We start from the raw sequence: 140361 nt of genomic DNA on the forward strand, positions 1-140361 counted from the left end.
GTTTAGAATGAGTTAGCATCAGCTGGAGGTGCCTGGTCAGTAGTTGGGAACATGTCTGGATTGGGAGAGAGTGATGATAGCTGGAGATAAAAATTTGAGAATCATCAGATTTTTGTTTGTTTGGTAACTATCAAAATTGTATGCAATCTTTTGGCTAAAGAGACCCTCTTCTTTTGGTGTGAATTACATCTGATCTACAATATATGTTCGAGACATTTTTACTATTTTCATAGTTTTAATGATAACATTTGGACCACCGTTTCTCCAGGGAGCAAATGAGCACATGAAGCAGAGAGGAAAGTCCAAGAAAAGACTTCATCCCTTGGTGAACTCAGAGGGCTATCCGAGTGTGCTCTGGGGATAAAAGATGTTGATGGCCTTCCTATGGGAATTTAGAGATCCCATATTCATGATACTTTCTAGCAGTGAAACTCCAGAGTGTATTCTTGTGGTTTGTTGTTTTTAAATCACCATTTGGGCCCTAATGCAAAAATAACCCAAGAGTCCTGCAGAGTCCTGGCTCTTAAAAGACCACATCTGTGTGTGGCCACACCTACCTAGGAATTCTTAAAAGAAAATCAGTTCCACTTCATGCTGCCATTTCAACGGACCAGTGTTCTGATGACATTTATATGTAGCGAGGATCACCCTCCCTACAATGGATCATACATATTCCTTTCCCTTGACTGGGCAGATGTGCCTCTGGAGGGTCCTGAAAGCCCTTGGGTGGAGAATGACCGAATACTAGCTCCTGCAGGGGCACCTTGGGAGCGCAGTAGGTTAAGCAGCTGACCCTTGTTTTCGGCTCAGGTCATGATCTCAGGATTCTGCAACTGAGCTCCATGTCGGGCTCTGCACTCTGCTTGGAGTCTGCTTAACACTCTCTTTCCCTTTGCCCCTCCCCTCCATGCTCTCTCTCTCTTTCTCAAAACAAAACAAGTAAATCTTAACAAGAAATATTAGCTCCTGAGCTTTGGGTGATCCCCTTTTTAACAAGGCCATTTCCTTAATTGGGGGCTCCCATAGCATTAGAGTTATCTACTGCTCTGTTGAGGAGGAGGGTCACTTTGCACTGTCATGGCCTTGGGTATCGACTCTCAACTTGAACGCTTGGCCCTGCTGGGTCTAGGGCAGCTACGCCCTGCCTAAGCGGGCCACTCTTATAAGGGTGCAGAGGCTCGCTGTGCTCCTTCAAATCTGCTTGGAAGGTTTCTCCCCAAATAAGCCCTCCCCTCTTTTATGTTTACATTAAGTAGCACTAGGGGTAAGTGTATTTGTGTCCCTTTTGCAGGATTTTGGCTAGCACGCAGCCCTTTTCCATCTTCAAGGACTGCAAAAAGGATTTTAGTGAAAAGGGAAGAAAAAGGGAAAAGGCTATTTTCTGTCCCGAGAGCCCCAGGACAGAAGAGATGGTGATCTCCCTCTAGCCCCCAGACGGCTTAGTACTCAGCAATTTAGTTTAGTGTCATGCAGCCAAACTGCCCCTATCACTCAGTTCTCCTCCTTTGAAGACTGGACCCACACTGGTTTTATTTTTCATCTTTTCATGCTCTACGGTCTTTTGTAACATTTAAAACAGTAACCTATGGTTTTGGGGAGGCCATTAGCCAATTCAGTTCCCTTAGCTGCATCCCCCTGCTGAGCCATTGTGCTCTAGCCTTCAAGTATCCTCTGACCTGGTTGGAATCAGTAGCTCTTTGGACAAGGCCTTCTGTTGTTCCCCAGCTGCTCAAGCATTAGACATCTATTCTTGGTCAGAAAGCTCTTCACATGTTTCCTGTTATAGTTGCATCGATGTTTATGTGCCTTGCACAACACATGGACTTACGGATAGCTCGTTTTTATGAGTTCTTTCATACATGCCAGTGTCACTGTGTGAATTTATCCCCCCAAATTCACATATTGCAGTCCAAACCCCCAGTATTCCTTGGAATGTGACTCGTCAGAGATAGGGCCTTTGAAGTGGTAATTAAGGTTAAGTGAAGTCATATGAATAGGCCCTAACCCAATATGACTGGTCCTTATAAGAAGAGGGAGAGACACCGGGGATGCACATGTACTGAGAAAAGGCTTGTAAGGACGCAGCGAGAAGGTGCCATCTGCAAGCGAAGAAGACAAACCTTGGGAGAAATGAAACCTGCTGATGCTTTGATCTGGGATTGCCAGCCCTCAGAACTGTGAGGAAACTAATATCTGTTGTTTAAGCACCCCCAGTCTATAGTATTTTGTTATGGCAGCAGAGTCATACAGCCAGGCAATGTAGTAACTGCTTTTCATGAATTATCTCTTTAATAGTTGCACTTACCAAATGGAGTAGGTCCTATTGAGACAGGGACTCCCAATATAATTTTTGCCCACAGCAGGATTTCTGTTCACAGCAGGCTTGGCCCTGACCCTGAAGGTAGCTAAGTAAGTAGAATACTTTGGCTCATAAATGGGTGAGGTGGGGAGAGCAATTAAATGGAGCCAAGCTTTTTTCTGACAGGTATATCTCTACCCTGAGTTTGTTTCCTCCTTGCTCGCTCCATTAAGGGAGAGGGGCAACACCTTCCTTTACACCTGGGCAGATTCTTACAAGGGTTTAGTTACCGAACTGATAAGTCCCTTCTGATCATTCACTATTCATTTCTAATTTTCCCCTCTGTTTTGGTCTCTTTCTTACCCCTCTCCAGCTGGGAAGACTGTATTTGCATATAACTATCTGTTCGTTCTCCTTTCCTGTATAGACTTATTAAAATGGTAGGTCTCAAAGGTTTTTAAAAGTTCAAGAACAAGGGCACCTGGGTGGCTCAGTCGTTAAGCATCTGCCTTTGGCTCAGTTCATGATGCCAGGGTCTTGGGATCGGCCCTGCATTGGACTCTCTGCTTGGCGAGGAGCCTGCTTCTCCCTCCCCAACTCCCCCTGCCTTGTTCCCTCTCTCGCTGTCTCTCTCTCTCTGTCAAATAAATAAAATATTTTTAAAAAAAGAAAGAAATTTTAAAAAAGTTCAAGAACAAACACAAATACGTATAGGAATGTAATATTTTAAAAACTTGGAGGTAAGGATTAATTCATAAATAGTATTGGAGAATTTGAAAAAACAGTGGTTAATTCCCTTACCTCACAGATTATACCAAAAATTAAGTTAAGATGGAGTAAAGTTTTTATTTTTTAAAGATTTTATTTATTTATTTATTTGACAGGCAGAGATCACAAGGAGGCAGAGAGGCAGGCAGAGAGAGAGAGGGAAGCAGGCTCTCTGCTGAGCAGAGAACCTGATGCGGGACTCGATCCCAGGACCCCGAGATCATGACCTGAGCCGAAGGCAGCGGCTTAACCCACTCAGCCACCCAGGAGCCCAAGATGGAGTAAAGTTTTAAATGTTAAAAAAAAAAAAAACATGGAAGTATTATAAAGATGAATACTTTGACATAATCCAGAGTTGCAGAAGGTTATATTTAAAATACAGAAATAGAAGTGCTAAAAGAAGAAACAGAAGTGGGGGTGCCTGGGTGGCTCAGTGGGTTAAAGCCTCTTCTTTTGGCTCAGGTCATGATCCCAGTGTTCTGGGATCGAGCCTCCAATCGGGCTCTCTGCTCAGCAGGGAGCCTGCTTTCCTTCCTCTCTGCCTACTTGTGATCTCTGTCTGTCAAATAAATTTAAAATAAATAAATAAATAAATAAATAAATAAATAACAACAAAAAAGAAGAAACAGAAGTGGAAAAACTGATAGATTTGATTATGTAAAAGCAGAGGAGAAGGGATCATGCGTGATCCAGTGCTCAACATTAGAGGATTTAAGGGAGAATTTACAGTAATTAAATGTGTTCTTTCCAGGTGTACTTGAGGCTGGACAAGAATGAGCATATAAACTGGTCTCAGAAGACATTTTGGATCAACTGTAAAAGACTTCACCTCAGCAGATTACAGTCCTCTTCTGAAGTCTCAGACGTAGTCCCGGAAGGACTGTTGAGAACACACAAGATGGTGTCGCCAGAACCGGTTAGGAGAGGCTTGAGATTCCACTGCTAGACCCTCCATGACCCAGGGAGGGGCTGCGGTGGAAAATGGCCCCAAGTGTAACTGAGGCAACATCCCAGTCTCCCTCAGGCAGAAGAGCCGTCGTCACACGTAGCAGCGAATCCGCAGGAGCAAAGAAGCTGAAAGCTTCCAATGCCTCCTCATATTTTAATACATATAATTACATGGTGGCCAATATTTATATAATATTTTAAGCCTCTGATAGCACTTTTACACATGACCAGACTCTTTGAGAAGTAGTATGGGTTGTGATGACAGATTTGAGCTTAAATTCTGGTTCCACTTGCTGGTTGTGTGATCTTAAGTACGTTACTTAACCTCTCAGGGCCCGTTTTCTCCTCTGTAAAATGGTGATGGTGATGGGGCAAGGTGATACCCGCCACATAGGATAAGGCTTGAATGAGAAAAATATCTAGTATGATGTCTGACACATAGGAGGCACTCAATTTCCTTTCCTTCTCTAAAGGTAGCTATTTGCATCAGTTGACCTCAAACTTCCAGAGTAGTCAAATGTGTAGAAAGGTAACATAGTCTCTTCAGATCTGTCTCATGTCACACAGTGATTCTTCACTGCAGTGATGGGGGTGGGGGGAGTGATGTCTTGTCTTGTTAAAAAGCCCCTGCATCCCCTGCTCCCAGACTTCCCTGCTGAGAATCACTGGGCTACACTTTGATATCCCAAGTATCTCTCAGTAATTTAATATTGTTGTTTGATATTTTCACTCATGGCTTTATTTCAATAAAGACTTGCCTTCATGGGAGGGTAAGACATGAAGCTAATGAAAAAGGTGGTCCATTATTTTTTTTTAATTTTTAATTTTTTTAAAAGATTTATTTATTTGACAGACAGAAATCACAAGTAGGCCCAGAGGCAGGCACAGAGAGAGGGGAGGCAGGCTCCCTGCCGAGCAGAGAACCCGATTCAGGGCTCGATCCCAGGACCCCGGGATCATGACCTAAGCCGAAAGCAGAGGCTTTAACCCACTGAGCCACCCAGGCGCCCCAAGGTTGTCCATTATTACCTTCTCATGTGTAGCTAGAGGCTGGGAAGCACTTTTTTTTTCCTCCTTGAGCAGTGGAGGTGAGGCAGTTAATGGAAAGAATGGTGGAAACACAAAGAGTTGATTGGGCCATGTGGGGAAAATGGATAAAAGGGGAGGGAGAGGAAACTGAAGACAATTATTATTTTTCTCCTAGATCCTCATTTAGCAGGCTGTGACTTGGCTCCTTCTGGGGCACTACTCCCTCTCAGTAGAAACTCTTACCTGTATGTGATAACACTATCATACTTCTAGTCTCACCTACCCTGGGTATGAGGCCTGGATCCATCACTGGGGTCCTATATGGCTAACCTAAACCAATTAATTGAAGTCCTATTAAGTACCATAAAGTCCTGGAATTGTATCCGTCAGAACCTAGATTGTTCTCGCTAGAATGACACATGAGTAGTATAGTGTTTGGTAACTGCAAATATAGAGGGCAAAGAGAAGGGAAATGGCCTCCGTCTGCTATGAAACTGCTCACAGACCATATTAACGGAGCATCACTTTTGGCTTGTTATGAAGAAGGGATATAGGACCAAGGTATTCATAAATTTCTTATTTGAAATGTTGTTTAGAGTTTGGGGTAAGGGACCTTCTAACTGAACCTGCTAAGGATACTCTTTAGGCCAGAAGGTTAGATTTGAACCGAAGCGGTAAGATAACACTGAAGGTCAAGTTATGACTTTTAGAAGACGCAGACATATAATTTTCTGGGGGAGCCAAATCTTTCAGTACACATAGGGGCTCCTGTAGCGATAAGTGCAGGCCCCCTTCCAAGCTGCGATCTAACTGCTTTGTCTCAGGAAACAAGGCTTCCTGCGTGTATCTGTTTGACCTTCTTCTAAGAGCAGACTTCCAAGGGCTGCCTGCCTGGACCCCCGTCCTTATTTTGTCATCATCTTCAAGGGAGTCCAAGTACACAGCAGTGAAAACCAATAGACAAAAAAGTGTGCGATTTTGTGCTAAATTGCGTGAATAGACCAAAAAACAAGAGTAAAATCATGTTGTATAAAACTGGTCAGAAACAGCTTCACAGGGAAAGAATTTTTGCTGGAGGGGAGGTAGAATGCAAAAAAAAAGACAGTAGAGAGCATTGCTAAGGCTCTGTTTCTGTGACAGGTAATTCTCACTCATGGCTTTCATACTGAAACTCCTGGAGTTGACTGATGTGAAAGAGGAAACAAGACAAAGTCAGAAGAAGCAGGAGCTCAGGCACATTGTAAGACAGTCTGAATTAGAGCAGCCGGTGGGATGTGTGGAGACTTCCCCAGCTGGAGGGAGATTGGGAATTCCGTTTCATCAATAGAACCGAAGCCTACCATGTATGCTGTGAAGCAGAAGCTTTATTATGCAGTATTGAACTGTGCACACCCTTTCCCTCTATTAATAGTGCACAGATTGAGGTCACTGTGCACTTAAATCTTCAAACAACTTGGGGATAGCTGGGAGCTGACACTTCACCTCGAAGTTTGACTTGTTTGGTCAAATGTGCCTCTGGCATCAGATTTGAGCTTCTCCAGATGTTTGTGGTGTGTCATGTTCTGGTTCTTGCACTTTAGCTGATACAATAGGGTTGTCTAATGCATCTGCCATGTGCTCATGGACAAGGCCAAAGAATGAACCTGGGTTGGGAATGTTTATTCTCTCACAGTTTGCTTTTTCAGTTTGGTTCAGCACTGGTCCCTTCTTGCAAAAGGCTGATTGGGACCAAGCTGGAAATACAGCAGGGAAGAGTTGTTCTGAAAGTCCCCTGAGAATTGGCCCTTTGCCAATTAAATTTTCTATAGATTTTATCCCTCTGCCAACTGTCAGTGCAATTTTTGGCAAGTCACGTCATCTGAGGACTGCAAGTTACACACACTTCACCCTGGGCCTCTGGATCTTCATCGGAAAAGTGAAAGGACTAGGAAAGATGATTTTGAGGTCCTTCGCCTCTAAGATTTGAGAATTTCTTAATTCCTGAATAGCAAACATCAGGCTTTTTGACAGCAGAGCAATGGGTTTGTTTACCTGTATGTGTTCTCCCAAATGTTACCTGCCTCAAGCCACTGAGATCTTTCCCAGATGGACACACCGCAGGCTGGCAAAGCCTGTGGAGTTTCCTTAAGAAAGTAGGCCCAGCCACTCCTATTTATTATCTTTTCATTCAACAAACACTTATTGAAGGTCTGTTACATGCTAGTTGCTAATCTTTAGAACTTGACCCATGGCTTTTTATCCATCTTATGCTTGCTTTCTTTGACAAACCAGGCAGACAACAGTATAGGAAATATGCATTTAATCATTCTCTTGAATGGTCAGAACTCAAAAATCTTAAGTTTTCTATAACAAAATGTAATACAGTCTTGGTGGGTCCAAAGTGCCAGGAAGGCAGACCTCAACATGTGAAAAGTATGGAAAGGGAGAGGGGTGTGAACAATACATTCTTTTTGATCAAAGCTTTATTCCCCGGTCCCATTTCAAAAGTCTCCACTGCCCCTGCTTTCAGAAGTCTCTGTGTGTTTCAAGGAGGGGACATGTTTTTGTTTCCTTCATTGGAATTGTGACTAAGAGGGTCCTGAGATCAGAATTCGGAGCGAGAGACATTGAGATAGAACTCAGGCAGCTCTCACAGAAACTAATTTGCACCTTAGAATGAAGGGAAAGGAACCTGCTAGAGATGACTCCATCAGGAATTCCTGGCTGCCTGAGCTCTGGCTCTCTGTGCTGAGACAATAGCCAAAGAGGCAGAGGATAGTGCCTATCTGTAGGAAGCAAACCGGTTTTGTTAGTTCCCTCTTCTCTAGATCCTTTTGGAGGACTGACATTTGGGGCTGGGTAATTCTTTGTTGTGGGTGGATAATGCTGTACATTGTAGGATTTTGAGCAGCATCTCTGGGTTCTATCCATAACAGTAGCACCCTCCCTTCTCCCCTGAGTTGTGCCAACTAAAATTGTCTCCAAACATTTTCAGAGGTCCGCTGTGTGTGGGGAGGAGTGTGAAAAATCACACTGGGTGAGTCCCACCGCTCTAGATGTTGTTGAAAGCTGAGGTTATCGCTGTCCGTGCAAGATAGAAAGTCGGAGCCTGACACTTCGTGTTGACATAATGCCGTATACAGCGATGACGAGAGGTCCTTTCCCGGACCATTCAAGGATGCACGTCATCTGAGAAATCAAATGGCATTGGTTTGTTTAAAAAAGAAGATACTTGGATAATTTGGAAACCAGGGTGTCCCAACTACATGTTTTAAGTTACAATTATGACCGTGCCCACATTTCTTTAGTATTTGTCAAGTGGGAGGAGATTCCAAGGCACTTTTGGCAGCATCCTAAGGAAAGGTGAGTTATTTGACCCATCACTACCTCTGAATTGTGACGTGGCAACTAATTAGCAGCTTCTTACTATATCTACTGAGGTTTAATTTATGGATTATAAAATGTGGAAGTATTGCAAGTCAAAACTTTCTGGGAGCTTAGAGCAATATTAGAGCAATATAAAGATGCAGAGACAAGTCAGAGGCAATATCCCATCCTCTCACTCCCTGGATGTTTCTGACGGGGGTTGCTGGTTAGTAAAGGGAGGTCCCTGAGGTACAGAGATCCACTTGTCTCCACTTGCAATGGACTTAGTCCTAACACATATCCAGTTCAGATGAGTTATGTTCCCAGCTTTTAATATATGTCTTTGAAGAGAGATTTATCTGGTTCATATTGGAGTCTTCTGTGGGTTGCTTTTGACTTTTTTTTTTGCTTCTTGATCTTATTTGTTCATTCCAAACCTCTAGACATGAATTCATTTCCCCCCAGAAATACAAAACTAGGTCAGATCTTGCTGTGAAATAGTTCTGCAGATTCCTGGGATTCTGAAAATAACACAAATAGGATGTCCTTACAACCATTCAGTAAACATTTATGGAGAACCAGTTGTCTCTGTGCCTGTGCCTGTATGAGGGTATCTCTTGTTCAGAGATGGGCTCTCATTTTTCTGTTACTTTGATGATGTTCTATCAAGACCACTTGCTACCATGGGTTGCTGGGGGAAGAGATGGCTTGAGTCTCTTCTTCAGGAAGGGGATCATGCTTAGAGCAAACAGGAACAGAGAGATGAGCCAGGAGCAGTCTCCTGGGTAGAAGTAGAAAGATGACTTCTGCTTGAGTGTCCAACCAAAGAATGTATGTGACCTAAAATGTTGTGCTCAGCATCGGTTTGATTTGCAACCCTCCCAGGAGCTCCCTGGGAGTAGTCTGAAACCACACCCCCTTACTTGTAGGGCAGGGAGAGATAGAAGAAAGAGGCAGGCCACTCCAGGCCACTCCAGGTTGGTGGGTGGCAGTTTCAGTAAGCAAAGGTCATTTATACACGAGGCTTGTCCTGGGTACCAAGAAGACGAGTAGATCCTTACAAGTCATAAAAGTTAATATAGAGGCCATTACTAGGTTTGGTACATATACTGTGCAAGGTGTTCTCAATGCCACAATATTATCTCAAGGCTGTGTCCTTGGAGCAGCCTCTGGGAGCGAGACAGACAAGTGGGATCCTTGTCCCAAGGACAGGGGTGGAGGTGAAGAGCCCCTGATCACCTGGGTCTAGCTCATGAGTCAACTGACAGTCACATCTTTTCAATGACCTTCCCCCACAGTTCCTTATGGTTTTACAAGTAATGATAATGATCTACTTATTTTTTTTTTTAAAAATTGATTTAAGGTTATGCCTCTGTAGTTGTATGGAGAAAGAGTTGGGGTTGTAGCTAATCTGATAATCGTATATAACCTATGTATACTGTGAGTGAACATTCTTTACATGCATGTCATGGCTTTTAAAAAAGGCTGCCAATTACTGCTTGAAGGGAATACAAGATAGAGATGAATAAACTGTACTTTGTAGGTCAGATTATCTAGTTGCAGAATGTTAAAAATTCATTTATAGTGTCGTGGGGAATCAAGGAAAGAAGAAAGTGTTCCTTTTCTGCTAGTGAGATCCTCAAGGGAGCATTTCCTCAGGGAAATCTCCCTCCGCTGAAAACTGTGGAGGTGGGAACCGGTGGGTTTCCTTATAAAGAATCCATTTTCTGTGCTGCACTGTTGTGTTTGGAGAAGAGAAAGAAGGAAAAGCGGTCAACAGATCTTTGCCTGCCCTACTTAACAATCTGGGCAAGGATTATACGTGCCTTCGAGAGTGTAAGATATCATGAATTATTCATGCATGCCAAGGGGATGTGGAAGAAACAGACCACTGGGAAAGTGGGCTATAAGCTGGGAAGCACTTAATTGAAATGGGTGAAGGAAGTGTGGCTTTGAACTGCCAGCGAGTCTAGGAGACTTCCAGGAAGGGCAGTGAGAGAGGGAGCAAGGCCAGAGAGCGGAGCAGGCAGCTGAGAGAAGCAGGAAGCGCAAGGAAAGAAACTCAAAGAGAGCTGTGACCACATGGCTGAGGACTTTGACACAAGAGGGCCCAGAGAGTCACCTTAGGTTCCAGAGCAAAGGAATGCTGTGATGAAAATAGCATTGGTATATATATATATATATATATATATATATATATATATATATATATTTTTTTTTTTTTTTTTTTTTTTTTTTTTTTTTTTGGGCATCTTATTTCCTATCAGTGGACGCAGGGAGAGGAAGAAGCAAGTATAGGGTTTTAGAACTAGGCTGGTGTATGAAATAATGGAGGCTGGAATAGGGTCGGTCTGAGGGAACAACCCAGGAAAATGTCATGGGGCCTTGAATGTCAAGGATAGAGGGGAATGGAAATAGCTCTAAGGTTGCGAGCCCGGATGCACTGTGGTATGCCCCTGAGTCATGGGGCAGTGCTGGCTGGAGCTTCATGAACTCAGCCACACAGACTCCATACAAGACTATTCGGGGAGCAATATCCTACCAATAATTGGAGCCAGAGGACTGAAGTGACAGGCAGAAGTCTCAACACGGGGAGCCAGCTGGGGAGTCATTTGTCAAACTTCTGGTCAGTAGGAGCTTTGTTGAGGGGCTAGGAGGAAGTCACTTGTGTGAGTGAGTATATGCGTGTCCTGAGGCTTTAGAAGATAACCGTGAAATCCAGAGGAATTCTCAGGGCTAAACATTTCTTTCTCTTTCTCTTTTTGCCTTGTGGCTAGATAACTTGGTAAAAGAAAAGATGTTTGAATTTGCACAAATATTTGACTTGCAGAGTTGTTTTTGCTGTAAGTGTATCGATGAGATCTACACTCTTTGTTCACATATATTTACCTTTCACAAGACCAGTAGGAACAGTGCCCACTGCCCTGGCATTATCAAATGTTTCTTTCTGAGGCTGTTGCTGGAGGTTGCTTGACTCTTGTTAGGAACACAGCACACACAGATCCAATTCCCACACCATTCGTGATTCGTCTCACCTGTCATACCAGTGACTTTGCATGTTTCTGTGCGGCCAGAGGACATTATTTTAGCATCAGGTAAGGGGAGAGAGGCAGGAGTACCCAGCTGATGGCAAAGAAAGAAGAGTCACCCAGGGACGCCTTTGAGTTCAGCAGCTGTAGGTGACTCCGCCTTTTAATCTCAGAGTCTGCAAAGGGAGAGAAAAAAGTTTAGGGTCACCGAGGAAAACGGGGTGTCTTCTTCACGTGGCTGCTTGGCAAAGAAAAGTACCTGAAGAACAGAGTAAGTTGTTTCTAATACAACTTTTTACCCCCATTTGGGGGCAATTTTGCACCCTATTCTCTACCTTTCTGTAACTGGCTTAAAATCAGAGCTTTCTCTTTCTTCAAAAGAAGTTCCATTCTGTTAGCCCCTCCCATGAACACTCAGCCAAATGAGAAACTAGACCAATAAAGAGATTGTTACTGCTTACTAAAAAAAGAATAGGATAAGGGGTCATGGCCAGTCCTTGGTTTCAGACACATTTTTTTTCCTGTAGGCAGTGACCTTTACATTTGTTTCACACTACTACAAGGCGATGTGAAAGTATTGTTCCCATTTTGAAGCCAAGAAAGGGAGAAGTGAAGGAATGAGACTACTCTTCTTTTACTGTATTTGCTTCTTAGACAATCCAATCTCATTTAATTCATTTCAGCTTTGACTTTTATTAGGCAGGTTATTCAACTTAAACATGCCTCATTCTCTTTACCTAGAAAATAAGGCTAAGATGATAATGGGCTTCACAGAGTTGTTTTGAGGGTGTAAAGCCCTGAGATACAACAGGAACTCGCATGTAATAAGCACCCAACGGGTATCACCTGTAACACTTAGAGGGACCCCACTCGAGCCCAATAAGCATGACTTCCATTAAGCTGGCTATCTCCAAACCCACCTTCTTAGTCTGAGCTCTGTCCTGAGTTCCACATCTAGATTTATGGTTGCCACTGTATATGTCCATTAAAAATTTAATTATTCAGTAAATATTTGGGGGGCAACTGCTGTTGGGGTTCAAAAGAGTCCAGTAAGTAATACCCTTTTCCCCACCTGAGTTCTAAACCAATTAAAGGGTAAGACAAAAAGAATGAGGCGATTGGAAGGCCAAAATATCACCTTTATCACTGGTTAAGTGTGATAATAAAAGATGAAGCTTTATCTGCAGGTAGATGGGCTGCAGCCCAGACCTTCCCAGTGATGGGCAGCACCTGACTGGGGCAGGCTTCCTGCTGCAAGGACAGATTCTGCTTCTAGGAACTCATGGCTTGGGGGAGCAGACTTTCTGACGGTTAGCTGGAGAGAAAAGGTAAAAGAAAGAGCCAAACTCTTTGTGTCCAACTTTTACTAAGGTCACTAATCAGATAACTCCTCCCGCTCTGGGGAGGAGGGGAAGAAGGGAGACGAGAGAGCCTAGGAGGGTTACATGGATGAGAATCCTTTCTCATGGAGGGAAATATGTAGAGGAGGGTTGAAGTTTATGCTGTCAAATGCTGGGTAATGTCTCGTAAGCGTTGGACATCTCTGCCTACGTGCACGATGGACGCCTCCAACTCCTCGCCAAATCCTCAACTTCATGTTGCTTCTCCTATTTTAATTTGGTTTGCTAGCATCACTAACCTCCTAAGCACCCGGGGTAGAAACATCAGACCCATTTTGACTTCCTCTTTCTCTTGTCCTTCATGTTTGTGTCACAAAGATGATTTTTTTCATTAGCTTTTGATTCTTCCTCTTTCTTTTCTATTGCCGTTCAGTTAAAGCCCTCATAATTTCTCCCCTGGACCACTCACATAGGCTCCTGACTTCATACCTTCCTATTCTAACAAAACCATTCTCTTCTCCAAAGCCCAGCTTGAACTCTGCCTCCTCTACTCAGCCAGTCAATAATTAACTATTCTTTCCCCTAGACACCACATCTACACTGGAATTCGTTCCTCTTAGGACATTTATGCAATTGTGCTAGTCACCTCCATATCATTGGACTTAAAAATTGCATTGCATGTATTTGGCACACAATAGATACTTGCTGAATGAATGACCTAAATTAGAAGTAGAGTCCAAGAACATAGGATGTAAACTCTGCCATCTTATCCAATTGTTTAAAAAATACACTTACTTTGTATGTGGCAAAGCTAAATAAGTCGGAGTTGGACCCTAAGACTTTCAGTCTTTGGATCGAAAAGTCTTCTCAAAGCCAGGCTGGAACCAAATATTTTCTGAAATTTGAGCTATGTCTTGCTACCATATTGTATTTAGTCCTAGCACTGATACATGGGACACTTGTCCTGAGGTATTGAATAAGCATGTATGGAAAAAGAATCTGCTCACTGAATCAAAGGTGTGCTCAATTTCTGTGGTTTGTTCAGTTATTGTCCTTTCCATTGGAAGGCATTAGTTATATAGTTTGGGGATACTTATTGAGATCTGAACTGAGACACTGCTGTTAACACCTATCCTTCTAAATGCCCAATGCTTCATTTCCCCCTTTTCTTCAGGGAAGGCCTTCCATCAGGTACTGCCTCATTGATCTATGTGTGGGCAACTGACCCAAGTGGAGCCTTTCTGAGAATGTGGAATAGGACTGTGGGATTAAGGCTCACTCTGGTTACTCTATTTGAGTGAGAGAGACTTTTAAAACTAGGAACTCTTCTGAATCACATTCTGCCCTATAGACTAAAACAGAAGAAATTAAATTAGTACCAAGAGAATAAAGTAGAGGGTTGAAAAGCCCAGTGGAATTTAAATTCTTTGTTCCAGCAGTTCCTGAAACCAAATTGTGCTTCCTGTTCTTAGTTTCATGAAATGTACTAATTTTCTTTTATTGAATTCTCCATTTAGCTTAGGGATATTTGAGTTGGTTTTTTGTTACAGTCAACTAAAAGCATTCTATTCACTAGTCAACAATTTGTTCCTTAGGATAGTGGATGGAAGAGCTCTCTTTTTCTCATATGTATGATTTTTTTATTAGATACTTTTTTATTGTGATAAAAACATAAAATTTACCATATTTACCATTTTAAGTGTACAGTTTAATAGTTTTAACAATATTCACATTATTATGAAACATTTTCAAAATTTTTCATTTTAATCTGAAACTCTATACCCATTAAACAACTCCCTTTGCTTTTCCCTCCCCAACAAGCTGCTGGTAACCACCATTCTACTTTCTGTTCCTATGAATTTGACGACTACTTTAGAGATCTCATGTAAGTAGAATCATACAGTATTTGTCTACCACTGGCTTATTTCACTTAGCATGATACCCTGAAAATTTATTCATGTTGTAGCATGTGAAAGAATTTCCTTCCTTTTTAAGGGTGAATAATATTCCATTGTATGTATATACCACTTTTTTTTTTTTTTTAAGAGAGAGTGTGTGTCTGAGTTGGGGTGGGGTTGGGGAGGGAAAGAGGGGAGGGCACAGAGAGAATCTCAAGCAGGCTCCCCACCCAACGTGGAGCTTGACCTGGGGCTCTATCTCACAACCCTGAGACCATGACCTGAGCCGAAATGGAGCCACCAACTGAGCCACCCAGATGCCCCAATATATCACTTTTAGTTTATTCATTCATCTGCTACAGACATTTTGGGTTGGTTCCATCTCTTGGCTATTGTGACTCATGCTGCTATGAACATGGGTGTACGATTATCTCTTTGAGAATGTGCTTTCAATTCTTTGGGATATATACACAGATATGGTACTGTTAGATCATATGGTAGTTCTATTTTTAATTTTTTGAGAAATTTCCATACTATTTTCCATAGCAGTTGCAACATTTTACAGTCTCATCAACACATGCGAAATGTTCCAATTTCTTCATATCCTCACCAATACTTGTTATTTTCTGTTTTTTTTTGTTTGTTTGTTTTTAAAGATTTTATTTATTTATTTGACAGAGAGAGATTACATGTAGGCAGAGAGGCAGGCAGAGAGAGAGAGGAGGAAGCAGGTACCCTGCTGAGCAGAGAGCCCGATGTGGGACTCGATCCCAGGACTCTGGGATCATGACCTGTTGTTGTTGTTTTTTAATAGTAGCTATCCTAACGCTTGTGAGGTGATACTGTGATTTGGATTTGCATTTCTCTGATGATTAGTGATATCAAACATCTTTTCATATGTTTGTTGGCCATTTGTTTATCATCTTGGAGAAATGTCTATTCAAGGCCTTTGTGCATTTTTTAATTGGGTTATTTGATTTTTTGTAGTTAAGTTGTAAGAATTTTTCATGTATTCTGGATATCAGATATATGATTTGCAAATACTTTCTCCCATTCGTCCTGTCTTGGAGGAGAAGACTGGGGGTAATATGGGTGTGTGCCTGTTCATGCTAGGCACAGAGCCTCTGTGGCACAGTATTAGAGGGTATGGCTGGGGAATACCCTGAAGGGGGTTCTTAACAATGGAAGCAGGCAGAGCCTGGTGGGTGATTCTGTCAACAGAAAATTGCAATCATGCAGGGGCTGGGAGGGTTAAGATGAATTGGGGCCATTGGAGACCAGGGGCAGGTTTAGACATATCCCTGGTCTGGGGGTGGGAGGGAGCTGATTTGGGGGTGGGGGTGGGAATGGAGGGCAACACTGAAGGGGTTAAACAGGTTTTTGCTCCTCATGAATTTGTTTGCCTGGGCCCAGGATTGGAGGGCTTCACACCTATACCCTGTGTATACAAGAATCAGATTTATAATACTTCCCTGTTTTTTGTTATGTTTGAACGCTATAAACCAAATTATTTTGAAAAAAAAAAAAAGGTTGCCTTTTCATATACATACTTTTAAATTAAAAAGTAAGCTGACAAAAATATAATTTATTCAGTTAAATTCAGCAAATATTTATAGGGCACTTAAATGTTCAAGGTATTCCACCTGGTTCTGGGCTTGATATAAAACAGCAGTTCTCCTGACATACTCCCTCCACTATAGACTGAATTTAATTCAGCTGCAGTAGGGATGGTCTTAAAAGTCATAATCCCATCTGTACATTTTCTTGACACTAGCTCAACCCTAGCTTTTTTATACACTGAAGCAGAGAAACTAGGGTGCTGGGCCTCTTGGAGCCCTACTCTTTTAGTCTGGGAGGCCAGTTCAATCTGGAGCTTTCTGATTAATGCTGGGCCAGTATTAATGGGATCGTGAGCCAGTCCTAGATGGGCTGAATAAGTTGGAGTTGGATCCTAAGATTTTTAGTCTTCAGATCGAAAGTCTTCTCAAAGGCAGGCTAGAACCAAATCAGTTTTGGGTGGGGGACTTGGGACATAGATCACCAACTGAATATATGAAAGATGTCAAATGATTGTCATTTCCCCCATTGCTTCACCAAAGCAGTCCTTTTGAGTTAGACAGGGCCACAGAATCCTAAGCACTGGTCTCTAGGCATCTATCCCCACCCAGTCAATGAGAGGGCTTATAAGATGAAACCTCACTGTGATTTTTGACCTGTATTCCATAAATATTGTTTCGTGTTAGTCTTATGTAATTCGTCCCAACTGCAATTGTGATCAAGTTCTCCATGAAGAGGACTCTCAAGCTTTCTATGCCCCAATACATAATATATCTGTTAAACCAATTAGATTTTAATTTGTATTTGATTTTAGCCCAATAAACCATGCAAAAAGTGTGGAGAAACCCACCTGTCACTTTGATATCACCTGTGGCTTTGGCAATGTTGTTCTCAATCATACAGGAGTATGTGTTGTTGATTGTGACATTGTAGAGTACAGACACAACCTTCATGGTCACATTCTCAGGGTTCAGCTCAAAGCTGGTATTGGAGACCTCTGAGAAGTTGGCTCCCTGGTCAACTTGGGATGCCCAGACCACTGTAGGCTGGGGGAACCATCGGGGAGCCTCACACCGTAAGCTCTCTGAGCTGGCATTATAGTCCACATTCACCTCTGGGATGCTGAAGGCTGCAGGGATGAAAGTCAAAAGGGACAGATGTCAAGTTCATACAGATAAAATAATATAGCCTTTGAAGAGCTAGGTCTTAAAAACATAGTCATTTCCACCACTGAAGTGACTCAGTACTTCCCAAATGGGCTGCCTGTGTATGGCCCATTGTATTATAGATGCAAATAATGACTTATACAATCCTTTGACAAAAATCACAAACTCCAAGGACCTAAGTTATAGGTATAATTGTTATAACAAATTTCTCCAACTAAGAGGAGTTCCAATTCATCCCTTAAAGATAAGGGATAAAGTTGATCACAAAATGTTTATTCCTTAAGGATTTGGGGCATTTTCTCAGGCACCTGTGAAGCTTCTTGGATGTTATGTATTTCTCTGCCTGGAGGATAAAGTTAGGGTGGGGAGGCAGAGGGAGAAGGAAAAAACAAACAGCATTCACTCGTCACCCACAGAAATTCCATACACGGGACTTGTCATCACGGGGGTTTGGATTTTGCTTGGGTGGAGACTCTCCAGTCCTGGTATCCAGGGATAGAGACAGTCATTTGTTTTCTTCCAAGATAATCCTCCTTACTGGGGAGGTACATGAACTTTGAAATTGAGACTATTTTCCTCTGATATCCAGGCAATGAGACATTTGTGGAAAAATGTTAAGATCTGGACTTTTGACTATAAAATGCTTATTATGCCAAATGGCAAGATCCAAGTTATTAATTTATTTGGCACTTTTGTTTGCCTGGGACTGTGCTGGGACTGAGTGACTGGTGAAAGGAAAGCCTTGATTGCCCTTAGAGAATCTTCCATGTAGCAGGGGAGAGGAGACTCATCTGCTCACAGCAGGCAGGGAATGAACTCCTGGGAGATGATGTAAGTTGCTGAGAGTACATGATAATGAACCACCATTTATTGAGGGTGCATTCCTTGCCAGGTGCCAAATTCCAGACATTATTTCATTTGATCCTCACTACAGCTCTAGGGATCTGTCTTATTATCAACATTTAAAAAAAGCTTTTAATTTTGGAATGATTTTAGATTTACAGAAACATTGCCAAGATAGCACAGAGATTTCTTATATATACCTCACTGTTTTCCTAATGTTAACATCTTAACCATGGTATAATTGTCAAAACCTAGAAACCATCACTGATATATAACTACTAACTCATCTCCAGACTTCATCTATATTTTACCAGTTTTTCCACTCATGTCCTTTTTCTTTCCAGGATCCCATATTGCATTTAATTGGCATGTCCTCTTAGGTTCCTCTGGTCTGTGTCAATTTCTCAGTCTTTCTGTGTTTTTCATGATCTTGACAGTCTAAGTGGTCCCGTTCAGATATTTTGTCATTACCCCAACCTCTATTGGAATTTGTCTGGGGTTTTTCTCATGATTAGATTGAGGCTATGGGTTTTGGAGAGGAAGGCCATAGAAGGAAAAGTGCCCTTCTCATTATATCACATAAGAATGCATACTGTTGACATGACTTAATCATTGATGATGTTAACTTTGATCACCTGGCTGAAGCAGTATTTGCCAGGTTTCTCTGGAAGCTGGACCTCACTAAGAAAAACACACCCAAAGTGTGGTCAAGGGGGAGGGAGGTTGTACTAAGCTCCACCTTGTGGAGTGGGGAGATCTAAATACATTATTTGGAATTCATCTGTAAGGAAGATTTGTGTCATCTCCCTCATGTTTATGGAAGTTGATAAAGTTGATCACAAAATGTTCATGTGTATTTGTTGAATACTTGGAGTTCTCATTTACTACCATGCTGTTTGTTTTGTTGCTCAGATTGTTCCAGCTTTGCCATTGGAAGCCCTTTGAGTTGGCTCCAGTGTCCCTTTGACATGACCCTATTAATCCCCATTTTAAGATGAATAAACTGAAGGTCAGTGAATTTGCCTTGCCCAGGTCCCAGTACTTGCCCAGGTCTGGCTCTACATCTGTAGAAACACATGTCATGAAGTGTCCAAGGAAGGCCTGTGTAGACTAGTGTAGGCCAGGAGGCCTCAGGATACTTTCTGCCTATTTTGTAAGTCCTTTCTTAAATGCCAGATTCTCCATGGGGGCGCTCCAATCCCTACCCTCCCTATGCATCTGGATGTGATCCCTCTCCCCCTGCATCCCCAAATTACTCTGTATTTCTCTTAAAGCATTTGATAGACTTTACCGATTATAATAGGTATTTACCTATTTTTCTTATCTCTGCCCCAGCCCTCAACTCTATAGGCTGTGTTCTATGAGCTCTGCAAGAGGAGGGACCATCATCTGGTTTTCTTTTTCTTTTTTTTACTCCTCACAATACCTAACTGAGTTTCTTTCTTTCTTTCTTTTTTAAAAGATTTTATTTATTTATTTGACATAGAGAGAGAGATCACAAGTAGGCTGAGAGGCAGGCAGAGAGAGGGTGGGAAGCAGACTCCCTGCCAAGCAGAGAGCCCCACACAGCTGCTCAATCCCAGGACCCTGAGATTATGACCCTAGCCTTGCAGACCCTTAACCTGGCAGAGGCTTAACTCACTGAGCCACCCAGGTGCCCCAACCTGAGTTTCTTATACATAAATTCACCAAGCTGAGTTGATAAGGAAGGGTGAATTTCACTGGGGGAGTATTAGTGAGTTTATAGAACAATATTGGTTTTGGTTAGTTCCCTTTGAACTTCTCCTAAAATGGGTTCCATTGCCATGAGTCCCTGGAGGTACTGATTTCAGACTTGGGCTAGGGCCTGCTTAGTGTAGAACAGTCTCAGGCCAGATCATAGGTTTCTCTTACCAGCAACAACAAAGGTGGTATACCATAAAGGAGACCACATTTATTTTGGTAAAATATTTCAGAGAATATACCTGAAAATCCAGAGAAGACTAGAATCCAGAACAGAGGATTTTAAGACCTAATCTTATAAGGGGGCTATTTTTGGAGTGGGTGTGGGTCTTGGACAGCAAGGATGGCTGCTGGCAAGGAAGGTCTTTGTCTTCTTGGTCGCTCATGAGGATAACATATTTCAGCAGCAACCCATTGTCTTTAGCCCCAAATACCTTTGGGCGCTCTCTTTCCCCCTTTCCAAAAGTAACTCACCTCCAGTTTTATACTCAAGATTAGCATTCCCCTTGCCTTTGGAGGTGATGATGTAACATTGGTAGGTGCCAGCATCTGTGAGTTGCACGTTCTTCAGCCTCAGAGAGGCATTGCCACCTATCACTTGATCAGCAAATACTGCTGTCCGGCCTCTGAACATTTCATCTTGGTCTGACAGGTCGTCTTTGCCTTCTTTGAACTCATGTACCAAGCCTATAACACCTTCCTTCAGCCACTGTATCACGATATCAGAAAGTTTGATGTCAGGTTCAAAAGTGCAACTCAGGATTCCATCCTCCCCGATGTTTCCTGCTGAGGTCAGAGTAGTGACTGTAATGGAGTGTCTCCCTGCAATTCAGGAAGCAAGAGTCAATGCCCAGGGAAGTTTTTGAATGTCTACAGCCAAACCCTTCATTACCAAAGGCCAAAGAGAGACTTCTGTAATAAATTGGAAATATAGAAGAACAGGAGAGGCATAAAAAAAAGAAGACATATGAACAGAAAGAACAGGAAGACAGTAATCCTGAGTCTACAGCAGATCTGCTCCTTGAGAACAAGCAACCCAACCCCTGAGAGGCACCAAGGAGAGAACATATTGAACTTGGAGTTTGAAGATGAGAATTCAAGTCCTGGCTTTGTCATCTGATAGCTGTGTGGCCTTGAAAAAGTCATGTAACCTATCTGGGTCTCAGAAAAATGGAGGCGGTATTATCTGTCTTACCTATCTTAAAGAGTTCTCGTGAGGATCAAATCAAATGGATGTGAACTTGATTTGCAAACTGTAATTACACACATAAGGTATTGTTATTCTTAGTTAACCAGAAGTGGCCCAGAAGTGAAACCTCATGTTAACTAAATGTGGCTAGCAATTTGGAAGAATGCTAAATTCTAAAGGGCTGTTACTTATATCTCCATTTAAAGGGTGAAGAAACCAACGACAAGATAGGTGTCTTGGTCAAGAGTATATTAAGAGTGAGGTGCCTGGGTGGCTCAGTTGGTTGAGCTACTGTCTTCAGCTCAGGTCATGATCCTGGAGTTCTGGGAGAGAGCCCCCCCTTTGGGCCCCTGCTCAGCAGGAGGTCTGCTTCTCCCTCTGCCCTTCCCCCTCTCATGCTCTCTCTCATTCTCTCTCTCAAATAAATAAATAAAATCTTTAAAAAATAAAAGGGTATATAGAAAGAGTGATGGTATAATGCAGAATGGTACTTAATTAAATTGATTTTTGGCTTAAGATAGAAGTCACTTCCTCCTCTCCAAACATACCACCAGTAGAAATATTAATTACGATGCCAGCCATGTCCACGATCTCTCCCTCAGTTGCCCAGTGGATGGCCTGGATAGTCTGAGAAGCATCGGCCAACTGTTCTTTCCTCACTGGACACTGCTGGCTGGGGATGCCTATAGGAGGGTGATTCAGTTAACTGAATCTTCTTGAGAGGCTCCTTCTGTGATTGGATATGCAGTGAAGAAGAGGAGGGGTATTTGAGCCCAAGACGAGAGTGGAGCAGTTAGAAAGAAGTATGGGGGAGAGAACATGAGAAAGATGAAGAGAGTCTTCCATCCCTAGAGCTGTCTTAGATCCCGAGGATTTTCAAGTCTAGTTCCTGTCCCAATTTCTGAGTATCCTTTATGCAAACACTTTCTATTAAAACAGTCTGCACAAACTTCTCTTTCTTACAACCCAAAAAGTCCAAATTGATGGGTCCTGAGTACTTCTCAACTGCACTTCTTAGCTTCCTTATTGCTATTCCTGCCTCTGATCTTTGCCTCCATCCAATCTGTTTTGTAAAATTGCATTAATCTTACAGGTAGACCATAAAATACAATCTGGACATGTCAGTTTTATAATCACTAATCTTCCACGGTTCCCAAGGGCTGGGGACTGAAGTTCAGACGCTAGCATGGCCTTCAAAGCTAAATGCTTCATGGCACAAATAGTGCAGGGCACATAGTGAATGCCCCATAGACATTAGTTCTTACTGTTACCTTTCCAGCCCCATTTCCTACCACGTCCTTTCATAGTCTCTACTGCTTATAGATATCAAGTGATTTATTGATTTTCTGCTTTCACTGGAAAGATACATAAGCAAAGCGTACCTGCTATTTTTCAGATTTCAGAGATAAACTTTATGAACATAAGGATATTCTTGGGGTTTCACCCCAAGGGACTGGAATTAATTGGCTCCCAGGCCTTTGTAAAGTAGGTGAAGGTAATGGATGAGGGACAGAGCTGGAGAAGCTAAGCCAGATGGATTTATTTGAGAAAGAACAGAGAGTTGTTAATGGGAGAAAAATTATAGGTTAAAAAAGAGGCAGAGGAAACAAAACCTTTGCATATGGTGGATTGGGAGAATGTTTTAGGGGCTTCAGAGTGTGGGGGAAGAGGGACTTTGGAGCAGCTGCCATGCACGGTGGCTATTCACGTGGGAGATTTGGGAGAGAAATTATGAAAGAGGATAGGATGAGGTTTTGCTGTATAATATGAATGCAACACACTCCATCCTCTGCCTTGGCATTTTTCTGAACATGCTTTAAAGATTTAATTTGCTTTTCAGTTATTTTTACTTGACAGGCTAATATCCACGACATTCCAGGCTAGTACTGGTTATACAATTATACTATGCTTCTTCACACCCCTGTTCATCCTGCACCTACAATTTATAGTTCCCTCCTCTCCTTTATCACCAGTTATCCAAATTCTACTTATATTCAAGGCTGTTCAGAAGGCAGCCCTTGCATGAAACCCTCTTTTGATCTGCCAAGACAAAATTAATAGATTTTCTACTCTCCCATAACACTTTCCTTTGCCTTTATTATAGCAGCTGTCTCCTTCTACCTTGTGTCTAGTCTGGCCCTGGCACAAATTTGTAAGCTTTTCAAGGACAGAAACTGTCTTAATGATTTTTGTAAGTCATCTAATGCTACGCTGGTTCACTGTATATGTCAACTTGACTGAGGCCCTGGGATGCCCAGACATTTGGTCAAACCTTCAGAGGTATCTGTGAGGATGTTTCTGGATAAGATTAACCCTTGAAGCCTGAGTAGACTGAGTAGACTGAGTAAAGGAGATCATCCTCCTTAATATGGGGGAGGGGCTCATCCAATCAGTGGAAGACCTGAATAGAACAGAAAAGCCTGAGTGAGAGGGAACTCCTACCTCCTGACTGCTTTCAGCTGGGGTGTTAGTCTTTTTCTGCCTTTGGACTGGAACTGAATCTGTCTTCTTGGATCTTGAGCCTGCCAGTTTGGGGACTGGAGCTACACCCTTGGCTTTCCTGGTTCTCAAGCCTTTGGACTCAGATTGGAACTAGACCATCTGCCTCTCTAGCTTGCAGACAGCAGATCTTGGGATTGTCAGCCTCCATAATCATGTGAGCCAATTCTTTCTAAATCTGTATCTCTCTCATATCACACACCACACACACAATCCTATTGGTTCTGCTTCTCTGGATAAGCCTGACTAATATGAATTTCAGTACTGAGAAGAGGAGTGCTGGTATAAGAGATACCTAAGCATGTTGAAGAAGCTTTGCATCTGGGTAATGGGTAGCAGCTGGAAAAGTCTTAAGGTGCATGCTAGAGCTAGGGATGTTAGGGGTGATTCTGGTGAGGTCTCAGGTGGAAATGAGGAACATGTTATTGGAAACTGGAGGAAAGGCCAATCTGTTATAAAGTGGCAAAGAACTTGGCTGAACTATGTTCTAGTTTTTGTGGAAGGTGGAATTTACAAGTGATGGAATTGGATATTTAGCTGAGGAGGGTCCTGCAAAGGTTGGAAGGAGTATCTTGGTTACCCCCGACTGCTTATAGTAAAGTGTGGGAAAGGAGAGAGATGAATTGAAGAAGGAATTGTTAAGTAAAAAAGAACCAGGGATGCCTGGGTGGCTCAGTTGGTTAAAGAGCTGACTCTTGGCTTTGGCTCAGGTCGTTATCTCAGGGTCCTGGGATTGAGCCCTGAGAAGAGCTCTGGGCTCAGTGTGGAGTCAGCTTAGGGATTTCTCTCCCTCCTCTTTGCTTCTCCCCCATACTCCCTCACACAAGTGCTCTCTCTCTCCCTGTCTTAATAAGTAAATAAATAAGTCTTAAAAGAAAAGAACCAAAAGAAAACTCTCAGCCTATCTATATTGCAAAAAAGAGAAAGAGAGAAATCTGTTCTGGAGCGAACACTTGGGGTGTGGCTGTACAGCCATTTGTCAAGGAGAGCACAGGTGCTACTCCTGGGCTTAATCAGCTACCTCAGCAGAAGCCAGGAAGAGAGATGGGGATTATACCATCAGCAGCACTACCAATGGGGGTCAGAAAAACCAAAAGGGATAGAACAAATGAAACAAAATGAAGGAAGCCTGTCAGGTTTCTTAGATCCTGCAGGACAGAACAATAGAGCTATTCAGCCATAAGTGTGTGCTATTCTTCCAGAAAGGGGAAGAATAACCCTAAAGATGATTCAGAGATCATTAGGGTTCCTGGAAACCTTCTTAGTTTCAAAGGATGGGGGCACCGCTTCTGTTCAACAGGCCAGACAGAGGGCCACTGATGATAGCCTTAAAGATGGGGCTACCTGAAGGCTGGGAAGGACTTTCCAGCCTCCAGAACTGTGAGAAAATAAATTCCTGTGTTTTTAAAGATATTTTTATTTTTTCTTTTTAAAGATTTTATTTATTTATTTGACAGACAGAGATCACAAGTAGGCAGAGAGGCAGGCAGAGAAAGGGGGTGGGAAGCAGGCTCCCTGCTGAGCAGAGAGCCCGATGCGGGGGTTCAATCCCAGGACCCTGGGATCATGACCTGAGCTGAAGGCAGCGGCTTTAACCCACTGAGCCACCCAGGCGCCCCTTAATTTCTGTTTTTTAAGCCACCCAGTCTATGATATTTTGTTATGGCAGCCTGAGCAAAGTAAGACAAGTGCCTCGTGCTCCATTTCTTCAAGGAAAAATAGTATTTGTTGAGTGAATGAATAAATGAAAGAATGCATGGAAATCAGTAGAAATCAAAGCACTATTTGAGATAACAGTTCTATCCAAAATGATTGTAGGCATAAGGAACATTCAGCAGGATTACCACAGCTAAATTTTGGGGAAATGTGAGCCTGTGAAAAGAAAGGCAATGAAAATAACAGAGATTCTCAATAAAATCATGGAGCAAATGTAACTGTGTTAGAGCAAGAATAAATTTGATCGTAGTTTATAAAGTGCCATTAAAGTTGAATTGAAAAATTACTTTCAGAAAAAAAATACGTGATTAAAGCAGTTTATGGGAGGAATGAAATGGTAATGACGTATCTTAGTTTGGTAATTTTGCTACCGAATTAATTTTAATGTGTTGGCCCTGAGCCCAAAGGTAGAGAATTTGCTGAAATATCTCTTTGAGAACTTAATGATTGAAAGTAGGCAAGTGTGGAGTGCCCCAGGGACATGCTGCAGGCTTGAGCCCATTTAAGGTTGCATTAAAGATGTGGCAGATGGAAGGAGTACCAAGTTGATTAAATCCTCTCCTCCCTTATCAAATCAAAAGGAGGAATAAAAGCCAGTGAGAACTGAAAAAACCAGGAGGACCTAGCCATTGCTTTGCACCCAGAAAGCAATCAATAAATGCTTGTTAGGTGAATAAATGATGATCAGAAGTGATTAAATGAAATGTAATTAGCAAACAGCAAGTATAATTGCTTCTCAAAAAAAAAAAAGAAAGAAAAGAAAAAAAGAAATCTGTGTTCAAACTTGCAAACAAATAGGCTCAAAGAACTATGTTCTAGGAAACAGAATCTGGCCTGGTAGGATCCTTCAGGCCTCTTAACCACCAGTGGCTCTTGTTTGATTTGGTGAGCCAAAGGGTTTTGGCTGTGAGCCAAAGGGTTTTGGTTTTGAGCCAAAGGGTTTTGAGCCCTCCTTTTAAGGGCTCTAAGATTAGAGGGGCGCCTGGGTGGCTCAGTCAGAAGTAGACACTTCTTTGGCTCAGGTCATGATCCTAGGGTCCTGGGATTGGGATCTCTGCTCAGTGGGGAGCCTGCTTCTCCCTCTCCTTCGGCTGCTCCCTCTGCTTGTGTGCTCTCTGGCACGCGCTCGCTCTCTGTCAAATAAAATCTTTAAAAAAAAAAAGGTTCTAGGAGGTGAGTTCAAGGCAGTTACCTCATGACAGAATTCTGTTAATTGAAACAGGCACAGATTTGAACTTTCAAGTCAGAAGACCCATCTATTTACTGAACATGTATTCTCTAGTCCTGGAGGGCTAATTAGTATGACAGCTCCAGTTTGCATGGGAAAAGAGGAGCAAGCTAAAATCCAGAGTGTTCTGTTTTCACAGGGGCTGAACGCTGGAGTTGCCCTGTGCTGTAGGAGCAGAAATCTCTTGGAAAGTGAGGTTACAGATAATACAAGGCAAGAATTCTTCGGAGATTATGAATCTGGGATGTCCCAGTAGCACGGGATAAAACCTGGGAAAAGGTGGCGCCTGGGTGGCTCAGTGGGTTAAAGCCTCTGCTTTCTGCTCCGGTCGTGATCCCAGGGTGCTGGGATCGAGCCCCGAATCGGGATCTCTGCTTAGCAGGGAGCCTGCTTCCCCCGCCCCCCACCTTTGCCTGCATCTCTGCCTACTTGTGATCTCTGTCTGTCAAATAAATAAATAAAATCTTAAAACAAAACAAAACAAAACAAAAAACAAAACCTGGGAAATGAACTCTTCTGAGAGACCGAAGTTGCATAAGACAAGTCCTGTCTCCCGTGGCCTACAGAACATACTGGGCATGCTCAACAGTGGGCACTCAGTACCTGCTGCTCTGTATGATGCTGGACATCATAGCACAAGGCTTAACGGGGGTCCCATGGAGGCTTAAGCCGGCACCAGTGTGAGTGCCGCACCTCCCCAAGAAGAGAGCAGGTTTGGGGGTAGTAGTTGCTTCCTTGAGAAGAAATGAGGAAGGATGCTGGGCCAGGCTCGAGGAGGGAAAAATGTGGGAAGCAGCTGGTGTTTGAGAACAGGTGTCAGGCCCTCTGGGTTCAAGTTTCAGCTGTGCCACTCCCTGGCTATGTGAACTTGGGCACGTTTTCTAACTTCATTTTGTCATTTTTCTTTTTCATCTGTAAAATGAAGATGTTAATGATAGTAGAGGCTCCCTCAGTGGGTCCCTGAAAGGACTAAACGCTCCAACACAGGTAAGGAGCTTAACATAGTACCTGACTTACCATATGTTAAATCTTAATGGTATCAAGGACTGTTGTCATCTAGAATTATTTGGAAAGATTGCAGATCAGAGCAGTAGGAGGGAAGGAACAACTTTAGTAAGTGCTTCAGTTAAAGTGACTCGTTTTCAGGCTGGTAAGAACCATGAGAAGTGAGAATTATCATTCTACCCATTTTATAAATGGTATAAAGAGGCTCCGTGGGAGTAAATGGCCACCTACAGCCCCATATCTAGCAAGTAACCAGATCCAGTATTGAACACGATCTTGTCTGGAACTAAGCCTGTCCTCTTTCTCACACGTTTGGCTGATAACCATGACCAGACTAAAATATGTAGAGATTGGTATCCCCACCTATGTAAAAATGAAAACAACTGAAGACCATAAAATAGAAGAAAGGCCAACAGCTGTTTCTCAGATGACTACAATTTAAAAAAATCTCTCTCTCTCTCTCTCTCAAATACTTTTCGAACAATTTGTTCAGTCTCCTATTTTAGTGCCATAAACACATGCCCGCTTGGCTTATCCAGTGTCCAAAGACACAGCATCTATTATGAGGAGTTTCCTGTGGCTTCCTACTCTGGCCTCTCTAACTTCAAAGGAAGTCGGCCCTGGTATGTCCAGGAAATTGTGCAAGTTTTAGGAAGTGCTATATAAATGTGTTAATAATCACAAATTATCATTAATGGCACGGATGCTATTAATATAAAGAACAGTGGCAGCCATTTTTTCCGCTCATGCGGCAGGTACTTCACCCATGCTTTTCTCATTTAATTCCCACAACGGCTCTATTTTACCGGTGAGGAAACTTTTCTGGAAAGTTGTGTCCCAAAGGACACACAATTAGTGTCAGACCTGAGATTAGAATGTCTCTGTCTGATTCTTAAACTCTTCCCTTACACAGAGCCGTTTAAAGTCATGGACTGGGCTAAGTAGGGTCGGGGGCCTTTCCACATGTCTCCCACCCTTCTCGAAGGGTCATTCACAAATGCTGTCCTATAAGCAGGGGTTAACGGGAGCCTCTCAACCTCTCTTCCAAACAGTCACCTCAAATGTATTTTATGTTTTATGGGGTCTATATTTAGTACTTCTAAGGGGTAGGATGGCTATGAGGAGGTGGTATATATGGCCTGAGGAGAGTTTCAAAGAAATTGAATGTTTTTTTCTGTATTTAGGAATATCTCTTTAAAAGCTGTGGTCTCAGGCATAATGCCTACAAAGCAAATCAGAAAACACCCTTCTCTGCCACAACCCTCTATGAATGTTACTATTGGCACAGGGTGGCGGGGAGGAGTGTGGGTTCTGGAAGCAAATTACCAGGGCTTGGTACTACTGTCCCACCTGCTAGCTGTGTGCAACCTTGTGTGAGTACTTACCAGGTTGTAGTAATAATACTTATCTCCTATTTGTTGTGAATAGTAAATCAGATAACGTATGCCGAGCTATTTAGTACAATGAAGTGCACATTGGAAGGATTCAAAAGATACAATCATCATCACTTATGTAATATCATTTCCTTAATTTTACTGTCTTGTGTATTAAGCCAGCTAACATTTTATTGAATTTATCTGAATTGTGATAATATGATGCTCTTAGGTAAGGGTTATGGTCTTTTTAATAAAAGCAGTTGGGAAAAATCCAACTAAAGAGTGTTGAATTTAAATAAACAGCCCATTTTATCCAAAACAACCAGCTTTTACCCCATGAAATAGGAAGGAGGTGGAAAAACTCTTTATTGGTGGTAGGGTTTTCATATTATGCAGGGAATATTGCTGCACTGAATAGACTAGCTTTTAACTGTATATTTACCTCTCCAAACATCCATCCACTAGTCCATTCAGAAGGCACTTAGGGAGTACCCTCTGAGCATTGTCTTCAGGAAACTGAGCTAAGTACCTGAGGTCACTATAGTTATTCAACAGGGAAAAGTGTGACTGGCAAAGTGTTGACTTTCACAGGGAAGCTGGGACAATGTGAAAATTCTTGCTAGGGTAGTCAATGCCCCTGACAAGCAAAACATAATTCCAGAGGGGCCCTGGTGCCAAGCCATTTAGCCCTAGGCCCCCCAAAAGTTAGTCACTAAGATTTAGAATGAAAGACAAACACTGGGGTTTTAATTCAAGGTGGTATATAAGATCCAGAATAGGGTAAATTATAACTAAGGAAGAGTTAAGCATTAATGAGGAAGGCACTGAAATGTATGCACTGATATCTTTAAAAGTTAGCCCCAAATATTTGCTTTATCAATATATTACTGCTAAAAATATATACACACATCTTTTATATATTTGTAATATGTGTGTATATATGAGTGTATTCAAGTATAACATACATAAAAAATGTACACATCATAACTGTGTAGTTGGAAGAATTATCACAATTTCATCCCATATAACTACCACCCACACCAAGAACTAGAACTTTATTATCCCCCAGAAGTCCCCTCGCACTTCCTTCTAACTGGCTACCCCTCAGGCTTTCCCTGCCTTTCTGAGAGTAGAGATTCTTTTGCCTGTTTTTGAATTATAAATACATGGAATTATACAGAATGGACTGTTTTGTGTCTGGCTCCATCACTCCACATTATGTTTTTCATATGAACATGTACTCACTCTCCTCAGTCCCCAAGAAACAGAAATTAAGCCACAACAAGATTCCACAATATCAAGTGTTGGTGAGGACACAGAGCACAGAGGGTGAGGACACAGAGCTCTCTCATATGCTTCTGGTGAAGAGTAAATTGGTAAATCATTTTGGAAAACTGAATGACGGTATCTACTAAAAGCTGTTTATTGCCTTCCTTGGCATACTCTTTTCCAAAGTGCTTGTTTTAAGATTTTAGAAAAAGAAAAGACAGCAAAACAAAGCAGAAAGTGGGATGTTAATAAAGATAAAAGGCAAAATTAATAGGAAAACAATCAGAGAAAGTAAAAATCAAACATAAACCCAGTTCTTTCAAAACTACTGTTGTGTTGACCTCAAACCTGCTTTATGTTGAGACACACACAAACACACACACACCCATGCCCAAGATTAGCAACAGGTAAAGAGATAACAAAAAGGAAAATGAACTATAAAGGAATATTAGAATGAAACAGGCTAGTACATTCAGAAACAGATCCATATACATTTGGATACTTGATTTCCGACAAAAATGGCACTTGGCGAGAAGTTGGGGAAGGGCAGTGGTTTTAACAAATGGCGCTAGGTCAATTGGAGAGCCACGTGGAATGTGTGAATTTTGACCACTATCTTGCACCATGCCCCAAATTAATTCTGGATGTTTAACAGATACAAATGTGAGAGGTAAAACAATAAGGCTTCTACAAGATAATCTAGAAAAAAAAATCTTCATGACCTTGGGATAGGCAAACACTTCTTAACCTAACAGGTTATAAAAAGTTCCCATAGGGTGCCTGGGTGGCTCAGTGGGTTAAGCCGCTGCCTTCGGCTCAGGTCATGATCTCAGGGTCCTGGGATCGAGTCCCACATCGGGCTCTCTGCTCAGCGGGGAGCCTGCTTCCTCCTCTCTCTCTCTGCCTGCCTCTCTGCCTGCTTGTGATCTCTCTCTGTCAAATAAATAAATAAAATTAAAAAAAAAAGTTCCCATATAATGGAAAAGATGGATAAAATGGACTAGATTGAAATTAAGATCTTCTGTCGATTGAAAGACATCATCACTAAGAGAGTGAAAAAGCCATAGAGAAGAGATTTTACATTGTATATAACCAAACTGCTTCCAAAATATATAAAGAATTCCTACAAATCAAAAAGAAAAAGATAATCCAATTGAAAAATGAATGAAAGACAAAATAACTTTTTAAAAAAGATCTTATTTTTTAAGAAACCTCTACAACCAATGTGAGGCTCAAACTTAACCACCCCGAGATCAAGAGTCATATACTATACTGACTGAGCCAGCCAGGTGCCCTGAAATACCTATTTTTGATAAAGTGAGGAAGGGGACTAATGCCTTTTCCAGGCAAACATATCTACCATGTGTTTTCTTCATTCAGGCTTTGTGACCACGATTTGGTGGCGTCCCACCCACGGCAGAGGAGAGGAACAGAGAGAAAAGGCAGATTATAAAAACTAAAGTTATAGAGTGACAGGGCCACAGACTAAGTGAAAATAGAAATGTTGGCTGGAATCAGGTAGTTTAAGGGAAATGGAGCAAACAGGTTGCCTCAGTGAAGACAGCTGCTGGCCTAACTCAATGTGTCTTACTGGAGGTGGCTTCCGTAACAGATGCTTCCAAGACAAGGTCCACACAGACAAGGAAAGATAAGACTCTTCCTGTCGCTGACATCAGCTGTGCTCAGAAACTCACCATCCACGCACAGCGGCACCTGTTCCCTCCACTGGTCACAGCCGGTATTCTCTTTCCCTGAGACCCCTGTGTGCAAAGACCTGATGCTTCACTGCATGGGAATCCTCCCTCTGGGCCAACCGCAGGTAGGATGGCTCAGCCACAGCCCTTTCTCTGGGTCGCCAGAGTGACCTCCGCAGCGCTGACTGGTAGGCAAAACTCTCTGATAAACAGCCCGTGGGGTTCTCTCAACTACTTGGTCACATGGACATTATTTCCCCGCCTTATCACTGAGGAAACGGAGTCCCAGAGGGTGAAATGTAATTCAAAGAGAGCAGAGCCAATGAGCAGAAGAACCAGTGTTCTGAGATTTTCTGCACTCTTTCCATTTGGGCCCATCAAGTGGTTGGGACGTAACGGCGAGGGGTGAGTGAGTGAGTCACAGGAACGCGAGAAATCACATACCTGAAATACCAAAACCGATGATAAGGGCAATGGCTCCAGCCAAAATAATGATGATGCTAATAACACTATGGAGAGACAGAGAAACAGGAAATTACTCTTCATTGCACTCGACATGCTGCTTTGCGACCGGGGTTCCTGTGTGTTATCTATTAGAGGTGCTCCTAAAAGCATCTTGACCTCTGTCTGCACCATGAGCCCTTTCCTAGAAAGCGGTGCCTTAGGCAGGATTCTCAACAATCCCCATCTCCCCGGGGTGCTGGGAGAGATGAAAGAAGTTCATGACATGACGTTGTATGTCATCTGACTATTTCCAGATCGGGAAAGACCCTGTACAAAGATCGTTGGGGCAAAACTGATGACACCTCTGCAGTGCCAGGCGTGACTTGACGGGGATGGGTCCCCTACTCAGTCCGCATGGAGCATGGATGCCCATCATTGACCTACCTGTCTTGTCTCCTTCCATAGACTTTACACTGAGGACGACGGTCATGTCTTTGTCCATACCCACTCATCCCTAGTTCCCTGAACCCTCTCGATTCTCAATGGAACTTTGCTTTCTCTTATTAAGAAAGTAATACAAGGGTGCCTGGGTGGCTCAGTTGGTTAGGCGTCTGCCTTCAGCTTAGGTCATGATCCTGGGGTCCGGGGATTGAGTCCCGCATCAGACTTCCTGGTCAGCGGGAAGCCTGGTTTTCCTTCTCCCTCTGCCACTTTCCCTACCTGTGCTCTCTCTCTGTCAAATAAATAAAATCTTTTAAAAAAGTAATAAATATTTTTTACAGAGAGCTTAGAAAATACAAATAGGTTAAAAAAAAAAAAAAGGACACTAAAATAACCTGCAATTCCATCACCCAGACACAACCATGGTTAGCTTCTTGAGATGTATCCTGCCCTTTCTCAATGAACAGATTAACAAATGACATTTGGGGGAAAAAAATAAGGAAGTAGTGTATACATTTGCTGAGTTCTAGAACTACTTGGCAGACATGTTCTAGGCACCGTTTATGGATTATATCATTTATCTATTTAATAACCTTACGAGGCAAACACATTTATCATCCGCGTTTTACAGATGAGGAGATGACACAGGAGGTTAAGCATCTTCCCCACATGCGTATTGTTGGTCAGTGGCCCAGCTGGGAATAGAATCTGTGTCTGGAACCTGCACTCATCTTCTCCCTGCACTGCCTCCCAAGAGTTGGGGGCTCGCACATGGGGCACAGGGGTCCTCTCCAGGGGGACCCATGCTCCTTGAAGGGCACCAGCTCTAGCTGCTGAGAGTGACTCAGAAACAGAAGGCCCACGTCGGTGCTGTGGTGTTGGCAGAGCGGTTCCTGGGAAGCCGGCCCACTGCTGCCCGCCCTTGCACGCAGGTCCTCAGGCAGGTGTCCTGGGCCACAGTCTCTCCCTGCTGGCAATTCACACAGTCCCCACACCCACACTGATGTTACTCAATAGCAGGACAAAAGAGAGGCACAGGGAGGCAAAGAATGATACCACACAGAGAAAAGGGAAGCACAGGACATTTTCCTTTCTGCCCTGAATAGGCTCATTGTACCCAGCTCCCCTTGGCCCAGGGATGGGCCCACCGGAGAAAAAACAACAGACGTCCAAGAAACCATTTGAGTCAACAGTTTCCCTGGAGGTCAAGCCCTTGTGAGTGTAGCTGTAGGGGCAGCGAGTGAATTAGCCAAATGCTGCTTCTAATGATAACCGGGTACCTGCCACTGATTCTAAGAGGAGACCGTATCTGACCATTTCCCCTCTCTCTATACCTCGGGGCACCCTCAGTTCTCACTGCTCCAAGTGTGTGAGAACAGCTACACCATCTCAGCAAGAGGTACCGACCGCTGAGCCGGAGAGCAGACTTGACTTTGGGACCCCGGCTCTCGCTTATCTTCAATTACTTCATGTCTCTGAGACTCAGTTTCTTTATCTTTAAAATGGGAGTAAGAGTAATTCCTGCTTCACATGCTCTAGGGTGTTAGGGGTTGAAGTGTGTCCCCCCCCTGCCACCAAATCTACATTTGGAAATCCAAACCCCGAGTCCTTCAGAATGTCACTTGATTTGGAAATAGGGTCTTTGCAGATGTAATTCATTCGATGGGATCATATCAGAGTAGGGTGGGCCCCTTAGCCCAATAGGACGGGTGTCCTCATAGCAAGGGGAAATTTAGCCACAGACATGCAAGCACACTCAGGGAAATCACTACATGAAGATGAAAACCGAGATTCAAGCAAGGAACATCAAAGATGGCCCACAAGCCACCAGGAGATGGCAGGGAGGCCCGGAGCAGACTCCCCTTCCCCCTCCAAAGGAAGCGACCCCACCGACCTACGAGCAGACTGCTCATGTCGGAGCTGTGAGAGAGCACGTTTCTGGTTAGACCACGTTTCTGGTTAGGCCACCTGGTCGGTGGGTCTTTGTTATGGCAGCCAGAACAATGAATACGAAAGGGTTGTTTTCAGATCAAAGTAGATAGCAGCTGTGTCATAATCTGTAAGGGGCTATTTATATATTGCTTTTTACCATGAAAAAGTTTACCTGCAGCTGTTTGCAGTACATTTGTTATTAAAAGCTGATTTGGGTGGCTCAGTCGGTTGATCATCTGCTTTCAATTCAGGTCATGACCCCAGGGTCCTGGGATCGAGTCCACATCAGGCTCTCTGCTCAGCAGGGGGCCTGCTTCTGCCTCTGCCTGCTGCTCTCCCTGCGTGCGCAGGCGAGCGCGCTCTCTCTCTTTCTCTGAGAAATAAGATCTTAAAAAAAATAACAAAAGCTATGACTTAATCCTGGGGACTGGTCATATTAGAAACGTTACAGTATTTTGACACATCAAAAATACCACACACCGGGCTCGGGGCTGATGCCCAATGAGCATTTTCTCCTTTGAGTTACCGAGTCCCGCTGAGTAGCTCCTTCATGTTTCTCACACCTCTTCATTCCTGTCCTCACTGTCCCCCGTCGCCGCCATGTCACCCCAGCATTTTTCCAGTGCCCTCCTCACAGTTTTCCCTGTTTGCAGCCTGGACGTCTCCCACCCAGTCCTCCCACCGCCAGCATTAGTGTGACTTTGGAATTTCTATACCGAATTAGCCGAGGGGGGGACAGCCTAGTGGCAAGATGGGGAGAATAGACAGGCTGAGGCCCCGAGCGTGGCTCCCAGAGTGAGCCCGCATGGGTTTGAGCCTCAGCGCCCCTGGGCTCCAGCTGTGTTTCAAGTTCCTGTTCCTTCTTGTTCGGATTAAAGGAGCTACCACAGCGTTACCCCAAGTTAGGTGATTTGTAAAATCACTTGGGAGAGTGCCTGGTGGGGCGCCTGGGTGGCTCAGCGGGTTAAGCCGCTGCCCTTGGCTCAGGTCATGATCTCAGGGTCCTGGGATCGAGCCCCACATCGGGTTCTCTGCTCAGCGGGGAGCCTGCTTCCTCCTCTCTCTCTGCTGCCTCTCTGCCTACTTGTGATCTCTGTCTGTCAAATAAATAAATAAAAATCTTTAAAAAAAAAAAAAAAAAAAAAGAAGAGCGCCTGGCACCTGGGAAGCTTCAGTAAGTACTAGCTATTCCCAGTCTTGTTTTTCTGCTGTGCTGAGGTAACAAACATGTTTCTAAGTTAGAATATGTGTTTCCTTGCTGGTACTCATGGTGTGGGGATGAGCCCCCTGGCTCAGCTACTGAGCTCTTTGTAAGAAAGCCTACAAAACTGTAACAGAGTCAGCCTAGTCCTCTGCTTAAAACTTGGAGCATCTTTCCATCTCGCCTGGGATAATGACTCTCAGAGCCTCTCAAAGGGGCACCTTCCCTTCTCCCCAGTCTTTGCCTCTCCCCACGTTTCCCCTCAAAGCATTGTAGGTCCTCCCTGCCACAGGCCTTCACGTATGCCATCCTCCACCCTCTCTCAGAAAAAGCAAAGACACAGAACAGATACCTGGCCACACACCCAACAGGAGGGGGGACAGTGGAGCTTGTGTGGACCCATCAGGAGGCCGAGTCCAGCTCCGTCCCCACTGACCCACATGCTTCTCTAATTGTGGAAGCAGAACCCTCCTGGTTACCAGCACTTTCTCTAAATGGGAATCACCTTGAGGTTTGTTTGGAGCTGCTGTTCCCTTGGGAAATAGCTCACCCCTCTAGAGCCTTGGAAAGAGAAGCAGGAACTCTCGGAGCAGCCAAATTAAATCGTTCCTGTTTTGCTGCTTATTAATTTTTTAAAAAGCTGAATAAAATATTCACATAAGGTGTACTTACATTGGTTTTTGGTTTTTACTTTTCCAGAATAATTTCCGGTAATGATGCTGCAGGAAATTTGTAAAGTGAAGCTGTCTTTTAAGCACTGCACTGGAATTCACAGGGCACATTTATTAGACACTCCTTACAAAGGGGCCCAGATGGAAATCAGTGCTTTTGGAAGATTTGTTCATTTAGGAAACATTTATGAAGTATTTATCACGTGAAAGATATTGTTGGGAGGACATTGTAGAGATGAATTGTCAGCTCTCAAGGAGCTTTTTTTTTTTTTTTTAATATTTTATTTATTAAAGAGAATGAACAGGGGAGAGAGAGTGAGAAGCAGACTCCCCGCTGAGCAGGGAGCCCAATGAGGGACTTGATCCCAGGACCCTGGGATCATGACCTGAGCCGCAGACGCTTAACTGACTGAGCCACCCAGGCGCCCACCTCTAGGAGCTTATAGTGCATCTGAGGTAAAACACACACACAAGCATGTATAACATGCACAGACATGCAGACACACACACACACACACACAGTAATAACACAAGACACATGTGGTCAGGGCTTCAGTAAAGAGAGGAATAACTTCTCACAGGAATTCTATGGAGAAGGAGGTATTTTAAAACTGAGAGAATTAGGGAGAATCAAAGTGTATTTCCATGGACAAATTTCAAATAAAGAGAAAGTCTTCACTGAGAAATATGTTTGGCTAATTCATGCTGCTACATGCTCTCTAAGGCAGAAACCCAAAGAAAAGTGGCATTTTCTGCCACATGGACAGGGTTAGGACCCAAGCATCCTGTCAGGGCCCTGGGCTCGGAAAACGGGCCTTCAGGGGCTGCAAGACTCAGAGCCTTGCAGGGGATGGACTTGGATTCCACCTAACACGTAGTATGGACTTCCCGACGGTGGCCTTGTTCAGTTCCCTCACGTGTCTTCGCCTCTATTGCTGCTGCCTTGAAAGAAATCAGGCGTTTGTGAAGACATGTGAAGACATGTCTGTGAAGACATGTAGGTATGTTCCAAAAAAGACTCATGCTGTAGTAAATCACACAGTAAAGGAGCTGGGCTTATGGGGGAAAAACAAGGTTAAGGGCAGAGCTCTCATGACCTAGGTGACTTGGTAATCGATCAACTAACAGAAACAATACTGGGTATGTGGGGAGGTAACTCAGACCTCCAAAGTGGGCATCTCGGTAGGGCCAGAAGCTGCTTCAGGGGATATTAAAAATGCACAGAAACAACTGAGCAGACACTGACTGAGGGTACTGTGAGTCTGAGTTTTCTGGAAAGGTGGACGTATGGGAAGGTGAGCCTAGGATGGGCTTCTCTGGGAGGGAGCTCCAAGGGCAGATGTTTATTTAAAATTTAAAAAAAAACAAAAACCTGAAAGCCACACCAAGCCACAAAATTCCCATGTGGCAGGAAGCCACAAGGTCAGAAGCCTTTCCAAAAACAAGGGCTATCTGGATCTGCTATGCCATGTGTAGAGCACTATGTCTGGAAGACATAAAGCGCTCTTTGTTTTATCCAAACATTAATGGTTTCTATGTTCTCTAATTTCTGCCTCCTTCCCCAATGCCGACAGAACCGAGAGATGCCACATTCCTTCAGATTATCAGCTTACCTTCACTCGAATAAACAATAAATGATTAAGACTCTGAAAAGAAGATTGTTAGCACACGTATGATTATCCTGAATAAATTATACTTTTAAAGTAAATACGCTTTTTAAAATGAAATAGTTAAATTTATAAATATAAATATAGAAATATAAACATTTTATATATTAAATAAACATATATACTATATATAATATATAAAAATAAATAAAAAATTTAAATTAAATACACCAACCAGAATATTTGAGTAAATCAAGTAAATATTTGAATAAATCAAACATATTACTTTGTTCATAAACTAACCAAGCCACTGAGTTTATAAAGAACGCTGATACTGGAGACGTTTACTTCAGCCTATCCAACACGTTTCTCTTTTTTCACCCCATCAAAGGTGAAAAAGAAATTATCTTGAAATACTATGTAGAACAGAGCATTGGGCTTTAAGGCAAAATTATCTATTTTCTGGATATCGATTAGTACAGGTTTTAAGTTTCTGAGAGGCTTAGATTATTGTCTCCTCAACACTTTTCCCCCATCTCTACAGTCCCCTGCTTTATCTCTTTATATTGGTAAAATCAAGGCCAGTATTGATCCAGGGAACTGCTAGCATGAGCGTTTGTGAGTGGTAAATGGAGGGTCAGGAAGCAATTGGCAAGGAGGAGACTGGTATGCGGAGCTTATGTAAGTGTGTGTGTGCGCATGCATGCACACGCGTGGGTGTCCTTCCGGGCAGCCCTGCCCTGTCACGCTGCTCTCGCAGTGGTGGACAGCATGGCTTTCAGTTTGGGGAAGACATTTTAGAAAACTGCATGGGAGAGACTCAGGTGCTTTTGAGTATCATGTTGAGGCATCCTGTCTTCCTTCAAGCTGCCGCTGAGAAACACGACACGATATTCTGGGGTTCCTCCAAAACATAGGCCCCATAATTCCATCCTATCTGGGCCTCAGTGCCGCAAAAGGAGACATGGCCAGCAAATGGATTACCTCTCGCTTGCCAGCTGCTTCTGAGTGATCGATCATAATGGCCTCGGGTATTGCGTGGGAGAAGATTGCAAGGCTGCCTCGGGGCTCAGCAGTGGAGAGGGCCCCCATGATGAGAGACTTCTGAGTGAGTGTGTGCGCCCCGTGAGTGCCTTCTCTGGGCCAACAGCAACACATGAAAGGTGGCTTGAACTGGCCACTTGCCACCAACTACCACAGTCCCAGGCTAAGTTTACGGAAAAGTAATGACAGTAAAATGGCAGTGTTAGCGGACGATCTCGTCTGTGCACGTTTTTGGCCTGCACTTTAAGAATAGCGATAAAAAAAAAAAATAAATGTGCTTGCTTAGGACAGGGCTCCTCGGGCTCAGCACTATGACTATCTGGGCCACATAATTCTTTGCTGCTGCGGACTGTAGGATCCCTGGCCTCTGTCTTTTCGATGCCAGCAATAGTCCTGCCCCTCTTGTGGCAACCTAAAATGTCTCTAGACAGGTCGCTTCTGCTGAGAACCATTGATCTAAGAGAAGGGGGGCTGGCGACGGTGATGTGGTTAGAAGTCATTGCTTTTGAAGGGAAGTTGAAGGAACGGGGGGAGTTTAACTTAGAGGAGTCGCAATGTAGTAACGATCATTTCAGAAACTGAAAGGTGCCTTAGGGGCCTCTTCTCTATCACCGTGGAAGAAACGGAGGCAATAGGTCAAAGTTCTAGGAGGTTAGATTGAGATTCAGCATGCAGAGGAACCTTCCAGCAGAGCTCCCTGGTCCTGGCTGGAGGCTGCCGAGTTTCCACGGGACATGTGCCTATGGGTGGGGGCTGAGTAACTACTTAGGGACAGAAGTGGGGAAGGAAGTTTGGGGGCACTAGTTAGGGAGTGGAAGAGTTTTGACAGCCCCTGTCAAACAGTGGGATGATTCCGTAATTCGATGTTCCTCGGCCTTGCACTTGCCACAGTTGTGTATTCTGTCTCTGCCTCCTAAAACCTTTATTAATAACATAGCAATGACAGCTGATACTTCATGAGTGCATGGCCTCATTTATCTCACTTAATTCCCACAACAACCCTATGAGACGGGTACTATTATCTTTCTTTTTAGTGTTAAGGAACTCATCCAAGGGCTCACACCTAGATTATTAAATTAGAGCAAGATTAGACTTCAGTCTAATACTCCATGGCCTTAATTATTAAACTCTATGTTATATAAATACAAAATTCTCTAAATCCCAGGGTTCAAATCCATTTCCAGGCTCATGTTTTGTGCAGCTGTAACCTCTGGACGGACACCATGCCCGATCTTCCTTAGACTGAGGAAGCTCACCTCTCTACGTGGTATCTTTGCGTTGAGACTCTGGAAGGAAAGCCAAAAGGCAGAGTCATAACCCTGGAAAAGTTACTACTTTCCACTACAGGTGGAAAAATACCAAATGCGAACACATAGACACCTTTCCCTAAAGAATATTTGAATTTGCAGCAAACCATTCTATTTTATTCTTCGGCCCACTCTATTTATAACCGTTCCCTGACTGCCCATGAAGCACGCGCTAGCATTTCATCAGCCTTGTGCACGCTGCTTTCCAGTGGCGCAAGCTGAGCAAGACAAAAGTCAATATAAGGTTGATTGCTGGTCTTTTTTTAATCATACCTGTGTTTCCCATTCCTCCCTATTCTCACTGCAGAGGGGGGAGAAAAAACCTTTCCAGAGGATGTCTCCAGCCTTATAACCAATCCCATTGTGTTTAATAACAAACACACTTGAGACTGTTGATGAACCGCCCATGAATGTCTGTCTATATGGTCAGAAAAGCCGGGCAGCCCTTGAGCAGTCTGTGTGGTCTCAATGGAAACAGCCTAATTGGAAGTCTTCCAAATCATAGCTTGGGAGAGATTTCCAGGGGTGCTCACAGCACCCACAGTGAGATTGGGCCGCTAATAAGGACATCCTTGCCGTGATGGGCGGTTGTTTTCAGGCTGCTGTTCTCCCACACACGGCCTCCTTCCCGCCTCGCCCTCCTCGCCCCTCCTGCTCCAGCCGGATCCAGAGGAGAGCAGGAGTACTGCTCAGTGACAGCCTGGTCATTTCTGAAATGGATGGGACAAAAAGAAGGTGCTTCTGTGCCTCTCCCCTTATCAACTCCACGGAGAACCTGGTGTTCTGTTCCTAATGAAGCCTTCATGGGAGCAGGGGGCTTGTATAATTGAGTGACACTGCAATTCATCCTCCATGTCCACATTAAGCACTGCTATGTCCACAAAATCACTGTTAGGGTCAAAGAAACAACTATGCTTTCTATAGATATTAATTATTGTTTTTAAATTATTAATGTTAATTCTTATTTTTAGCCCTTCTCAGTATCCTCCAATTTAAGTGCTTTCTCATGGCTTGTAGATCAAGTTCAAATTTTGCTTAGAATTTAAGACCCTCCTAAAAGGCCCCATATAATCTATGTGACCCCTCTCTCCTTCTGGAGCCGTGAATTCTCAGCAAAAGGATCTGTTCATTGCCCCCCTGTTGCCCTCTGCCTATAACATTTTTCTACCACTTCTCTAGCTGTGAAAGGCAGGCCCCATTCAAAGCCCAGGTCAGCTCTGCCTTGTCTCTGACACCTTTCCTGAAGTCCCAACCCAGAGTGTACTCTTTTTTCTCTTTCCTTAGTGGATTTCAGGGGGTAAGGCAAGGAGAGGAACCTCAGAGGGCAGGGACAGAGAGAGAGGAGGAGGGCCAGGCACTGGGGTTCAGGAGGCGAGGACACAGGAGCTGGAGCAGAGAAGCTGGATAGGGGAGGACAGGGCAGTCTCTCTCTGGGGCAAGCACGTTTCCTGTAAGCCTCTCCCATAGTCATGGTGACCTGGGCTCTGACAGATGGATGGAGCACGGACGGAATGATCTGGAGTCTAGCTTCCCTTTTCAGTAGCTGAAAGCCACAACGACTGTGGTGACTTTTCATTCCTTTCTTGCCTTCAGGAAACCCGCACTGTCACAGAAGAGATTCAGAGAAGTACTTGGGCTGTGTTCTCTCAGAGATCCTAGTCCGGGGATCGGCTCATTGTCATTAGGAAAGCCGGAAACAAGTCTACCTGTTACCCTCAGAACTTGACTGGAACACGTACCTGTCAGATGGTCTGACGTCTCTGTGTTCTGCAGTGGGATCTAATGTCCTATTTGTACCCCCCAAGGCGTCTCTCATTCACTCTCTTTTAGTCATACCAGTAAAGTCCCCAGTGAAAAGCAGACCAGTGTATGCCGGAAATCAAAAGGGATATGTTGTTCTGTCTTCCCAAAGTCCGACCCTGAGTTCCACCGCAAATCCTCCCCCTAGGACCCACATCTCCTTGTGTAGGTGCGGGTGGTCCTGCCGGTGTGGCCGTAGGAAGCTCGGGAGGTGGACGTGTGGCAGTTAGACAGCTTGACCCATTCCTTGAGGGTCTGGCCTGCCAGAGCCATGCCCCTCAGCCACTGACCCTGTTCTCTCTCACACACGACAGGCTTTGGCTGCTCACTCCAAGGATGGGAGGGGAGACAGCCGCTGCCCCAGGTTCCACAGTCATCTTCGAGTTAAACTCCTCTGTGAGACAAAGACCATTATCACATGATCTCACTGATATGTGGAATTTAAGCAACAAAACAGAGGAACACAGGGGAAGAGAAGAAAAAAATGAAACGAGGAAACCAGAGAGGGAGATAAACCACAGGAGACTCTTAATCTCAGGAAAGCAACTGAATATTGCTGGAGGGGAGAAGGGTGCGGGAGGGTTAACTGGGGGGGCGGGCATGAAGCACGGCACTGACATAATGAGCACTGGGTGTTATGTGCAACTGATGAATCACTGACTACCTCTGAAACTAATAATACATTATATGCTAATTATCAAATTAAAAAAGATTACAAATCCCTCTGTGTGCCTGTTCATCTGTAACAAACACAAAGAAAGTTTCCCTGGCCTTCCAGCCTAGAATCTGTACCCAGCCTGTGTCCTGGAGCTGGGCTTGAACCCAAGTCCTCCTCGTGATTGTGGACCAGGCTGCTTGGTCATTTTCCCCTGCTCCAGCCTGACTTCCCGGGCATTAGTCTCAGCTTTCTCCTGTAGATTCACGGTTCCCGCATTCCCCCAGGTCAGGACTCCCAGCCAGATACTCCGTGCAAGAAGGTTCTGCTGCGTTCTCCTGTATCCACCCCTAACTCCCACCCCAGACCCTGTGGGCCACCCTAACCCATGGCTGGCCCAGGGCTTGGCACTAACCCAGGGATTAATTGGTGACAGAACTACTAGGAGACACAAAATTTCTGTTTTATCTTCTGATGTAGACTTCTACATATTCAAATACCATATTTTAGTAAAAGCTTAAAATTTAAATCTAAAAATAAAATATTGATTTGAGCATAAAAAGTAAGGAATGTGTATGAATTCTGAAAGTTTAAACAGTTCCAACACAAATACAAGCTCGAGAAGAATTTACATAAATGTGTGGATACGTCTTTCCATTTCTTGCCCCATTTCTGGCCCCCTACTTCCATGTTTCAACTCTTCTAAACCACTCTGGGCCTCTAAAGATGCCAGGCTGTTTCTTACCTCTGCGTTTTATTCCTGCTGTTCTTCCAGTTCTTAGAACATGGTAGGGACTTAATAAATGTTTGTTGAATAAATGCTTCGCCTTGGAGAAGGCCTCCCTCAGAGTACCTAGCGCATAGTATTTAAAAGTTGTTGAATTAATGAATAAATCAAATATCCATGCTGTGTTACTAAGGGAAACTAATGCAGTTTTAGCTTTCGAGCAGCCTTTTATGGGAGAAATTATCATTTATATTCCTCTCTAAAGGAAGATAATCTTTTTAAAAATTAGGGTCTGTGAAATCTTGCTGGTGCCATGAATTCTTAACGTACCGCCTGGGAGGGCTGGGAATAGAAGACCTAGCTGGTGGGATGTGGGGGAGAGGACAGGAAGCGAACCTGGAGGTGGAGTTAATCGATAACAGCTGTGCGTGATAACTTGTTGAACTTGGGTCCTTTCCGTCATCTCTTTCTGCAAGTGATTTACAAAATAGAGGTGTCCCTCTAATAAGAAAATGGAACTTGTTGGGAAAGGAAAATGTAAATTTCCAGCAACAGTGGCTAGAAATATCCTTTAAAAAATAACAATCTTACTTTCAAAATGCTCTGCATGCTGAATCAAACCAAAAAACGCACACATGTTTTTTGAACACTGGTTTGGCTGGCAAGAGAGTAGAAGTTTGCAGAGTCAAAGGCTAAAAACCAAGGAAACTCCTGAATCCGGACAGGTAGGAGGCAGCACTGCACTGCACACAGTGGTTGTCCATGTCTTCCAGTGGCCAAAAGTTTCCAACCTAACAGTGTGCAGAAGACAGTGACAAAGCTAAGGGGCCACACAAGCTGGGGACTCTGAATTGGAGATTCACATAATCCAGAACCCCTGTTCCTCCAAAGCATGACCACCTCATCTGGTCTTGGTTTTCGGGGGAAGAGAAAGCAACCCTACCCTGAGATACCAGCCAGTTGTCAGGCAGGTCTGCGTCCTGATTTCACAAGGCCTCCAGTTCCCAAGGAACCTAAACTAAAGAATCAAGTGGAAAGGGTTCCTCATTGCTAATGGACCAAGTCTTCATAGAAACAACGGCAAACCTTCTCTGAAGATATGTGCTGACAGTCCAAGCCTCAACGGATTTCATCTACTGAAATTCCCCCAACTATATAAGTTTGTAATAAAAAATCACAAGGAAGAGGTGCCTGGGTGGCTCAGTCGTTAAGCATCTGCTTTCAGCTCAGGTCATGATCCTGGAGTCCCACATCAGGCTCCCTGCTCACGGGAAGGCTGCGTCTCCCTCTCTCACTCCTCCTGCTTGTGTTTCCTCTCTTGCTGTGTCTCTCTCTGTCAAATAAATCAATAAATCTTTAAAAAAAAAATCACAAAGAAAAAGTTACCATGAATAAGAACTGGTAGAAACAAGCAGCAGATTTGGAATGAAAAGATGTCAGATACTGAAACCACGGAGTACGGAATATAAAATAAGGCTTTTCAGTGTGTTCAAATGAAGGAAGGAGGGAATGGGACGCTTGAGGAAGGAGCAAGAGATGCAATCTGACCGGATAAAGGTTTGAAAGACAGCCATACAGAGTGTCTAGAAACGAAAAACAAATCATTGAAGCTTCTTAAGTTAAGTTACGACTGCATACAACTGGAGGGGAGACTCGGTTACGCACGAGTGAGAATTGAAGAATTACACATGAGGCGGTAGAGGGAAACAACAAGATGAAAAATGTGCAAAAGAGGGTAAGGCACTCCAAGGCCAAAATGAGAAATTTTAAGATATATCTGATCGGAGGTAAAGAAAGGGAGAGAGAGGCAATACCTGAGGAGAAGACTGAGTATTTTTTAGTATTGATGTAAGATGCCAATTTGAGGATTCAGGAAGCTCAGTGAAGCTCAAGTAGGGCTAATAAAAGCTACTGGTGACTTCATAATGCCTCTGATGAGCAAAGACCAAAATGGTCCTAGAAGCGAGAAGAGGGAAGAGACACTTACCTGGAAAGGAATGACAAAGTAATAGCTTGCTTTCTGAAGCCACAAGGGATGCCAGAAAAAATGATGGAATGATATCTTCAGTGTGCTGAGAGAACAGGAAACGCAGGATGGGAAGAATAGCTCTAGCACCCAGCGGATATTACAGACACGGATATGACTTGGAGGGAATATGGCACCCAACATGAAGGCTTTGTGCCCGATTGACAGATTAGTAGATGATGCCACGAAAATGGAAAAATAAGATTTATACCTCCGCTGTGGGGTAAAATCAGTCTTCATGGTCATCCAGAAAATTCGTGTTGGGCAACATTGAACTAGTTAGAGAAACAAGTGACAGGGGTCCAAGCTAGCAGAACGTCCAGAGATGGGCCAAAGCAATCTTTATTGGGCAGCACCAAAAGCCCAGGCAGTCCTGGGTTCTTTGTGAGCATGACCTTGTGGCATCAGCACAGCCGGAAGGGCAACCTGTCCCTCACATCCCTAACCAACACTCACAATGGGACCAGAGATCAGTTAACGTTCAGTGTGTCCTCCAACCAGGAACGCTGGAGGGAAGTGGTTTAATGTTAACTTGTATATACATTTGTGTGTGTGTGTGTGTGTGTTTTAAGGTTTTGTACCTTTTGTACTTTGAATTACTTGCTGGTTGGTGGGGCATTAGTGGGTACCATTACCGTCTTTTTAATGCTCTGAATTCAGGGGAGAAATAGTTGAAGGCCAGGGAGGGAACGACCTTCTTCCCTTGGTGACTTTCTTTGTAGTGTATATAACACCTATTGGATAGAGTCTGGCCTGTAAGAGCAGAGGATCCAAAAATATTATATTCCTTTCCTCTCCCATGAGGCCAGGGCCCACGTGCAGAAGAGGGTGATGGTGGTTACAAACTGGGTTGTTCTCCAGGCCAAAGGGGTGGAGGGTGGAGTCAGGAGAGGAAGGTCTCCTGCGGGGACAGTTAGAAGCAGATTCTGTTGAAGACCAAGAATCCTACCAGGCCTGGGAGAAATGCCTCCCCGATTTATCCCTTGGTCTAGAAACTGATTAGCTTTGTTTCTCAGGAGGCTAGATGGAGATGACAAAAGGAAGTGATGTCAGATTCCTTAAAGCTGCACCAGCCACATCTACCTTGACTAAGATTTCAGAAGTCAGGATAAGAAACTAGCCTTGTTAGTTTCATATTTATAATGGCTTCTTAGTTTCTTCCCCCTTTCTAGGCATCTCTGCCCCAAATCAAGGATGGAAGGTCACATTTCAGTCAAATAGGACCATTCCGGTGGCCACCAGAGCTGAGAAGAAACTCAGGATGGCCTTGGGGATGGGGCAGTGCAGACCGGGGTGGGAAGAGGAAGCAGAAGGCAAGAGGCAGGGATGACTGGTGGAGATGTAGGAACTCCTCCATCCGGCCGGGTTTCCTACTACGCAGTGAAAGCCAGCACCATTCTCCCAGAGGAGGTTTCCAGAGGCTGCCAGAGGAGTCCGAGTCTAACGGGGTTGGGGATACCCTGGACATGACATTCTGTTTCACTTCTTCTAAATGGTCTCTGGTTGTGGGGGCGATCCTTCCTAAAATGGGAACAGTGGTTTGACATGTATGAGAGGTCTGAAAGGGGTAGTATAGATTCATAAGGACTTGAATTTCTGGGCTGTCAATGGCTCGGAGGGACAAGAGTTAAAATAACTAAAAATATAACTGACCTGTGGACGTGTGGCCATGGTAGGGTGTTCTCAGTGTGGGAAGTGGATTGGACCTGTTTGGACAGCTGGATGGGACATTTCCGGGGTTCTGGGCTCGGCAGCATAAGCTTCAGTGGAGGCCCTAACTGCTCACAGCTCCCTTTCCTCTTGCCTCAGCAGCCTTGGACAAGCAAGCTCATTCTTAGCCATTCAGTATTTTCCTGAGAATTGTGTATCGCCAGGTTTTGGGTTGGGGTTGGGGGCTGAGAAAGTTCCATGAGCTATTTATTGCAAAGGAAAAGAAGGAATTGGAGGGGAGAGAATGTGCAGAGAATGAGAAGGTAGATTTAGAGGACAAGGGTACTTATTTGCCTTCTCTACCACTGGCAGCCAGGGCTGTGCGTGGGGAGATGTCTCCTTTGCGTTCACAGATGTCACGGAGCCTGGAGCACGGTGGTGACACGCCTCGGAGCCGCCTTGGCCCCAGAACCTGCCCCGTGTCTACACTATCTCAAGGCAGATTCAGAGAGGATTACTATTTTTACATCGGGCTGCCATGATTTCTGGGCCTCCTTTCAAACACTTAGAAAAGGATCCTCTTCCTAGCTACTTTAACCAATTACACGCTATTTCCGCAAACCTGTCATCTTTTTCATTTCCCCAGGCACTTGGGCAATGGGAGGACACCTCAGTAGCTTTTGTTGTGAAGCATGAGGTTCCCAGGCGAACACCACGTTCTTTGAGCTCCCATGTAAGCCACATGGACTCCGCATTCTTTTGCGTATGGCTTTCTTCCAGATAATGTCTGAGGGAAAGTGGCGACAATTTGTATCAGAAGCTGTCTCCGTGTCCTTGCTGTCCCCAGTACACGTTTCTGTCCCGATGCTTGTCACATCAAATTGAAATGATCTGTTTACACATTTGTGTCTCCTCTGGCCTCCACCAAACTTCTCAATAGCAGGCATTGTCCCTTGTCCTTTTTGCATCATAGGATGTTGAGTTGAAAGTTTCAGCTGGGGCTCCAAGATACAATAGAGACAGAATACCAAAGCAAGATCCCACGCCTCTCTGCAGATTTTTAAAAGGGCAGCATTGAGAGCCAGTTCCATGATTCTGAGACACCTCAATCAGATGAAGAATATAAAAGGGGCTCAGATTCGTGAGGTTGTTTCTGAGGACATAACTCCTGTGCATCATCAATGCACCAAGCACACAGTTGGCGTGTGCTGGAGACACCATGAGCTAGACCCTAAATCAGACTTGAGAAATTTAATGTGGTCTAGAACAGGTCAGTGAGGGAGAAAGAGACAGAGACAGAGGTGCACATAAAGAACATAGGGGACAGAAGGAACACAGGGCTGCATTTGGAGGTCATTTGCCCTTGTGTGAGGCAAGGCATACATAAGTTTGTCCATCAGGCCAGATACCCTGGAGTCATGACGAGCCCTCACCGGTAGAATACTTGGAGGAGGGCAGGGGAGGGGACCGGAGCATTGAGTCATGTGAGAAGTGCCCCTTCCCAGGACCGGGGGGCTGTGGGCACATCAGCCCACTGGGGGAGAGGCCAAGTTTTCATCGGAGCGCTCAGAAATTTCGTCATGTATTTCCCTACTGAGTGCACTTTAAAAGGTCAGAGAGAGATAAAAATAAAATTTCGCTTTGATTAGAACCTACTGGTCATGCTGAATCAATATATCAGTCACATTTATTCCCCTAAGTGTCAGACTCAGGGCCTGACTCATCTTAAGCATTTGATAAATACCAGACTGAGCTGATCTGATTTTGGAATGTATTTTTCTTCTACCGAGCCAAAATATGTCCAGGAGGCAGCCCAACTGAATGGCAGTCCATATTTTATTTCAGGGTTATCTCTCCTTAAATAACTTTTTGGGAAGGATTTTATATGAATAATTAAAATGAGTAGCTAAATATAAATGCACATTTAGAAAGCAGCTTTTCATTATTACGCATAAATATTGTCTCGTTCCAAAGACGCGAAATTTTTTCATCTTTTTTTAAAAGCAGGGTCCTCTTGAAGCCTCACATGGGGCTCAATCTCACAACCCTGAGATCAAGACCCCAACTGAGATCAAGAGTCAGACACTTAACTGACTGAGCCACCCAGATACCCCCAAAGACATGATCTCATTATAACCTAGGGAAAGCCCAAATATCCTGTGGTCCAGTTTTTGGCAGTGTCACCATCAAAGAAATACCAACCCAATGGAAAACTTTCAGTGAAACCATTGGACATCCAGGAAAACATCAAGAGCATTACATGGACAATGCATAGCAAAACTTCTTTTAAAAAATCCTCTTTTGCAACGTCTATCCTCCTTATGAGCTAATCCAAGCTCTTCCTTCTTGAAATTTCCCTGAAACTCTCTGAAGTCCACTCCCTGGTCTCTTGTCCCTCATTACTTTAAGTCTATTCTCACCAGCAAATCTTCCCTCCTCTCTCTTAGACCTTTCTCAGTGTTCTCTGCAGGGTTGACTCCACTGAATTCTTCATGAGCTGGAGGGTGGGGGGAGACTCAGCAGAAAACACCCAAGATTTTCCCGAGGGGTTGCGTCGAGAAGGAAGAGGCTGTGAGTGTTTCATGGTTTCCTCTGTCACTCCACATGAGAGACTTGGCAAAGGGCAGCCCTGGGGGGTTAGGGGAACAGCTGACCCTGGTTTTAACACCTCTAGGGCTTTCCCTACTCCACAGTCTGTGCCAACAGTAGCTTGATAATAAAGTGAAACCCTATAAGAAATTTAGCCCTTTGGTTTTGTGCCTGATTAAAATGTATAGTATAATATTTTATCTCATTAGTCACTGAGACCTGGGTGTAAATGAGTATTAGATATTTTATTGACAGTAGGGTTGGCCAGTAAATTAAGAAGGCGGCTAAGGCATGAAAAAGAAAGCCTCAGAAATGGGAAAAAGTGGGAACATTAGATACAAAATTTGACATTTTCTTTTTCAAAACATTGGCAAGTGTTAGTGCTGGTCCTAGAAAAGGCCTAGGCAGACATTATTATTTTGGGGAATCTAGATGGCTGGCAGGGGTGTGAGTTGATGCACACTTTAGGGTGAGGAGGGGGATAATTTATTCATGTGTATCAAAAGCCTTACAATGTACCTAGCAAGCTTCCATCCAGTAATTCAACTTTTTTTTTTTTTTTAAAGATTTTATTTATTTGACAGAGAAAGAGACAGTGGGAGAGGGAACACAAGCAGGGGAAGGGGAGAAGGATTCCAGCCCCCACTTCCCCAGCAGAAAGCCCCATGTGGGGCTCAATCCCAGGACCCTGGGATCATGACCTGAGCCGAAGGCAGACACTTAGTGACTGTGCCACCCAGACGCCCCCAGTAATTGTACTTCTAAGAACTCATTCTAAAGAATGAAAAAGATGCATTCTTAGAGATGGCAACTAAAGGGTTAGTTAAAATTAACATAGTAATTGCAGGCCAATCATTGAAAACAGCCTACATGTCCGAGAACAGAGAACTGAGTGAGTGAATTAATTTTCATTATTAGAGGCGATACTATGTAGTTGTGAAGAATCACATCGCCCAAGAATATTTACTTATATGAGACATATTCCCAAAGCCAGTAAATAGAAAGTGGTTTTCTTGGGGCACCTGAGTGGCTCAGTGGGTTGGGCCTCTGCCTTCAGCTCAGGTCATGGTCTCAGGGTCCTGGGATCGAGTCCCGCATCGGGCTCTCTGCTCAGCGGGGAGCGTGCTTCCCCTTCTCTCTCTGCCTGCCTCTCTGTCTACTTGTGATCTCTCTCTGTCAAATAAATAAATACAATCTTTAAAAAAAGAAAAAAAAGAAAGTAATTTCTTTTTTAAGATTTTATGTTCTTTATGTAATCTCCATACCCAGCATGGGGCTTCAACTCATGACCTTGAGGTCAAGGGTCGGATCTCCACCCATCGCCCCAAGCAGGCGTCCTGAAAGTTTCTAAGATAATATGCACTGTATGATATCATTCATTAAATACAAATAACGAGGAAAGTGACTGGAAGGACACAATAACAGTGATTATCCCTCAGTTAGGGAGGATACAGATTTTGATATTTTTTTCTTCCATGCTTTTCTGTATTTCCCAAAGTTTCCACACTAATCCCACATTGCATAAGTAAAACAAATAAGGAAAACACGTTTTGCAAAGAAACCACTATTTTCTTCAGGTTTGACCTGTCTTTCTGACAGTGAGTGAACAGTCTTCCAATGTGGTGCCATTAAAACAGAAACAGTTAGAACAGTTTCATGGGTCAGTGGTTTACACTGGCTGAGTCAGAGAGGGGACCCCGTGCGTATGGGCTAGTGACCCACAACTGATTGGCCTTCATTTTAAGTGAGCAGACGTGCTCCTAACGTGATAGGCTGTTCACACCTGCCTGGTACGATGGCTTGAGAACAGCCTCGGTCCTAGGTAGCCCAGGTGGGCAGCAGCACCAGGAGCCCCCAGAATTTTCAGATAAATAAAAAACACTTCCTTCACAGTTTGGCCTCTTTGGGGAATGCCAGAGATAACCCCGCATCTTGCAACCTACTACTTTACAATTGTACTTGCCTTAAGGGTAGGAAGCTAGCAAGATCCTCTATACACCTATCAAACAGACTCTCTCATAGACCCCATATTTTTTGCCTTGGAAAATTAGCATTTATATTCGGGTAACACCTTTATTAGAATAAATGGAATACGTTGGGGTCAGTATTAGGGCAACGATAATTACCTATCTGCTAAATCTATGAAAGCCAAGCGTTTTGTTGATCTAGGAATTTGTCTATGAGAAAATGACAACCTAGAAATATGAGAAAACAGCCAGATTTATCTTTTCTTTTCTTTTTAATTAACACACAATATATTATTTGTTTCAGGGGTACAGGTCTGTGAATCATCTTGCTTACACACTTCACAGCACTCACCACAGCACATACCCTCCCCAATGTCCGTAATCCAATATCTTTTTCTTTTTTCCCCCAGTTTTGGTCATGGTCAAAAGCTTTTGAAGTTAGTTTGTTTTCAAGATTTTATTTTTAAGTATCTCTACACCCAGTGTGGGACTTGAACCCACAACCCTAGAATCAAGAGTCACACGCTCCACCAACGAAGACAACCAGGCACCCCAAAACTCTTAAAATTTTAATCTTCTCCTACAGTTTAAGCACAGAAGTTTGGGGGGACCTCTTTAAGGAAAAAAGTACTTCTGGTGCCTCAAAAGGACCAAGAACCTGATAGCTTTACAGTATCAAAACACCTCTTCTGATACCAATATCCCTCTTGGCTGACATAGTTTTATTTTGAAGGACTTTTAAAGAAAGACAGTGGAACATGGCTTTTGAGGTTTTGACATTGAGGGTCCTGGGGAGCTGGGCTCTGACATAGTATAGCCATCAAGTCTTTGGACCTAAAGGGACTGACCTCATCAGAGTCACCTTGCCACCAGCCCGGGGCACCCTGACTACTCCAGTCGCTCCAACCACTTATTCTTAGCATTAAAAATAAAATAAATTTCTTTCTAAACTAGGAAAGGGTATAGACTTCAAAGGCAGATAGATCTAGAATCTGCTTTCAACTCCCTTTGTGTATATTATATTCAACAGTTGTGGTAATGGTTAAGTAGTGAAATTCACGGTCCCTTGCAGAAAGGATAAGTAATGGGCCTCACAAAGCCCTGCCATTAACCAAGGGCTTCCTGATCTCATCCTCTCTTCTCACTCATTTGAAAATCGTTCTCATAAGTGATTTGATCTCCTCTGCTGGTTTTGCACATCTTCTAGCCTTTCCCCCAAACCTCTCCCTTTACTTTCTCACAGCACCCTAAGCCTGAATTTACTCAGCTGCAGAATGGGAGGATAAAAGCCAACCTCTTCATCTGTTGAGGTTAAATCTAGCCCGCGCTGATCTCTCCAGGGGCTGCTCTGGTCCCCGCTCTCCCTTCCCACTTGTCTTCCCACCTGCTTCACCCTGTAGACCTTGCCCTTGGCCTGGATGTTCTTCCCACTTCTCCTTGCTTCACTAATACCCATTCAGAAGCCACCTTCTGATTCTCTCTAATAACCAACACTGGATTAGAAGTCGATTTCAAAGCATTCTGAAACTGGTCTGCAATGGCATGTAGAGTACTGTATTTAATTATGTGCTTATCTATCTGTCTCTTCTCATCTGTACTCTGAGTGATGCTGGTACATGACTGTAACCCTAGGGACTCTGGCACCAGGTACAAAGATGATCAATAAATACTTGTTAAATTAATCAGTAATGTATGCAGAACTTGTAGAACTGTACTGACACAGGAAGAACCCAATACAGGAGGCCATGATTATAAGGTTGTGGGAGTGTAAGGTGATCCCACAAGAAGGCTGCCACCAGAATTGACATAGTTGTCTGAGAGAGCCACAGTGTGGGGCTACATCCCTAACATGGACAGACTCTTTGAAAGCTGGATCCAAAAGGAAATGAACGGTAAGTCCTGTATGACCGTTGCTTTTAATATTTCTGCCTATTTTAAAGTCTCCGGTTTATGGGTCTTGGTGCTTTTTAACAGTTATCTTCTTGGGGCGCCTGGGTGGTTCAGTTGGTTAAGCATCTGCCTTCAACTCAGGTCATGATCCCAGGGTCCTGGGATCAGCTCCGCATCCCGCTCCCAGCTCAGCAGGGAGCCTGCTTCTCCCACTCCCTCTGCCTGCCCCTCTCTGCCTACTTATGCTTGCTCTGTCAAGTAAATTAAAAAAAAAAAAAATCTAATAAAAAAATAAAAGTTATCTTCTTCAAATGGGTGAGACAACGTCTAATGAAAGATGTAGACATGTAAGTAATGCAAGAGAGCTATGTGTTGCGGTCAATGTCACTGTTATGGTAGTCTATTGTGCCTAATTACCTTTGATCCCCAAGGAGGTTTTGGGCTGTCCATTTGTTGTCCTTACTTAACAGGGGAAATTAAGTGACCGGCATATTACACAGTATAGATTTGGAAAGGGGAGTCGAGTCAGGTCCCTCTGGTTCTAATCCCACCCTCTTCCTTTCTATCATGCAGCCGAAGAGAAGTGGCAGCATCCGTGCCCCTTCCCATCCTGCCGCTCCCAGAGCTCCCCAAATATCACGAAGGTCATTTGACTTCTACGGGTAGAAGACAAATGAGATGTGAGGATCTGAGAGACGATGTGGCCTGTTCAAGCCTTACCCGTGTTTGCTCTTTCAGCATCCTTAAATCAAAGGCTTTTGTTTTGAGTTACATCATGAGAAATCCGAAAGGCTGGTTTTTACCCTTCCTGGAGACCAAATGTTTATAGTGATGCCCCCGACAGGCTAAGCACTGCTTTTGTAAGCATGCCCACTGTGGGCCGTGTCTTCCATCACAGGACACAAAACCATCAGGGCCCCATTTAAGGTCACTTAAGTCCCGCCAGGCTACAATTAACAACTTTAATGAACTCTCTCCTCTCCTAGGGAAGCAACACCCTACTATCAACTCTCCTCCTCTTCCCCAGAATATTAGATAATACCTGCCTGCCCCTAACACCTGCTAGATGACCGCAGGGGCTGACAAATGTCCAGAAACCTCGTCACTCCATGGAGGGTTGGTCACCGTGATGGCCATTAAGTAGCATACAAATGACTCAGGGGAAGAACTCTAGACAGTGGGACAGGGGTTGGGGAGGATGGAAGCCCTGAGGATTTAGTTCTGGCCAAGCCCGTGTACCATTTTCTACCCGAATCTGCCCTGTCCAGGGAGTTCACCCTTTGTCAGGGGCATTTGGCTCTGGCGCCCAGAGAGCAAAAATTCAAACCTGGCTATGTGCCCACTTTCTTTCTAGAGTGTATGTGAGATGCTCCCTGGGGCACCAGCTGCCGGGCTGAGACTCGTTCCTGTGTCCAGATTAGCTGAACTCACCTCACTGTTGTAAGCAAATTAGATGAACACTCCTAAACCGGGACAATGATAATACCCGGAAAAGATGAACTAATTAATAATTATAGTAATGAGAGGGCAGTCAAAATAATACCCATGATTATTTAGTATCTGTCACTTGAGGAATATGGGGTGAGCCATTGATGTCACCTCATGAGTCCTCCCTCTACTTTAGGAGGAAGCAAAGGGCAGGTGTCAGTTACAAACAAGTCTATTTGGAAGAAGGTTCATCAGGGAAGAATTAATGTATAAGGGGAAGGTCTGAAAAATAGGACTTTGAATATCAAAGCTGGGCGGGCATTCCCGGGATGGAAAATACCAGCCTATTCTTTTCCTCCTGTGCATTTGCTCAGCCCTGATGCTGCTCCCTAGCGCCCACGTTAATGTGCTTTTATCTATTCATGACTTCTGTTCTTTCCTAATTACTCTGGCCCCTAGACTCCCATAGTGTGTCCTGATGTTTATTAATAAGTATTATTTTCAGAAGGATTATAATTTCATAACATTGCATCAATCATAATCAAACAGATTTCTTTACCTTTAGGACTTTAATATGCTACTATGCCTAAGGGAATGTCCCAGAAGAGTACATTTTAGGTTGAGCCTTTTGAAACTACCATTTCTGTAGGTCGAAAACAATGGAACATTGACAATTTCACATGATCCAGCCTAATAAGATTCAGCACTTCGAAACTTGCTTGACTACAAAACTCTTCGGGGGAAAATTTTGTTGCAGTATCAGTGTCCTTTGGCTTCACTTTGGGAATCACTGTATTAGGTACTTAAACACAGAGATTATGAGGGTTTGAGTCGTGCATGTTGCTTGGATTCCATCTTGCTCTGATGCGACAGGATAATAGGTTGAGCAGAATGAGAAGCAGGCACCTGGGGGAATCCTGCTAGGCACTGAGGCTGTTTCCAGGAAGGGTGGCCCATTATGGCCATCTTCCTACAGAGCACTTGCTAGTACACGACTTACCCTAGCATCCTTATGGGACTCTACCCCAATCCCGAAGCTGATGCCAGCCCCTTTAAAGGATGATTGTCCCTATACCATTATATTTTGTTCCTGGACTCTGAGGCTTTTTAGCAGAGTAAAACCAATCATCAAGTATCGGAAATGACTGAAAGTCCTCCGGTTCCGGAGGAAGATCCTGGTTGATTTCCAGTTGCATGGGGCAGCAGAGGAACTTGTAACCATCCCAAACCAGGACTAGGCATAGAAAAGCAGAGGTGAACCCCAAGAGACCACACCAGTATCACAGAGGAAGGAGGGTGTGAAATCAGGAAAGTGTAGTATCATGGAAACCAAGAAAAGAAATCCAAAAGTAGGTAGTGGGACATATGCATTGAATGCTGTTGCGAAAATAGGTACAGAGAAGTCCACATTAGGTTTGGCACCGATAGGAACAATACCTTGGTATAGAGGGGACAAAATAGTGGTTTACAATAAGGGTCTGCTAAGTGCTCTATACGTATTAATTCACAAAATTCTCAGGTCGTTTTATGCAGATTCTAACATCACCCTCGTTTTACAGAGGAGGAACCCAGACACTGAGAAAATCAATAACCCGCCCAAGGCCACATTGCTAGAAAGTGGCAGCCGGGCTTTAAGCTGTGCTGGGAACCACATCGTATTCCTTTCGTGACACCGTGACACCGCAAATCTCAGATCAGTAACTCCAGACAGTGCTTCCGGCAAGATTGCTAAGAAGGGAAAATAGACCTGGGGTGGGAGCTGGAGAGGCTGTAAGGCTGAGAGAGGGTTTCCCCTCGAAAGTAGCAAACGCTGCCTGCGCTGCCTGCGGGCTGCATACTGACAGGAATAAAAGAAGGCGGGGGGGGGGGGTAGGCAGGGGGGAGGACTGTGGATGCTGGCTGGTAGAGGCATTCTCGAGCAGCAGGCGAGATCCAGATGGATCCCATGGACCCAGGGCACAGAAGGGTTGCCCTTTGATAGGAGCTGGGCTCATCCTCTGTATCAGGAAGGGAGGCAGAGAAAAAGGGCACAAGTGAGTGTAGCCCGTAGTTTTGGGAGTGGAAAGATAAGTACTATCTGCTGACTCCTATTTTCTCTGAAGGATACAGCAAGGTCATCATCTGAGACTGGGGCAGAAGGTGGCGGGGAGGAGGGGACCTGCAAGAGGCCTGAAGAGAGGAGAGGTATGAAATGGCCATTTTGGGTTAGGGGTGGAAGACAGCACAATGAGGAGCCCTTAGGAAGCTAAAAGAGACAATTCAAGACCCTTAAATTTTACGGATGCTCTCTCCCTTTCTTAAATCTTTCATGGTTTTTATTCTATGAAATTTTTCATTCTAAATCTGCGGAAAAAGAAAGAGGGGAAACCGTCTGCCCTTTCTCCCATTACTGCTGTGCTGGGAGTAGTAGGAATACATTTGGAAGTGATGGGCTAGTAAATCCGAGATGGTCCAGGCAGATGGTTTGGGATTGCAGAAAGCTAATATAAAGAGAAATATGAACTGGGTTTCTTACCTGCAGAAACTTCATGTTTTTCCCTTTGTTTTCATCAAGGCCCATCTGTCCCTCTTTAGGACATTTCTTAAGGAGGAATGTGGGATGATAAATGATTCCAGGTGAAATTTATCTCTGCCTGGGTTAAATCCTCGTGCTTTCCCCGAGGAATCAAGGAGCACAGACAGAACGCTATTACAGCTTCTAGAGCTTGAGAGCTGATCAACATCAACTGGGTGGCTTGTTAATCCACATTGCTGGGGCCCCACCCCCAGGCTGTAATCAATAGGTCTTGGAGGAGCGGTACCGGAAATAATTTGCATTTCTAACAGGCCCAGGTGGTGTTCCCACCACTGCTGTCTGGAGACTGATTTGGAGTGTTTTTGTAGAGTGTGTTGTCACTGGGGTGGCCAGGGACGTTCCCGTATCTCACCGAACAAGGACTAGGAAAGAAGGTATCTCCAGTTGACTCAAACCCCAGAACAATTCAGATGCTGAGGTCCCTTAAACCCGTCTGCTACTGCTGGACTTGTCCTTCCTTTCCCTCCCTCCAAATCACTTTGTTATTCTGTAAAAAGGGTAGCAGGGAATAATTGAGTAAGAGTAACTCCTACATAAAGCGCTAACCCTTCCAGGGGTGAGCACAACTGTGTGAGGTAGGTACTGTTATTAACCTCAGTTGAGTGGGGAGGAAATGAAGACACAGAGGGGTTAAGTGACATAACTTGAGGTCACACAGCTAAGAAGTGGAGAGCTGAATATGAACACACATTAGCTTAATTCTAGTACCAACATTATTTCTACTCCTTCCATATGTCAAAGGTAAATGTGGAGGAAGCTTTGGTCCCCCCAATTTGGGTAAATCGTGGTTGGCTGCCATCCAACCTAGGGACACTGAGCAATACAGGATTATTGAAAGAACTCTGTTGTACTCACTTTTCTAAAACTGCATAACCCTTGGGCAAGTCACGCAATTTATTTTCATTGTCTCAACAATAAAATGAGGGGGTGTATTGTCTGAATTTTCAAGTTTTGAAAGCATGAAATTCTCCCTGAGTTTTAGTCACGTTTTCCTCCTCAGCTCACTCATCTAGAGCTCAGGTAGATGTGTGCTACTTGAAATAACACAAACCAGGGACGCATAATCCATGGGCACCAGCCTGCTTTGGGGACAGCTCCTTCCTCCATGATTAAGAACCCTGGCAGTCTCTTGTCCCAGAGGAAGTGAGCTTTGCAGTATGAGATGGGTTTTGCTTCAAGTGGCAGAAGAGTAAGTGCTAATTATAAAGATACTCTTCTAAAAAACAGTCAGTATGGAGGTCCAGTGGGGACCAGTGGGTTCCTGCCATTGGCTGGCTGGGAGACACTGAGCAAGTTGTCTTGCCTCAACATTTGGATCTGTGAAGTGGAGATAATTAGGAGTGTGGGGTGGTTTAGCTAGTTAACCATTACCTAGAGCTTGGTCAGATCTCCATAGCCAGACATTCTCAGGTTGAAAGACGGATTATGTATCAGTCTCATAAACAATAGAAGGTGATGTGGTCTTGATTTTTTTTTTCAAAACAAGAATCTAGAAAACTCTGACCATTCTCTAGAGTGTTGTTAGAGTTAACTGTTTTTGGAAGGTCTCATTCATGATTTAGCCAAAGTATAATCTTTCAAGAACATCTATTCAAGGGACAGGAGGGCCAGTGGGGTCATGGAGTTGAGGTTAATAAGGTCTTACAGAGAGCTAGTCATGTATTGGGCATTGTAGAATTGCAAGTAATGATTCTAGCAATAGCTAACATTTATAGAGCTCTTAGGATGTGCCAGACATACAATCATCACATGTGATTCACATAACCCTAGGAGTTAGGTACTATTGTCATCCCATCTTACAGATAGGGAAATTGAGGTTTATAGAGGCTAATTAGTCAGACTAATTCCAGCGGGATAAGCATTCAAGGTGATAGGAGGATTTGAACCCAGATTGATGAGGGAGCAGGAGGCTGGCTGAAGATAAAGCAAAAGCTGGCGCCTCGCACCCCCTCTCCACCCGATCCCCTCCGTAATATGTGTAGCATTCCTCAGGAACCCCTGACTGCCATAAAACGATAAATAGTTAACTTGCAGAGATCACAATCCTGCAGAACAGGAATCTCCCTTGCTCTACAGATGTCCTAGAGATCTACAAACAGGGAGGTTACCTTATCAATAGCACAAATTTCCAGAGGCAAATAACTCTCTGTTCCTGAAGCCCTAATGTCTCCCTTCCCACCATAAACTGGAGGAGGCTGAGGTAGAAGGGAATGTAAATGATAGCAGGATCATAACACCCCACCAAGAATCTCCCATCCATTCACACCCCCCAATGGCAAGGTACATAACCTGCCATCCCTCAAAACCCAGGGCAGCAGCTCTTCCTGCCCACAGGTCCTGTCCCCATGCTTTAATAAACCACCATTTTGCACCAAAGATGTCTCAGGAATTCTTTCTTGGTCATCAGCTCCGGACCTCATCCCACCGAACCTCACCTAGGTTCTAGAACTTCATCAAGATGGTCTGATCCCAGAGCCCAAATACATAGCCATGGTGTTACATTGCCTTCATACAATGGTGAACAAGACAAAGGCCAGACCCTCAAGGGGCCAACCGTATGGAGAGAAACAGATGGGCACCAGGAATAGAAATCCATCAACATGGCCAACCACGAACATAAAAGGAGCAATTGACTGCAACCAGAAAGATCCAGAAAGACTTCAAAGTGGAAAAACCACTTGAGCGGGACATTGAAGGAGAGGGGTGTTGTAAGAGGTGGAGATAGGGAAAGAGGGCCGGCTCAAAAGCATGTACTTCTGATAGGGGCAGGAATACAGGTGCCACCTATTTAGGTCTTTCTTCTAATGTGCAGTTTTATCTCATTTTGTAACTTCCTGTTCTGTTCATGGGGGGTGGGGCCTGAAGCCTTAGATTTTGTAGGCTCAGAAAGTCTGAAAGTTGGGCCCATCTCATCCCTCAGTGGGGTTTCAAGTATCATCATGCCCTGTGCTGAGATCTTCCCCAAGCCAGGCCTTTCACGATTTTCTCATCAGGCAAGCTTCCATTGTGCTGCCAAACGCTGTTTTCTCTGGTCATGAACGTCTGGTATGTTTGAGCCAACCACCAGCTTGAAAACTCAGGGACAATGGGAAACCAAGACTGCAGAGCAAAGCTGCTTGAGCTCTCTTATTCTAGCCTCCCTCATTTTGTGTTTCATGCACCTTTCTCAGGTAAAAAGATTCCTGCTCTTTCTCCACGAGTAACTTCCTTCCTTTGACAGGTCTTCATGAATCCAATTGTTGCTGGTGAGTTCCCCCAGTCTTCTAACTGAAGAGTCAGAAGAAGACTAGATGAAGAATCCAGGGGAAAGTAAAGAAGGAAAGGAGGGAGGAGAGGGGAGGAGGGAGGGAGGGAGGGAAAGCAAAACAAAAATTTGAACTTTGTGCCGGCTGAGCCGCGTTTCTGCTACAGCTGTGTCTCTGATTTCAGGAAGGAGAGCTGTCACATGTTACAGCTCTCTGGTGTTCTCTGCTGACTGTGCACCCATGAGCCCTTCTTCAGGCTAGACTGAGAGCCTTCTTGGCCTTGTTTGGGTGCAGGTTCTGCTTGGCAGTATGTTCTCTTCATTGTCTGAGCATATCCATGTGAGTTTTGCGGAAATGTTGCAGAGGCCGTATTTTTATCAGGATTGGATCTCTATCAGCACCAGACCTTACTGAGCCTAAATGACGCCCCTTCCAGCCCTGGGACCTCTATGAAACTTTTCTCCGTTGACATCCCTGAGACTTACCTATCCTGGTCTCTTCTCTCCCTTTCCCACCATGGACTCCCAGTTCTTTCTTTGACTCCTCTTCCTCTGCCCACCCTTAAAATTTGGTTTTCTTTAGTTTCCCATCCCTGCCTCCTTACCCCTCTCTCTGTGCTTTCCTTAGAAGACATGCCAGGTGATCGATCATTCCCTGCCTGTGAGTCATTGACTCTCAATTGCTATCTCCAGGCCTGGCTTCTCTTGGTTTCAGCTGCATGCCTTCCACTGCCTGTTGAACATCTCCAGCTAGAGGTCCCAGGGGAATTTCAAATTCATCATATACCAGAGTTAACTAACTCTCATCTCCCCTCACTCTTCTCTATTCACTCTGTGCAGTACAAAAACGGGGGCGGGGGGCGTTCCAGACTCCGCCCTTCGCCTCACCTACTCCTACTCTGCACCACCCTACCTGTCCCTCCATTCATTTATCATATATTACTGATTTTAAGTTCTAAACCTTCCTGGAATTGATCTTCCCCTGTAGATCCCTGCTATCATTCTCTACTTGAAGTCCTCATTATTTCTTATACTTTGGACCACAGCTGTTTCTCCTGGCCTCCAGGCTCAATGCCTTCATATCCATTCTCCTTCCACAGAGGTATGTGGAGTAACCCACGTAAGAGGAAAACCACCAAGATTCTCCTGCTTGAGAGCCTTCATCGGCTCCTCATCGCAACAGCAAATTCCTAACTTTGAGCCTGGCAGATAAGGCCTAAACATGACCTGGATCTACCTCTCCTGTTTCATCCCAGAACTCCCTGCCTCATGCTTCATACACTGATGATGATGCTAGGAGAGTAGCGTGTAGCTTTCCAACACCCCATGCTGGCTCATGAGTTCTATTCTATTCTATTCTTTCCTCTGCCCAGTGTCCTTCCCACCCTTCTTCATCTGGATCCCACTAACTCATCCTTTAAGACTTAATCCAGCCATCACCTGGCTTAGGAAACCTTCCCCCAAAACCTCAGGTTAGGGAATTTCTGCTGTTGCCTCCTGCTCTTATTATCTCTTGACCTATGAAGAGCAGGTTGGAATGATCTGTCTGGGAATCCTTCTCCTCATTAGGCTATAATCTCATCAAAGCCTTAGCTCCTTTTTCCCCAGTCCCTAGTCCAACACCCCACATATAGTAGGTACTCAGTTAATGTTGTTGATCAGAACATAACCTCAGTGAGCAGGGGTCATGAATTTTCCACGCTTGGACTCCTAGCAGGTCCTCAACAAATGTCCCATGGGCAAATGCTGTTCCTGTTGACAGCGATAATGGGAAGAGGGGAGGAAAATTCTGATCACATAGTGCTTAAATATACTAAGGATGTCAGGCATAATAGAAACCGCACATCAGTATTTCATCCCGGAGTGGCATTCATCTTTGAGCACGAGATTTGAAGGTATTAGGCTCCCGGTAATTATTTAAGAGAGTAATCTACCACCAAGCCCTCTCATAAGCTCTCCCACATCACCAACGGTCATGATTGCCTCAATAAAAGGAATTATTATGAATTAAGAAAATTATGGCAAAGAAAGAGGGTTTGAGGGCCAAGAGTAGACCCTGGGTTCCCTCAAGTGGGCTCCCATGGTTCCCTGGGATGAATTCTCCAGACCCTGCTTCCCACGAAGCCCACCCATTGACCCTCTTCCCAGTAGCCTCTTTGCACAAAAGCTCTGCTGCTCCATGGCTTGTCATTGCTTTTGCAATTGCAGAGCCTAAATAGCTAATGAGGCATGCTGGGGCCAACAAGAGGAGCCTCTGTGGATTCCATTTGGTCTCTGAAGGGTGGGGGAATATGCATTTTGAACACCCACTTCCTGCTAATCCTCCCACCAAACCAGTCAGGCTGGTTGTAATGTATTATTAGAAAGCCCACACATCCATCTTTAGAACAACAGAGTCACTTGTTGCATGAGGAGTGTTTCACATCTATAGAACCAGAATGGAGGAATGGGGGTGGGGGAAGCTGGGACAGGCAGGTCAGGGACGGGGGTGGGGGCGAGCATGGCCCAGAGGACAGAGCTTGGGTTTCAGAATTAGGTAGAGTGGATTTAAATGCTGCCCTGTCCCCTGCACGCTGTGTGGCCTCGAGCCCATGACTTAACTTCTCTGAGGCAATGATGAACTCTCATGGGCTCTGGTGAGGATTAAAGGAGGCTTCTGTATGGCACCTAGCCCAGGGCATGGAGAAAAAAGGTGCTGGCAAAATACCAGTTCCTCTGACGTCAGTGCTTCCTGGGGTGTTCTTGCAGGGCAGAAAAGCCCCAATGGATGCCCTCCACTACCTGCTGCTTCTCCTGGGAGCAGAGTGTTCTTACCAGCCACAAGAAGGGAAGTGCTGCCCAGCACCCTTACTGGCCACACAGACCCCCCTACCCCCGCCCCGGCCAACCCCTGTTGCAGGACTAGCTATTCCAGATAGACACAAGGGATGGAGCTGCCATTCTGTTTGAAGGGAGAGAATTTTCCAGGCTGCACTGCGAAACAATATTCCTTCAACATCTCGACAAACTTTACTGTTAATCTGAGCTTTCCTTTCCTCCTTCCCTCTGTTCTTTTCCTCTCACTAGAAAAAAACACCACGAAATGAGAGGACTGGTCTCTCAAACAATGCCCAGAACCAACAGGTACCAGCCTTCCTGTCTTCCCAAACACCATCATGAGTTGTGACGAACAATGAATCACCAGCCCTCTCAGAAAAACCCTTCCTTCACTTTCCATCTCTTTCTTTGCAGAAAAGGAAGTGATGTCCTGAGGGGAAAAGAAGCAACTAGAGGTAGCTAAGTGAGAGGAGCAAAGCATAAGGGACAGGCTTTCTCCTTTCTTCATGATGGGGGTCTAGGCTCGCCCCTGCTCTCAGCTTTGGATTCTCCAGTCCATCAGCTCTACTGCCTTCTGCATTTGTGCCTCCAATGCTTTCTTCCTGGGTCCTTCCCTGCTCCGCCCCAGCCCCCAGGGTGAGCAGACTCTGGGGCCTTAGCAAAGGCCTGCATTCTCAGCAGCAGCTGCAGGGGTCTCCTCCCCAAGGAGTCCCCGAAGAACTAGGGACCCCATCCTGGAGCTGGGGGTGGAGGGAGGGTGTTGGTGCAGGTTACGCAGCAGTACTGGGAAGTCACACCCCCAGAGAAGGTCAGAGAATGCTCACCTGCTTCATCCCAGGGACCGCATAGTGAGCTCCCCTACATCCCTCCCATCATTAGTCACTGGTGTCCTTCCATCCCAGCACGCAGCCCCATGCTACCCTGCTCAGTGCCCCCCACCCCCGCCAAGAACCTTGATGTCTCAAGGAGCACTTAGACTGAGAGCTCTCAGGTTCCCTGATCCAGAGCTGCCTGCGCAGGCGCCAGCTCTCCATGGCAGAAAACCAGCCTAACCCTGAATAAGTGCCCTGAGTGGTTGGGGTGTGATGCTCAATCAAGTCCGGTGAGGCTCAGGTCTGGCCAGGCTTCTTGCCAGCCCAATGCTGGGTCGGATAAGGGTACAGGTAGCCCAGGAGTCCTCAGCAACCCCCCTAAAGACCTCACCCCTATTCCCTTCACCAGCTAAGCTCGAGAAGAGTACCCTACCTCCAGAAGATGATCTGCCCCAGGGAAGCCATGGTGAGGGGAAGGGTCCCTTCCCTCCGTGTGCTGGCTGCTGGGGGACGTGGAGCTGCTGCTGCCCTCCCGGAGCTGTGACTCACAGCCAGCTCTCGTGTGCTGGCCTTAAATAGTGTGCTCAGGCCGGGAGTGGTGCGTGGCGGCAGACGGCTCAGGTATGAGGAAACAGGGCTGCCGGGCAGAAGTCCCCGCAGGCGCAGAGACTGCCTGCTCCCAGCCAGCCTGGGGAGGCTGAGCTTGCAGAGCTGCCTCTCTGGGCCCTGACCTGGCCGGAGGGGAAGAGGCAACAGCTGTCTGGACCCCCGGCTTCAGGGTCTTTATGCAGCACACGTCTTCTCCTCCTGACTCTGGAAGGGAGCAGTAGGGGTAATTTAATCTCCAAATAAGAATGGCCTGGAATAGCTCAAACTGTCAGGCCGTGCCAGGAATCAGGGAGGATGGAGTCCCTCTCCTTGGGGGCAGCGGATGATCAGAAAGAGGCTGGTCCCAACCGGTGTGGTATCTCCAGGAGGGAATTCATGCCAAGAGACCCCAGGAGGGCTGTGAGTGGGGATAACAAGAGGGCTGGGTTTGTTGCCGAGGACAGAGTTCCCCCTCGGCCCCTGAGACAGCCCAGCTGGGATGGCAGACGTCTTTAGGCTTCTTCTCAGCAAAAGGGGGAGAGGACTTGCCCTGCCCACCTCACCATCACTTTCACACTCCCAAGAGACACTGACTGACATTCCCCAGAACCTAGTGCTGTTGGGAGAGTGGGTGAGAAAAATTGACCTCCGACATTTAATCTAGCCCTCAGATTTGCAAGGAGGCAGGAAGTTCTGAAGGCATAAAGCCTTTTCTCTTCCTCTTGTCCTATTGTTTCATCCATACCCTCAGTACCCTGGAGGAGGGCCCTGGAGAGTAAACACCCACTGCCTACCTGACTGCTGATTTCAGGGTAAAGCACCCCAGGAGTTCAGCCGCGTGATTCCAGTGTTGGTGCACTGGCTGCTGGAACAAGCATGGAGGATGCCGGGAAAGGAAGGCAGAACCAGACAGGAGGTTGCGGGGAGACAACAAGGAAGAGGGTCGTTTAACAGTGGAGAGATCTTTAAGAGTCACCCAGAGCCAGGTCCAATTGACTTTTAGTAATCTCTACGCCCAGTGTGGGGCTTGAACTCATGACCCCGAGATCAAGAGTTGTGTGCTCTTCCAACTAAACCAGCCAGGTGCCCCCACCTCCCAAATTCTTAATTAATCATGCAACTCTGGGCAAATTACCTTTCTTCAAGGTATCTTGAAATCCATGAGAGGAGGTCCATGTGCCTTCACTTTCCCCAGAGGAAGTAAAGGGAATGCCTGGAACCAAGGAATTGTCTGGGCTAATTGGATTTTCCCCAATTGGCCACCTGGCAGATGATGCCACCAGGGGGAGCGGTGATTTCCACAATTCCTATACATCTGAGCCCACCCCGGAGGCACAAGGTTTCTGCCCAGTTCCTCAAAAAGCCTTAAAAACAGCAGCATCACCTCCAACACCTTGGAGAAGGGCCACTGAGTCTGTGTCCCCCAGTCACCCATCATCACTACGGGACCGACCATAAGAAGGCCCTGAAGGGAAAACCAAGAAGGTGCGCTGAGATGCCCCTGCAGGAGAGAGGGTGATGGAGAGGCAGCTTCCGTTTGGGGGCTGGCTAGAGGAGCATCTCTGCCACCAGGGCAAGCACTAGCAGGCAGGGGGCTGGAGCTAAAGGCGTTCTGCCGCCTCTGGAGAAGCAGACAGACATTGCTTTGTCTCTGACTCGAAAGCCTGGAAAGCAATGCACATAAAATAATGGAAAAATCACTGCAAAGCAACAGACCAATATTGCAAGACAGTAGAACAACATAAACGTGTGTGTGTGTGTGTGTGTGGTGCGTGCGCGCGCGCGGTGTGAAGGAGTAAGAGACAGAGACTTTGAGACGTTGATCTCTCCAGGATTCCAGAGCCTCTCTTGACATTTTCTTCTCCTGGAAATGCAGAAGCCTCTCACTCTGTCCTGTGCCCAGGCCATCTTTCTTCCTGTAAGGGTTGGGGGTTCTCTGTGATTCTGGCCTCTGCCTTCTCTTCTCAGAGCTCACATGTTCCCTGGGGGACCTCAGCTGTCCTCTGCTTCCGCTGCCCCTGTGTCTGAAGATCCCATCGTCTGGACCCCCTCACCACCCCCACCCCCGCTCCTGTGTGAGCCCAGCCCCACACATCCAGGCGCTTAGTGGGCATCTCCACTCATTGCTCTATAGGGACCACGAACACATCCCAGCCAGAACCGAACAAGTCCCAGCTGGAATGCTTTATCTTCCGTCCTCAACCCCACTGCTCCACCTCTGTTAGAGCTCTTGGAAAGTGGTGGCATCATCTGCCAGGTGGCCAAGGCAGAAACCTGAAAACCACCCTCTCCTCTTTTCACTGAAGCCCTACATCCATGTCCCCACTCCCCCACCCCCCACCAGGTCTCCCAAGGCTTCCTGCCTGTAATTGTTTGCTCGGGTTGCCATAGTGAAGTACTACAGATGAAACCATAGAGATTGATCATCTCATAATTGTGGAGGCTGGAAGTCTGAGCTACTGTAGCAGCAGTAGCTCTTCTTCTGAGACCTCTCCCCTTGGTCTGTAGAGAGCTGTCTTCTCCCTGTGTCTTCACGTGGTCTTCCTTCTGTGTGTCTCCACCTTCTAATCTCACAAGCACCACAATTGGGTAGGATTCGAGCTCACATTATGGCCATGACCTTTAACTTTATCATGTCTTTGAAGACCTTCTCCCCAAACACACAGTCACGTTCTGAGGCACCAGAGGCTAGGACTTCCACACATGAATTTTTTCAGGGGAGAACCGAATTCAGCCCATCACCTTGCTTTATGGCTTCCAATCCACCCCCTTCTCTCTCTTCCCGGTAGTATTACCTAAATTCAATCCCTCATAATTTCTCATTTGAAGTGAATTTTAAATAGTTTTTTATGTCACTGTCTTGCCCCCAGATTGCCCCTGTATGTGCTGATTTACCCACCTCTGCTGGAATGACCTTTCTTTCTTTCTTTCTAAATTTTATTTATTTATTTGAGAGAGTGTGTGTGAGAGAGAGCATGAGTGGGCAGAAGGAGAGGGAGAAGCAGGCTCCCCACTGAGCAAAGAGTCTGATGTGGGGCTCAATCCCAGGACCCTGGGATTATGACCTAAACCGAAGGCAGATGCTTAACTGACTGAGCCACCCAGGCAATCCTGGAATGATCTTCATAAAATGCAAATCCAACCAGACTGTTAGGGTCCGTGATCAAAGGAACGAGACTGATACAAAGCGAAGGTCAAGCAAAACTTTATTTCGCGCCAAGCATCATGAATCGCACTGACCGGTCAGGGCTTTCTTTTATAAAAGATGACAACTTTGACCCCGGCGAGCCTACTCCCAATGAGGTTGCTGACATCTAGGTCGTTTCTCACTGTGTCACTGCTGAGGGTCCTGGAGTGCGGGGCAGGGCCGCTGGCACCGCAGGCGTCAAGGGACCGCTGACAACTGGACGGCAGATGTCTCAGGACCGCAGGCGTCGAGGGACCGCTGACAACTGGACCGCAGATGTCTCAGGACCGCAGGCGTCGAGGGACCGCTGACAACTGGACCGCAGACGACTGGACTGCTGGGCCGCCGGAGGCTGCAGGCTGCAGGCGATGGCTCGGGGCCGCCGCCGGAGGCTGGAAGCTGCAGGCGGCGGCGCTCGGGGCCGCCGCCGGAGGGTGCAGGCGGCGGCGCTCGGGGCCGCCGCCGGAGACTGCAGGCGGCGGCGCTCGGGGCCGCCGCCGGAGGCTGGAGGCTGGACCGCCAAACGCGGTTATAGCTCTTACAAGAGCTGTTACAGCTCTTCTATACACCGTTGACTCCCCTGCTCTTCTGCGACTTCCACCGCTCTCCGCTCCACTTCACCGCTCTCCGCCGACTTCCACCGCTCTCCGCACCGCTTCACCGCTCCTGTAGCAGCCGCTGCTCTCCTGCAGCAGCCCCCGGCCCTCCTGCAGGAGCCCCCCTTGGCAGCCTGGCAGAGCAACCTTTATGGGGGTGGTTGAGCCCCGCCCCTACACAGGTGGCCAATTGAATTTCAACCTTCCCAGCGGATATACATACGGCCTACTGATTGGATGACTCCAGTCAGTCTGCCCCACCCTTACACAGACCACTTGCCAGGTTAAAATGATCAATGGTTCCCCAGTACCTGGGGTCTGGCCTCTGCCTACCTCTCCAGACTTTGCTACTTAACTCTTGCCTTCTCCCTGCTCGCTCTGGGTACCAGGCCTGCTGAGCTGCTTTGGGTTTCCCCAAAATGCCACATTCTCCCAAGCCACCCTGCCTTTGTGTGTGCTGCTCTGTCTGCCTGGAATCCACACCTTGCTTTTCCTTGTTGGATATAAATACTCCGGGAAACTTTCCCCGACTGCTTCAATCTGGCGGGTGCCAGACCCTGAGCTCCCATGTGAACCTCGTGCTTGCTTCTGTGTTCCAGAATGGTGACTGTTGACTCATCTGACTCCTGAGCTAGACACCCCTTAAAAATAGAAAAGGCATTCTTATTCCTTTTTTTTTTTTTTTTTGCATTTCACCCCAGTATCAGGCATGCACCACAGAAAGGATCATTATGTGTTTGTTGAAAAATGCACATTTTTCTTCCACAGCACACAATGATAGTGCTATTTCCTGTTTATGCATCTATCTCATCGCTAGTCTGTGAGCAGCTAGGGGATAAAAACTATGCCTCATTCATCTTTGTGTCACCGGGTCCTAGCACCGTGCCAGACACATAAAAAGGACGTGGTAATGTTTGATGGATGGGTGAGCAGGGATCAACCTGAGGTGTGATCCGTCAAACACTTTCTGGAGATGTCTTGTGAGCTGGATCGACACTATTCCAAGCAGGAGAGAACACGTTGCATTTGAGCTAGAGGAACGATTTAGAATTAGCACAAAAGGAAAGCAGATGTGTGAAACAAAAGACAGCCTCTGTGTTCTCCTTGTCTATCTTGGGGAGGGAGACACAGAGACCAAGGCCAACTTAAGGTCTCTCGAAGATTCTCATGAATTTTTTAAAAAATTCATTCAACAACCTAGTCTCCCAGAGCTGTCTTTTGTCATTGAGTATCTGCACATTTCCCTGGGTACCAGCTTAGAGTTTTTCCCTCATAGCCTCTTCTGGCTGACAGACTACCCACAGATGACTTTGTACTTTATGAGCCCGTGCGAGCCTTACCATAACACTATGGGGTGAGTTTTACAAATGGGAAGCTGAGGCCCAGGGATTTGACCAAAGTCCATAATTTGGGTTTCCCCAGGCCGACTCAGCTGTGTGTATAGATGGGACCACAGCAATGAAAGTAGTAAAGGGATCGCTACCTTCTACGACAGAAGCTCCGGATGTCTGCAAGGGTTGTCTTGGAAAATTTCTGCACCTTTTACAAAGGTTCTCAGGAAAGCAAACTGTGGCAGATTCTTACACTGAAAGGTCCCCAAGGAACCAGGGCTTGGTGGATCTAAGCCCTTGTGCAAGCCCCTCCCACACAGGCTCTGAGCGTGGCCACCATGTGATGTAAGCAGAGGTCAGAGAAGGGCTAATGCAGCGGTGCTTACGCTCTCTGGCTGCCACCTTGTGATAAAGTCTGTGGAACAGAGGAAAGCCAAACCAGCAGACATTCCCGAACATCAACCAGCCCCCACTGACCGACCAGCTGGCCACTGCCACGTGAATGACCTTGGGTGACTAGAAGAATCACTCAGCTGAGCCCAGCCCAAATTACTGACCCTCATAATCATGAACAAATAACATGGTTGTTTCAAGCCACAGTTTAGGGGGTGGTTTGTTACATCAGGAATAGTCAGCCTCTTCTTTCTTCTTATTCTGCTCCGGGTTTCTTTCTGGCGATGGCTGCCTTCGGAGTCCCTTCTGATGTCATCTCACCATTTACTACTGCCGGGACCTGTAGAGTCAACAGCAAAAGGGGTGTCTTGCTTCCAAATTGGAATGGTGTTTCATGGAGCACCCGGTATGCTGAGCCATGTCACAGGTGCACGCACGCGTGCGCACACACACACACACCTCAGATTTAACATACAAGAGTTTGCTGTTGAATGTACCATCAGGAAAGAAAGAAAGAGGGGCTCTCCGCTGCCCAAAGCAGCTACTACACCCACACCTCTGCGCTTATTCACACCTATTTCCCCAATACACTAGCACGCGCTAAGACCTGTTCTGAGAGATACCTTATGGTTAGGGGGGCTTTGGAATCTTACGATACTCAGCTGGAGGCAAAGAGATCTCATAATACTCCACAGAGCTGGGGAGAGCAGATATTGTCATCCTCATGGAGAACACTTCAAAAAGGATAATTGAAGGGGATGCTGCCATCTGGTAAAATATTAAGGAGTTATCATTTTGTTTGAGACCTGGACTTTCTCTTGCTAGTTGCTAGTGCTGTCTTCTTAGTAAAGAGTTCATTGCTTTCTCCCTGGGCAGGCTAGGGGCCAGTATTCCCGCAGATGCCATGCTAGCTCTCAGTGCTCCCTCCTTCATCTTTCAGCAAAGCCCCTGTTTTCACGGCCAAGGCCCAATGTGCCGGAGCCTGGATGCGTTTCCCGACCAGCTGACTCCAAAGTCAGCACCGTTCCCCACTTCGCGTTCACAGACAGCATTGCTAGATCAGCGTTGCTAATCTCGTGTGGCTCCAGAAACCCTTCCAAAAGAGCATAGAGGAGGCCCCTCCCAAGCCAATGGAGAGGTTCCTTGTCTTTGTTTGCTCGGGCTGCCATCACCAAGAACTGTATTATGCAGCAGATACGAATCATCTCATGATCCTGTAGGCCGGAAGTCTGACGCTAAGGTGTTGGTTGGGTCGGTTCCTTTTGTGGGTTCTGAAGAAAGGGTTTGTTCCAGGCCTCCCTCCTTGGCTTGTGGATGGCTGTCTTTACCCTGTGTATTCATATCATCTTTCCTTGGTACATGTGTGTGTCCAAATGTCCCTTTTTGTAAAAATACCAGCCACATTGGATCAAGACTCATCTTACTGAGCTCATTTTAACTCGAGCATCTCTGTAAAGACCCCCTTCTCCGAATAAGGGCTGGGAGTCAGCACTTCAATATATCTTTTTAGGGAGGCATAATTCAACTCACAACAGTCCCCTAGGTGAGGCCTCCTCGTCCTCCCTTTCTGTCCTCTGCTGCTCTAGACTATACTCGTTTTTCGTGCCTTCCGATCTGAGCAGATACAAGATCTGGGGACCAGATGTTGGGATGGGGCTCCCATCTGGGAGGTATAACCAGAGACCAGCAGCGAGGTTCCTTCACTAGCTGGTGAGATGCGGTCCCCAGCCTCCTTCGGGTTCCATGGGTGTTTCTTTCCAAATCTGCACATTAGCCAAAAGCACAATTCTGAAATACTGAAATGTTGTTCCCAAATATTTACTGTCCCTCCTCAGGAGAGGATCCCATTGACATCAAGATTGGTTGTGCAACTTGTGTTAGCCAATGAAATGAGAGTGGAAGGGATGTGTGTGACCTCCAGGAGGAAGCTGGGAGAGGCCGTCTGTGTTGGATCATGGTCTCTTTCCTGCGTAAGACTGGGAGTATTCTAGATGAAGGACGGTTCATCAGTCTGGGCCCATGTAAGCAAAGTTGGTGTGGAGCAGAGCTTATGCCAAACCCTGACGGACATCTAACATGAAATACGTTTTTCTTGTTAAAAGCCACCAAGATTAAGATTTGTTTGTAATTGGGTATGACTTGGTCTATCCTGACTGATACAGCAATCTTCCCAAATAGAAGAGGACTATTTGTTAGTTAGGAATATAAATGTGGAGGTCTTGGCTGGCTCAGTCAGTTAAGCACCCAACTCTTGATTTCAGTTAAGATCTCCATCTCAGGATTGTGAGATTGACCCCATGTTGAGCCCTGCACTGGGCATGGAGCCTGCTTGAGATTCTCTCTCCCTCTCCCCCTCACCCCTACTTATACGCTCTCTCTTTAAAAAAAATACATATATAGGGGCACCGGGGTGGCTCAGTGGGTTGGGCCTCTGCCTTTGGCTCAGGTCATGATCTCAGGGTCCTTTGGATCAAGCCCTGCTTTGGGCTCTCTGCTCGGTGGGGAGCTTTCCTCCCCCTCCCTTTCTGCCTGCCTTTCTGCCTACTTGTGATCTCTCTCTCTGTCAAATAAATAAATAAAATCTTTTTAAAAATACATGTGTATATTATATGCATTATATATATGTAAAAATGTGGAGTGAACACAAGGATAAATTTCAAGTGAATCAAAGTTTAAATGTAAGCAATGAAGTCATAAAAGAAGAAAATAGGAATTAACCTTAGAGTGGGGAAGGGCTTTCTACCGATGACTCAAGATTCAGAATCCATGAAATTGTATTATATAAAAATTTAAAACTGTGTAGAAAAACAAACTGACAAGTAGTAACACCAAGATAAAGAACCAAATAAACAAATCCCATAAGTGTGGTAGATTATTTGCAAAAATGGTCACAACTTTCTTCCTTTTATTTGTTTTTAAAGATATATTACTATTTTCAAAAGATTTTATTTATTTAATTGAGAGAGAGAGAGTGAAAGAGAATGAGTGGGGGAGAAGGGGCAAGGGAGAGGGAGAAGCAGGCTCCCTGCTGAGCAAGGAACCCAATGTGGGGCTTGATCCCAGAATCCTGGGATCATGACCTGAGCTGAAGGCAGACGCTTAACCGATTGAGCCACCCAGGTGCCCCTCTTTTTAAAGATTTATTTTATTTATTTTAGAAGAGAGAGAGAGAGAAAGAGTACAGGTGGAAGGGAGAGAGGGAAAGGGAGATAGAATCTCAAGCAGACATCACACTGGGCATGGACCCTTTCACGGGGCTCCATCCCAAGACTCTGAGATCAGGACCTGAGCCGAAACCAAGAGTTGGACACTTAACTGACTGTGCCACCCAGGTGCCCCAAATTTCTTGCCTTTATTCATACGCATGGCTATTCCTTTCCTACCTTGACTCTAGCCTTAGCCATGTCACTTGCTTTGGCCATCAGGACAATAATAAATATGACACAAGTAGAAGCTTCAAAATACCTGGGCATTGGTGCTTTACTCTCTTGCTATGTTTTGGAACCTGTGACCACCATGAATACTAGGTTAGCTTGCTGAATGGCTAGTGATCTCCATTAGCTCTACAGATAGTCAGCCACCAGACCTGTGAATGAAGGCATCAACCCTTGGGTGACTTCAGAGCATAGGTGAGTCCAGCTGACACCTGATCCAGCTACAGAGATCAGTGGTTTCAGTGGAGGCCAGACCTTAGCATTATGAGCAAATAAATGCTTGTTGTATTAAGTCAATATGTTTTGGGATGGTTTCTCTCTCTCTCTCTGTCTCTCTCTCTCTCTCTCACACACACACACACACACACACACAACTGATGCTACAAGCAAGATCAAAAGGCAAATGACAAATTGAGAAAGTTATTTGCAACTCATACTATAAATGAAGGGCTTCTACTTCTAACATAAAATTTTCCTTACAGAAATTTCCTTATAAATATTAAAGTTCAGCAACCCAATGGAAAAGGGGCAAAGGATATGAACATACAGTTTATAGTAAATAAAAGACAAATAGTCTTTTAAAATTATAAATGCCTAAAAAATAAAATAAAATTATGAATGCCTGCTTAAACTCATTTATAGTAAGATAAATTCAAAGCACAGCTACAGTGAGATGCTATTTTTATCTGTCAGCTTGGCAACAACCCACGGGTTTGACAACAAGGGTTGTCGAGAGTTTGGGTGAACAGGCACCCCCAGGCATTGCAAGCAGGAGGATAACTCATCAGAGGGCAGTTCGGCAGGTTGCCCTTCAGGTTGATTCCCTTAGGCAAATGGAAATTGGCTAACTTGAGGGCAAACCCAAAGTCAAGTTGGAACCTCAAGCTGAAACCATGGTTTCAAGCGACTATTTGTCACTCTCTGAAATCACAACCTTAGAGCATTTTCTTTTGTCCATCACAGCTGAGGCTAATGACCTCTGCTGGAACCTTGTAAATTGTTCTCTTACTTCAACAATAATGCCCGTAGTTGATTTCTCAGCCTGCCGTTCATGAGCTACGGGAAAACAGACTCCAAGCTGACTTGCATGATGTCATTCCTCTTCACAGTGGTAACAGTTAGGTAACAGTGTCCGCTTGACCCAGCAGCTAGGTTGGCTAGTGACTCTCATCTCCTATTAATTAAAGAAGGGTGAAAGCAGGCATCACATAAGGGGCTCTGGCAAGTATTTACTCAGATGTTTAAGGGACAAGAGGTTGTGTGTTTATCATTAGGTTTTACTTCTGACGCTGATCTGCTGCATGACCCTGAGGAAGTCCCTTCAACTTTCTGGGTCAGTTTCTTCATCTGTAAGGTTATCCTAGTGAAGATCGTTACATCGATCACCCTCCTCCTCTTTTCCCACTATGAGCACCAGTCTGTGCTACACATGGAAGTTAAAATACACTGCTTGGTGCCATGTATGTTTGTGCTTTTGTTTCTTTCTTTTTCTCAAGGGCAGGGGTCACGTTGCTTTTAACATTATATCCCACAGAGCATCAGCACAAGGCATTCCTCACTGTAGGCAAATGGAGGACTTTAGGCATGGGGAATCATTGGCCTGGTTTTCCTTTCTTTTCTTTTTTACATGTCATGAACTCTCACCCCATCTATTCTTTTCTTGGATCTCAATGACTTTATTTGTTCAGTTCACTGAGTCTTATAGTGGGTATTGCGATATGCCTCCCAGATCTTCCTTCAGAAGTGAAGGAATTATATCCTCAGCTCCTGAGAGTGTTGCTGGTACTAGACACTCAGCTGTCAGCCCATAACTCAATTGCTTAGATGAAGAGCCCTTCCTCCAAGGTCATGCCCCCTTCCTAGGGCAACCCCATGAATGACTGATCTATAGGGGCTTACACAGACCCAAGCTTGTAATTTTGTACAATTTGGTACAACTCTGAAAGACTGTCCCAGCTTGAGAGTTTCCCACTGGGTTGGCTAAGGAACCTTCTCCCTCTGACCAACTCTGTTTCTTTCTTTTCCCTTTTATAGCTCTTCATCCCAAGAATACTCCCTCATAGAAGTCATGCACAGAAAACCCTATCTCAGCGTCTGCTTCCCAGGGACCCCAGCCTATAACAAGCACCAGATATTGTTCTAGGTAGTGGGTTTAGAGTGGTGAACATGACCAGGCCTCTGTCCCCATAGAGCATTCACTCTATGGGAACAAGACAGATGATAAACAAACATGCATATAAGAAGTTAGATGTCATGAATAGAACAAGGGAGTTGGAAAATGACTTGGGAAGTGAGTGAGGAATACCATTCCTGATGAAAACTAAGGAGTAACTGGTGAGCAACAATCTGAATAAAATAAGAGAAAGGGACAAGATATTTTGGGAAAGAGTACTCTAGGCAGTTGGAAGAGCAACTTCCAAGACTTTAGGCCAAAGGAGCAGTGAGGAAGATGATAGCAGATGAGAACCAAGAGTCAGGTCAAATATGTCCTGATAATTCATTGTAAGGATTTTGGATTTTACCCTGCATGAGATGGGAAGACATTGGAAGTTATGAAGAGAGAATTTATGTGAGCTGACCAAGAAGAATCATCCCAGATGCAATGAAAATAATTGATTGGCTGGGATGTGAAAGAAGAAGCCAGGAGATCAGTTAGAAGACTACTTTTTAAGTCCAGGAGACAGCTGATGGTGTATGGGACAATTATAGTGATGGAGATGGTAATGGGGGTTCAAGGGGAATGCAGTGGTACAAGGATGGGATGGATGAAGACTACAGAGGATGGTTTACATTATTGTCAACATTCTATTTTCTGTATTGGGCTGTGGGTTCATAAGTAGTTATTATATTATTTAAAACAATAAAAATTTTAATGAAGGCCAAGCATTGATAAAACATGAGTGTGTCATCAACCAAAGGTTATGATTAATTCATTTCTATGCACTTGAAATTTAAAAGAAAAAAGAGAGAGAAAGAGAAATGTCCATTTGAAATCCAAGAGGAGATGCTGAATACATGAGTCTCAAATTTAGAGCCTGAATATAAATTTTAGTCATCAGCATATAGATGGGATGTAAAATGTGGGAGTCAGTATGACAGAAAAGAGATGTTTGAAGGCAGAAGTGGGAATATTCCAAAATTAATTGCTGATTAAGAACCAGCAAATGTGATTGAAAGGAGGGGCTGATAAGGTAAAGGGAAGGAGGCATGATTCCCTGGGTCAAATGACTGCTTGACAGGTCAAGTAAGATGAGGTCTAAGAATTGAATTTGGCAAATTGGAGGTCATGAGTGATCTCACAATTGCAGTAGAGTGGTAGAGATTAAAGTATGATTGGAGTGAGAGCAAGAGAGACAAAGAGGATAAGAAGTGGAGACAGTTAGTATAGAAACAATGCTTCTCTGGATTTGGCTATAAAAGGGTGATGAGGAATGGGGTGATAGCTGGAGGGATTATAGCCAAAAGAGGGACAATTTGAGTTGGGAGATATTATCCATTCCTCAATGAATATTTATTAAATACCTGCTAAGTGTCAGATACAAAATTATGCATTAGAAAATTTGTACTCAGCTCCTTCAGCAGATACTTTGGCCGCCCAAAGGCTACCCAAAGGCTGTTCTGTTGGATGGCGCTGTGCAGGTTGCCAGCACCCAAGCACATGCCAGAGCATCTCATTGCTTTCCTGCTCAGAGCTTTCTCCTAACCCAATCTGAATGCTGCTGGGAACCATCCAGTTGAGAGGAAAAACTGGTGATGCAGGAGAGGAGTCAACTGCAGGAGTAAAGTCTATGCTAGGGGCTGGGATACCATGTACATTTGGAAGAGTCAGCCTTGGATAGAAGCTGAGAGAAATTGTCCTTTGTGATCGTGGAAAGGAACAAATATGGGTAAGTTTACAAGGGTGTGGCTGCCTTTGCTATAGGAGTAAGTGGATATTCTCTTCAGATTAATTGTATTTCCTCTTTTTTAAAATTTTATTTATTTATTTGAAAAAGAGCACGAGCAGGGGCAGAGGGAGAAGGAGAAACAGACTCCCCTGCTGAGCAGGGAGTCTGACGTGGGGCTCAATCCCAGGACCTTGAGATCGTGACCTGAGCCGAAGGCAGATGCTTAACCTACTGAGCCACCCAGGTGTCCCAATTCTCGTTTCTCAGTGAACTGAAAAATTGAGTGTGAATTGCAGTGAAAGAGTCTGAGGTCTTTGGTGAGGAAAAAGTGTGAAATACTTGTCCATAACATTCACTGTACATGCTATGTACCAGACTCTGTTCTGGGCTCCTGGGATATACCAGTGAATAGAACAGAAATCCTTGCCTACTTAGAGTTCACACTCCAGTAAACTTACTAGAGAAATGTATTCAGACTGTCAGTTGGCACTTAGAATCCACCTGAGATTTGGCATCAGACTATAAATAAAAGAGGTTACGTGATTGATTATTGGTTAGTTGTTCAAGGGCATTATTGAATGGTCAGTGTAAGGGACAAAATGACTTCTTTTACCCTCTTAGGTTCTGTTCCCAGAACCTACAAATTAAAATGACAAAGACAGATTAACAGGAGAAAGGTTTATTTAGTCAGCACATGGGGTTTTCCAGAAAAGAAGTGAAAACCCAAAGAAGGGGTTAGACCCAGGGGTTTATATACCACTTTAACAAAGGGTGATAATTGGTGGTAAAGTGACTAGACAAAGGAAAGAAGGGGGCAGTTTGGGCTTCTCGGGGCAGTAAATTGTGGGAAGTTAACTAGGAAATGTGTGGTAGATAAAGGCTGTTTACTCAATAAGGTTTGTTATGAAGACTGAAGTTAGTGTTGTCTCCAGTGATAAGAGTCATCTCCAGTGATTAAAAGTATCCTCCTCTTCCTGATGTTAACAGGGGAGACATCTTTACAAATGGAAATTTGTGCTTCCTTTACAAAGAAAAATTTATCCCCTCCTGTTAGCCAGTAAGGGGAAGGCAGAGAGTTTCTCCTGTGTCTGCAATTTTTTAATTGCCTTCAGCTCAAAATAATCCTTAAGCCAAAGTGGCATATTTTGGGGTATCATATTCTGAACTCCACCATCAGCTAAGGAGGTCCTGATTCCCAACACAGTAGTGTGTGGAAACTATAAAGTAGGAATAGATAAATTAAACATAAAATGAATACTTTTTAATGTCTGTCTAAATGGAAGAAAACCCAGTTTTATTTATGACTCTACCTCCTACTCCCACCCTTCTTTATATCTCCGTTGCCGCTGCTCTAGTTCAAATTCTCCATTCTTGCCTGGACTATTTCAAGAGTTTCTTGACTTATTTCTCATTTCCATTATTTCTCCCTTCAAGCCAGTCTACAAAACCTCATTAGATTACTTTTCTGTAAATATAACCGTCAATGTGTCACTCTCCTGCTCGGAAGCCAAACTGCTTCTCAATCCCTACAGGATAAAGTCTACACTTATTTTTATTTTCAAGGCTCTTTTCAGTCTGACTCCCAATTTATCCATGCTATTCCTGCTTCCCCTATTCCCATATCCACATATCCTGTTCCATTAGACTAATTGGCTCAGGGGCTCTTAAACATTGCATGATCTTGACACACATCATGCTCCTTAGTTGGAAAACACAACCTCTCTGTCTACTTTAAGCACTTCTCCACACTTCATGGACTGCTCAAATAGCATTTTCTCTTACCCCTCCACCCCGCCTCACCTAATATTGCTGAGTGTTTATATCACTCTTGCAGTTCCTACATGTTACCTAACTTGCTAATTATCCTTTATGCATCTATTTCTCACCTCTCCAGCTAGATTATAAATTCTTAGTAAGAAGAAGCCATGCCTCATACTTCTCTGTCTGACCCTGGGTACTTTTGCTCTTGGGAAGTCAACCCTTTTTCAGCATTTAATGTTGAATGCTGATCCAGAGACAAAAAAGCATTCCATTAAGGAGCCCTCATGCGACACCTCTGATTGGTGGCTCCAATTACAGGAAGATCACATGAGAAGCCACCCCCATTTGTTTTCACTCCATTAGGAAATTCTTTGTGTTAATTCAACATTTTGTCCTCTGACCCATTAAAAAAAGTTACTTTGAAAGCAATTTAATTAAAACCCTTGTGATTTTGCAAGATTGCCAAAAATGCTAGTAGCTCTAGGCAGACCTATGACTTATAAAATGCAGCATTTTAGTTGTCAGCATAGCGGTGGAGGAGCCTAGCAAATCAGACTTGTTCAAAGATGAAGTTCTGAGAAGTTCCTCCTACATCAGTTGAGGTCATTGGCTGGGAGAGAGCTTTTGCAAATGTAGCTTACTGTCAAAAAGCTGCAACATCGAAAATACAGCCTCTTCTTCCCCACACATATACACACATACGCCCTCTCTTTCTTTGCCTAAATAAATATAATAGCAACCCGGGTGTGCCATCACAGCCCAAGCAATTATAGTTAAAAACAGCAATTACCACTTTATAGCATCTAAAGTTCTTGGTTCTCCAAGTGAAAAGTCATGCCATTGGAAGCGAAGTTTTTTCTGCACCCAGAAAATAGTCATTTTCCCAGCAAAGATCAAAAGTTTATAATTCACCGAAGGTAAATGGAGTTGCGGTAAGCAATGCAAAGAAAAATAAGACCTGGGTTCTGTGCTCAGGAGTTTATAATCTACTAACAGGAGGCAGGAAATATAAGATTGTTAAACTCAAGTTCAGGTGCTGAACTTCAGGTATTACAGTGGTCATACACAGAAGGAAGGATAACTTGGGTGGAAGGGGCAAGACAGGTCCAGAGAGACTTCAGAGGGGATTTCTTAAAAATGCTCAACCCACTGTTAAACAAAAAATTACCATAGGGTAATACCATAGCAATTCCTCTCCTGGGTACATAACCCCCAAAACTGATAACAGGTACAAACAAAAACCTGTGCACAAATATTCATACTAGCACTATTCACGAGAGCCAAAATGTAGAAAAAACACAAATGTCCATCAACAGATGAGTGGGTAAATAAAACATTGTCTGTTCATACAGTGGAATATGATTTACGCATAAAATGATGTGTTGATACATTCTATGACATGGATGAACCTTGAAAACATTATGCCAAGTAAATGAAGCCAGACACAAAGGTAACAGATGGCATGACTCCATCAATATGAAATATCTAAAATAGGCAAATCTATAAAGACAGGAAGCTTAATGGATTCCAGGGGATGGGGCTGTTGATGGAAATGGAGAGTAACTGCTTAATGGGCACCGGGTTTCCTCTTGGGGTGATGAAAATGTTCCGGAACTAGGTAGTGATAACAGTTGCACAATTAGTCAATAATAAACACACTCCTACAGTTGATGCAGGGATGGGGAAGGATGTTGCAGGAAGAGGGAATAACACACAAATACATGCGGGTCTGAAACGGCCTGATAGGAGCTTTCAGGAGACTGGATGTGACTAGTGCCAATAGCGTCTCCCAGTCATCATGATGACAACCAGAAGTGTCTCTGTGAATTTCCACTCCCCCACCGCCACCCCAGCGGACTGTGTCTGTAGTCAAGAACTGCTGATTTAAAGTTGGTAAGAACTTTCTAAATTAACGGCAAATACGCCCTTCTTGATTAACAGTGTATTTAAATTAGAACTGCTTTCCAAAGGAGGATTGTAGCTTGTTGGCTCAAGGTCATTAAAAACAGACAGGGCATTACTCTAGCGTGGTATTAGCTGTGCCATTGTAAGTCTGCATAGAACGGGCAGATTGACTGCTTAGGAATTATTACTCTATTAGGTATGGCATGTACTGAAATTCAGGAAATTGTATGAAAATATGGGTGGAAGGTAGTTTGTTATGTCAAGATAAAACATCTTTATGATATTTTATTTAAAGATAATCTTATGACAACACAAAATTGGAATGTGTCCCGTTTTATGGGATGCTTAAAACTAATTTCATGGGCCACTCTGAAAAAGATTAAATGTTACACATATTGAACTACTTCTTCTTTTTTAAAATTTATTTATTTATTTATTTGACAGAGAGAGAGAGCAAGCGAGCACAAGTAGGCAGAGTAGCAGACAGAGGGAGAGGGGGAAGCAGGCTCCCTGCTGAGTAAGGAGCCTGACACAGGACTCAATCCCAGGACCCTGGGATCATGACCTGAGCTGAAGGCCTTTGCTTAACCAACTGAGCCACCCAGGCACCCCATATTGAGCTACTTTTTTAAGGTTCTATCCATCAAGTGATACTGGATCCTGTTGGTTGGAATGCAACAAGCCTTTCACAACCACGTTTTTGGACCAAAATAGTTCAAAGAGGGCACAGATGGGTGGCAACATAAGGCTCACCTCCACCTAGAAACACACTTGTGAGAAGGGCAGTCCACCAACATATCAGTTAGGAAGTAGCCTCAAGCTCTTTTGAAATACACTTTATATCACAGGAAAGGTAATGTCCACTTTCATTTGTTAAGGCATGACATGGGTTAGAATTCCTTTATTCCGTTCTTGATTACCAGGACATTTAAATTAGAATCATTTTTCAAGAAAGTATCTCAGCTTATCGATTCAAGGTCTTTAAAAATCTGCCTCGAAGAACGGGAGAAAGCAAGGAATAAGAGAAGGAAGAAGAGAGGGACAGGAGGAGGGGAGGAAGGGAATAAGGGAGAACATTGTTTTAGCAACTGTAATTTGCTGGCATAATTATGTATCCCTGTAGATATGAACATGCTTTCTTCCTAACAGATGCTGCTCTTGTGAATCCAAACTCCCACAACTGTGTAAGCACGAACACTCACCTACACATATCCACACACATCCCTAGAGGAGGTTGAAAAAGAATCATTTAGCATGTAATTATGACATTTCTTCCAGTTGTCATTCCTTATTCAATTGTCTTGGTACCACCCAAGACATAAGCTCCTCCCTTCTGTCATCTGTATTGGCTCAGCCCTACCAAGTCCATTCTGCACAACTGACCTTCCCGGTTGCCTCCATCCACTGTTATTTCGTGGCCCCTAAATTGCAATTTCCTCTATGTCCATCACCTGGTTAGTAATCCACCATCCCACTGCCTTCCAGCAAACTCTTAACTCTACCATCTAGTGGCTTTTTCTAGTCCTCACCTTCTTAGCTTTTCTGCAGCAGTGAGTCTTTCAGTAATTCAAGAAATATTTTTTAAAAGATTTTATTGATGGGTTGATTGATTGAGAGGGCGCAGGGGTAGAGGGAGAGGGAGAGAGAAAATCTCCAGCAGACTCTGCGCTAAGCGTGGAGCCTGATGCTGGGCTCTATCTCACAACCCTGAGATCACAACCTGAGCTGAAACCAGAGCCAGACACTTAACTGACTGAGCCACCCAGGTGCCCCTCATTCAAGAAACATTTGTTAAGCTCTTACAGTGTGTCTTGATGGTTCAAGGCATTAGGGATACCAAAACCAAAAAGACCTGGCAGCCCAGTTCCTTTTTATTTTCATACTATGTCATCTTCATCACTTAAATTTTAATTGTTTCTTTTACCAAAAACCAAGTAAAAACCCCCACACCTAGAAATTTCCCTCAGATCTCACAGCTAATCCATCAGCAAGTTATGTCATTTCTATCTTATGACATGCGTCAGGTTTACCCTCCTCTCACCATATCCGCTGCCACCATCCATGTCCCAACCACCATAACGGCCACCTGGACCCCATCAGTAGCCTCCTTGCTGGGCTCTCGCTTCCACACCTGCTCTCTACACTTCACAGCAGGCAGAGTGAGACTTCCAGAAAGCAAGTCAGCTGCTGTCATTCTCCTATTCGAAGCTTCCAGGGAATTCCCCCCGACACACTCTCAACTCCCAAATCCTTGCCCTAGTCTACAAGGGCATGACCCAGCTCCTGCTTGCTTCTCCATCCTCATCTCCTACTACTCCCCCACTCACTCACTCTGTGCCAGCCCCACTGTACCCTGGCCCCACAGCCATTCTCCGAACACACCGAGCTGCTCCCAGCTCCTAATATTGACACATCTGCTTTACACATTGTAAGCTTGACACACGTGCCTATCATGCTCTCCTCCCAGAGCATCTCAGGACCACCTCTTCTCCTCAGCTTTCCACCTAGATGTCACTTTCTGAGAGCTTTTCCTTGTCGAATCAGAGTTCTTCCCACACTATTCTTCCCGCCTCCCTTCACTCCCCCCAACCTCATCACTCTCTAGTGATGCTTCATTTTCTCCATGGCTCTATTTAAAACCATTTAATTTCTGTGTATGTATTCTTTTACTTTAGAAGCTCCAAGAAGGCCCACCTTTGACCCCAGGACATGGAGAAACAAGTGGCATGTGGTAGGAGCTCCAGTGGGCAGATTCTCCAGCTCATTTCCTTAAATAGCCATCCTCAGCCGCCTTTTATTCATTGCACACTCTCCAGGAAGTCCCTAAGTCCACAGCACTGTTTCCTCAAGTGTGATCAGTACACCACATGCATCCAAATCGTTTTGGATGTGACTTAAAAACACAGATTCTTGAGTCCGAACTTAAATCTTCCTCAATTTCTATATCCACAGGGCAGAGCCAGAAATAAGCTTTCCGAGTAATTCTTCTGCTTAGTAAGCTTGAGAACCACTATTCTATAATTTCAATAATTACCTGCACTGACTTCCAAATCTGTGTTTCCACTCTTCTCTCTAAAGGATCCCCTGGGCTTGTTGACTTGGCTTTCTTAGCATCTCTTGAATCTGTGTGCTCTGTTCACACCCAGTCTCTTATGGTTCAGGCATGTAAAGTTCATTCGAATCACTGTAGTCATTGTTGAACTGGTGTTTGTCTGCTTTCTAAATCACTCAGCTAACCCGTGTCACTTCCCCTTTTCTAAAACAATCAGTGGTTTTCCATTCCCTCCTCCTTGGGACCCCTTCCCATCACTTTCTGGGTCTTGATTCTCCAACAAGGAACAGCTCATGTATCAATATCTCCAAGAAACTTCTCTTGTCTCAGATGAATATCTATCTTCTCTCCCTCCTTTGTTGCCCGAAGGACCCATCATCTCTCATACTACTCATTCATTCTACCTTTAGTAGGGTTGTTTATTTATCTATTTTATTTGCTGCATCTCATAAGGTCCATGAATGCAGGAAAGGTGGTTTATTCATCTTAGTATACTCCAGAGGATTCAGCCCAAAAGTCGGTACACAATAAATGTTTGTTGAATGAATGATTGAGCTCGTGTGTGGTTCAGTGTATGTGCTGCCAAAGTGAGCGCTTGTGTTTGGTTCAAAATACACTTTATCCCTGTGTGTGTGTTTTTTTTTTCTTCCTCTCTTCAAGTAATTAAAAAGGAAACCCACAACATAGTAATTCAAAAAATTTGTATCATTCATTTCTGTTAGAAGAAAAACAGTGACAGCCAAATACCGACATCCATTTGTGACAATGATCAGTTTAGGTATTACAATGGAATTCAAAAACAAATTTATTATAATCAAGGTACATAAAACCAGTTACTAATTATAACAAAGAGCAAAAAAACCTTGGAGTTCTCAATCATGGTCCCCAAACGGGATTCTGAAACAAAGCAAAGACAAGCAGTCTGTTGTGAATATTCAGTTTATAGAATAATTTAAAAAATAAGAATGGGGGGAGTTGACATTCACAACTCCACCCTTCTAGGTAGCTTTTCCTTGTTCCCTAGCTTGGAACAACTTTGCCTCCTCTTAGGCAGATGTCAAGACGGAATGAATTCGGGGTGGCTGGTACCACCTGTCCCCAACTGTCCCCACTGCAGCAGATCTGTGTCTCCTGCTGGTCCAAGGGATGTACGTCCATGGTGTCCTATCAGGGAACACAGGATGGATTTTTTTTTCCCCCTAAGAAAATGGTTCTATAAATGAGGATAAGCATATCAAAATAATGCTGTTAATTGTCTCTTTATATTATATTTTGGGTTAAATAGCTTTGAGGATCTAGCCTGAGAAACAATCATATAATGCTTTGGGCAAATGGATTTTGAATTCCAACCAACATATCCACTTTTGCAATACCCTCTTTCTTCACATTTCTAAGCAGATGAAAAAAGTCTTCTCCTCTCTTAATTTAGTCCTATTGACCTTGCAAAATGTCTCTAGAGCCTGTGGCCTCTACCCTCGGGGTGTGGGAGATACCACAAATACACACACCATGTGCTGAATGACAGCTGACACCTCATACAAGTGGCATTGCTTAGAAAGTAAGAAAAGTAAGACAAAAATGAAACTGCACATATAATGAGGTGCTGAAGATAATTTTTGGAATGTTCTTTCTGAGATTTATTGCCATTGTATGCTATTTGTTTGTGCAATGAACAATTGATTTCTTACACAGTTCACTTGAAACCTATGTTGTTGTTCTCGTCTGCCCAGAAGTCATAAACTCACAGGTTGGAGGAACCTTCAGAGATCATCAGGTCCAATGCCTTCACTTTGCCTACACACAATGAAATTGCTTTGGTTTTATCTTTATCATAAATTCTATATGCCACAAATGTTCTGAATGCTCTGAATGTTCCTCCGGGTTCCAAATGTAGTCTATTGGTTTTTGTATTGAATCAGCTTTGTTTATAAAACTGTGTATGTGGCAGGGATCAAAACATGGTAACTCTTTGGGTACTACAGACAAAAAGTGGTATGAGAATCAACTCTATAAATTGAAATTCTGGAAATTAAAGACCAGAGACCCAAAATTTTAAATTAAGACTCTGCATGCTGGAAGAATAAATGGGAGGTGACCCAACAGCAATGGCTTATTTCCCAGACTCCTTGGCACTTTGGAGATGCACTTATAATTTCATGTAACTTTTTGGAAACTAGCAAACAACCAGAGGCCACTCTATAAGAATTGTCTTTGCGGTTAGGAATTTCTTTGTCCAAGAACATCTCCCTCCCCAAATCCCCCATGACGGGGAATTTGATATGACACAGGAAGGTGCTGAGCAAGGGCACCTGGTAATACAGGGGAGTTGTCTTTTGGGGTCTTTTTGTGATATAGGAGGGTCAGGTATACTTCTAGAGAGGGCAGTGGAGTCTTCGTCAAGTGGTGGAAAAGATGTGGAGATGGGGAAGGTGGCGGGAAAGCAAATCTCTTATTCGTGGATGCAGATAGGAATAAAACTTGAATGACAAAATAGCTTCAGGATCAAACTCATGAATTTACTCATCAACCAGATCAGTTCCACATTTATCCAAATCATAAGTTGAGATTTCTTGTAATGTTTTTTTTTTTTTTTTTAGATTTTATTTATTTATTTGAGAGAGAGACAGTGAGAGAGAGCATGAGCGAGGAGAAGGTCAGAGAGCAAAGCAGACTCCCCATGGAGGTGGGAGCCCGATGTGGGACTCGATCCCGGGACTCCAGGATCACGCCCTGAGCCGAAGGCAGTCGTCCAACCAACTGCGCCACCCAGGCGTCCCTGTAATGTTTTGTTTTTAATAAGAGTTGTATTGAGGAGTGTTCATGAAGACTTGAAAACCATTGATCTGTTTTGATCCCCTCAATTCAAATCAATTAAAAAACATTATTTAGGCACCTGCTACAATTTTGTGAGTTGTACTAGTTTCTGGGTTTATAAAGATGCTTCCTGCTCTGCAGAAGTTTATCATCTTCTGGGAAAGACAGACTCATCGATCACCACAGCAGAGGTGATAAGAGCTATGGGAACCCAGGTGAAGGAGGAATTAACTCAGCCTGAGAGAGCCAAATAAAGCTATAAAAAGGTAATATTTGAGTTAGACTTTACCTCTGTTAGAAGTTTGTCAGATGACCAATAGGATAGGAGCACTCAAGGGCAGATATGCCTCGTGTCGCTGGGGTTAGCTGCCTGCCGGGAAGGGGGGACACCGGAAGTACTCTGGAGGGGGACACGGGGGCCAGGCTGGGAGCTGCAGTGGGCAACACGTTAAGTCATCACTGCTTGTTGATACTATTGTTTTAAGAAGGGGTGGAAGGATCAGACCTGTGCTTTGAATATGTAACTTTGGAAATAATATGGAGGGTAGAGCCTAGTGGAGCGACCTGAAGAGTCTGACTGGAGAATGAGAGCTTGGGCTCTCAGCAGGTCTGGATGGAAGAGAACAAGGGCAAGAAATGCCCACAGGCGGAACTGATTGTATTAAATCAGTGTTAAAATGGATGTGAAAGGTAAGGAAGAAAAGGAGCCAAAGTGGAATATTTGAGTTACTTCTTGAGAAGAAGGAGGCTGTGGTTCTATTACTCTGTATGCAGAAACTCAGCTTGGGCAAAGTGATAAATATATTACCCCAAGAATACAATTTTGGGTTAAGATATCAAACTGGAAATCAGCTGGGCATTTAGAACAGGAGAACCAGATACTATTTAAATTAACTCGTTCTCTTGTTCTCCCTCCCTCCTATGCATACTCTCTGTTTCTCTCTGTGTTAATTTTTCCTCTCTTCTCTGCTTTTTAAAAAGCACCTTTGTTGAGTATCACTGACAGAACGAACTGTATAGGGGTGCCTGGGTGGCTCAGTTCATTAAGCATTTGCCTTCAGCTCACGTCATGATCCCAGGATCCTGGAATCGAGTCCCACACCGGGGCTCCCTGCTCAGTGGTGAGTCTGCTTCTCCCTCTCCCTCTGCTCTTCTACCTGTTTGTGCTAGCTCCCATTCTCTCTCTCTCTCTCTCAAAAACAAAAATGAACTGTATAAATGCACAGTATACCAACTGATAAGTTTTGAAATGTGTACCCACCCCTGGCACCATCACCATGATTAATATAGTAACATATCCATCGCTCCCCAGTGTTCCGTATTCCACTTTGTATTTCCTCTCTCTCACCCCACTCTGCCTCTCCTCACCCTCCTTCTCTTGGCACTGACTGATTTAAGTTCTGTCACTCCAGATTAGTTTACATTTTTAAGAGTTTTGTGTAAACAGAATCCTATAGAAGGTTCTGATTTTTGTCTAGCTTCTTTCACTCAGGTTGGTTTATGCTGTTGTGTACTCCTATAGTTCATTCCTTTTTATTGCTGAGTAGTATTCCATCATCTCTGCCCTTTTGCTCTGTGTAATTTTACTCTTTCACTACTATCTTGTTATCTCCAGTAGAAGGAAGCCTGGCCCATGGAAGTCCCAGGATTTACCTTTAATGTCTATCTCCTCTAAGAACTGCCTGGTTCTTGTTCTGGTCCCAAGTTGAGACATGCCTAAGAAAGGCTTGGATTGACCAGTATTGGGTGAGATACTTAGCTCTGGGCCAAAGAACTGTGATTGGAAGGTCAGGGACACATGAAAAACATGGCAAAGCTATGAGGATCTTCTGGATGTTTTTGAGTCCAGCTTTCAGCCCACATGGGATTATCCTTCTGATTTCCTTGTACTTCATGTTCACACTGAATTTATAAAATAAATTATACTAGGATCCATACCAACTGAATCAAATATTGAATGTAAAAAAATAAATCCTAAAAGGAAAGTTCCTGTATAAACTTAGAGAAGACCTTTCTAACTATGTTACAAAATCTAGAAGGCATAAAGTAAAGTATTTAAAAATTAAATTTCATAAAAATAAAAATCTTTGCTTAGCAGAAAAATCCTTGAACAGAGTCAAAATACAGATAATAAATTGGGAGTGAATTATTTGCAACTCATTTCACAGACAAATTTTGATGTCCTTCATATTTTAAGACAAGCACAAGTTCAAACTACAATGGAATACCATTTTTTACTACCAACTTAGTTAAAATCTAAGTGTATTCATGCATGGTATTAGCAAGAAAAGGGGAAATGGGCATTCTCCCATGCTGTTCCTGCAAACAACAGTTGGTACCAACAATAGGTGGGCAATTTGGTAAGAACCATCAGAACTGGTTCTTCATTGTAGTACTCTTTGCTATGGCAAGAAAGTGGCAACGATGTAAATGTCCACCAGTAGGGGATTGGTTATATTTACTATAGTGCGTCCTTGTAGTAGAATACTATGTAGTTGTAAAAAGAGAATGCGGGTAGTTCTTATGAATTGAATTCAAAAATTTCCAAAATGGATTCTGAAGTGAAAAAAAAAAAGTAAGCTCAAAATAACCCATAAAGCATGCTTTCATTTGTGTAGAAAGAAAAAGAGAATGTATTGTCAATTTGTATTTGCTTGTGCATGTATTTAAAATCTCTGGAAGAATGCATAGGAAATACTGACATGATTACCAGTTTGGGAAGGTGGGATGGAACTGGATACATTGAGGACAGAGATAGAAAATAGACCTTGAGGGACGCCTGGGTGGCTCAGTTGGTTAAGCAGCTGCCTTCGGCTCAGGTCATGATCCCAGCGTCCTGGGATCGAGTCCCGTATCGGGCTCCTTGCTCGGCAGGGAGCCTGCTTCTCCCTCTGCCTCTGTCTGCCACTCTGTCTGCCTGTGCTTGCTCTCTCGCCCTCTCTCTCTGATAAATAAATAAAATCCTAAAAAAAAAAAATTAAAAAAAAAAGAAAACAGACCTTGATGTATATATATTTATTTAAATTTGAATTCTATAAATGTATTATCTACTTACAAGATTAAGTGGTTTTTGAAAAATTCTATTGCTTGTCTTAAGCTGAACCAAGCTATTTTCTCCTAAGTTGTCTTCTAAGAAATATTTAACCTTCAGATTTGCCTTAGTTGAGCAAGCCAACATGCTTCTTTTAAGTTTGGCTTCACGACTTTGGTGTAAGTCCTTGATAGCTATACTTCTAGACAATACAGATAATTCATATTAACAAGCAAAATGGGGGTAGACACTATACATCGACATGTGTCGACACTACATGTCGACACATATCGACACTCATCTAGGTCGCATATACAGAACTCCAAAAATAGAGTTGAATGAGTGGACATCTCTATAGAGGAAGAATGCGGGTCTCAGGAAGTGTGCTTTGGGAGGCTACTGGAGGGGAAAGAGAAGGTGAAGAGGCCAAGGGAGAAAGGGGTGCAATAGAAATGGGATTCTGTCCCTTCCCATCTGTTGTCACGATCGCTACAGGTGCCTGCAAGCAGACGGTCTTCTCTGACTCAGCAGATCTCAGAGCTGAATCACCTGGTTCTGCATCATCGTGGGGCTCCTCCAGGAGTGCCCAGCCAGCTCCACCCTGATGAGTCCACATTCTGCATGCTCTTTAATTTCATGCACATCTTCAGAGCTACGAGGACAGCCAAAAACCTTCTGGGCACATTAAGACCTATGAGGACCTTTCCACCGCCTGCTCCTGATAACCAGAGCTAAGACCGGAAGAGAATGTCCACTTCAATGATCCCATTTCCGGGGCTGAAGGGATCACTGTGGCACTGGGCCAGATTCAAAGGGACTCCTCCCTTCAGATTTCCTTTGTTGGCTTTATGGCCTCGGGGGCTAGAATCTTCATTCCTGGCTCAGGCACAGGGTGTGTCTCTTTGAAGCCTCCACCTCATTTTCTGAAACACCTCCCTTATGTCACCACTGGAAAATGTTCTCAGCCAGGGGCTCTGCTCGCCCTGGAGTGGGATCTCAGTCCTGTTCTGGAATGCTTTCAGCTAAGCAGGAGAGTCTCTGACATACAGACTTTTAGGTTCCTGATACTAGAGCTGTTAGGAGGAGAAATAGGGTCCTAAGTACTCGCTAACACTTACTGAGCACTTAGTGTGTGCTGAGCAACTTACCTCCATTATTTAACCTCCCCTCCACTACCCGCTTATACTCCTCACATACCGCTATTATCCCATTTTATAGATGAGGACACAGAGGCTCAGAGGTTAACTGAGTCCCCTGTGTTTGGAAAGTTGGTGAGGAAGAAACCAGTATTTGAACTCACATTCGTATGAGCCCATGTATGAGCCCATTTTCAGCACCATGCTTCGCCCGGAACATACATGTGGAAACACTTGGCAAACGCAGGTTCTGCACCCTTGACTTCTTGTTTTTCCTGTGGAACATGATAACGGCTAGTGATCATTGAGTTCTTGCCACATACCACATATTTCACGTATCTTATCTCATTTAATCTTCACAGTAGCCCTTTGACTTTCCTACTGCCCACGTAGGTCTCCTTATCCAGGTTAACGCACACAATGCACTTTCAGCCCTGGTAGCCTGACACCAACACCCGCTCTTCTCACCACTGCACTATGCCATCACCTCCGAAATGCAAACGTTCATGAAAAATATTCAAGGAGATGTTATTATTTCTGATTGGAAACAAATGGAGAATTGCAACATCCCTGGCTTCTTGTAGTTCAGGACTTAGGCACCTGTGCAGATCTGCTTGGAGAAAGACAAGAGGGTTGTGTAGTCCAAATTCTGGCCAAGTACCTTTCTAATTCCACCGCAGTTATGAGACTTAGTTATCATTGCTCTATACCCTTTCCATAAGACTGTTAAGAATCAGGTAACCAACACGATTGTTCATTTAAGTACTCCTCTCTTCCTCTCCCCCAGATAGGTCATTTGTCCCATCAAACAGGTTGACATGTCTTTTTCTGGTGGGGTTTTCTTCTGACTTCCCATGGAAGAGATTTGAAGCAAGTGAAGGAATTGATTGCCGGCAAATTGAAAGGCTTCATCTGCCGTTTCTCTTGCAAGTGGATCTTCTGCCTTCTGCCCAGAGCAATGGCAAGGGCGTTGTGGAGTTCAAGTGTGGAGGGCTGGCGCTCCTTTTCCAAGCTGCCTGGTTTAGCAGTTTGTGCTTACACACCTGGGGACCTGGAAATGTGATAATGGATTCTACTCTCCAGAAGCACCTCAATTTCTTTCTTTCTTTCTTTCTTTTTTTTTTTAAGATTTTATTTATTTATTTGACAGAGAGAGATCACAAGTAGGCATAGAGGCAGGCAGAGAGAGAGAGAGGAGGAAGCAGGCTACCTGCTGAGCAGAGAGCCCGATGTGGGACTCGATCCCAGGACCCTGAGATCATGACCTGAGCCGAAGACAGTGGCTTAACCCACTGAGCCACCCAGGTGCCCAGCACCTCGATTTCTTAAGGGACTCCGGGGGCTCCCCCACTGGGGAAAAAGGCTACCGCATACACTATGGGGTCCTGAAACAGAGGAAGTAGATTTCCTCCTGTTTGTATCGTCAGCAGCTGGAATAGTGCCAGTTAATGTGCATACCTACCCTCAACTCAATTGTGCACCGATCAGCTTCCACCCTGCCAGGAAACCACATTCCATTGTCCTAGGGAAATGGTTCTATTTGTTCTCCTTCTGCCACAAACCCTTCAATTTAGGCACCTATAGGCATAGCCCACACAATGACTCTGGTATAATAGCTAAGATTAGAGATGGACCGATGGGGGGAAGGAGGGAAGAGCGAGAGATATGCTGTTTTTCCTTGACGTCAGATTTACAAAATTCTTCTCCTTAATTCTATAGTTACAGAGCTGACATAGTGTATATATCCCTCAAGCTCTACTATAAGCTCCTTGAAGACTGGGATTATTTTGTATTCACTTGAATCTGCCACAGGGCTTTGCGAATAGTACACGCTTAGTATCTATTTGCTGAATGAATGTAATTTGTAAATTCAGAAAACGCTATGTCAATTAAGGAGTGTTTATTATCTTTCTTAGAACTTCCTCTATACCATCAAAATTTCTATGGATCTGACAGTACTGATAGCCGGTCCTAAGGCTATCGATAGACTTACATATGTAAGTAAGTCTAGACTTACATATGTAAAGGTCAAAGTCCTACGCCAATCTCCTACTATGTGCTGGGCACTCTCCCAGCTGCTGAGGATACAAATGGGAGGAAATCTACCTCCTCTGTTCCAGGAACTCACTGTCTATACTTTAGCCTTTTTCTTGGGGGAGGAGTCTCAATCACCCCTCAAGGAATCGAGGTGCTTCTGGAGAGCAGAATTCATTATCACATTTCCAGGTCCCCAGGTGTGTAAGCACAAACTGCTAAACCAGGCAGCTTGGAAAAGGAGCACCAGCCCTCCACACTTGAACTCAACAACGCCCTTGTTATTGTTCTGGGCGGAAGGCAGAAGACCAAGGAGCAGAGAAATGGCAGAAGAAGCCTTTTAATTTGCCGGCAATTAATTCTTTCACGTACTTTAAATTAAAATGTTCAGCCTTTCCCAGCCACTCATCAACAACGGTTAACATCAGTGTCTTTTCAGCATTGGAAGGCTCTGAGTATAAACAGCCCATTACCTTGCAATGAAAGATAAATTGTAGAACCTTGATTAAGCAGAATGCTCTGGGAATGAGTTTTACTGGTTCATTGATTCTTCTACTTATCAAAGACTTAGCCAGAAAACTTTTTTTTTTTAACTTTTAGCATGCATGCATGCATTCATTCATTCATTGCACTGATTAATCAATGTACAGTGAGGGTAAGAGCAGTCTCTAGGTCAAACTGCTTAGATGTAGCCCCAGCTCCATCACTTGGTTACTTTGGGCAGCTTGCTTACCCTCTCTGTGCATCTGCCTTCCCTTCTATAAAATGGAAATGGTAATGGTACTTATTTCATAGCATACTTATGAAAATTCGATAGACTTACATATGTAAAGTTCAAAGGACAGTGCCTAGCACACTGTTAATATTATTATTGTTAATTTTATTATTAATATTGTTGATAATATTGATTAATTATTAATATCATTACTATATTATTTATTGTTAATATTATTGTTGTTGATTGTTCCCTTATTTTATTCATCAAAGGGAAATCAGCAGGATAAGATGATCCCTGCCTCACAGTAGATTCCTATGGTCACAAAAAAACTCAAACAGTATAGAATTCCATAGAATAAAATATGGAAACCTACCCCTACCTCCCTTAATTCTATTTCCCAGAGGCAATCATTGTCAATTATTTCATATGTATCCTTCCAGACTATTTTTCTAGGCAGTTTTTCACTTTTATAAAATACCAGTTTTTCACTTTTATAAAAAATACAATCTTGCTAACCATATATCATGTACATTTTCACAGGTTGATCCATACAGACCCATCTCCTTTGAAGTGGCTGCCTTTGCCTTCTACAGTATGAAAAGCTATATATTTTTTATTTCACTCTTTTCCTATTGCTGCATGTTAGATGGTTTCCAATTTTATTACTGATGCAAACAACACCAAAAAGAACATCCTTGTGCCACAGCTTTGTACATCTATAGACTATTTATTTAGCAAAAGTTCCTTAAAATGGACATTTTAGTCCATTTGCCCTTAATATGAAAGCATCCACTTTGATGAAGTTGAACGGACGGCCTCAGACCCATTATGAACGACCTATTCCACCACACCTGGCTGTGGATGCCCTTGAGAGAGCAGCCAGTGGGCTGACACTGTCGTGGGCTTCGGAAATTGATTTTTTGAGTGAATCCGTCATGACGCCTTATTTGGTTGCAGTTTTCTTCTTTCTCAAGATGCGGTAGAACATTCTCAGTAATAGAGAGCTGTGATTAGTCAAGCTGCAGGTAATTAAGGTCTTCCTCTTAAGCTCAGAATCTCATTCACATCCCTTCTCTCTCCTAGCCCACCCGCCCCCAGGCACTGTACCTGGCAAGGAAACCCATGACTCCATGACTTCCATTCTCCTCCAAATATTTAGAGCGCCTGCACCATGAAAAAAGAAGCAAGTGAGCCGAGAAGGAGGGGTGGGAGAGTTAAGAGAAATGACAGCCAGAGAGGGATCATGATATCCTTAAACTGGAAAATCACTCAAGAGCAACTCATGTTGGAACTATGTATAGATTAGAACAAACAGGAAATGCCTCTGTGGTCCTGAGCTAAGCTAAAGACAGGCCAAGGGGTGAACCCTGGGCATGTGAGTTAGGTTATGGGTTTAAGTGTCCTAAAATAAAATCCAAACATACGGGGACTTCAACCAGACAGAAGTTGAACATTCCTGTTGGAAGTGTCTGCCAATAGACTGGCGATACAGAACAGACATACGGCCCTGTTCCCTAAGGTCATCCGAGGGGTAGGCGCTGGGACAGCTTCCATCCTCAGTGATGGTTCCTACCTTTGGTTTAAGGTGGCCGCTGCGATTGCTGTGATGTAATCTCATGTCCCTCCTAGCTACAAGGGGCACTGGGAGATGTGATTGTTATCTGTGTGACCATTTGCCCAGATAAATCTTGGCATTTTTTTAGAGGAGGGAAAGGTGGAGGAGGAGGAATGAGAGGAGAAGGAGAAAAAGAAGGAGGAAAGGCTAAACATGGGGGTTGTTGTAGGATTTGGAGCTAGAAGGTAGACAAGAAAACATGGCATCAAGGGGGAGAACTAGCTAGCCGAACCAGTAACCACCATGATTCATCAAGGTCTAGCTCCAACCTGGTTGTTCAAAGTGCTTTCACATAATAATTGTATTTGACCTTGCCAGAAATTCTATCAGACAGGCAGAGAAGACACAGGCATAGAAAGAGAAGATGAGTTGCTCCGGAGCGCTTAGCAAGGTTGGGTGGAGCAAGGGGTTGGGGGTGGAAGCCAACATTCTCTAAGAAAGGGACAACAGATGGAAGAAAGCCACCAAAATGTCAATTTTCATTCAATTCAAGGGGAAGGTTCCTGTTCAAAAGGTAGGAAGGAACTGTCCTCGAGGTGATAGTTTTTGGTGGGCTGCAAGGCAAGAAAGCTCTAGAGGTCACTGAAGGACAAGAATGGGAGTTTTTATACACAATGAGCCTTAGGTTTCTTCCATCACTCATGTTTCTGATTCTAGGAAGAAATTTTATCAACTTCTCCTAAAAGAATCTGAGGCTAAGAAACAACTGGCCCTTAGCTTATCCCCAAATCCCAAGGCAAGGAATGGGGCTGTGAATTTCTCCTTCGCTCTGCAGGTGTGTGCTAGCTGCCTAGCCTCCCCGACGTTCCCCCACTCTCACCCCATCCCCACTCTGCAGCCCCAGTTCTCAGTAGAGCCTGCTCTCACCTGAACGCTACTGTGTGCTGCTGGAAAACCACCCAGCACCCTCTCTCGAGAACTTGTGCCACTAGGAGCACCCTTGCCCTGGGTTCATGGGTGCCCCTCCACCCCAGATCTCCTGACTCAAACCTGCATTTAACACTGACAGGTTGGGGCACCTGGTGGCTCAATTGGTTGGGCTGACTTCAGCTTAGGTCATGATCCCAGGGTCCTGGGATTGAGCTCCATGTCGGGCTCCTTGCTCAGCAGGGAACCTGCTTCTCTCTCTGCCTGCTGCTCCCCCTGCTTTTGCGTTCTCTCTCCTTCTATCTCTGACAAATAAAAGAATAACGTCTTAGGGAAAAAAACCCCAACCCAACACTGACGTGTACGCACAGTCAAGACTGAGATGCCGGCTCTAGGAGACCCACTGCTCTCACACAAGCCGCACACTGAGCTAACCCCAGATACGGAGGCAAGTGCTAGAAGAACAAGCCCGTAGGCTCAGTCTGGGTTGACTTGGTTTCCTCAGAGGGGCTCAGAGAACCTCTCCTACTGGTGCTCCTACCCACCCTCAAACCTGCCCAGGCTTGCGGGATGCTAGGAAGTCATAGTTGAGATCAGATTTTCACACAAGCAACTAAACTTCAGAGTGTGCATACTGCCTTTGCCAAAGAGCAAGTAAGGCTTACTCTAAGAGCCCAGTGAATCCTACACTCCCAGAGAGGTGATGGGCCCAACGGAATGGTGAAACCCACAGACCTACGAAAACGTATGTTTTTCTTGGACCCGTGTGTCATCTTTTGACGTACACCTTGATTTTCTTTAGGGCAGTCTTTTGGATATTTATTTTCATGGCTCCTCTAATTTGAGAAACAGGTTCGCTTTGTTCTGGTAAGGTCTGTGCTTGAGAGGGAGAGTAGAAAATAATGCAGTTCTTACAGGTTCCTCTGATTGCTCTGCAAGCTCAGCTGTTAAGCTTCTGCCTTCGGCTCTGGTCATGATCCCAGGGTGCTGGATCAAGCCCCACATCGGGCTCCCTGCTTGGCGGGAAGCCTCCTTCTCCCTCTGCCCCTGCTTATGTTCCCTCTCTCGCTGTCTCTCTCTATGTCAAATAAATACAATAAAATCTTTAAAAAAAAAAAAAAAAGATTGTGAAATTCTCTCTAATAGAGTTCCCATTGATTTTGTTGGGGTTGAGATGTTTGCCCTGGCAAGGACAGGGTTCAGTGGTTGTTATTATGGTTTGCTAAACAAAGAACCGAGCCTCCATGTGACTCCTGAATGAACTTAAAGGATTTTGGCCCCCAAAATGGACACAAGGACCCCAGCCACGGCCCTCCTCACGGCTGCTCTGAACCTTGGCCAGCCAGAGCTCTTTGCTCCTTACCTGTTCCTTTGTAGCTATTGAGGACAATTGACAAAAGACTCGTCTATGCCCCAAAGTCACTCCTTCTTAGGTGAAAATCTGACTTACAAGCAGGAGCTCAGAAGAGTTTTAGAGCTGACATCTGCCTTCCAACCAGCCCACTTCACTCTCGCCCTCTCCTAGGTGCAGAGAAAGACTCAGTCTGCCTCACACAATTTGTTTGCAGCAGAACACGGAACTTGGAGTGAATTCCAGGTTCAAAGTCACTTCTCAGCATTTTCCAAACTGCCTCTTCATCCTGACATTCCTCCCACTCCAGGGGGGACCAACCCTCCAGGGGCTGGAAGCTTTTGGGAGGGCCTGATATTCTGGAACATACCTATTCGTAAAGAGTTACTAGAAGTTTTTATGTATTTCTAAGTGAAATCACTTGCATGTTACATACTGGCTTACATTTTAAAATGTTTTCTAAAACACTGGCAGACTGACCACTGTCCAGTTCCCGGACAGCCTCTGCAGCTTAGCAGGGGGTCAAAGGCAGACAGACAGACCAGTGGGGATCCTGGCTCAGCCCCCGCCTGTGACCTTGGGTGAGGCACTTCTCCCACCTTCAGTCTCCTCATCCATAAAGCAAGGGCAACGTTGGGCTTATCGCCCAGCATTCTTGGAGAGATTAAGTGACATAATGCAGCTGAAGCACTTAGAATGCTGCTAGGCACATAATCAATAGTCGATAAAAGTTAGCACTGCCATTATGACATCACTAAATCAAGTAGACCTGAAGCCTTGGTAGGAGCTCCACCCAGAAGGGTCTAAGGCAGAGCCAGCACTCCTCATCCGTCATGGCCAGTGTCTGGAACAATGGCCGAACTGTGCCCGCTCAGTGTTCTGTGTTAGGGTACCACAGCGCACCGACCTATCTCTGGGGGAATGGACGGATGGAAAGAATGGGGGCAGCAGGCAGCTCAAACCACTCTGGAGAGTCTGGGAAGGGGCCAGGTCCTGGCGGGGGCTTTGAGCATACACAGAGGAAAGCACGGCCTCAGCTATGAGACCAGCGGTGTTTGGTCTGGGAGATAAACACTCTTCCAGAACCAGCTCTGGTTATCAGATACAAGAATGTGGGCTGTGACCTGAGGGAATTTTGTTCTGTTCCTTCTCAGCCAGTCAGGCGTACGTGAGTGATGTGGCTGAGATTGAGATCTGGCCGGCAGTGCCTGGTGGGGAACGTGAGGCATTCAAGGGGGTTGACAACACTTTGGAAAGATGCTAACTGGTGTGTTGGCTGTTACATTCCCAGCAGGTTTGGGAAGGAATTGAGAACAAGAGATACTAATCTGACCACGGGCTTGGTTTAATGAGGGGTTGGTGCTCTTGTGGAAATCTGCTTCTGCTTCCTGAAGAGTCAGAGATGAGTTCTTTGGTGGACACGACAGCTGTAAGAGCAGGTGGGCCTTCCCAGGACATTGCCCATGGTGGAGGGATGCAGGCAAGGCTCAGGCAGGGGGAACTGAAACACCGAAAATGGCCTAGAGAGAATGACCTGTCTTCTGAAGAGATTAAAAAAAATTCACTGTAAGTTATTTTTGCTTAACACTGTCTGCATAAACCCCAGAGGTCATTGAAATTGCAGATAGCCCCCCATCTCTTGGACAGCAGATGAGGTCTCTTTTCAAGATGCATTGTTCTGTGGATACTCCTGTGCTGAAACGCTGACTAATTCTGACGTATTTAAGTAGTGAGAAATGCATCTTAGTCTATTTCTAGTTCTTTTCATGGACATGGAAGAGAGAGACCCAGAGAAAAGATTTAATATTTATGCAGTGCATAGAGTTCCTTTTTTTCTAGAAAACAGAGTATGTCTTCTCCCCCACCCCAGCTCTTTTTGCAAACCCAATTCTCTTCTTGGTGCCAGAAAAGAATTTATTATTTACAGGAATTATAGGGAAACATGCTGTAGCACAGTTTCAAGAAGTGGTATTGAGTGTTTGTGAATTAGCCTGTTTTTTGGACCCAGACAGAATTGAATTTGAAACCCACCGCTGCCTAGATGTGAACTTGGGCAAATTGCTTAACCTTTCTAAGCCGAGCTCCCCACAACTCTAAAATGAAACTCATATTAGTATCTGCATCAGAAGATTGTTCTGAGAATCAAATGAGCTGATGGATAGAAAGCACTTAGCAGAATCTGACACGTAGTAAATGTAAATGAATGGTAGCTGTTGTGAAAATTGCCCTTCAATTGGATTTAAAAAAAAAAAAAATCCACGCCTACAAAAAAGGTTTTTTTTTAAAGTCGGGTGTACCTACACTTGGGATCTATTTGTATTTCTGGAGAAAGAACGATGAAAAAAACCATTCCCTCCTACTCTGCGAGGCTCATGTTGGAGCTGGGCTCACCCTGAAAGGGGTCTAGCCATGCTGTCTCAGTGAAGGTCTCCAAAGATTCTTCCAGAAGCTCTGGGCTGAACCTCAGGGTTTCCCAGGTTGGAGCAAAATGGCATGAACTTTATACACTCTCTTGACCGTGGGCCACCCTGAGACAGGGCCGTGGGCCACCCTGAGACAGGGCTCTCCTGGGTGGGGAGGCTCCCTACAGCGGGGGAGTGGAGGGTCAGCTGCCAATAGCATTCCCAGCAGTGGGGACAGCCAGCCCCTCACTGAAATGGAAGTGGCCTCTGGTGGCAGATCGCAGTTTGATAGTTCAGTAGTACTATTTTGTCTTTTTTTTTTTAAACTGTAGTTTGCTTCCAGAGAGCTCCCAACACGTCACAAACTAGAACATTTTTCTCATCTATTTACAGAAGGTTCTTGAGGAGGGAAGTGCTCCCTTTCTCTGCTCTGGCCCATTTTTCACGTAACAAAAAGTGCCCTATGTCAAGTGAGTGACAGGAACAGGGACTCATACACAGCTCTCCTGTCATTCAGCCTGGACTCAGCTACCCCATCATTGCCTACTTCTTATTTGGCCACCATAGCCAGCGGATGCACAGCCAAAGCTGAGCATCATTTTTGGTTTCATTTCCTGGAATGTGATGCCTTTGTGGGCTCTGCCTCCCCGCAAGGGCTTCATGAATGTTCTCCAGCATCTCTCACTCCCACATCTCAGTAGCAGAATGAGGTTTAGGTGGGAGTGAATGAGGATGTCTCAACCATGGCCAACCAAACCAAGCAAGGAGTCTCAGGGAAATGGATAGCCGGGAACTTTGCACACTTGACACCTTCCATACCCTGCTCTCTGAGCTCTGTCTAGGAACCTGCCTGGCTATTGCCAATTACAGGTGGCTCCAGGGATATCTTCACAAAAGAGGCAACTACGTAGTCCAGGGTGAATCCCAAGTGCAATGCCTTTGGAGACCCTTTAAAAAAAAAAAAAAGTAAATAATACATTTATTTCGTAAATCTTTCTATACTAAAATCATTGTTTTCAAAGAAGTGAATGTTATTGCTAACATTAACCAGTTTTCACATCCTTGTTGTAGGTCTGGTTAATAAAACATAACCAGTTTTCACATCCTTGTTGTAGGTTGGGTATCCCAGCTGTGCCGTCTTTAGAAGTAGTGTGAGGCTGCCTCTTTGCCAGGACAGCATGTTTTGGAGAGAACTCAAGGCAAACTGCCTTTGGGAGGTGGAAGGAGTACAGTATTTCCTTGTTAATGGCATTAATAATATTTATTTTTTCTCCATTGCCCCAGGCAAAAAGGTGTCATCTCTACTAAAGGTACAGACTTTGCAACTTTTCCCCAGATTCCCCTGGGAACGACGTGCTTTCTATAAAATGTGGTGGTCCATTCGCCTCGTGCCAGCCTTCTGATCCTCTGTCAGGAACAGCAAGGACAGTGCCATCTTGTTCTGGAGGGCCAGGTGGTCTTGGGACCTCATGACATCAAAGGCGGGACATTGCTAAACTAGGCGACGGGTATGCAATTTCTGGCTCTGGTAAAGTTGTAATTTCAGCACTCCTAGAAAAGTCAGCAATAGATGCTCTCTTTTTCCTACAAGGGAAACATTTCAAACATACAGGGCATTAAATTCCCCTTCAAATTGAGCTGGCCTTTGGGGTGTTATTTTAACCTTTTGTTGCACGTAAGGAAAGGAGCTCTGGGAGCCATCAGAGTTTTAGGCCAGAGTTTCCCAGATTCTCTCTTCAAACAAACACAAACAAAAAGAGAGCAGGCAATGGCTTATTTCAGACTAATAGACTTCATGTCAAAAAGCATTAAATGGGTCAAAGAAAAACATTTTATACCTTTAACCAAAGGTACAATCTACAGTGAAGATCTAACCACTGGAAACTTTCTGTGACAGTAACAAAGTATGTTAGAAATGTCAGAAAAAAAGTGCTTGAAATACAATATTTGTAGGAGATTTAAAAACACGTATCTCAAATGTTGACAGCTGAAATAAACAAAAACTGTCAGAAACATAAAAAATTTGGATCACAGATAGAATTTTTCTTTTACAAAGAGAAAATATGCCATCTTTTTAAGCTTCTGAGGAACATTTACAAAAAGCCATCATAAATAAGATATAAAGATGAACTCGATACATTTCAAAACATGAAATTCATCTGAGCCATTTTATCATATAAGAATGTAATAAAACTAGAAATTATATAAGCAAATAAACCACGTACTTGAGGCAGAGGGCAAACTTCCAAACAGAATGACAAAATGAAATTATTAAAAATTAATAATTATAAAAATTTAAATTTTTTTAAATTAAAATTTTTTTCAATTTATTTATTTTCAGAAAAACATTATTCATTATTCTTTCACCACACCCAGTGCTCCATGCAAGCCGTGCTAAATTAAAAAATTTTTTTTAATTAAAATTTAAATTTTTAAAATTTAAACTGAGCCTGAGTGGCTCAGTGGGTTAAGCCTCTGGCCTACAGGTCAGGTTGTGATCTCAGGATCCTGGGATCGAGCCCCGCATCGGGCTCTCTGTTCAGCAGGGAACCTGCTTCCCTCTCTCTTTCTGCCTGCCGCTCTGCCTACCTGTGATCTCTGTCTGTCAAATAAATAAATAAAAATCTTCTAAAGAATTTAAATTGAGGCATAATTGAGATATAACATTATACTAGGCTATTTTGGAAATCATGAAATGCAACCACTTTGAATGCATTCATGCAATTAATACTTATTGACCACCTATTGGATACGAGACATTGTTCTACCAGCAGGATATATAGCACTGGAAAGGCAAACTCTGTTCTCATGGTCTTACATTCTACCTCTAGAGTCGGGGAAACAGCTAATAAATGAGTACATAAATAAAGCAAGAAAACGTCAAGGGATGACACTTGCTTTATAAAGATAAAAAAGAATAATGCGGCTGCCATGGGGGTGGGACTACTTTTGGTTGGCATAACCTCCTTGAGATGGCATTTAAGTTGAGACCTGAACATCAGGAAGCATTCACCACATGAAGTTGTGGGAAAAGAACATTCCAGCAGAGAGACAACCTCCACTATGTGTTAGAGAATTAGATGCAGCGAATGCAAAAACCGATAACCCTAGATAGTCCAATAATTGAAGAAAGAATGGAAATAATTAAATTGTTAATTCAATTCAAGAGGTTAGAAGAAGGGTAAAAAATTCTTTAAAAAAGAGAAAGGAAAAATAAAAATAACAACCAAAATAACTAATATGAAAACAAAAACAAAAACAAAAGCAAAGGGGCGCCTGGGTGGCTCAGTGGGTTAAGCCGCTGCCTTCAGCTCAGGTCATGATCTCAGGGTCCTGGAATCGAGTCCCACATCTGAGCAGAGAGCCTGCTTCCCTCTCTCTCTCTGCCTGCCTCTCTGCCTGCCTCTCTGTCTACTGTGATCTCTCTCTGTCAAATAAATAAATAAAATCTTAAAAAAAAAACAACACACAAAAGCAAGATTTATTTTAAAAAATCTGAGATTTATTATTTTGGAGGAAACGTATAGAAGATAAGCATCTAATCAAAAATCTAAAACATAGATAAAAAAAAATATCAAAAGTCACCTGGCAGGATGCCTAGGTGGCTCCATCAGTTGAGCATCTGCCTTTGGCTCAGGTCATGGTCCCAGGGTCCTGGGATCGAGTCCTGCATCTAGCCTCTTGCTCAGTGGGGAACCTGCTTCTACCTCTGCCTGCTTCTTCCCCTGCTTATGCTCTCTCTCTCGCTTTCTCTCTCTTTGACAAATAAATAAAATCTTTTTTAAAAAAAGAAAAAGATAAAGAGAATTAACCAGGTTTTCCAGGTGGCTCATTCGGTTAAGCGTCAGACTCTTGATTTTGGCCTAGGTCATGATCTCAGGGTTGTGAGATTGAGCTCTGTGACAAGCTCCCTGTGCTTAGCATGGAGTCTGCTTGGGATTCTCTCTCTCCCCTTACCCCTCTATGTGCCCGCACTCTCTCTCTCTCCCTCCCTCAAAAAAGAAGAAGAAGAAGGAGAAGGAGAAGATGAAGGAAGTTACCCAATTTTTTAACAGAATTAAGACATCTGTAATACAAAATCTGAACCCCTCTCCCCCCCCAAAAAAAAGGAAAGAAAGAGAAGAGCATATCAAACTTTAAAGCAATTTTATTTATGCTTCTGGATTCATGAACCCACTAAATTGAATTTGCAGTATGTTAAATGTCTCAAGCATCACAGCCCAGAAAACTTTATTGCAGAAATGAAAGAATAACTTAGAATTAGAAAAAAGTTAATATAATATGACGCATCTTTTTCAGTGAGTAAGACCTATTTTATAATCACAGTGGATGAAGTAAGGCTTTTGATAAACTTCAACACTCTCTTTGATTAAGAGTTATGCTGGCAACTTGGGAAAATAAGCAACCTTGGATCTCTTTCTTCACTCAACATGGAGCAATGGGAGGTAGTATATGATACATACAATTAAAACACTGTAGGGCTCCAAAGAAAGAAAAAGTTAGGTACATAAACAAGGAAGGAACTTAAGCCAGAATTATAAGCTAATGTAGCAATGGCTTAGGAGATAAGGGGTTAGAGGTACCAAATCTCAATATTGCCTCTAACAGTCAAAAGTCAGCATTTTTTTGTCCATGAACGGGTAAGATAAGGGGTTTGGGTCCTGCATAAAATGGGAGGCTATGACTCAGATCACTGCATAAAATTGGAACCTTTACAGGTGTGCACCCCACCAGTGAACTAGGAACAAAACCACTTAACTCTCTGGACCAGAGAAGTGATAAGGAAATTTGAATCTGCTTCGAATCCTGATTAGAGGAAAAATTCTTCCAGTAGAAACCAAACTATGGGGCCTTGGCATGAGTGTGGAGCCCAAATGTATACTCCCCAGAAGGTGTACTCATCCCCAAGTCAAGAAATTAATAAAAACTCGTTTGGGGCTAGCAAATCCCTGGGACCCCCAGCAGACGGAAGCACACTCTTCCAATATCAATTATGGGAGTGGGCACACAAGGCTTGGAGCAAATACTGCCCGTATTCTGTTTCTGTATAATGGCTTGTTAAGAATGGTGTTTGCATTATCAAAGGGAAGAAGAAAAAGAAGGAGGACGAGGAGGAGGGAGAGGAGGAAAAGGAGAGATAGTGACTTTATGTCTGTATGTGACCTACAAAGTCTAAAATACAGTTCTCTCCCACCCACGCTTTTGTTTTCCACGGCTTCAGTTACCCACGGTGAATCACCGTCTGGAAGCAAATGATCCTTCTGAAGTATTCAGAATGTCGGTGTCAGCCTAATGTCTATGTCATTCACCCACTTTATCTCATCACTAGGCATTTTATCATCCTACATCATCACAAGAAGCCTGAGTACAGTACAGTAAGATATTCAAAAGAGAGAGAGAGACCACATTCACATAACTTTAATTACAGTATTTGCTATAATTGTTCTATTCTTTATTGTTGCTGTTAATTCATTACTGTGTCCAGTATAGAAATTAAACTTTATCATAGGTATGTATGTATAGGAAAAAACAGGGTTCAGTACTGTCCATGGTTTCAGGCACTGACTGGGTCTTAAAACATATACTCTGTGGATAAAGGGGGCTACTGTGTATGTTGTCTGTTTCTTTATAGAAAAAGTACATCAACCTCAGCTCCAGAGCACAAAGAGAGCCCAAGGGGGAAAATATTCACCATTAAAGATCAACTTACAGGGGCGCCTGGGTGGCTCAGTGGGTTAGGCAGCTGCCTTCGGCTCAGGTCATGATCTCGGGGTCCTGGGATCGGGTCCCGCATCGGGCTCTCTGCTCAGCGGGGAACCTGCTTCCTCCTCTCTCTCTGCCTGCCTCTCTGCCTACTTGTGATCTCTCTCTCTCAAATAAATTAAAAAAAAAAAAAAAAGATCAACTTACAACACAAAGCTACTGTGTGACCAAAAAAAAAAAAAAAGAAAAAGAAAGAAAGAAAAGAAAAAGAAATATGATAACGTCATCCACGACTTAAGAAAGTCAGTAAATTAAATAAATAGGATAAGCAGTCTTGCAAATTTTAGGCAAAAGTACAACCTGAGGTTGTATAAAATACATATTTCTAAATGATTAGGAGATAAAAGGGTAGATTTTTACAGGAACTTCGATATAAGAGAAATCCTAGCAATTGGAATTAAATTCAGAGGAAAAAAAAAACCCAAACAACTAACGGATTAAAACACAACTAAAGAAATAAGGGAAATCTGGGGAAATGAACCAGAATGTAATACAAGGTGATAAAAGGATAGAAAATATAAAAAAGAAGTTAAGAATCAGGAAAGATATACTGAGAAGGAGCAATTTAGTTCCTAAAGGAAAGATTAAAGAAAATGACAGAAGAAAGTTTTGAAGAGAAAATTATTGTGAAACTTTCAGAATTGATAAAAACATAAATCTTTGATTCAAGAAGCATGCTGTCTTCAATGTGATGAAAAATATATGTCTACAGCTAAACACATTTTCATGAATTATAAAACACAAAAGAAAAAGAGGAAAAATTAAAAGTACAGAGAAAATACAAAGAATTGCTGTGACAGCGTTTGCTATATGTCCACCTAAACATTTCTAAATCTTCTGAAAAAACAGAGTTGTAATTGGGCATATGGATGTTAATGATAGAATTCTATAAATAAAAGATGCTTTGCAGATTTGACTTCAGAATCATGTAATATTTTACATAATTATAAAACAAATTTAAAAATTTAAAAAGCCATCCCTTAAAGTGAAAAGGAAAAGGAAACAATCCTAACTTGTATTTAAGTGATGACATAACCACGGTGCCTGAGTGGCTCAGTGGGTTAAGTGTCTGCCTTTGGTCAGGTCACGGTCTCCAGTCCTGGGATTGAGCCCCACATCGGGCTCCCTGCTCAGCAGGGAACCTGTTTTTCCCTCTCCCTCTGCTCCCTCCTGTTCTCTCTATCTCAAGTAAATAAATAAAAAGCTTTCAAAATTAATTAATTAATGGCAGCATAACCACATGGGAAGAAACTAGTCAGAGTGACTGACTAGTCACTAAGGACAAAAAAATGACATGAAGCATTTTTAAACTTTTTACAATAATCATATTAGTAGTGTTAACAATGGTATTATTGTGGGTATATTGTGAGATAAAGCAAATGAGTTACAGTGGTACTGTATTAGTCTCCTAGGGCTGCCATAACAAAGTACCACAGCCTGGCTGGCTTAACAATAGAAATTTATTTTCTTAAGAAGTCCAAAATCAAGGTTCCATTATGTTGGTTTCTAGTGAGGTCTCTTCTTGGCTTAGAGACAGCTGCCATTATTCTGTGTTTTCACATGGCCTTTCCTGGGTGCTCATGAAGAAAGAGAGAGAGGTAGGGAGAAAGATAATCTTTTGTCTCCTACTCTTCTGATGAGGACACCAGTCCTATCAGATTAAGGTGCCACTCTTATAAGCTCATTTAACCTTAGTCACATCCCTAAAGAACTTATCTCCAAATACATCACATTGGGGTTACAGTTTCAACATATAAATTTGGAAGGGACACAATTCTGTCCATAACAGGTACCACCAAGAACTGAATTTTATGATATGGGAGAAAGGAGACATGGATGCAAGATGAATAAGGCTAAATAAAAACTCTGTGGTTCTGGATTTGAACCACAGAGCTACCAGTATGAGCTCATGTTATATTTTATATTCATAATTTATAATTAACATTATTTTAATATAATACACGATATATATTGTGTACAGTGTAACGTCTGTGTTGCATAAATATGTATTCCATATTTATACTCTATCTGCTGAAAAGGCTAGAAAAAAGACCAATCCATTAGCAATGAGACCACTAGTGCCCAGAGTATAGTCTCTAAATACCATTTCCTATGAAAACAAACCAGAACTCCTTCGAGAATGTCCGATTCCAGGCTTGACAAAGAAATGTACGAGCTGAGCATAAAATATCTTGTCATCCCATATAGCAAAGAAGTTATTGAAGTTATCAGTTCAAAGGACTCAGACGCTAACTTGAATAGTTTTTCCCTAGCCAAAGACAAAATCATTTGAATTTTGGAATTGATTTTGGCTACTGAGTGTCTGAGCCTGCTTGCCCATTCTGACTAGCAATTCCACAAATGATTCAGTAACCTTTAAACAAATTTTTCTTCTGCTTAAATAGGTAAGCATTGCTTTTTTTCTTTCTTCTTTTTTTTTTTATTATATTTTGTTACTTGCAAATAAAGAAAGCTGACAGATACTCTGAGGAACCTTCCTTGCACAATGTAAATCACGATAGAAGTTCAATAGATGTTTGTTCCATTCTCAGGATTCAAAAATCTATAATGACTTCTTTTCAGATATTAAAACTGTATAGGAAATTTCCTTTCCATATAAGAAAGAGATTCTGCCTCTGCTCATATCCCCTGTAGAGCTCCCCAATCTCCCCAACTTGAGGGAAGAGAATCTGTACACAAACTGGTCACAGTCCAGGGTTTGAACTGGCCTCCATTTATTAGCAAGAACCACTATGTTGAAATGTCAGTCTCCATGCTCTGTTCTTACACTTTCTGCTTCTTATCTTCCTGGGATAGACATAGATCCTTTATCTCTTCCTCAATATGGTGCTAGAAGGGTAAGTGAATTTAACTTAGTTCTTGTAGGGCCTGGATTTCTCTAACCACCAACATGCCTTAGATTTCAAACTGACGAGAAGTGAAAGATCCCACACAGACATCAAAGCTGAAGCCATGTGCCCAAGCGTTTACCAGAAAACTCTGCACTGACAATTATCAGGTGCTGGCCTACCTATTGATTTGAAACTCCTACTGTTCCTTGCCTCGCACAGAAGTCCCCTGTGAACCTGCTAGCATGAAGGGACACTGAAAGGCAGGGCTCATGTATTCCTGGGCTCTCTAAGTGGGGGGAAGAAGACAGGTCTCAGCATCAAGTAACATCATACCTCAAGTAATTCTCATTCTTACAGAACCACCAAGAAATGAGAGCAGAAAGTACAAGAGAACACAGCATGGGTGTTGACATTTCAGTACCATAATCCCCAAGTTTATAATTAGGGACTCTGACGAGTGGGAATAGGGTAGAAAGAAGGAGAAGAGGAGGTGAGTGGGAGGAGAAAGGAGGAGAAGAACATGGCTTCCTCTGTGTTTCCCACTCCATTTTCCTTACTTTGCTCTTCCTCCATTAATTCCCACCCACACATCCAAGGCAGAGAGTGATAAAAAGGGTAATGAGGATGAGTCAAGTTCATAGGTATTTTATTGGCCACATCATTCTTTTGAATGTACGTCTTGGGAATTTCTCATTTGTACCTTTGGTGTGCTAAGAAGGGTTGTAGTCAGGAACGTATGCCATCTGGATTCCAGATCTTCAGAAGAAATGCATTTCTTTCTCTTTTCCTTGACATGCTATCGTTGGATTCATCCTTTTTTGCCATCAGAAAGGTAAAGTATGGAAGTCGAAGAAAGGTGTATGTGAAGGAGGTGTAAACGTAGGTGGAAAGATGCTGAGGAGGTCATCTGGTCTACTTTTAATGTAGAATTTCACCTTTAGGTTATGCATAAAGAATACTTCAGTGGTTACCCTCAGCTTCTCAATGGCCCAGCGTGGTGTTTGAGGACAAAATACCATGATAAAAGGCACATGTTTTCGTGGCCCTGCCCTCTGAGCATGTCTCTTTTGTGGACCCCCTGGGTGAGGGCACATAGGTCTGGGAAGAGTGGCTCTGGGGTTTGGAAACTTGGGCCCAACCCCAATAATGCCCCCAAAGGAATAGCATGTCACCTGAAACAAGCAACATAAGTGTTAATAGATTTGCCATTTTGTGACCATTTGTGGCTAATGCCATGGCAGGTGACTGCCTGCTCAGAGGGATCAGAGGGAGCAAACCCACAACTTCGAGGAGGCCCTTCTCTTGAGAATTGTTGCTCTGATCCCATGTCTGCCTCTTTGCAGGCCATGCCTCACTGTTCTCTGCAGTCTCCTTCAGTCTTTTCCTGATGGGTCTCCAGGATCTCCCCAACCTGTTTCCCGTGGGAGCACTGGGAAATTCATATGGGCTTGAGATGATGGCTTCCAATAATCGGACCTCCCATTCTGCAGGTGATATGGTCGAAATGTGAATGGGTCATTCTGCTTGGGAGATGATGCTCTCCAGGCAAGCCTCTAGATGAAGCTGCCTTATCTTAGGTGCTTGTTCCCAGGTCACCACAGGGGCTTGAGATGCCATCCCAGGTCCTCTGCTTCCCTCTTCTGGTCAATTGAAGGGAATCTTAATAGCCATTTAGAGTTGGGAAAGGAGTAATAATGATGGGAGCCCCTAATCAAATCAAATCATAATCTCCAAACAAGAGCTTTTCAGTTCACAAAAAGCTACAGCCAGGATTGTTAAAGATAACATTATTACATTTCAAACACACTCACAGCAAGGCAGTCCTGACATTTACTGTACCATATAGACGTAGAGGGAAGATGTTAGTTAAACCAACGGCTCCTACATGTGATGTCAAGATGCGTTTAAATCTTAGGTAGGTGAAGTAAATTACACATGTTTCTTTACTACAAAACTCCCCAGGACCTTTAAGTTGGTGGTGTCCATTGGGAATTCCTGAGGGGGTAGAGATCTTACAGTTTTTGATCATTGAGTCCTTGATTAAGGAGCATCCTAAGGGCTAGTGATCCACCCTGCAGAATGCCTTTGGGGAAATGCAACACCAGATATCAAAGAGGTGAGCTAAGAAAGAGAGATCTTCACAGTGGAAAGTGACAGGTATTATCTCACCCAGGCCAACACCAGAACCGATGAAGCCAATGACAAATCCCTCGGGGGCCATTGTAAGACTCTGTTTCAGTCCCCAAGTTCAAAGTTGGAAAAGGATCCCAAAGGTCCTAGAGATCCCTTGAGGTCCAAACCCTTCAGTTTGTAGATAAGAAGACAGACTCAGAGCACTAGAGAAAATGTATAGCATCGAAATCCATGAAGAAATACAATGATAATATCTGTTTGTGGGAGTCCAGGACTTAGGACCATTTTGCCCAGAGGAACCATCCATTGCAAAGAGTCTGCATTTTTGCATATTGGATTAGTAGGTAGAAAAAAAATACATAGTTTAGAAGAGCATCTATCAGGCCATCCCCTTCATTGGAAAGATTCTGCAGCATTGGACAAAACAAGATCAGATTTATTGTTCATTTATAAACTCAGAGGGTGCCCTTTCATAAAAGTCATCATCCTCATGCAAACATCGAATGGAAAGCCAAGAAATGGAGTTTGTGTTAAATTCCAAAGTGCTTTGATGTTTTTTCATAAATATTAGCGCATTTGGGAGAGCACCATGCCTTCGATATTAGCTAAGAGTATTCTGGTTGCTAGTGACAAGAACCCAGATGCAACTGGCTTAGGCAGAACAAAAAGGAGTGAAAGGAGTAATTTTTTGGAAAGCTCTCATCACAAAAGGAAGAGCTGCCGAGTAGGTGGACAAGCCAGCAGGATTCTTCCTCTTTCTCTCAGAATGTGCTTTTCTGTCGGTCAGTTTACTCTCTTCTACTGCGGATGGGATCTGCCACCCCGTGGGGCTTATGGCCAACATGGGCTCACAGCCTCATGTCTTCCCCCTCCAGAAAGGAAGAGTTTGTGCTTGGGAAATGTTCAAAAGTCCTAGAGAAGGGCTGTGACCAGCATTAGGTGTTGAGATGTTCCTTTCTGAGACAAAGGCCAGAGGACCTTATAGGCAGATAGGTAGGTGAGAGGTCCAAATACTGACTCCCTTGCCTTCTAGCTGTATGATCTCGGGCAAGTTATTTCAGCTGTTTACCTCAGTTTCTTTATCTGTAAAATAAGGATAATAAAGGCATCTACTTAATAGGCTTTATGTGATAATTAAATGAGATAAAACACATAAAGAATTTTATGTGGTACCTGCCACAAGGTAAGCAATCAACAATTCCTGGTTCCTCTGGGAGTATTAGGAGGTCATGCCACTTATTTAACCGTTCTGTGTCTTTGGTTTCTTCATCTATAAAATGGGGGCAATGATAGTTCTTGTCCTGTCAGGGGATTTCAAGGAATAAATGGGTTGAGGAAGGCCAATCATTTGGCATCTTGCCTGGCCCATAGTAAGCACGCAACAAGAGATCTCATGAGGCTATGGAGGTACTCTGTGAAAAGATCATAGCTCCCATTTGGATCCATGATATTGGAGGAGGATTTCATTCATTCAATAGATATTACTGAGTGTTTCTGCTGTGCTGGGCACTGTACAAATTTGAAGAATACAGAGTGTTGAACAAGACCCTGATCTCAGGAAGCATATATTGTAATAAGGCTTTTAGAAGACAGCTATTGTTTTAGACAGAAGAAACAATAGACATGCATTATGCCTGACTTATGCCAATAACTATTAGGCCAAGTATTAGACACTGACTTCTTTTTTTTTTTTAAAGATTTATTTATTTATTTGAGAGAAAAAGAGAGAGAGAGAGAGAGAGAGTGTGTGTGCATGAGTAAGAGGAGGGGTAGAGGGAGAGAGAATCTCATGCAGATTCCACACCAAGTGCAGAGCCTGCTGTGGGGCTCAGTCTCATGACCCAGGAGATCCTGATCTAAGCCAAAATCATGAGTAGGATGGTTAACCAACTGAGCCATACAGAAGCCCCCTAGACACTGACTTCTCTCAATAACCAGTCCTTTATATTTCTTGTCTTTTGCTTCTCTCAAAGCATAGTCACCTTTACCATCATATCTCTGTCTCCTTGCAAAGGTATCCTTTTTTCTGTTCTTGGTAGATGTTTATCACTGTTATTTTTTGTATATGTGTGTGTTGCAAATATGAATTGTATTATATGTATACATTCTTTCTAGCATTTTAAAGAGCTGGTAGGTCACTTTACTGTCTAGGTATTTGGTAGACTTGACATCTTGATTAGCCTCAAATTTGGGGTATGTAGTATGTAGGAATGTGCAGAAGCTCAGTTTCACCAAAAGATAGAAGAATCATTTAAAAAGTGATCAATAAAGTATACACAAAAATCATTTCCAGCTGGATCACAGATCAAATGGGATAAACAAAAACTGCAAGGCTAACAATTTTAGAGAACATCTTTATGATTTCTGGATCAGGAGTGATTTCTTATACATGGTACCAAAGCATTTGCAATTTAAAAAAAAAGTTTGAAAAAGTTGACTGTGCTAGGAACTTCCATTCATTCAAGCGTACCACCAAAAGAGTCAGCGGCAAATCAAAGGGGGAACATTTTGCAATGAGTCTAATCAACAAGAGGTTTATATCCAGCATATATAAAGAATTCCTACAAATGTGTAAATAAAAAACAAAAACGGACGATGCACAAGGGAAATGGCCAGAAGATGTGAACAGGCACTCCACAAAAGAGATACCCAAAGAGACAAACATGAAAGGGTGACCAGCCTCATTAGTTAACAGGGAAATGTGCACCAAAATCACACTGATACGGTACTACATGCTCACTAGAGAGCTGACACCAAGTGTTGCGAAGATATTGAACACCAAGAACTCTGATACACGGGTGGTAGATGTGTAAACTGGCGCATCACTATGGAAAGCAGATTGAGGTCATCTAGCAAAATGGAAGATATGAATAATTTATGATCCAGCAATTCCTCTCCAAGTCATACGTCCCCATAAAACATGTGCTAATGTGTGTCAATATACATATTTATGAATGTTCATAGCAGTATTGAATAATAGCTCCAAACCGGAAAGAACCTAAATGTCTATTAAGAGTGGAGTAAACAAGAAATTGTGTTATATTCATATTATGAAATACTACACCATGAGATATGGGCAGGAACTATATGACATATAGAAGACAAATCTTTTTTTTTTATAAACATATAATATATTTTTATCCCCAGGGGTACAGGTCTGTGAATCGCCAGGTTTACACACTTCACAGCACTCACCAAAGCACATACTCTCCCCAATGTCCATAACCCCACCCCCCTTCTCCCAACCCCCTTCCCCCCAGCAACCTTCAGTTTGTTTTGTGAGATTAAGAGTCACTTATGGTTTGTCTCCCTCCCAATCCCATCTTGTTTCATTTATTCTTCTCCTACCCCCTTAAGCTCCCATGTTGCATCACCACTTCCTCATATCAGGGAGATCATATGACAGTTGTCTTTCTCCGCTTGACTTATTTCGCTAAGCATGATACGCTCTAGTTCCATCCACTTTGTCGCAAATGGCAAGATTTCATTTCTTTTGATGGCTGCATAGTATTCCATTGTGTATATATACAACATCTTCTTGATCCATTCATCTGTTGATGGACATCTGGGTTCTTTCCATAGTTTGGCTATTGTGGACATTGCTGCTATAAACATTCGGGTGCACGTGCCCCTTCGGATCACTACGTTTGTATCTTTAGGGTAAATACCCAGTAGTGCAATTGCTGGGTCATAGGGTAGTTCTATTTTCAACATTTTGAGGAACCTCCAAGCTGTTTTCCAGAGAGGTTGCACCAGCTTGCATTCCCACCAACAATGTAGGAGGGTTCCCCTCTCTCCGCATCCTCGCCAGCATCTGTCATTTCCTGACTTGTTAATTTTAGCCATTCTGACTGGTGTGAGGTGATATCTCATTGTGGTTTTGATTTGTATTTCCCTGATGCCGAGTGATATGGAGCACTTTTTCATGTGTCTGTTGGCCATCTGGATGTCTTCTTTGAAGAAATGTCTGTTCATGTCCTCTGCCCATTTCTTGATTGGATTATTTGTTCTTTGGGTATTGAGTTTGCTAAGTTCTTTATAGATTTTGGACACTAGCCCTTTATCTGATATGTCATTTGCAAATATCTTCTCCCATTCTGTCAGTTGTCTTTGGTTTTGTTAATTGTTTCCTTTGCTGTGCAAAAGCTTTTGATCTTGATAAAATCCCAATAGGTCATTTTTGCCCTTGCTTCCCTTGCCTTTGGCGATGTTCCTAGGTAGAAGACAATTCTTAAAGACGATGTTGAGGGAAAAGAGCCAAACGGTACAAATCACTGTATGATGGAGTATATATAAACATTTTAAAGGAAAAATTAAATAATTTTTAGTAGTAAAACTATAAGGAAAAGTAAAGAAGGAAAGATTACAAAAATCAAGGGAGTATTTAGCCCTGAGGGGAAGGAGGTGAAATACTCAGGAGAGGTTTTTAGGGTGTCGGTAATGCTCTATGTCTTTTCACAAGTAGGTTCCACAAGGATTTGTTTTACACACTGTTAAGTCCTTTATTTTTAAAGGACTTTTAAAGGACATATTTCTGTATGTTTGTTATATTAGACACACTCACACATAAGTAAGTATCCTGCAGACAGAGACAGAAATTAACACAGCAAGATCAGGAGCAGCATCATTCAAGTCCAAAGTCACAGATCTCTCTCTCTCTCTTTAAAAAAGATTTTATTTATTTATTTGACAGAGATCTCAAGTAGGCGGAAAGGCAGGCAAGGAGAGAGAGGAGGAAGAAGCAGGCTCCCCACTGAGCAGAGAGCCTGATGCTGGGCTCTCTGCTCAGTGGGGAGCCTGCTTCCTCCCAGGACCCTGGGATCATGACCTGAGCCAAAGGCAGTGGCTTTAACGCACTGAGCCATCCAGGAGCCCCAAAAGTCACAGAGACCTCTAAGAGAGGCCGTCAGTTTGAGGATGAGCAAACACTGATGAGACTTGCTTCTAAATGGGGCCAGTGATGTCTTGCCCAACCACATTACACATTCCATTACTATAACTATAGAAAAGGGTTTAGTTTTAAGAAAACGCGTAGCAAACATTAAATCCATAGGTTACAAATTATCAAAGCTAATGGTCTCCTAGAACTTCCATCTGGAAGTGGATTTCCTTGCTCCACAAATTTACAGTTGGTGGAGGGGAAACTCAAGGGATGCATAGAGAGTACCAATCATCTGAATCTCTGCCGACTGGACACACTCAGTTCCTAGCATGCCCCTTGTTCACTGTCCCCGAGCAACTGACCTGCTCCCCAGCTGCCATAGCTGGTCTAGAACTGCAATCATTTCTGCTTTGAGCTAGCACCTTCCACACTCTGGTGAGGCTGCCCTTTCTCATCCTCCGTATCCTCCCCACAACTTTCATGCTATGAAGGTGGTTTAATGGTTGGTTGGTTTGGCTTTCACTAGGAAAGGGAAGGTCTTATCATGGGTACGCTCCTCACATCTTCCCCATGATGCTCAGACCACGGACTCCTCCTGCATCATACTCATATTGTCCTTCACACCTCCCCAGTGCCAGCAGGCAGGGGATACTCCAGTGATTTATTGGGCTGTTAGCATTTTTAACCTTCATAATGACCTATAAGGCTGGTGCATTTTTATCCCCAAATGGGTTAAAGAAAGTGATGTACCTCACTTTCATGTCTCTGCTTCCCTGCTCCCACCCGGACATGCCCACTAATTTTTAAAATATCTACTTTCAATTTTCACTGAAATAACACCATAAAAATATTAAAAGTAACTTTGAAAGTAAATTTAATCTCTAATCTTATCATTCTAGACTTCAAAAATTTTTTCCAAGGTTTTGCCACATATATGTAAAATTATTCTGAGCAGTAATCATAATATATATATGCACATTTGTGTTTGTTATCTATCAGAAATAATTTTCTGGTGCTTAAAAAACCTTCAACATTTTCACTTGAGGATGATATTCAGTATTCCATTGAGAAGATAAATAATAACTTACTTAACCATTTCCATATTATTGGGTATTTAGATCTTTTTCCAGTGTTAACTGATAATGTGTGCAATGATACACTCATTAAAGCTAAATGTAAAACTGTATATTTATCACTGTTACATTTAACTTCATTAGTTTTGGCCTGTTATTGCAACACATTAATAGCCTTTTGAATTTTGACTTTGCTAACATACTAATGTGATGCATGGATTTGATGTTTATTAATTAAGGCATTGAAATGGCAGACTCTAGGACAGAAAAAGCTTTAAGAGGTTTGTGCCTGGGGTGCCTGGGTGGTTCAGTGGGTGAAGCCTCTGCCTTTGGCTCAGGTCATGATCTCAGGGTCCTCGGATGGAGTCCCACATCGGGCTCTCTGCTCAGCTGGGAGCCTGCTTCCCCCCATCTCTCTGCCTGCCTCTCTGCCTACTTGTGATCTCTCTCTCTGTCAAATAAATAAATAAAATCTTAGAAAAAAAAAAAGAGGTATATGTGCCACAAGATATGCACTAGAATGTAAAGTGGCATTAGCCATGGTCTTTTCAATCTAGTAACAGCCCAAATGTCCATCAGTTGTAGAATGGACAAATTGATCATGACATATTTACATCATGGAGGACTATACAGGAAGGAAAATAAGTGAATTAAACTAGAGCAATTACTCCGGTGAATCTCACAAACTTGTTGTTAAGCCAAAGAAGCCAGACACAGAGAATGTATACTGTGTATTTTTATAAAGTTAAAAAAAAAACCAGATGAAATTAATTTATGATATTAGTTTTCAATATACCGGTTATCTTTAGGCAGGAGTTAGTGGTTGGGAAAGCGTACAAGGTACACTTGAGGCACTGAGAAGTGTTTCACTTCTGATGATTACATGCGTGCTTTTGGGTGTTGATAATTCATCAGGATGAACACTCAGGGCTTGTGAATTATTCTGTACAGATCTTACACGTCAATAAAAAGTTTATTTTTTAAAAAAAATATTTACTTATCTGAGAGAGAGAGAGAGCAGGAGGAGAGGGGCAGAGAGAGAAAGGAGAGAGAGAATCCTGCAGCAGACTCCCCACTGAGTGCAGAGCCCGACAAGGGGCTCCATCTCACAACCCTGAGGACATGACCTGAGACGAAATCAAGAATCAGCTGCTTAACCCACTGAGCCACACAGCGTCTTAAAAGTTTAGTTTTAAAAATAGTGATAAGAATCATGAATTCAAGAATTCATAGTGAAGCTAAAGAGTATATATGAATCAATAAAATAGACAGGATTAGAGCTATGTTGAGGTGGTAGACACTGCGTTCAGTTTGAATATATTGAAATTGGAAGGATACAAGGTACAGATGTTCAGTAAACAGTCGTATACATGGGTCCTGGGATCAAGAGAGGGAGCTGGGCTGAAGAGAGATATTTGGGACTCATAAGTGTATTGATAGTGATTGAAACCACGGGAGTGGATGACGTCATCCATGGACAGGTACAAAGTGGTATGATGAGAGAATTGGAGGATTGCCAAGACTTATAGAAAGAAAGCTCATGACGGAGGTGAAGGCATCCTAAGAGCATTGGTAGGGAAAGCATGGAAAGAGACTTTCAGAGGCGGGAATGGACCACAGGGTCGGAGAGCCAGAAAAAGCTAGTTAAGGCCTCAGAAGTTTCCATTGGGTGTGAGAGCTGAGTCACAAGTGACTTTGCTGAGAGCAGAATCAATGGCCCCCTCAGGTCTGAGATGGGTTGCCCACAAGGGTATCATCTAGGAAAATGACAGAGTTTGGAGAAGATAAATAACATAAAAGAAAGTACAAAAAATATTTTGGTAGGTGGGGGTAGTGGTAGGGAATGGGGGAGAACAGTATAGTCAAAGGGCATGAACATTCCAATGCCTGCCCACCTCCTCCTCACCCCCGGTTCTGGTCTGGGAGAGGACTGACCACCCATCTTCCAGCTCTACGGTACATGGGGCTCAGAAAAATTCTCAGCCTCTCTTCAGGAGGTCATAGAAGTCCAAGTGCATGTCAAGAGAGAGTGCGGTTTCACGCCAAATCAGGTGGAGGAAACATTGTATGAACTGGTCCAGAGAGTCTTCTTATCATGAAGGTAATTCTGCTTGAAACAGAAGAACAGACAACAGTTCTCTTCACTTGGCTGCCTAAGCTTACCTCTTGCGGTCTAAATGGCTGTCTTTGTGTGCCCAGTTATCCTTGGGCCCTCAGGCAACATACTACTCTCCTCTGCCCTCTGTCTGGTGACTTTCCCTACCCCTTGTCATCCAGTAGCTCTGAATTCTTGTTATTCCCAGTCTTTCTCTCATCCTAAACGTTTTCTTCCTCCAGCCCCGAATTTCAGATTCCCCTTTCAGACTTTTCAGTACCTTCCAAAGCCAAAGCCAGTTTCTCTCTCCTGGGGGAGGAGGTTCAGGTGCATTCTGTTGACTTATAAACATATCAACTACACAGCAGAAGGCTAAAGATTCAGAGGCTGTTCCAGACTCACAGGAAATTGGGGTTCTTAATTGGTCCTTGAGAGGAAACCCGTCGAGGGGCCTGACGTGCACTCTATGCCCATGAACTTCATGCTCAGAGGTTCCCGTGTCCATGGGACTTATCCTTCCACATTACTATTCATGTGCCCTGACAGGGGGCTGCACAGCACGAATGTGAATCAGGGTTCTAGTCCTTTTCTCAAAGGCTTTGGTTTTATCCTTCACTTTCCCAGCAAGAGAAAAATGACCCCGGGCCCCGTTGTAACTTACTTAGTTTGTTCTCTTGCCGTTCCTTCTTTTGAGGTTCAGTGCAGTTGGAGGTGGAGGCTAGAGTGAGAATTCGGGAACTCATAGGATGGGGAAAGGCCAGTCAGTGTCTCACAGGCAAGGTGTGTGGGTTTCCTTCCTCCTGAAGGGGGAAATCTGGTGTGAGGTCCTGTCCAGTGAGTTCACATGGGGTTCTCTTTCAGACTTCTGGGGCCCATTCCAATGGAAGTTTGATTCCATTAAAGAAATATGTATAAAGCGCTTGTTGTGTATCCACAGAGCAACAGAAAATACAGAGAAGAAACCTGAGCCATAGGCCGAATAATGTCCCGCAAAGATATCAGGTCCTGATCCCTAGAGCCTGGATTATTACCTTGTTTGGAAAAAGGGTCTTTGCAAGATGTGGTTAAATGAAGGATCTTCAGAGGAGATTCTCCTGGATTCTTGGGGTTTGCCCTGACCGTAATCACATGTATCCCTGCATAGGTGCCCTCCTACGTGGAGGATGGGGAAGATGAGACATGCAAAGAAAAAGGTGATGACGACATAACAGAGATATTTACTGGCCTGAAAACGAAAGCGATGTGGCCATAAACCAAGGAATGGTGGCAGCCACCAGGAGCTGGAAGAAGCAAGGAACAGGTTCTTCCATGGAGCCTTCAGAGGGAGTGTGGCCCCGCTAATGCCTTGATACCCAGCTCCAAAACAAATTGCTAAATGACAATTGAGTTACTTGTCACAGCAGCCACAGGAAACTGATAAAGCCTGTGACCGTTTGGAAACAGTCCATACCTCTGCAAGGGAGAGGAGAGTGGAGTTCTGCTGGCTTACATGCATGCACGCACACACGCACACTGAAATAAAACAAGACAGGGTGACAGCTGAAACCCAGTGTTGAAGTGCATGCCATCCAGCAGCAGAATCTGACGTGCAGGTGGCCTTGTTCCTGAGGAACTGGCAGTGATCATGGACTACTTCCCACTCGGCACTTGCACATAACCGCTGTGGTGACAAGGTCCGGCACGAGGATCATGCAGAACCTTGAGCCCAACAAAGACAAGGGCTGGGCTGAGGCTCTGGAAGGAAGCCATTCTTGGCAATATTGCAGGGGCTGGACCACTTGTCAGAGGGGAACAGAAAAGGGGGAAAGAAAAACCTAACCTCTTGTTTGAGGAGCCCAGCTGGACAATGTACACAAGCACCAGCCAGGACCTCATTGATCTTCTGGCCTTGGGCAGAGCTGGAGGTAACCTAGACATGAGGAGGGAAGTGGGCTCCGGGGTGGGGGGTGGCGACCTGGCACTGAAGACTCCTGCCACATGCTGGCAGGCTATAGACTCGATTTTTGTTACCATCAGAGCCCTGAGGAGAGGAAAGATTTATTTCATCTTTAAAAAGTAAATATTTGGGGTGCCTGGGTGGCTCAGTGGGTTAAGCCTCTGCCTTCAGTTCAGGTCACGGTCTCAGGGTCCTGGGACCGAGCCCTGCATCAGGCTCTCTGCTCAGAGAGAGCCTGCTTCCCCCTCTCTCTCTGCCTGCCACTCTGCCTGCTTGTGATCTCTGTCTGTCAAATAAATAAATAGAATCTTTAAAAAATTTTTTTAAAAAATAAATAAGTAAAAAGTAAATATTACTTAACCACAGAGAGACTTCATTTGAGCTCATGAGCACTATCAATGAGAGGATGAGAAATGCTATGCTAAGTCAGGAGAATGAATAAACCCACTCGGCATCCCCGACTGGAGGTTTGTAGGTGGATACTCTCAAAAGGTTAGGAATATGAGACACCTGGTTGGCTTAGTCTGTTAAGCATCTGCCTTCAGCTTGGGTCATGATCCCAGGGTCCTGGGATCAAGTCCCGCATCAGGCTCCTTGCTCAGCGGGGAGTCTGCCTCTGCCTGCAACTTTCTCTACTTGTGCACTCACTCTTTCTCTCTCTCTGGCAAACAAATGAATAAAATTTTTAAAAAAGTTTAGGGATATGCACATCTTCCCCCAAACACTTCTAACTCCCTTGAAGGATTACCCATTAACACCATTAGTATCCAACAGTCTTGGGATCCTTTGCTTTGAGGGTTCAAGGCAAGGACTCTGGCTGTTATATTTTCTGCTCAGACATTGGAAAAGGCAAGGCTTCCATTTATAATTCAGAACGGTCAGGGGTACCTTCATAAAGTACTGACCCAGCAGTCCTAGGTGAAGGTCTCTGTCAGCACAAGCCTTGTCCACGTGACAGCTTGCTTCCTGTTGCCGTCTGCTGTTGAGAACAATGTGAGCTGTCCCATGACTGGTATATTATGCCACCTTTGACTGTGACTGTGCGGGCTGAATCAACCTTCTCGTGATTTAGAAGCTGATAGGCCTGAATTTCATTACAGATATGACTTCCATGCTCTTCTCCTCCACTGGGGCAGAGGGATTCACATGGAGAAGTGTTACACTTACTATGCAGATTGCTTTCCTATCATTTGATTGAACCTTCAAGAAGAAGGAAGGTCATTAATGTACCTTCTTCCTCAATTTCTCGTTTTAGGGAATCTGAGAGCCAAGCCAAGCATAATTCAGTGTATTTCAGCCCACTGAGTCACTCGGCACAGAAAATATAAACAGAGCACAGAAGTTCTGAAATGGATTGTAACCACAGAGAGAAATTCTCAAAAGACCCATTTCTTGGAAATAAGTCCACCAGGTAGGGCTGGATCCACGGCTGCTCCTCAAGGTCTGGATTCTTCAGAGGGCTGTTCTGGCAACTTTACCTGCTTTGTCATCTATCTGGCAGTAAAATGTAAAGGACGCCCTTCTCCATCTCACAGCTGGTGGACACTCCCGAGGCGAGTTCATGTAACATCCTAAGGATCTCTTTCGAAGGGGACTGCGGCATGTGTCAGACCCACAAGAAGCAAAACACGCCTTTCCCATGCCTGCCTACCTCCTCCTCATCCCCAGAGCCCATTTAGCATCAGCAGCCATCAGTAAGTCAAGTTCACAGAAGGCAAGAGATGTGTCCGCCAGATGTCCCGCTGGGGCTCTGAGGTTCCAGGACTCTGAATTGGACATTGCACTGGTTCTGTTTCACTCTCCTGCCTGGAGCAATGTACCAAGAAAGACATAAAGGACACTTACTGAAGTATCAGAATCGTAAGATTCAGAAAGAATCTAATATCCAATAACAAAAGAACTGGTCAAATAAACTAGATTATAATCTATGGAATGGGATACCATATAGCCAGTGAGAACAAAGAAGCTGGTGAACTTACACTGATATGAAATTACTTCAAAATACATGTGAGGTGAGAAAAGCAATGCAGAAAATATGTATAATAGGAATACTTTATGTAAATACAAAATAATATGTAAATATATATGTGTATGCATATACACACACTAGTACATTCACAAATTTTTTTCTAGAATCTTCAAGAAAGCTTCAACAGTGGTTTCCTTTTGGGAGCTAGAGATTTTTCCTTTGACTTCTTTCCATCTCTTTTTTTATGCTAATTATATATTGCTTTTAATTTTATCTTTATAACATTATTCCAAAGTTTCCCTGACCATCCCTTAGAGGATCTTTCCGGCTCTTCCTCTTGACTCCAGGGCAACCCTCTGTGGTTGTACAGGCTATACCCTGAACACAAGCACCCAGCCCAGAGGACACTTGGGGGCTGAAATCCGACGTGGGGTGTGCCTGCCTAGCTATGAACCCTGGTACATAAACCCAGGTTGCATAAACCCAGACGCATATCTTTTCCTAATTCCCCAAATGCCACCCTATGGGCCAGTGGCAGCTCTGCGCAGTTCTGGATGTTTCCTTTCACTGCTGGTAGCCATTTCTTTCCAGCACAGTTTGATTAGATTCTTGCTCCTAACCTGTGCACCCCTCAACCTCCCTCTTCAGACCATCCTTCACATCCTGGTCCTTTGCCTCCTAATGTAGGTTCCAGTCAAACTCCAGATCCATCCACCGCCATGTACAGCTAGACCTGAATTCACCCAACCCACTTGACTTCCCTGGAGTGAAGCCAGGCAAACATATTCATGATGCCCCAACTCCAGCATATGTGTGTGCCAATATTTATCAGGCACCATTTATGGACAGTTGGCCCTTGATTAACTGCATAAATGGCAGTGAACATTGGTACATAGCAGCCAAAACAACAGGCGACCTCAAAATTAGGGCTTTGGATAGTTGTCCTTAGAATGCGATTTTTGTTTTTGTTTTTGTTTTTTTTAATTATTTGTTTATTAACATATAATGTATTATTTGCTTCAGATATACGAGTCTGTGAATCATATACCTCATAGCACATACCCCGCAAGTGTCCATCACCCAGCCACCCTGTCCCTTCCCGCTCACCCAGTAGCCTGAAGTTTGTTTCCTGAGATTAAGAGTCTCTTATGGTTTGTCTCCCTCCCTGGTCCCATCTTGTTTCATTTTTTTCCATCCCTACCCCACACGACCCCCCATCCTGCCTCTCAAATTCCTCATATCTGAGAGATCATATGATAATTGTCTTTCTCTGATTTATTTTGCTTAGCTTAATACCCTCTGGTTCCACCCACATCATTGTAAATGGCAGGATTTCAATTTTGGATGGCTGCATAGTATTCCATTGTATATATACACCACCTCTTCTTTATCCATTCATCTGTTGATGCACATCTATGTTCTTTCCATAGTTTGGCTATAGTGGACGTTGTTGCTATAAACATTCAGGTGCACATGCCCCTTTGGATCACTACATTTGTATCTTTAGGGTAAATACCCAGTAGTGAAATTGCTGGGTTGTAAAGTAGCTTTGTTTTAAACTTTTTGAGGATCCTTCATATTGTTTTCAAGAGGGGCTGCTCCAGCCTGCATTCCCGCCAACAGTGTAAGAGAGTTCCCCTTTCTCTGCATTCTCACCAACATCTGTCATTTCCTGACTTGTTAATTTTAGCCAGTCTGACTGGTGTGAGGTGGTATCTCACTGTGGTTTTGATTTGTATTTCCCTGATGCTGAGTGATGTGGAGCAATTTTTCATGTGTCTGTTGGCCATTTGGTTGTCTTCTTTGCAGAAATGTCTGTTCATGTCTTCTGCCCATTTCTTGATTGAAGTATTTGTTCTTTGGGTGTTGAGTTTGATAAGTTCTTTATAGATTTTGGATACTAGCCCTTTATCTGATATGTCATTTGCAAATATCTTCTCCCATTCTGTCGGTTGTCTTTTGGTTTTGTTGACCGTTTCCTTTGCTGTGCTAAAACTTTTTGATCAGTGGTTTCTTAATATAGAATTTTTTTCCCCACCATAGGTCTGATGGAATTAAAATCAATTTTTTTTTTCTGTTTCAGATCTGTGGAATGCAGTCGGACTGAAAGAACATGCAGCAAATCACCAGAGATTAAATCAATCAGAGATTGCAGATTTATTTGGATAATCTGTATGGAGCACTGAGTTCACTCTATCAACCGCACTTAACGTCTCCTTTCCTATTATTACATAGCAGCCTTTCTGCAAAACTAAATATTCAGTCTAAGGCCAGAATAGCTTTTCTTGAAAATATTTTCTTACCTTTAATAAAATGTGCATGTGTGTGTTGGGGTGGAGTATTAGTGAATTGGATTTTACAAAGCATCCCAAACCTTGTCTTATTTTAGTAGTAGCCACTTGACCCTCTAAGTCAGCTTCATCTGCTTTCTCTGGTCTAATCTTCAGAGGTGGGCATCACGAGCTTATGAACTTTTGGGATGATGGATCATATTACCATTAAGTAAGACTCATTGCATTGTCATAGCTACAAACACAATCAGAACTTCATGTTGCGATTGTCGACTTTCAGGCCCCAGGTACCAGGAGAATGTGGTTTTCCAATATATTAATTATGTGCCTTATGTTCACTCATCTTTTGTGATGGTTATGCGTGTTGTAGAAGAATGGCACATTTTATCAGAGTAGCACATATCCCAAGAATTAACTTCCCATTTTCATGGAAGGGCCAAGGCATAGGACTCCTCCTCTAAGAAGTACAAAATAGAGTAGTATTTTCTACGCCTGTTGGAGCATGGAGATGCATTAAGTTTTCTGTCTTTTTCTTTTCCTTGTTTCCATGGGGGCTCCCCTCCCCCACACCTGGCAGGGTATGTACTACAAGTGACCCTAGAGTTCATGCTGGGGACAGCAGATGTAGCGTTAGCCCCGGCCACGCACGGACATGGGGCTGTAACTGCAAACTGCAGCTTGGGGCTCACCAGATACATTCATCGGCAGAGAAATGTCAGTTGGAGCAGATGTGTTTTCTGTTTTTATAATACAATTTAAGAAGATGGAATGGTTGTCATAGTGTAGGAGTTTGAGAGTTTCAAATTCAAGAGGGAACTAAGCAGGCGCTGTGTACACAAGCAAGGAATGAGTAAGGCATTTCATAATCTAGCAAGAAACCGACGCTTCCCCCTCACCCTGGCCTGCAAAGAGTTTGAAAAAGCAGCGATGACAGTTCCAGCTGTGAACGGCAATGCCACGCAGGGGTGACCCGAGTTGTTTTGCGATTAGCGAAGCCTGGCTTATAACCAGCTTGCTGTTTCACACTTGAGGGCAGGAGGAGCTGCGTAGAGTCTGGCTGGGTTTGGAGGGAGGACCTGCCCCTTCATGGCTGTCTGGTCTCAGACAAGAGTCCCATCTCCTTACCTCCAAACTGGGGCTGATAACAGCTCCTCTCTAAGCAGGTGTCTAAGAGGATTATGGGTAGTAATCTATGTAAAGGGTTTAGCGCCGTGCCTAGCACATAGTAAGCGCTTCATACAAATTGACTTAGGATTCTTAAGTATTTGAAAACAGTATGTCCTCTTAAACAGGCTAATCCACCTTGAATATTTCGCAACAAATTCCCTCTTCATAGAATACACACAAGGAAATGCTCATCAAGCCCAGGTGAAATTATCATAAATTCCAAATTAGCGGTGACTTAAATAAATGCAGCGTGGCTGTTTTCTATTATCTGTGTTAATACACCCCTCCATTTGTACCGATAATTGAGAGCTGAATGTAGTCTAAATAAAATGTAATGCCCAAGTGGAACTTATTTAAGGAGTGATTATGGCTAGAAAATTGTCTGTAAAAATAGCTCCTGTCCTTACATCACATCTCTTGTTCCCAGCGGTGCCTTCAAGCCTTCCTGACAAACAGGCCTGGCCTCCCGCAGACCCAGGCTTCTATTCTGCCTCACACATCCCCAACACAACAGCCAGCTGAGTTCTAATTGCAGAATCTTCATTACCAGGGATGATTGAAACTATAAAAAGAACCCAGCTGAATTTTTCACATCCTGCTGGGTGAGCCCAAGGACCAGCTCTCCTGCGCCTGCCCCCTGCCTTTCCCCAGCAATTATCCTCAGTCCATGTGTGGTCCAGCTTCTGCGGGAGGCTCTGAGTGGTTGATAGATGTTACCTCGCTTTTCCTCTGAACCTCGCTCCGTGGAAGGGGGTCTGATGACCATGATGGATGTGCCTGGCCTTCCTTCACGGCTGCGGAGACTGGAGCGTCACTGCTTTGCCTCCCTGACGGAGTGTCTTGCCTGAAGTCACCCAGAAGTGCGTGACTGGCAGGAGACTGCAATCATTTCTCTCCGCCTCTTAGGTCCTCATGACAATACATTGGTAACCCTATCTGCAAATGAACCTTTCTCTGTTACATCTTTTCTCAGTTTAGTCCATCAACAAGCATTTATAAAACACCTGCTCAGTACTGAGTTCATTGCAGTGAAGAGAGACACCAAGAAACAAGAGGCTACCAAGGAATTTAAAATCTAGTTGGAAGGCAAGACTAGACAGGACTGCTCCTGGTTCTATCGCTAATAGCCTTAAGGATCCAGGGAGTGATTTATGCAAATTTTATATAAAATGTATGCAAAACCTTTTCTAACTACGTGTGTGTGTGTGTGTGTGTGTATGAGAGAGAGAGGGAGGGAGAGAGAGAAGGGCACATATGTCTGTATACCTAGAAAGAGAAAGACAGAAAAAGAAATGTCTAGAAGGATGTTCACCATAAAGTTAGTCGTAGCCGTCTCTGACACCTGTGTAGCAGAATGATTAAAAGTATAGTCTCTGAGGACACAAAGTCCATTCAAATCCCAATTTTGTCACTGACCCTGGAAACTTGTGCATGTTATAGTCAGTCTCTTTCAAGTTCTAGTTTTCTTTCTTTCTTTTTTTTAAAGATTTTATTTATTTGACAGAGAGAGAGAGACAGAGAGAGAGGGAACATAAGTAGAAGGAATGGGAGAGAGAGAAGCAGGCTTCCCACTGAGCAGGGAGCTCCGTCCCAGGACCCCAGGATGATGACCTGAGCCAAAGGCAGAGGCTTAACAACTGAGCCACCCAGGCTCCCCAAGTTTCAGTTTTCTTACAGTGGGGTAGTAATTGTAGCATCTCACAGGGTTGTGGTAGGATTAACTAGGATAATGGATGTATGGAGAGCATTTTGCAGGGCTTGTGCCTGGTACTTAAATGTAAGTACTCAATGGATGAAAATGTTGACAGTGATGAGATGTTGGAGAAGGAGAAGCCCGGGAAGGGAAGACTTGGGGAAGATTGGAACTGGATGGGGCGCCTGGGTGGTTCAATGGGTTAAAGCCTCTGCCTTCGGCTCAGGTCATGATCTCAGGGTCCTGGGATCGAGACCCGCATTGGACTCTCTGTTCAGCGGGGAGCCTGCTTCCCTCTCTCTCTGTCTGCCAGTGTCTCTGCCTACTTGTGGTCTCTGTCCGTCAAATAAATAAATAACATCTTAAAAAAAAAAAAAAAGACTCGAACTGGTTCCCAGAGAATGGTGATGATTCAGAGAGCTGGAGGGGAAGGCTGAGAGATTCCGGATTAGGGAAACATTCTCAGCAGAGGCAGGGGCAGAGGCAGGAAGGAGCCTCATCTGTTCTCCAAGTAAGAGAGGGCTGTGTGTGAAGTGAAAGTGTTGCCTAAGAAAGGGACCAGGGACAGTGGAGGGCCTCGGGGGTTTGGATTGTTGTCCTATTGCGGGAAGAAAGCTCTTGAATGTATTGAAATGACAGAGAGTCTAATTAGCTTAGTGTGTCAGAAAACTGCCCTGTTGATGAGAGTAAAGGGTGGACCGAGGTGGAGGAATTGAGGCAAGATGGTGGCTATGATGTGTGAGTTTTAATCTTTCCCATTGCCCCCAGCAGAAGTCAAGTCAGTAACTACGATAGCAAACAAACAAGAAGGAGGCCGCCAGACCCGAAGGCAGCGGAAGGAGGACAGTTCTAAGAGCCAGAGAACCTAGAGATCACTAATAAGGACTCACCATGGAAAGGAGGGGATTTCACAAAGGTATTGAAGCTCCACAGGTCCAGCTGAGCCTGTGAAAGGTCTACACAGGTCCCGAATGGGGCTTTGTAGTTGGCGTGTGGCCAGCTCCTCTTTACAGGGAGAGCCAAAACTGAAAAAGACTTCTACGATTTAAAGAGAAGTGCCCGAGATGGATCATTACACACCCTGACATTACCGCAGGACCAGAAAATAGAGTCCCCTCCCCCACTCCCCGGGCCAGCAGAGGGTTGGTCTATCAGCATTATGTGAATCTGGAAGCCTGATGTGAGGAGGAGTGAATGGATGGCCGCAGAAGCAAAGGTTACACTGGAGAGATTCTTCTTCCTGCCTTCCTGCCAAGGGAGTAAAACTCCTGAGAGAAAACAGGGGGCCCAGGGGGACAAGGTCGTCTTATGAGGAGATAGCAGTCAGGGATGGTCAAACCCAAACTCCGATCCATTGAGTCACCTCCCTGGGGAGCTCTTTCCATCTCCTCTAAGGCAGCAGGAATGACACAAATGAGAGGCCAACATTAGGCTTCTTCCCACACCTGAGGGCACACAAACAGCCAAGAACCTGACACCTATATGGAATGGAAAAAAAAAAAAAAAAGACAAAATCATGGAGAAAATGCCAGGTAGGGGAGAAGCGTGCCCACTGATAAAAGAAAGGGGATCCACTGAGTTACCCATGCTAGATGGGGTAGACAGAAAAAAGAAATTGAAGTAAGTACAATATATATTATCAAAGAGGTTATTGCTAACATGAAGTAAATATGATAATTTCTGTTTAAAGCTCAAGTGAAAATACCAGGTAGGCAAAACATAACCATTTAACCAAAGAACTGAATCCAAGAGATAAATAACAGAGTAGATACAGACAAATTTGAATGGGTGAGCGAAAGATGAGGTTAAGAACTATCTCCCAAAGCACTGGGAAGAAAAAAAAAAGGTAAAGAATGTAAATGTATTATAAAGTGAATGTATTAGAAAAGGTGAGAGTAATGAAAGCCAGAAGTAGAAATTTTAACATCCACATAATAGGAGTTCCAGAAGGAAAGGGAAAAACATTTGTACAGAGGGAAACATGGCGGGTTGTAACACCATGACCCCTTGGACGACAGCTCCCGCAACAGTCTCTACGCTCTCACACTGAGCTTGATGGAGTGCCCCCATTTTGACTAGTGGGATCTCGGTAAACAGGAAGCCAGCAGAGCCGTAAGTACATGGGCCTTGGGAGGGTGGTGGTGTGGGCAGGTGTGATCATGTGACTTACTTTGACTAATGGGACATCGGCAAATTCGAAGGCGTAGATACTGCCCTGACCGTGTGAGGCAGCCTCGTGTAGCCCCCCGGAGAGTGAAAGGCAAGCCGGCGTGAGGCCCAGTCATCCCAGTTGTCCAGAGGAGCCCAGCACCCTAGATTCTCTTCTGCTGGGTGAACACCAAAAACAAATGGAGCCCAACCTTGAAAACTGCCTGAGGAGATGAAACCAGTTTCGTCATACCAGCAAAGCTTTATTTAGCTATTTTGCAAGGCTAACTTGACCTGGGTCATTTCTGGCTTATGCCTCTGAAAATCAGAAGCAAATCTTACTCTGTTTCCCAAGGTTGATAGGAGGTAATCACTCACAAAACTGTTTTTGGTCTGTGCCCTGTAAACTTTTGTTAATTACTCCTTCGGGGACTCATTGGCTTTACTTGTGTTATTTTTGAACTTTGGACAGCTGAAAGCGGCGGTACAAGCGTGCCCGTTAGAAGAACACCCAGCCAACTCACCCACACAACAAAAAATCATTGTTGCTCTTTTATGCCATTATATTGGGGGTAATTTATCATTTTTTCTAGCAATAGATAATTGATATGAGGTACAGAGAAATAATGACCTAAATTTTTTGAGAGTGTAAGATTTTAGATTAAAATAAACAAATACTTTTCTGACTGTAAGGCTAGTCCAGTGTGAAAAGGGTAAACAAAAAAAAAAAAAAAGAAAGAAAGAAAAGAAAAGAAAAGAAAAAAATCAGGGGTATTTGGGTGGCTCAGTTGTTAAGCATCTGCCTTTGGCTCAGGTCATGACAACCACAGTCTGATGAGAGTCAGGTTGGAATGAGAACTGTTCTCTGTTTCACTGATCACCTTCAGTGATTGGAATTTCAATTTCTTTTTTTTTAAGATTTTATTTGTTATTTGACAGAGAGAGACACAGGGAGAGAGGGAACACAAGCAGGGGGAGTGGGAGAGGCAGAATCAGAATCCTGGGGTCCTGGGATTGAGCCCTGAATCGGGCTCTCTGCTAGGCAGGAAGCCTGCTTTTCCCTCTCCCATTCCCCCTGCCTGTGTTCCCTCTCTAACTCACTGTGTTTCTCTCCGTCAAATAAATAAATAAAATCTTTTTAAAAAATCATCATCTAGGATTTATAGTGTAACACAGTAACTTCAAATTCAAAAAGCCAATCTTATAAGCGTGTAGAAAGTTCATAATTAGTTTGACATCAGCTTTCCCAGTTGTGATACTGAAATCAATGCTGTATTAGTTTTAAGGAATTCAAAAGAGCATCTAACTAGAGCTAAAGAATCCTATTTAAAGGTGAGGGTTTAGGGACGCCTGGGTGGCGCAGTTGGTTGGACGACTGCCTTCGGCTCAGGGCGTGATCCTGGAGTCCCGGGATCGAGTCCCACATCAGGCTCCCAGCTCCATGGGGAGTCTGCTTTGCTCTCTGACCTTCTCCTCGCTCATGCTCTCTCTCACTGTCTCTCTCAAATAAATAAATAAAATCTTTAAAAAAAAATAAATAAAAATAAAAAAAAAAAGGTGAGGGTTTAATACAGACATTCTTGGGCACCTGGGTGGCTCAGTGGGTTAAGCCGCTGCCTTCGGCTCAGGTCATGATCTCTGAGTCCTGGGATCGAGTCCTGAATCGGGCTCTCTGCTCAGCAGGGAACCTACTTCCTCCTCTCTCTCTCTCTCTCTCTGCCTGCCTCTCTGCCTACTTGTGATCTCTCTCTGTCCAATAAATAAATAAAATCTTTAAAAAAAAAATACTGACGTTCTTCAGTAGACAAAGCTACAGCAGCCTTAATATACAAGAACCGCTCCTAAAAATAGTGCTGCACCAAAAAAGGAATGAGTCAAGTTAATCGACTCAAAAAGTTAAATATTATAAAGAAAACCAAATATATGCATACGTATTTCAGCATACTTCGAATATTTAGTATATTCTTTATTTTATTTAGTCTTGTTGTTAGGAATGCAACACAATGTAATAGAGAAGAAAAACAAAAGCTTTCCTTTGAAAAAGGTTTCTAAGGTAGACAAGTGTACTGTTATATGAGGAGGCAGCTATGAGTGTATACTAGGGGCATTGTACTCAGCTGCAGTCCCCGGTGGTGGCCACAGGGCAGGCAGAGTACAAAGAGGCTTGGTGCTCTCTTGGTAGAATAGCAAAGGTGATTATGAGGCAACTTTCATAGAAAGACAGGAGGAATTTCCGACTCAATGAATGTAGGGGTTGGGGGAGAGAGAAGAATGGGCTGTGTTGGGAGGTGGAGCCAGCCAGATGGACCAGGGATAGACTGTGCAAGCCTTTATAGGAAATTAACCATACAAAGGCAGGATGAATCAGAAAAGAAAGGCCAATTAAGCTCACTGGAGAAACACCCATTAAACTATTACAACAGTCAGGCTGAAGGACTGAACCAAGACTGTGGGTATTAGGATGGGAAGAGAAGAGTTAGACACAGGAGATGTTAAAAGTGTTGAATCTGAATGACTCGGTTGGTTTGTGAATGGTGAAGGAAGGGAAGGGTTCAAGAAAGCTGAGTTGTCTGGTTTTGTTTGGAGATGAATGGTAGCAGCATTACCCAAGATAGGAAATTCAGAGGGCACTGTTCTAGTCAGAAATTAGTTTAATTTCAAATATGCAAATATGGATGCTTTCAATGACACACGTCCATTGGGTAATTAGAAGTATAGTCTGGATGAGAGCCTGGGTGGCTCAGTCTGTTAAGTGTCTGACTCTGGACTTCGGCTTAGGTCATGATCTCAGGGTTGTGGGATTGAGCCCTACGTCGGGCTCTGAGCTGGGCGTGGATCCTGCTTAAGGTTCTCTCTCTCTGCCCCTCCCCTTGCCCCCCACCCCTGTTCATGCACTCACACACACAAACACTCTCTCTGAAAGAAAGAGAGAAAGAAAGGAAGAAAAAGAAATGTCGTCTGGACCTTGAGAGGTCAGGGTTGGGATATAGAATCAGGAATCACCAGAGTTTGGGAATGTAACTGATGTGCCTAAGACCACAAAGAAAATGAATATGGAAGGTAAGCGGCAGGTGATCGACTTCTCCAGGAGTCTGTCGTCCAAAGGCAGAATCCAGTCTTGTTTTTGAGAGGCTCAGGGTCTGCCGGAAAAAGGGAGAGCCACATTTGGCAACTGTCAGATCACATCTGTTTTCTGTGGCATGGTTTCCTCACTGACTGACAATCAGAATACAAAAATATATGTAACACATCAAACAGGCAAATCCACTCTGCACAGATCTGCCTAAATATTTAGACACAGCCAAGCAGTGACAGAAATTATTAAGAAATTGAAATTCCAGGGCGCTTGGGTGGCTCAGTCGTTGGGCGTCTGCCTTCGGCTCAGGTCATGATCCCAGGGTCCTGGGACTGGACCCTGCGTAGGGCTCCATGCTCAGTGGGAAGCCTGATTCTGCCTCTCCCACTCCCCCTGCTTGTGTTCCCTCTCTCGCTGTGTCTCTCTCTGTCAAATAATAAATAAAATCTTTAAAAAAAAAAAAAAGAAATTGAAATTCCAATCACTGAAGGTGATCAGTGAAACAGAGAACAGTTCTCATTCCAACCTGACTCTCATCAGACTGTGGTTGATTCATCACTTCTGGAACAGAGAAAACACAGTTGGACAAATATGGAAGGTTCTCTATTTAAGTGATCATGTTTACCTTATCCCTTATTCTCCCTTGGTGAATTTTCTTCTCTTGGTATCTCCCACATGAGGAAACACTTGCTGGGAAAGTGAGCAAAGAAAAAAGGGTTTAAGATTTAGTTAAAAGAGTATTAAATTTGGGATCAGAAGATTTGAGTTCAAGTCCCAGGGCCACTGGGTAATACCTGGGTGACAGAGCCTTTCTGAACCCGTTATTGTATACAAAATAAGAATATTAATTCCTGATCTGTCTACCTCACAAGGCTCATGAGCATCAAGAGCAAATGTCTTTTTTTCGAATTGTGCTCTTCAGAGTTCTGGGCTTTCACAGTGCTCCCTTGGAGGCCACAGCTACAAGGGGGAGGGAGGATGGGACTTACCCTTGGGGACAGAGCTCTGACCACCCCCCCACCAGAGCAACTCCACGTTTATCTGCTGTAAATACTGAGCTGCCAAGGGAGATTTTTTTTTTTAAGATTTTATTTATTTATTTGAGAGAGGAAGAGACAGAGACAGAGTGCAGACATGAGATGGGAGGTCAGAGGGAGAAGCAGACTCCCCATGGAGCTGGGTGCCTGAGCTAAAGGCAGTCGCTTAACCAACTAAGCCACCCAGGCACACTGCCAAGGGAGATTTTGTTTAAAACTATGTATCTGCTGCTGAAAACATCCTTGAAAACCACTGATATATGTGAAAGGGCCATATATAAACATGATTTTTTTATCGAGGTGTAATTGACACGTAACATTGTATTAGTTTCAGGTGTACAACATAATGTTTCTATACTTGGATACACTATGAAACACTCCCCCCAAGGAGTCTAGTTGTCATCCATCACCCTTCATAGTTACAAAAGTTTTTTTCCTGGGAGGATAAACATGAATTATTATCATTACAGGGTAAATTCACTTCTCTCGATAAATGTTGGCTGAAAAAGAACGTGTATCCGAAATGAGCTTTTTGGATTATCTGTGCTCTGCAATTTCTGGTGTCCTCTCTTGAACTTCATTATCAGATAATTAAGAATTCATTGTATGCAAATTTTATTATAATAATTATAACTTGGCTCCTTGTACTGCCCTGAATTACATCTCCTATAAGACCACAGACTTACTCATTCTGATGATATCTGTGGGTTGGGTGTTGAGTAGCTAGCTAAGGACTGCTCCCATCTTACACTGTTCCTGATTTAATCATGATGCCCCATCCTGCAGCCCACTGGAATTATCTAGAATGGGCAGTGTCCCCAGGTGTCCCTGCTCCAGAGACACCATTCAGGAGCCTGAACTACGTCTCAGCCCAGAGTCCCTTTGGGAGAACACCGTATCTCCCTGAGTTGAGGCACATTATGTCACACCATTAGACAAGGTCCTAGCACAAGGGAAGACGCCAGGGAGGCAAAGAAGAGCTTAGGTTTTCTGCAGACGGATCATTAATGACTTTGTTCTGGTGTGTCTTAATAGGATTCCCGGGAGCTCGGGAGCTGAGTGGTCTGTAGTGCTAATCTGCCTAGTAAAGGAAAATGGGTTGACAAAGGAAAAATTTCAGACCTGATCTAGTTTTAAAAGGAATGGCATAAATCCCAATCAGGTAGTGCCCGTGGAGGCTGGAGGTAGTTCATTACTATTCATGCATAAGAACATCATGCATTACCCACAAGTCTCTCCTTTCCAGCAGTAACACCCAGGAAGTGCCAGTCAGAAATAAAGGGGACATTTAATTTAAGAAAGCTCTTAAATTCTTAATTAGCTTAGCCTCTGAAGACTGCAGACCTCTCCAGGCAGCGGCTTTGTAGTCAACTTACTTTCTCCGAAGTCAGCTTCCTCAGGGATGTCTCACATGGCAGCTTATCTGTCTTCAGGTGTGACTTTCTCTAAAGCATCCTGTTCATCCAGCCAGGACACTAGGAGGAGGAAACTGCGGGTTTTTCTATTTCTACTCAACCGGGGGAAAGGGAGGATTGGAATGGTTTCCTAAAGTCATGTTCAAGGTCCTGGTAGCATCTATCATGGTAGGAAAATGAGAAAAGTGGAGGGTCTCTAAATGGCAAGTAACAAGATCTTAGGCAGGGGCTACAGGGAAATTCCAGAGGCCTTCATTTGCCCCAAGTTGGAGTAGGAAGAGATCAAGAACACTTTCAGAAACTAGGAGAACTATGGGGTCCCAGCTCCCATGGCCTTGTATCACAGAGGTCTGGAGTATGTGGTCCACACTGTCATGCCTCATTTGGGACTTCCAGAGCCCTACCAGAAAATTTTAGTCGCTTCCTCAGCTATCTTAAGAATGTAAGAATTGCCAGAGGGGCCAAAACAAGATCCACGAATCCTAGAAGTTGCTTTATGGTGAAAACTCTGAGATGTATGATGGGAAGGCATGTTGCCCCCCAAAGCCTCAAACCACAGATGGTCTTCATTCTTAGTGTTCAGCATGAGTATCTCTAGAGCTGGTCGTCATACTTCAGAAGAGCCTTTCTGCATTATGGCCCGAGGAGAAGAAAAGGAAGTGAGATAGAAAACCAGCATTTGGGAAAATGGGCTTTGTGTAAGGCCTTGTATTTAGTGCTTTCACAGGGAGCCCTTTTAAGGATCTTAACCCCGTGAGTTTGGTATTACTACTACCCATCTTCTAAATGAGGAGACTAAGAATCGGAAAGGTCAGGCACTGTGCCCAAGACCATGTCACTAAGAAGGGGATGGTGTCAGGAGTTTCTTTCTCTCATCGATTACATTCAATTGTTAAATCCTGTGTGTTCTGGCTCTTAAATAAGTCTCCAATCTGTCTCCCCTTGGCCAGTCTTATCACCCTGAGTCTTATTGAGATGGTTGGAATGATGGCTTTCCTTGCCTTCCCACCCATTGGGGGGTGATAGCAGCGGCCACGTTATACCATAATTGGCTCTTTAAGGGTGTGTGTGTGTAGCCTCATAGTTTTCGAAGGATACTTCATTTGAACTTAACAGCAACCTGAGGGGGAGATAGAGGAGGTATTTATTGCCTCCCCTCTTTTCCAATGAGGAAATTAAGGATTGGAGAGGGTAGCATGATCCAAAGTCATCCAGAGGCAGAGATGGAGGAGAACCTGAGAATTTGAAGGCAAGTTCAGCATTCTTTCCAGGGGAGACCACATGACCTCTGATAGCAGGCTTTGACTGCGCCATTGACAGTGGAAAGTACTGTGACTTTTCTAGTTTACCACTCAGGCAGATTTCTCACCACCCTCTCTGACAACAAGCTGTAGGATCCCAGGCACCTCCAGCCCTCATGCAGGCAAACGTCATGGTCAAGACTCCATTCCCTCCATTTCCCAAGCAAACAGTTGACACTGTGATTGCTTCGGTTGCTCCAAAGTCTCAGCCTTTAGATCCACCTCTCTCAAGACTGTGGCCAGAGAGGGTGGGGAGGGCAAGGACAAGGCAAGGGTGGAACACAGTTGTGCTGAAGGGAAGCAGAAAGAGGCAGACAGACCCAGGGTCAAATTCTAGCTCTATCCACTTCTTTTCCATTTAGATATCCAGTCGTTCCAGCACCATTTCCTGAAAACATTTTTCCTTCCCATTGGATTGCTTCAGTGCCTTGGATGAAAATAATTTGACTGCATTTATAAATGGTCTATTCTTAGGCACTCTGTTCAATTTCTTTGATTGATTGATTGGTCTGTCCTCACAGCACACTGTCTTGATAGCATAGCTTTAAACTAAGTTTTGAAGCCAATGCAATTCCTCCAACTCTGTTCTTTCTCTGTGTTTCTTTGGGCAGTCTAGGTTGTTTGTGCATGAATGGGAGAGTGAGCCTGAGAATTTCTACCAAAAGCCCTGGTAGGATGATGATAAGAACTGCTTTGAATCTCTAAACCGATATGGAAAGAATCCATGTCTTACCAATACTGAGTCTTCCAATTCATAAATATGGTATATCTATTCATTTATTTAGGTCTTCTTAAATTTCTCTCAGCAATGTTTTGTAATTTCCACTGTAGAGGTCTTGCACATCTTGGATTAAACTTACTCCTGAGTATTGTATATTTTTGCTGTTATTGAAAATGGAATTATAGGGTTTTTTTTTTGTTTTGTTTTTTTAGATTTCTTTTTTTTTCAATTTATTTATTTTCAGAAAAACAGTATTCATTATTTTTTTCACCACACCCAGTGCTCCATGCAAGCTGTGCCCTCTATAATACCCACCACCTGGTACCCCAACCTCCCACCCCCCCCCCCCGCCACTTTGGAATTATAGGTTTTATCCTTTTTTCATTTTCCAGTTCTAGCTCCTAACAGCAAATATGAACTTAGCTTGAAGTTAATAAAGCCTAAGCTTCAGACTCCTCCATTGCAAAGATCCTTTGCAAGAAAACTTGGAGGGATCCTAACAATTTTGTCATAAAAATTTTGTATTCTTTTTCTTAAATAGGGATCCCCAAATTGTAAAATATGTAGACCATCCGAAACTTGGATCCATGCCCTGTCTGATAGTAAGGTTGTTGATCTCTATTAGACCTTCAGTCTTCTGATCTGTAAAATTGGAATAATTATGCGTACCTTCCAAGATTATATTCCATTTTGGTAAAATAATGCATAACAAAATTTACCACTTTAACCATTTTAAAGTATGCTATTAAGCGTCATTAAGTTCAAGGAGTCATGCCACCATTACCACTATCTGGTTATAGGGTTTTTCATCAGCCCAGAAGGCAACCTGTCCCCATTAAGTGGTTAGTCCCATTCTCCCCTCTTCCCAGCCTCAGGTGACTACAAATCAGCTTTTGGTCTCTATGGGTTCACCCATGCTGGATATTTCATAGGAATGGAATCTGTTGATATACATGTGTGTGGTTTCCATCTTTTGGCTATTGTGAATAGTGTTGCTCTGAATATGGGTGGGCGATTTTTTGTTGAAGCACCTGTTTCCGTTTCTTTGCGGTGTGTACCCAGGAGTAGAATTGCTGGGTCATTGGGAGTTCCAAGTTTAACTCATTGAGGAGTAGCCAAACTCTTTTCCTCTAAGGGTAATTTCCAGGATCAAATGAGCCAATGCATTTGTAAAGCTTTTCATACAGTGCCTGGCACATAGGACTCAATAAATCATTGCTAAAAGGTATAATTCAAATTACTTACAAGCTATCAGCAATGGAGTACATCTGTCGTAAAACATGTCACGCGTTGGAGGGAACAATTAGTCCCTACTCTCCTTTGTGGTAGGACCACTCCTATAAGAACAATTCAAGACTCTCGTTCCAGCCCTTTCCTTACCTCTTCCAGGAAAAGCGGAATGAATTTCTTTTTGTCTTTTAAGATTTATAAAATTTATTTGACAGAGAGAGAGAGAGCACAAATAGGCAGAGTGGCAGGGAGGGGGAGTGAGAGGGAGAAGCAGGCTCCCCAGAGGCAGGGCTCGATCCCAGGACTCCAGGATCGTGACCTGAGCCAAAGGCAGCCACTTAACCGACTGAGCCATCCAGGCACCCCACGGAGTGACTTTCTCTCTGGAAACTAAAGTGGTCGTGCCTATACCCGTGGATCTGTATGCCTGCGGGGAGCATGTATGCAGCCTCCTACAGCTGCCATGCCGTGAGATTTTAAGGGGCAGGTCCCACTAACAGGTTTGAGGCTGTTCGGTTCCAAGCAAGGCTGCCGTAGGGGGTGGCAGTGAGCTTAATTTGGGGGCAGAGTACTGGCAAGCACACTTGTTAACTGATTTAAACCATCTTCTCTAAATTCCTTCTTTATGAATAATAAAGATAATATCTTTGAGTTACGTCTCTCTGACCCCTCTTACACAACTGATTCTTTCCATGGGAAGGGCCGGGATATTATATATTGCCTACCCTCT

General features: G+C 43.9%; 1 protein-coding gene across 2 annotated transcripts; it reads right to left on the reverse strand.

The window, feature by feature from the left end:
- Nucleotides 1-7326: 7326 nt before the first annotated feature.
- VTCN1 (V-set domain containing T cell activation inhibitor 1) lies at nt 7327-65296 on the reverse strand. Of its 2 annotated transcripts, none has more exons than XM_044239004.1 (6): nt 65181-65296; nt 32365-32429; nt 20419-20766; nt 17064-17342; nt 11425-11594; nt 7327-8212 (listed from the first exon to the last, which is right to left on the reverse strand). In XM_044239004.1, the coding sequence occupies exons 1-5, from the start codon at nt 65210-65212 to the stop codon at nt 11470-11472; spliced, it is 849 nt and encodes a 282-aa protein (XP_044094939.1). In that variant the 5' UTR covers nt 65213-65296; the 3' UTR covers nt 7327-8212; nt 11425-11469. The 2 variants fall into 2 exon arrangements, with proteins under 2 accessions (XP_044094939.1, XP_044094938.1); XM_044239003.1 differs by having other exon boundaries at nt 7327-8910.
- Between the last annotated feature and the right edge of the window lie 75065 nt (nt 65297-140361).

Source organism: Neovison vison, chromosome 2 (assembly GCF_020171115.1).
Source record: "Neovison vison isolate M4711 chromosome 2, ASM_NN_V1, whole genome shotgun sequence".
Classification (NCBI taxonomy): domain Eukaryota; kingdom Metazoa; phylum Chordata; class Mammalia; order Carnivora; family Mustelidae; genus Neogale; species Neogale vison.

Excerpts from the sequence above, each read along its gene's own strand:
- VTCN1 (XM_044239004.1), bottom strand. The coding sequence starts at position 65,212 with ATGGCTTCCCTGGGGCAGATCATCTTCTGGAG. Across the intron at positions 20,767-32,364 it reads CATCGGTTTTGGTATTTCAG|GGAGACACTCCATTACAGTC; the intron begins GTATGTGATTTC and ends CCTGAATTGCAG. Across the intron at positions 17,343-20,418 it reads TCTTGAGTATAAAACTGGAG|CCTTCAGCATCCCAGAGGTG; the intron begins GTGAGTTACTTT and ends TCATCCCTGCAG.